The sequence below is a fragment of the Dryobates pubescens genome, chromosome 38 (genome assembly GCF_014839835.1).
Source record: "Dryobates pubescens isolate bDryPub1 chromosome 38, bDryPub1.pri, whole genome shotgun sequence".
Classification (NCBI taxonomy): Eukaryota; Metazoa; Chordata; class Aves; order Piciformes; family Picidae; genus Dryobates; species Dryobates pubescens.
Window position 1 is genome coordinate 2,776,989 of NC_071649.1, and position 114,981 is coordinate 2,891,969.

General features: G+C 46.9%; 2 protein-coding genes across 2 annotated transcripts; one reads left to right on the forward strand and one right to left on the reverse strand.

The window, feature by feature from the left end:
- Positions 1 to 1,565: 1,565 nt before the first annotated feature.
- MLH1 (mutL homolog 1) lies at positions 1,566 to 22,370 on the reverse strand. Its single transcript, XM_009900196.2, has 19 exons — positions 22,173 to 22,370; positions 21,151 to 21,241; positions 20,922 to 21,020; positions 19,456 to 19,529; positions 17,679 to 17,751; positions 15,992 to 16,083; positions 14,669 to 14,711; positions 13,460 to 13,548; positions 12,220 to 12,332; positions 10,689 to 10,782; positions 9,606 to 9,759; positions 8,183 to 8,535; positions 6,870 to 7,018; positions 6,465 to 6,573; positions 5,634 to 5,697; positions 3,803 to 3,967; positions 2,991 to 3,083; positions 2,610 to 2,723; positions 1,566 to 2,133 (listed from the first exon to the last, which is right to left on the reverse strand). Exons 1-19 carry the CDS (start codon positions 22,277 to 22,279, stop codon positions 1,966 to 1,968), a joined length of 2,244 nt encoding a protein of 747 aa, XP_009898498.2. The 5' UTR covers positions 22,280 to 22,370; the 3' UTR covers positions 1,566 to 1,965.
- A 19,117-nt stretch (positions 22,371 to 41,487) lies between these two features.
- Positions 41,488 to 87,450, forward strand: TRANK1 (tetratricopeptide repeat and ankyrin repeat containing 1). Its single transcript, XM_009900203.2, has 23 exons — positions 41,488 to 41,621; positions 44,194 to 44,317; positions 46,280 to 46,430; positions 48,974 to 49,092; positions 49,830 to 49,913; positions 52,117 to 52,255; positions 53,888 to 54,019; positions 55,184 to 55,345; positions 56,388 to 56,546; positions 56,919 to 57,170; positions 57,978 to 58,154; positions 60,667 to 63,516; positions 64,298 to 64,497; positions 65,023 to 65,160; positions 66,111 to 66,251; positions 66,893 to 67,049; positions 68,686 to 68,774; positions 72,927 to 73,030; positions 74,597 to 74,729; positions 75,621 to 75,766; positions 80,045 to 83,109; positions 85,929 to 86,030; positions 87,229 to 87,450. The coding sequence occupies exons 1-23, from the start codon at positions 41,488 to 41,490 to the stop codon at positions 87,339 to 87,341; spliced, it is 8,871 nt and encodes a 2,956-aa protein (XP_009898505.2). The 3' UTR covers positions 87,342 to 87,450.
- The last annotated feature ends 27,531 nt before the right edge of the window (positions 87,451 to 114,981 follow it).

Genomic DNA, 114,981 nt, shown 5'->3' on the forward strand with positions numbered 1-114,981 from the left:
TTCTGGAGCAGAGTAGAAGGCTGCAGTCAGGATTTATTTGTGTATTTGCTCTGGCATTTGTTTGTTGGCTGTGCTGGGAAGGACAGTGGTGACTCAAATGTGCAATAGCTCATTTGGGGGAAGTAGCAAGATCTGTTTCTTTGGAGATGGTAATGCAAGAGTGCTAGGAAGAGATTCTCCTTAGGTTTAGGACAGATACACTCACCTTGAAGACTGTATGGGCAGGACCACTGTGATATTTCTTCTCCTTAGTCTTTCTAATGCTACTAATAGGTAGCTGTAAGAGCAGCTGTGTCTTGAGATCCTTGTAGTGCACTTTGGTTAAATAGGAGAGAAGATTTCTGTATTCTGGAAATCATTGCAGTTACTTTTGGAATTACCTTGCCCCGTGCTTCCACTTTGTCACACATGGCGAAGCTTAGGCTAGGGGAGGCATGACGTATTCTTAAGAAGCTGAAGCTTCTGAGCTGAAATCTTCTAGTTCATGTCTGAACAGTAGATGACTTTCTTTTCAGCCTGTTTTCATTCTGTTCTCTTGACTTGCATCTTCCTCGTGACTTGTGTGATCTGTTACAGAAAGAAAATCTCTGAGGGAAGTTGTTGGGGTTCAGAAACTGGCGCCGGAGTCTGTGGCCGACTCGCTGGTGGAGCTGCTGACGTGAGAATTTACTCATTAGAAAGCAAAGGGAACAGTTCCCATGTACTGTAATACCTCATGAAGATGTACCTTGTTGACATATGTATATTAGATTGCCTCCCAGGTGGTATAAAAATACTTGTCCATGATGTATTTTATTATTCAGTGATTCCTGAAGTTGATCTTCTAATGACTAGGTAATTACTGAAAGTGTTGTCTTGTGTACCTAATCAAGAGACTGCTAATATAATGAAGTAAAACTTCTCAGTGGTGGAAGTATATTTAATGATTGTTGGGACTCACTAGGTAGAACTATTTTATGTTGTGGCAAATTTGTCATTAGTTTTTATGTTTACTTTTTTTTTTAACTCCATGCATTTTCTTTTTTTAATGGTTATGTTCACTTTCTACAATAAAAATGTTAAAACATGGGTCATGCATTATGATAATGTGTTGCTTTATTGCCTGGAAGTCCACATGGGCCCTCTCATTTATGTCTTGTGGGGTAATGAGGGCTCCAGTTGGCACAGTTTATTCTAAGTGGGTTGTAGTGCTGTTTGGCTGCATGCAGGGATGCAGTGGAACATCATGTCATAGGAGCAGAGAATGGTCTGGGTTGGAAGGGACCTCCAAAGGTCACCTAGTCCAACTCCCTCTGCAGTCAGCAGGGACATCCTCCGCTGGATCAGGTTGCCTAGAGGCCTGTCCAGCCTCACCTTGAGTATTTCCAGAGACAGGGTCTCAGCCACCTCCCTGGGCAACCTGTCTTTGTTGCATGTGTGATCTGAAAAGGATGCAAGGAGCTTTTGGAAGTAACTTGGTTCCCACTCCTGTACTGATGGAGGTTCAAGGAGAAAACTGGGGTAAGGGAGCCTTTGCAAGCACTAGTGTTACCCCAGTGGTGAAAGGAAGGTAGTCAGTTGTTCAGTTTAGGTGTACAATCTTAAGGAGTCAGCTTGCTTCTTGAAAGCACTGAGATAAAAGCACTCCCATTTCAATTAACTTAAGCTCTGTCTTTTTGCAGTTACTTAATCCAGTTAATGTTCTTCAGTAGAACTTGTGTTTTGTTAGCTTATTGCTTAATAGTGAAGCTCAAACTCTTAGTGGAGATTTTATTTCAGGAACTTCAGTTGGGTTTAGACACAGCTAAGACCATTTATTCTTTGATCAAAAGGGAAACCAGACCACTTGCTCTCATGTTAGCATAATACTAAAACTCCCTCTTTTCCTTTGCTCCATCAGGATTGCAGCTTTATCCTTCACTCAGGGAAAGAGAACGGAGCATGAATGGTTTTTTTCATGTGCACCAGTCAGTAATGACTGCTTGGTTAACACCTCTCAAAAACTTTATACAGGTCAGGCAGGTTAGCAAGCTGCAAAATGTTGCCATCTTCTGCAAAGTGTTTAGGAGGTAAAAGGTAAGTCCTAAAAGCTTTGTAAAGCACATGTTCCACAGTCCACTTCCATGTTGTTGAACCACAGTCAGCCTCTTCATTCTGAAATGCAAGGGGGGAAAAAAAGGACAAACTGAAATTCTCTTGAAGATACTTTCTTACTGTAAAATTCTGCTGGTATTAGAGAAGTTTATTCTATAAGGTCAAGTTGATTTAAAGCTTTGGAAAGTCACCTGCAGAATGGGCTAGCTTAACTGATTAGATACTTAAACCAGACTATTTTTCATTTATATCCACCCTTATTCTACAGAAATCTATCACAGCTCAGCATCCCAAACCCAGAGGCCAAGAACTGCTGTAATATTAAGCAGACTACCGTGCCCAAAGTCACCAGGTTCTCTTAATAGAATACTTCAGAAAACTCAAGCCACTTCTTTTTTTTTTCAGAATCTCACCACTCTGCTACTTGGTTCACTTCCCTGGCAGTAGAGTTGAGACTGGAAGTCTCTCATTGAAACAGAAGTTGCCTGGGTGTTAGTTGTTTGTTCATGGGACTGCTTAGTTCCACTCCCTCATACCTGAGAGCTTGTGGGGTTGGCCTCATCTATTATATATTGCTTTCTAAGGGAGTAGAACAGAGCTAATTCTTTGCTCAGGCTTTCAAAACACTCCTTTTCTTCATCCCAGTTTACCTGTAACAAGAAGAGAGTCACTTATTAGGACAGCAGCCAGAGACTTAGTATGGAAAAAAACAGAGAAAGATTCTTTCTCTATCAGCATAAGATACAAAAAAGGCAAAGCAGAACTGATCAGTAAGCACAGCAGATGAGGCTGCAGCATGGAACAGCACATTTAAGCAACTCCAGCCTTTCCTGTGCAGCTTCTGCTGAATGAATTTGGCTGACTCCATTCCTTCCTGCATTCTGTAGTGACTGAGAGAAGTCATGAGGAGAGCTCACCTCCGTGGCCAGGCGAAGGATGAACATGGGCAGGCCTTCCAGCGGCGGGACGTAGTTCTCTATCAGGAGTGGCAGCCCAATAAGGTTTCCTTCCTGCAAGGCAACAGTGCTGCTTCAGTCCAAAAAAAAAAGTGTTCTTTCTTGCAGAAAAATGCATCAGAGCTGACCTACTGCAAGCTTAGAGAGGTTAGGGGCATCTCAAGTTACAAGTTTTTAAAGCCTGATGCCAGGCAGGCATTGCAGGAAGAGGGTTAGTGGGGGTGACCTTCGCAAGGTTACGCGCCTCAGAAGACTGAATTTAGCTTCCTCCTCTATCTCTAGGCAGGCTACCACTGACTACACAGATCCCACTTCCCAGGGGAATAGCCAAGTGTCTGGGTTCTATGACTCTTGATGAAGCTGTTCAGCTTTGGCTAGGGGATGCATTAGGCCACACACAGAAGATGCAGAGAGGGTGATGCTGTAAGGCCTCTCTGCCTGCCTAGAGGACTGGCTAAGCTGCAAACCTTGTTGGGTAAGGGATCCACATGGTAGTTATGGAAGCAATGACTGCTTTATTGGGTAACTAAATGTAAACTAAAAGCAGCATGAGTCCTGAGCATTTTTAATGGAAGGGGTAAGCCAGTTCAGTCTTACTGGAGCTAGTTCTTAGTGGCTGTAAGCACTGCCAGCAAACCACTGCAGTTATGTGTCACCAAAATGCAGGGGCATTTACTTTGGAAAAGACCTCTACAATGAGCAAGTCCCACTGTAAATCTTAACACAGCCAAGTCCACCACTCAGTTCCTGTTATAAGTAATGGCAGCAGTCACCTCATCAATTTCAAGAGAAAAATAATCTTTCAACATTTCAGTCTTCTTTTTCAGAAACTCCACAATGTACTCAGCAAGGCCCTCTTTGGGGCCATCTTCTTCTGTCCAGCCGCTTTCAGGATCCTCTAAAGCAAGCATTGAAAGCTCATACAAAGGAGCTGGCTCCTAAAAATGCAGGAGGCAAACCTGTGGTTAATAATCAATGCACTCCACTGGAAACCAATAGCTTCTTCCTTCACCTATAAACTAATTGTAGTGTGTGATTTCTGGCCTGCAGACAGTTCTGCTTATCATAACCAGTCTAAAAAGTACCAAGATTCGTCCTGCTGTCATTCTGTGCAGCCCACAGTCCTGCAAAGTGCTGTGATATTTACAGGATGAACACTAGCAGTCAACACTCCACTTCTGACAGATCACAGAAGTATCAGGGTTGGAAGGGATCCCAAGGATCATCTAATTCCAATCCCACTGCCCTGGGCAGGGACACCTCACACTACATCAGGTTGCTCAGAGCCACTTCCAGCCTGGCCTTGTATTCAGATGAATTACTTGTCCCAGTGTATCACAGTATCACCAAGGTTGGAAGAGACCTCAAAGATCATCGAGTCCAACCTGTCTCCACAGACCTCATGACTAGACCATGGCACCAAGTGCCACATCCAGTGCCCTCTTGAACACCTCCAGGGATGGTGACTCCACCACCTCCCTGGGCAGCACATTCCAATGACGAACGACTCGCTCAGTGAAGAACTTTCTCCTCACCTCCAGCCTAAACTTCCCCTGCCACAGCTTGAGACTGTGTCCTCTTGTTCTGGTGCTGGTTGCCTGAGAGAAGAGACCAACTCCCTCCTGGCTACAACCACCCTTCAGGTAGTCATAGACAGCAATGAGGTCTCCCCTGAGCCTCCTCTTCTCCAGGCTAAACAACCCCAGCTCCCTCAGCCTCTCCTCACAGGGCTGTGCTCAAGGCCTCTCCCCAGCCTTGTTGCCCTTCTCTGGACACCTTCAAGTGTCTCGATGTCCTTCTTAAACTGAGGGGCCCAGAACTGCACACAATACTCAAGTTGTGGCCTAACCAGTGCAGAGTACAGGGGCACAATGACTTCCCTGCTCCTGCTGGCCATACTACTCTTGATGCAGGCCAGGATGCCACTGGCCTTCTTGGCCACCTGGGCACACTGCTGGCTCATGTTTAGGCGGCTGTCAATCAGCACTCCCAGGTCCCTCTCTGTTTGGCAGCTCTCCAGCCACTCTGACCCCAGCCTGTAGCTCTGCATGGGGTTGCCATGGCCAAAGTGCAGCTCCTGGCACTTGGACTTGTTGAATGCCATCCTGTTGGACTCTGCCCGTCTGTCCAGTCGGTCGAGGTCACTCTGCAGAGCCCTTCTGTCCTCTAACTGACCAACATCTGCTCCCAACTAGGTGTCATCTGCAAATTTGCTGATGACTGACTCAGTGCCCTCATCCAGATCATCAGTGAAGATATTAAAGAGGATGGGGGCCAGCACTGATCCCTGGGGGACGCCACTGGTGCCTGGTGTGAATGTAAGCAGCAACACCAAAACTCAGTATCTCAAACTGATGCTAACAGCAGGCAGGCAGAATGACAGCTACAAGGTTATTGCTTTTTCTACATTCTGTTCTTCCTGTAAAAACAAAAAATACAACACCAACATTGCTCTTGTGGTGGATAAAAAACAACCCAGGAAACTACATTTTTGTCTGAGAGGACAAAATTATTGTGAATAAATGTAAAAAAAAAACAAGTAGTGTAAAAAATGATATATATTATACATATAGAGAGAGAGAGTGAGTGTGAAATTATACTTACAGACAGCCTTAAGACTCCAAAGTTTGCAAAGTCATAAATAAGTATCTGGTAGAAGAGTTCCTGGCTAAATTGAAGTGCAAAAATTAGCTACATAGGCAAGATCACACATCTCCAAGTTGCCATAATTAAAAGTTTCCTCCTGGAAGCATCAGCTAAACATCTCCCTTTGTGCTAACAGAGCTCTTCAACTGGACAGTGGAGGATTCACATGCACTCTCTAGCTGTTTACTTTTACATCTGGTTCCTGACCTCACCAACCACGTGGGTGCAGAAGTGTTACAGACTGTAGCATGCATGCTCCATCACTTCATTCCCAGACACTTCATAGTTCAACATCTTGACTGCTTTGCTGCACTGCAGAAAGTGCACAGGAGCTTGGCACTTGATGGCCATGTCTGCTTGGAGTGCCTGCTCTCACTGGTTACAAAACCAAAACTGAGAGAGCTGTCTGGGTAAGGCTGCATGTGCAAAAACACAAACCTTGTATTACAGTCATCTCCTGCAGCTTCCCTGAACCCAACTGGACACAACATTTTACATTCATCTTTTGAAGCTTCTGCTTGCTCAACTTTATACAGTGTGGTGTAGATGATCATGAAGCAGATGAAACTCCCTCCCCTTCCTCTGGCCTGTGAACAGAGCATACAGTAGCTACTGATTCCCTGCAACTTCTTCCACCGCACTGAACCAATTGCTTCATTTTTTAGCCTCCTGACTTTTCAGATAGGCAACAAGAAAACAGTAACAATCTTGCTCTTCCTGTCATTTCCTTCCTCCTTCTGCTTAGCTTGGTAACTGGTACTTATTTCAACCACCAGCAAGCTGCTTTACCTGAGTTTTGTTGTGTTGAGAAGATACAGTTTAGTCTGATACTGGGCCAGAGCCCACTGAGGACTGACACAGCCAACAAATGAGTGGTCATGTAGCATCTCCTGAAGCCCTGAAACAGTTGAAGGGGGTAGAGGGAAGAAACAAAAGGCTATCATTTAGTATTTGCAACCCTGCCCTAATTTATTGAGTATTTTGAATGTTGTCTTAAAGTCTCAGACACCTCTTCAATCACTGCTGCTTCTTACAGCAAGAATGTTTTGCAGCATTCCTCCTTTGTGTGCATGCACACATCCTGCTCTGTTAAAGCCTAAGTGAGAATAGTTTATGTAATAGTCAAACTCCAAATACCCATTGGAAAAAAATGAAAGCACATATTGAAAAACATCTAAGAGGCAAAAGGCTTACTGGCATGTGCTTGGTTACTGATTTCCTCCTGCAGAGTCAGTACGCTGGTCAAGTTGATGATTCTTCTTCTAGGGGTGCAGGCAGCAGTCATGTCCTCTCTGCTGGCCTCTTGCTCCATTTCTATGTCCACATCTTCCCGTGGCCTCTTCCTACAATACCAAAACAAAAGAAATTGTGTTCAGTTCACAAAGATGATGAATGTGCTGGAGCACCTCTGCTAGGAGGACAGGCTGAGGGAGCTGGGGCTGTTCAGCCTGGAGAAGAGAAGGTTCGGGGGGGGCAGACCATAATGCTGCCTGAAGGGATCCTACAGCAAGGCTACAGAGGGACTTCTCATGAGGGTGTCCAGAGACAGGACAAGGGGGAATGGTTTGAAGATGATGAGAGACCAGGGTTAGAGTGGATCTTAAGAGGAAGTTCTTCAGTATGAGGGTGGTGAGACTCTACAATAGGCTGCCCAGGGAGGCTGTGGATGCATCCTCCTTGGAGGTGTTGAAGGCCAGGCTGGGTGAGGCCTTGAGCAGCTGAGGCTAGTTGAGAGGTGTCCCTGCTCCTGTCAGGGAGGCTGGAGAAGGTGATCTCTAAGGACCCTTCTAACCTAAGCCATTCTATGGTTCTGTCACTCAGGCAGAACAGACCAACAGGTTGGATGCTCAGTTCATGTGCTCTGGAAATGCAGAAAGCCTCCCAGAAAGACAGACTTCTACTTTCAAGGCTTCAGTTGTTAGAAAAAGGTAATTCATAGAAAATTTATGACTCCAATACCAATCAGATCAGATATCTCTTGTTTCAACACCAAGAAAATTGGGCTCTAAAGGACATACCAAAAAGTGTTGATACTTCTATTGACTGTTTTCATGATCATTTTCTGTAACACTAGGAGGACAACAGGAGAAGCAGATTCCTTCAGAAGACTCTGGCCTCTTAACAGCTCCTGCAGGAGCTCTAAAAACATGGAAGCACTTTGACCTTTTACTAGGGTAATGTCTGTATAGTTTGCCCCCCCCCTACAAAAGGAGGGCCTCCAAAAGCAGACAGACTAAAGAGTTAATGTCATGATTTCCACTGCTTCCTGCCTTTGAGTGTGCACAGAAATCCCACTCCATGCACAAGAGTGACCATGAGCGATGTAACCTGCAGGGCAGAGATGAACCTTAGTTTCTCATTAAAATGCCATGGAAAGTTATTCTAGGAAACATTTTCTTTCTGAAAAAGCAGGAGTTCAAAGAGGTCAGGAAAAAATCTTCCTTTTCAAGGCTATGCCATGAAATCCAGAGGTAGTCTTGCATGGCCTCAGGAAGGGTGAGACTTACCGAGAAGGCACCGGAGATGAGCGTCCACTCTCGCTCAGCACCCCAGGCATCACTGTGTCCTCCCGCACAGCACCCATCTCAACTGGATCGCTGACACTCTCCATTTCAGCATCCTGTGGCCTGATCACAGCCTCTGGAGACCCTGCATTAACTTCTGTTGTAGCTTCCATGGGAGCTGTACTTAGGGGGTTGTTTGCTGGCTGAAGAAAAGCATCCAATTTCTGCTCTCGGGAATCGGTGCGGACCATCTGATGAGCATAAACTTTATCACCGGCTCCTTTGCTAACAGCAGAAGAGTTTGCTACTGATTTTACCACCTCACTGGAAGAGCAGTCAGCTCCTGGAAGCAATGTCTTCATGCAGATACGGGAAGACAAAGAGAAGAGATTCAACAAGGTAAGCAAAACCCCACAGAGCTCAGCCATGCTTCTCACAGTACTGCTCAGAGGCAAGTAGCTTTCAGACCCCACACACAGCAACAGGCCACCAGCTTTCCACTTGCTGTCCACACAGCATGAACATCAATCTTGGCAGTTAATGAGGTCACTAATTGGCATTCCTTTGTCTCACAGGGAAAATGTTTAATGTGAAAAAAAAAATGGTGTTTTTCTGAACAGGTTCTGGTTATAATTCTTATACTAAACTCTACCTAAAGAGATTAGGAAATCGCCTCCTGAATTTTTTTTCCTGGTTAGATTAATTCCAAAAGGTTGTCAAACAGACAGAAGAGTTTCCTCAGTGTCATCTTTCACATAAACCAGGGGGGAAAAATAATTAACAAAAAAATGAGCACAGCTGAAGGCTGCTATGCTTGTAAAATCACAAAGACTGATCAAATACTTGACAGAAAGACCAGAACAAGAGGACAGAGACTCAAGCTGTGCCAGGGGAGGGTTAGGTTTAAGGTGAGGAAAAAGCTCTTCCCAGAGAGATTGACCATTGGAATGTGCTGCCCAGGGAGGTGGTGGAGTCACCATCCTTGGAGGTGTTTAAAATGAGCCTGGATGAGGCACTTGGTGCCATGGTTTAGTTGATTAGATGGTGTTGGGTGATAGGTTGAACTAGATGATCTCAGAGGTCTTTTCCAACCTGGTTAATTTCATTTCTATTCTATTCTATTCTATTCTATTCTATTCTATTCTATTCTATTCTATTCTATTCTATTCTATTCTATTCTATTCTATTCTATTCTATTCTATTCTATTCTATTCCATTCCATTCCATTCCATTCCATTCCATTCCATTCCATTCCTCTGTCTTTTGTCACCCTGTTAACATTGGACCATTAAAGCAATTTCATCCCTGGAACAGAGAGCAAAGATTTTGGCAGTGCAATGCTGCTGACTGTCAATCAGTACAAGGGGTACAGGGCAAACAAGCAGTTTGAGTGATCCAGAGCTGTGGTCATTTCAGATGTTCCCACCTGAGTGAAGTACATCCTTGAAGAATTGGAGCCCAGTAACTTGCTCTCCACATGCTGCTGCACACGCTCTAGGATGCTGTCTTCATGCAGGAAGTGGACCTCATGCTTTGTGGGGTGCACATTCACATCTACATTCTGGGGAGATATTTCCAGGCTGTAAAACATTTTAGAAGAAGTGAACCTAAAACTTCCCATGGCTGGCAAAGAGCACACAAATTGGTTCAGTACAAAATAAGGCAGGCTTGGGGCCACTGCTCCATGCAAAGAAGTCAAAATGGTCCTGAGACATGCTCAGGTTACACTAGAGTCAGATTTATTTGGCATGCTAAGGAATACTTGCTGTGAAGAACTCTAAACTCATCAAAATCAGCTTACAGAGCTAAGCTTAAGCCAGTCTCCATACAAGAGTGTTGAGAAATGTCTTTTATTGCAATGTCTCCTGAGCTGGTGGCATCTGTTGCCCTGTCATTTAGCAGGGGTTCAGTTAAATGCTGCAATGCAAGAACTCAGTCGTTGGGAAGCACTGGGTGTCAGTGACTTTCTCTGCTGAGTGGCAGTACTCAGTCACTTAGCAATTACAAAGCCAGGTTTCCTTTCTAGTCATATTCTCCAGTTTTTAAAGGACCCTTCCTGTTCAATTTTAGCCACCACTTGACTTTTAAAACAGGATTATTTCCTGCAATCAGTAAGCAATTCACTTCTTTTTGCTGCTTTAGCATCCCCAGAACAGCGACTGTTACAAACAATGACACAGACATAATTCCCAGGAAGGAAGAACAAGCTTGCAATGCTTTATCTGACTGTTCTTAAATGTGCTGCTGTATTCCTCGTGTCACCTTGCTAAAGGGAAGCACATCCAAGCCATCAGAGCTGAAACTACAGGCAGTATTTCTTAAAACAAGGCCCATTTCTTGAAGGTGATTGGCTTTTAGACCATTAAAGATGCACAATGACTTCTCTGTCTGGCACTGAAGTACCCGAGTGCAGCACTTAACACTTCCATCAGGAACACAAACGTCTTTTTAAACCTTCCCACCCTAGCTGCACCCGACCATAAAAGGCTACTGCTTGCTGCTACTTTACCTGAGGTACAGGAAGGGATGGCTGCCTTTGGGCAGGTAAGCAGCATACACAGTTTCGATTGCTTTGCGCAGGGCAGCCGACTCCACCAGTCGATCTGAAACACAACGAGAGGCTGTTTCCACCGGGCCCTGCTGAAACACACTGCAGAGTGCCCAGCTGCTCCTGCACACCAGCTTCTGCGAAGTGCATCTGTTGGACCTGGTTTTCCCTCTTTAGCCCCAAGAGAAAACCAGGACTAGGCAGCATCTTCCCAAGTACATTTTGTATTAAGAAGTATTCTGTTCTACAAATACTGAAATAATCAAAGGATATATCTGGTTGGAAAAGACCTCACAGATCACCCAGGCTATCTTTCCATTTTGTACAGCCAAGGGCTGCTACACCTCCTACCCATGTCGCTAGAGAGCAGAGAATAGAAGGAACAGAATGGAATGGAATGGAATGGAATGGAATAGAATAGAATAGAATAGGATAGGATAGGATAGGATAGGATAGGATAGGATAGGATAGGATAGGATAGGATAGGATAGGATAGGATAGGATAGGATAGGATAGGATAGAATTAATCAGGTTGGAAAAGACCTTCCAAGATAAAGTCCAACTTATCACCCAACACCATCTAATTAACTATACCATGGTACCAAGTGCCTCATCCAGGCTCTTCTTAAACACTTCCAGGGATGGTGACTCCACCACCCCCCTGGGCAGCACATTCCAATGGCCAATCTCTCTGTCTGGGAAGAATTTCTTCCTAACATCCAGCCTGAACCTCCCCTGGTGCAGCTTGAGACTGTGTCCTCTTCTTCTGGTGCTGGTTGCCTGGGAGAAGAAACCAACCCCCACCTGGCTACAACCTCCTTTCAGGTAGTTGTAGAGCAAGGGGGTCTCCCCTGAGCCTCCTCTTCTCCAGGCTAAGCAACCCCAGCTCCCTCAGCCTTTCCTCACAGGGCTGTGCTCCAGACCTCTCCCCAGCTTTGTTGCCCTTCTCTGGATACCTTCCAGCATCTCAACACCTTTCCCACACTGAGGAGCCCAGAACAGGACACAGGACTCAAGGTGTGGCCTAACCAGTGCTGAACACAGGGCAGAATGACTTCCTTGCTCCTGCTGGCCACACTATTCCTGATCCAGGCCAGGATGCCATTGGCCTTTTGGCCACCTGGGCACACTGCTGCCTCATGTTCAGCCTACTGTCAACCAGTACCCCCAGGTCCCTTTCTGCCTGGCCGCTCTCCAACCACCCTGACCCCAGCCTACAGCACTGCTGTCTAAGTTGGCAGGACACAGTTGTCACCTTGATACTCCACAAGCTCACCTTTCTGTTGGGCCCAGGCTTAGCTGAGTGCAAAGCAAGGCACACATTACAAACGGGAAAAGCCCTGAAGATCTGCATTTAACTGCAGTGCTTATTCTTCCAAGTCTTTGAAGAACAATCACACAGTTTGTAGTTCTTCAGGAAGGTCTGTTGCAGTTATTCTTTTCTGTACAAAATGCTGTTGGGTTTCAGTTTTGCTCTTTCAAAAGCACTTACGGTTTATGAAGAGTAAAAACACACACTTCTTCACCGAGTAGTTTGCATTGGTGATGTAGCCTTTCATTGTAAAGGCCAGACTTGCATCCTCACAGCCCACTTCTATCAGTTCCCTGTTGACAACATCACAGAAACAACAACAAAACAGATGAATTATGGTGTTGATCATAGAATCATAGAACCGTTAGGGTTGGAAGGGACCTCAAGGATCAGCCACTTCCAACCCCCTTAACCCCCTTGCCATGGGCAGGGACACCTCGCACTACAGCAGGTTGCTCACAGCCACAGCCAGCCTGGCCTTCAAAGCCTCCAGGTGTGAGGCTTCCACCACCTCCCTGGGCAACCTGTGCCAGTCTCTCACCACCCTCATGGGGAACAACTTCTTCCGAATCTACCCATTTCTAGTTTTGTTCCATTCCCCCCAGTCCTATCACTCCCTGACACCCTCAAAAGTCCCTCCCCAGCTTTCTTGTAGCCCCCTTCAGATCCTGGAAGGCCACAATTAGGTTTCCTTGGAGCCTTCTCTTCTCCAGACTGAACAACCCCAACTCCCTCAGTCTGTCCTCATAGCAGAGCAGCTCCAGCCCTCTGCTCATCCTCATGGCCCTTCTCTGGACACCTTCCAGCACCTCCAGATCCTTCCTGTAACAGAGGCTCCAGAACTGGACACAGTGCTCCAGGTGGGGATGCAGATTTCAACAGTACCCACAAGCAGCACTATACTGCTCTGTGTTCTATCACACTAGAATTACCTGAGCGTTCAAACATTGCTGAGCCATAAAAATTATTTAACCTGAGCTGCAGTCTTTCCTCTGAAGTTCAGCTGTAAACTAGCAACAAGGCATGACTGGGGTCTGTAAAACTATCCACAGTCTCTCTCTCATTCCATATCATAGTATCCTTTATAAAGTTAACATCCACTGATCATTCTGCTGTGCATTTCATTCTTTAAGTCACCCACAGCAATAGTCAGGGACCCTTCAGAACTGTCAGCAGACAGGGAAGAACAATTCTTTGTCTGCTTTTGCAACTTCCCTCTTTCCTTGGATACATTTGAAAAGGTCACACCTGCTGCAAGATGAGGGAGAGCTCTGATTACTTCAGCACTCCCTCTTCTCTCTAATTCACCTTGAAGGAAGCAGGAAGAGAGAGTTAGCACAGCCCATGTTCTTTCAAAGAGAAAGGGGAGGGAGATTTACTAGAAACCTTCATGTGAAGAGGAAACTTGACATCAACAAACCTGCTAACAGCATTTCCAAAGATGGACCTGATGTTGTCCACCGTTGAGGCGTTCGACACGGTCCTAACATCTGACACGGTATCACCTTGCTGAAGAGATCAGACACAGGCATTGATCAATCCCCAGTTCTGGCTGAAGCTTTAGATATCCATTGAAGTTCACAGTAACATTTGTAGTGCAGAAGAGCAGGGCATAGCGTCACAACCACGTTCTGTACCAGTATTTGTGTTCAGCAGAACACCAGATGGCTCAGGCACAGGATTACAAGATTTGCTAGGTCACGTCAGCCCCACTCAGGCTAGTAACCCTGCCTTTGGCAGTGAGGAACAGCAGCAGTAGTTCAGTGACTAACTGCCAAGAATGCCACAGAAAGAAGGTTCTCTACCCCATTCTGTCATCCAGTGATCAGTAGCCAGACTCTCGAAAGAAGCTGAAACAAAACACCGCACTGAAAACTCCAAACTCCTGGCAAGTATCTTCTTGTGTTTACTTTTAACTGGCTTCTATCCAAACTGCATCAAAGTACCTGCCAGCATTTCCAGGGAAGGCTCTACTCACCATGCCCCTTGCAAAAGATGCAGGGCAAATTTTCTGTATGTATCACAGAGTGGTAGGGGTCAGAGGGACCTCAAAAGATCACCCAGTCCAACCCCACTGCTAGAGCAGGATCACCCAGGGCAGGTCACACAGGAATGCATCCAGGCAGGCTTTGAATGTCTCCAGAGAAGGAGACTCCACAGCCTCTCTGGGCTGCTTCTTCTAAGGCTCTGTCACCTTCAGTGACAAAGTTTTTCCTTATGTTCATGTGGAACCTCCTCATCTCCAGCTTGCACCCATTGCCCTTTGTCCTGTCACTGGACATCCCTGAGCAGAGCCTGGCTCCATCCTCCTGACACTGCCCTGCACATCTTTATCAACATGAATGAGGTTATCTCTCAGGCTCCTCTTCTCCAAGCTACAGAGCCCCAGCTGCCTCAGCCTGTCCTCACAAGGCAGATGTTCCACTCCCCTCATCATCTTTGTGGCTCTACATTGGACTCTTTCAAGAAGTTCCCTGAGGTCTTTCTTGAACTGAGGGGCCCAGAGCTGGACACAGTATTTCAGATGCAGCCTCCCCAGAGCAGAGCATAGGGGGAGGAGAACTTCTACATAGCCACACGTACAGAGAGACAATCAGACATATGGTGAATTTATGAAGACTTGATGTACCTTTTTAACTGAAAAGCTGATGCCTGAGTTATGGATGGCATACCTGAAACACAAGCAAACAGAAGACTGCAGTGTATGAAAGAAAGCTTCCTTTCCCCAAACACTGAGAAGCAGCTAGTGATGGGGGCAGACAATTCTATTTCCTGTCACACAGTGGACTAGACAGCTACAAAAATGCTTTCCATTTATAACTCAACCTGTGGCCATGTGAAATGTAAGCATCACCTTAGCTTACTTCTCAGAAATCCCAACCAGCTTCTACAGACCTGGTTAGCTCAGTGTCCTTGCATGGGTTTCACAAGAACAGCAGCAAAAACTCCCCACTGTCATCAAATCAAGGCTCAACTACTGTGGAGCAGGAGCTGAAAAATGGCTGGCTTGCCTGTCTGATTTCCCCTACCCAGATGGTTCAGCTGTCTCTGATCCCAGGACCAAGTTCTCACACATGACAGCCATGTAGCCTTGATTTTAGCTACTAGGGAAGTTGCTATGTTGAGAAAGAACACTCTGTAGAACCCTGCAGCACCAGAAATGCACAAAGGCAGGGGTTAGAGTCTTGTGACCAGGACAGTTAGGAACTCAAACACTCCAGGAGAAAAATGAAATAAAAATATGTAAAACCCTAATGGAAAAACAAAAGCAAAACCAAAAATCTCCATGAGCTGGAAGTCTGTAACTCAGCAAGACTTCAAGGTCAGCCTGTCCATGGAGCAGCAGGACCTGGCCCTTCAGCTCCTGGCTGAAGTCTGCCTGTCCAGTGAAGGCTCTTAAGCTGCTTGCTCAGAGAGCAGGCTAACACTTGGCCTTGGAGTCTTGCTACTCCTTGCTAGCTTTTGTGTTGCCTCGAAGTGTCAAGCTGTTGTTTTGGTTAAATTGTGGAGATCCTGCTTGCAGAGCCCCTGCCCATGGCAAAAGATGCAACCAAGGGACGCAGGAAGGGAACATCTGGCAGCTAAAGTGATAAACAAAACATGAAGATGCGACATCAGCATTCAGCATTTTCATATCCAGCCAGATCTCAATGCTCCTGCACAGTTTTTACTTGGATTCTATTCAGCCCAGGTTCATGGAGAGTTCACTCCTTTGTTAGCACCATTTGCTTGTTGGAATTCTTACTAATAATAATCTCAGACCACAACCAGTGCTTCTCCTCTGGACTTTCCATATCAGATTGGACTGCTACCTGGCACAGCACACTAGCAGACAGTTAACCTCCCCCTACACAGCAACAAAAACCCATAGACACCAAACACCCATCTGCCAGCCCCTCTGGAAAACCCCAGTGCCCAGCAGAACGAATTGGAGCCTCCCAGTCCAGTTTACCTGCCAACAACTTCTAGGATTTTTGCATATTCTTCAGTGGGACTTTTTAAAGCTTTCCTCCTTGTATTTACATTGTAGAAGAGATCTTCCACCTGCACAGAACAACACACAAGCAAAACATCATCAAAAAATTCTTCCCTTACTGTATCATTCATCTAAATCTTTGGTGATTCTCCCCCTCTACTCTGCTCTGCTGAGACCCCACCTGGAGCACTGCCTCCAGTTCTGGAGCCTCTATTACAGGAAGGATCTGGAGGTGCTGGAAGGTGTCCAGAGAAGGGCCACGAGGATGAGCAGAGGGCTGGAGCTGCTCTGCTGTGAGGACAGACTGAGGGAGTTGGGGCTGTTCAGTCTGGAGAAGAGAAGGCTCCCAGGAGACCTAATTGTGGCCTTCCAGGATCTGAAGGGGGCTACAAGAAAGCTGGGGAGGGACTTTCTTAGGGTTTCAGGGAGTGATAGGACTGGGGGGGAATGGAACAAAACTAGAAGTGGATAGATTCAGATTGGATGTGAGGAAGAAATTGTTCCCCATAAGGGTGGTGAGAGACTGGCACAGGTTGCCCAGGGAGGTGGTGGAAGCCTCACACCTGGAGGCTTTGAAGGCCAGGCTGGCTGTGGCTGTGAGCAACCTGCTGTAGTGTGAGGTGTCCCTGCCCATGGCAGGGGGCTTGGAAGTGGCTGATCCTTGAGGCCCCTTCCAACCCTAACAATTCTGTGGTTCTGTGATTCTACAGGATTCTCTGGAAGTACTTCAGTTTCTAAAGGAACGTTTGAGTAATTCCTTCCCTGTTTAGGCTCACCTAACAAAATGCAGCTCCAGAGAAATGGATGCTCCCAGGTATTTGGGTACAGCAGTATCTTTACCAGTAACAACAGCAACTCTACAGCTCACTCTGCAGGCAGAGTTTTGATCAGAGGACAAGGGATTCCCTCATTACAGAGTTATAATGAAATGCCAGCAAATGTTGAAGGAGTTGCTGCAATCAAGGCTGCTGATGTCAGCAAACCTGCAGCTTAAACTGCTCACTTTCACCATTTATTTGAACAACCTGCAAATTATTTTCCAGCTGTGCTGGGAAATGCAGAAATTCAAAGTTCAGCTTCTTTGTAGGACATGTTACCTGAACAGACATGGGAAGCTTGCTGCTGAACACAGGTCTGCAGGCTCCTAGGCCAGGCTCCCAGTTTCTACCCTACACTGTGCCACATGCTCACTCTTTTTGTTCCTCACCATCCTAACAGCAATCTTCATCCTAGCCCACTTCCAGATCTTGGTGTGAGGTATGAAAGATAGGTCTGAAAACCAAGCAGCATTTTGGCAATGCCCTGTGCCAGCCCTCATCTTCCCACTCTGGCTCATACAATGTAGATCACTCCTCCATCTTCTGAGCTTCCTGTAGCCCTTAACTGTCCCCTGAGGCTTTCAGCAGCCCAGAAGGAGTATGAAATATTTCTCTATGCTTACCCTCAGAAGGAACAACAGAAAACAAGGATCTTCTGGAATTTGCCTTGTTGTCTTTGGTGACAATAAAAAACCCCAACAAACAAAAACCCCAAGAAACCCCACCACCAACATCATTTGGAAAACAGTCTCCAAGGTGATACAATGACAAATACCAGCAAGTGGTGCAAGCACAAGGACCAGGGGACAGAAAAGGGACAAGAGAGAAGAGGCACAAGAACCTACTGTGATCTGAGTGCCTTGGTTTCCAGCACAGGGTTTCGGAGGAGCTTTAATTTTGCCATCACTGTAGGTAGCTCTAGGAGGAAAATCAAAGTCATCAGACACAGAGACATGACAACAAAAAGGCAAGGCCAGAGAAATCCCTTCATTGCCACACTCCTCCCAGCAAGGAACTTGGGACACCGAGAAGCAAACTGTCTTCATTGACCTTGGGAACCAGAGGGGGAGTGGGAGAGTGGGAATCACAGCAGAGCAGAAGTGGCAGCTATTGGGATATGTGTTTGGAAACTGTATGAGACCTTTCCTGCAAGAGCAACAGTGCTCTGCTTTATCTTGCTTTAATAGCTAGATGTGGGCTGCTTGGTTTGGAAGAGAGGAAGCTGAGGGGAGACCTCATTGCTGTCTACAACTACCCGAAAGGACATTGTGGAGAGGCTGCTGCTGGTCTCTTCTCACAGGTAATTAGGGATAGAACCAGAGGCAATGGCCTCAAGCTGCCACTGGGTAGGGCTAGACTGGAGAGTAGGAAGTGGTCAGCAAGAGTGGTCAGGGAATGAGCTGCCCAGGGTGCTGGAGTCAGCAACCCTGGCTGTGTTTCAAGGTGGTTTGGATGTGGTGCTTGGGGCTATGGTCTAGGGGTGACCCTTGTAGAGTGGGGTTCTGGGTTGGACTTGGTGATCCTGAGGGTCTTTTCCAACCTGAACCTTTCTGCGACACTTCCCATACACTTCTAACATCTCAGTGATAGGGAATTCTTGATCTGTACATCTGGAATCTGTTTCCTTTTTTGGCTGGAACAGGACTCTGAGCATGAGAGACTTCTGAGCCACTCAGGTACTTTCAGCAAGCTGCACAGATGCAGGATTTCAAAGAGCACAGGTTTTTTTCCCCCTGCATACCCTACATATACTTAATGCAAGAAAGACCAGAGTCCCCTTATGTTTTGAAACAAGAAGATGCAAGGCTTCTCTTGTTTCTTCCTTGTTTTGCATAAAAGTAGTTGATACATTAAAGGAAAGGCTTGTTCATAATCAGAGTAAGTTTCCAGGAGAATATTCAGAACCTTCTTTGGATAGGAGCAGGCACCTTAATAAAGCAAACTAAGCTCTAAGTTGCTGTGCTCAGAGGCTTGGGAAATCTACAAGCCATGCTGACTGTGTATATAAATCATTTTATCCTGCAATGGATGGAAGCTGCTTGGAGCAGCTGCTTTCCTCACTTCCGCTGCCAAACCTTCCTGAGCAGTTATTCCTCAGCACAGGGGAGAATTAATTTGCTTTACAATGGAGCAGTGGGGCTCAGTGGACAGTTGGGGTCCAGAGGCAGTGGGCACAGAGCTGTTTAGGTGTTCAAGAGGAGATCAGGTGTTCAAGAGGAGATTGGACGTGGCACTTGGGTGCCATGGTCTAGTCATGAGGTCTGTGGAGACAGGTTGGACTCGATGATCCTCGAGGTCTCTTCCAACCTTAGTTATACTGTGATACTGTGATACTGTGAAAGACACAGGCTCATTATTGCCTGCTGAAGCAGAATTCCCTTTAAGAGTCTGCATACTTCCCCTCCCCCCCCCCATTTTAAAACACTTTGTTTAGCTAAATCTTACCTTGACACCCTGGAATAAAAAATAAGATCACACAAACTGTCTTGTCTTTGTTTTAACCCCAGAAACGCCCAATTCCTTACCCCACCCTCCTCCTTAATGAGAGCCCTGCAAAGAGAAGCAAATCCATCTGTTCCATACTGCATGCAGCAGAAGTCCCTGGGCTCACAGGTGGCATACCTGTATGCACACTTGGCATCAGCTGTTTTAGTTGTTACTGTAACGTGGGCAACGTGGCTGATGCTAGCCAATGCCTAGAGGAAGAGAAAGCACCTTTGTAAAACTTGCCCTGGAGACCACTGAGTGTCCACACTGTAAACAGCAGCACTGTGTTCTGATGTACCACTTGCAAGTAATTAACACAAACCCTCATGAAACAAGTGCAGGTCAGTAAAGCTTTAGCAAGTTGTAGTGCCTGCAGCACCGAGTTTTATCCAGGGCCTTCCTTTTTGGGCTTTTCTAACGTTTCACTGCCTCTGACAATGCAAGCAGAAACCCATGGAACATCACTAGAAGAAACTGGCAAAGTTAGTACAGTTGTGTCCTTTTCTTTCTTTCATGTTTTAAAAGAAAAAAGGAAGAGTTTAGCCACTGTGTTCTCATCCCTGCCCAAAAATCTTCTCCTGGCTGTAGGTAGTGTAACAAAGTTAGGATGCAAAGGGTTTGCCTAGAAAACTCCACGGCTGTCTACAGAGCCTGCTGAAACCAGCCTCAGGACCAGACTGCACTGGCTGTGGAGCTGATGATGCTGAAAACATGGGAGGAAAGGACTCAAGAAGACTACTCTCTGGAGCAGGCAAAGTTCTATGTACCTTCTAGTCCACCTGGAGGGGAAAGCAGAAAGATATCTACCTCTCCCTGGCCATCCATCTAATCCTGAAAGACATGGAAAATTCTTTAAACTATAATCACATGGAGCACACCAAGTGGTAGGCTGGTGGACAGCAATGTGCCCTTGTGGCCAAGGTGGCCAATGGGATGCACAGCAGATCAAGGGAGGTTTTCCTCCCCCTCTACTCTGCCCTAGTGAGGCTCCACCTGCAATATTGCAGCCAGTTCTGGGTTCCCCAGTTCAAGAGGGACAGGCTTCTGCTGGAGAGAGTCCAAGGGAGGGCTACAAGGATGCTAAAGGGACTGCAGCACTGCCTGGTGGGGAGAGACTGAGAGCCCTTGGGGAGAGAAGTCTGAGAGGGGATCTGATCAATGTCTATAAATATCTGAGAGCTGGGGGTCAGGAAGGAAGGGACAAGGACAGGCTCTGCTCACTTGTGCTCTGTGACAGGACAAGGGGCAATGGATGGAAACTGCAGCACAGCAAGTTCCACCTCAACATGAGGAAGAACTTCTTTACTGTAAGGGTCACAGGCTGCCCAGAGAGGTTGTGGAGTCTCCTTCTCTGGACCCTTCCCAGCCCTGTCTGGATGTGTTCCTGTGTGACCTGTGCTGGATTCTCTGGTCCTGCTCTGGCAGGGGGGGTGGACTGGAAGATGTCCAGAGGCCCCTTGCAACCCCTAACATGCTGTGAGCCTGGGACACTCTAAGAAAGCTCCTGTGAGGATTACTGGCAATGAGACAATGTGCAAATCCCCCTACAAGAGGACTGCACCAAACAATCAGCAGTTCCCAAACCCCGGCGAAGAGCTCACCTCGCCTCTGAAGCCGTAAGTAGAGATGCTCGTCAGGTCCTCAAATCTCTGCAGCTTGCTGGTAGTAAATCGCTCACACACGATGTCCAGATCTTCCTTCTATGTGAAAGGGACAAGAGTCACTTTCTGTTCCCAGGCTTTTTCAGGGTCAGAAACGTTGATGAACTCACATAAAGTTCAAAAGGCAGTGCCAAACATCAGCACACCGCCGGCAGCTTTGTTTGCTCACCCTGATGCCACAGCCGTTGTCTTGCACCTGGATGAGCTTCAGACCACCTTCTTTAACGACTACCTGGATACTCGTAGATTTAGCATCCAAGCTGCAGAAACCAAGAAAGCATTCTAGAGAACAGCACCTCATACCTGCCTTCAGTTCCCTCACACAATCATTCAGGTTGAAAAAGATCTTCCAAGATCAAGGCCAATCATTAACTCAGCACTGCCTCGTGCACAACTAAGCTGTGTCCATCAGCACCACGTCTACACAGCCTCATAAAGCTTCTGCTCCAGGCCTTTCATCAGCTTTGTTGCCTGACTTTGCTCTTCACTGAGAGAGTCGTTCACCATTGGAATGTGCTGCCCAGGGAAGTGGTGGAGTCACGGTCCCTGGAGGTGTTCAAGAGGGGATTGGACGTGGCACTTGGTGCCATGGTCTAGTCATGAGGTCTGTGGGGACAGGTTGGCCTTGATGATCTTTGAGGTCTCTTCCAACCTTGGTGATACTGTGATCTTCTTTGGCTCCAGCACTTCATTGTCCTTCTTGTAGAGAGGGGCCCAACACTGAACACAGTATTCAAGGCGCAGCCTCCCCAGTGCCAAGCACAGTGGCATGATCACTTTCCCTCTCCTGCTGGCCACACTATTCCTGGTACAGGCCTGGATGCTGTTGGCTTACTTGGCCACCTGAGCACACTGCTGGCTCATGTTTACACAGCTTCTTTTCTGCCAGGCAGTTTTCCAGCCACTCTGCCCCAGCCTCCTGCATGGGGCTGTTGTAACCCAAGTGCAGGACCCGGCACTTGTGGTACCCCATACCACTGAGCACGGCCTATCGATCCAGCAGGAGAAGATCCCTCTCTGCATAACCTCTCTCCCTTCACAACACTGCCCTCCAACTTGGTGCTGTCTGCCAACCTGATACCTTGCCCTCAATCGATTAAGACATTAAACGGGCCTGGCTCCAACGCGGAGCCTCCCCCGTGTCCGATGGCCCCGGGGCAATGGGGCGGGAGGAGCAGACCCCGCGTTTACCAGTTTTCTATCATCTCCTTGATGGCGTTCGCCGGTCTCTGGATGACCTCGCCGGCCGCGATGCGGTTCACCACGGCTTCGTCCAGCCGCCGGATCACGCCGGCCATCCTCGGTGCCGGGACGGGAGCCCGGCGTGGGCAGCTGCCGGGCGGGAACCGGGAGGCCGGCTGCTCGGGTACCCCAGCAAACGGGGCGCTGCGGGACAGCAAGGGCCTGGGACGCTCACGTGGGGGGACCCGGGAGGGAGGACCGGGGAGAACCCGGAAGGGGACCCTAAAGGCGAACCCGGAAGAGGGTACCGGAGAGCACTCGTGGGCCGTCCGGGGGGCCGATTGGAGCCCGAGAGAAAGGCACAAGGAGCTGAAGATACGGGTGAGGGAAGAGGACCAGGGACCGGCGGGGAGGAGCCGTCCCGAAGCGGGGAGCGGGGGGAAGGGGAAGGGGCCCCGCTCCCGCCACGCCGCCGCTCCCCACCCCCGCGAGCGGACCGCTCTCTGATTGGGCTCCACAAACGCCAATCACCCGGCCTCCTTCCTTCCCGCGCCAAACGTAAACACGGCGAGGGGGAGCGGAAGGCGGTGGGACCGAGTGAGCCCGCTGCGATTGGCTGAGGGCACGGCAAGGGGCGGGGCGCGGCGCTGCAGGGGCGCGCGGCGAGGCGGGCGTGCGCGCGCGCGCCTGTGGCCGGGGAGCAGTGCGCCGCCTGGCGGCCGGAGGGTGAGCCGCACGCGGGGTCGCCCTGCATCTCTGACGCAGGCAGCGCGGCGACCTGGGGCGGGGCGTGCGGGGAGAGCCTGCCGCCGCCTGGCAGTGCTTCGAGGAGCCCCGCGGACAGCATCTTTAGCAAGACAGGGCGTGATGGTTTTAAACTAAGGCAGGGGAGGGTTAGTCTAGGTAGAAGGCAGAAGTGTTTTACACTGAGGGTGGTGAAGCACCGGCACAGATTGCTCGGAGAGGTGGTGGAAGCTCCATCCCTGGAAGGATTCCAGGTCAGGATGCTCTGAGCAGGCTGATCTAGCTGAAGATGTCCCTGTTCACCGCAGGGATTGGACACAAGACATCCTGTGATCCTATGAGTACCTGCAGCATGTACTGACTATTCCAATTCAAACAGATCACGCTCCCAAACCCAGTTTTGAAACTTGCTCGTAGTGTGTTACTGACCCCTTCAAAGTAAAAATGGCTTTATTTGGCTTGAGCAATGAAAAGGGAGCATTGAGAAATAGCAAATAAGGCTTGAGAAAGAATTGGAGCGTGGGGGAAACAAGTTAATCACAACACTAGCTTCTGCTGTCCTTTCCAAAAGCAGAGCCCAAAACCTTGTAACATGAGGCTGGGCTGCCAAGGGCAAGAGCCTGCAGCACTGGAGAAAGGACTGGAGAGAGAGAAAATCAGTTTAAAAGGTTACAGTCATTAGATTTGTAGACTGAAGCTCAAGCAGAAGAGGAGGTTAAAAGATGAGAATTGCTTGGGGGGCGGGAAGCCTGATTTTTGTTGTTTCTGTTTTCAAAGAGAAGCAAGTTGAGCAGAATTCCAGCAGAATTTTCCCCTACTGATACCTTTATAAAATCTATATACTTTTGTATAAAATTCTATCTTTTATAAGCCAGGTTTTGTAGGATTTTGTTTTGGGTTTTATAGGTGATATCCTAGTGCCTGGAAACATCTTCCCACATGCCCTTAAATAAAGTCCCTCCAGGTGATGGGAGACGATATCTTCTGCCTTGCTTACAGCTTTTACTGCCAAACAGCAGCAAAGTTTATGACCATTCCTTAAAACTGTCTCCAGCTGGCTAGCAGGAGATAAGTGAAGGAATGCAAACCAAATAGCCTAAATAGCCTTGACTTCTCAGACCTCTGCTTCTTTTCAGCTTGTATTGACAAGCACCCAGACTGTCCAGGAAGTTCTTTTAACCCTGAATGCAGACCCACACTCCTCTTGCAGTCAATTGCATGCAGCTATAGCATGGAGAATAAAATGTTCACAGAAAACTTGTGCAGCAGTGGTTTGCTGTCCATGGGTAGCAGAAGCAGCAATACTGCCTGGGCTGCTATAGTTACTAAACTTCACAGTATCACAAGGGTTGGAAGAGACCCCGAGGATCATCAAGTCCAACCTGTCTCCACAGACCTCATGACTAGACCATGGCACCAAGTGCCACATCCAGTGCCCTCTTGAACACCTCCAGGGATGGTGACTCCACCACCTCCCTGAGCAGCACATTCCAATGACGAACGACTCTCTCCGGGAAGAACTTCCTCCTCACCTCGAGTCTAAACCTCCCCTGGCACAGCTTGAGACTGTGTTCCCTTGTTCTGGTGCTGGTTGCCTGGGAGAAGAGACCAACCCCTTCCTGGCTACAACCACCTTTCAGGTAGTTGTAGAAAGCAAAGAGGTCACCCCTGAGGCTCCTCTTCTCCAGGCTAAGCAACCCCAGCTCCCTCAGCCTCTCCTCACAGGGCTGTGCTCAAGGCCTCTCCCCAGCCTCATTGCCCTTCTCTGGACACGTTCAAGTGTCTCGATGTCCTTCCTAAACTGAGGGGCCCAGAACTGGACACAGGACTCAAGGTGTGGCCTAACCAATGCAGGGTACAGGGGCACAATGACCTCCCTGCTCTTGCTGGCCACACTGTTCTTGTTTACAGGGAAGCTGCTGCTCAGAGTTCATGCACAAAAAGCCCTACCCCAAGACAGAGAAAGGCACCCGACTCCTGTTCTGCTGAAATCAAACTCTACTGTGTACAATTCAAGACAGTTGCTGCTGCTCACCTAACACAGGATCACATCTTAAGCTGCAGTAATTATATTTTGAATTACAGAATCACAGAAAACATCTGGTTGGAAGATACCTCAAAGATCATCCAGTCCAACCCTCCACCCCAGCATTGCTATCTCATGGCCTAGGGCTAGGGGAAAATGAGCTTCTGAGAGTAGAAGAGCTGCTTGAGACTGTGTGTTGCATGCCTTGATACACAGCCTCAGGACTTTATTGCTAGAGGAGGTTTTGATAGAAAATATTCCTCCAGTTAAGACTTTTCACCTTAAAGTGCAATTTTATGAGCTCTAAAGGAATGGACCACAAGGATGAGCAGAGGGCCACAGCTCCTCTCCTGTGAGGACAGGCTGAGGGAGTTGGGGTTGTTCAGTCTGGAGAAGAGAAGGCTCCCAGGAGACCTTATTGTGGCCTTCCAGTATCTGAAGGGGGCTACAAGAAAGCTGGGGAGGGACTTCTGAGGGTGTCAGGGAGTGACAGGACTAGGGGGGAATGGATCCAAGCTCAAGGAAGGGAGAGTTAGATTAGACATTAGGAAGTTGCTCCCTATGAGGGGGGTGAGACACTGGCACAGGTTGCCCAGGGAGATGGTGGAAGCCTCATCCCTGGTGGTTTTGAAGGCCAGGGTGGATGTGGCTCTGGGCAACCTGATCTAGTGTGAGGTGTCCCTGGGGGGTTGGAACTGGATAATCCTTGAGGTCCCTTTCAACCCTGACAAATGTGTGATTCTGTGAAAGCAGGTTCTGGGAGCTCACCATGGGAAAATAACTTTGAAGTCCATATGCTGTGTGTTTATATCCCCTCATCCTACCCTGTGTGTGCAGTCCTGTCAAGTAAGGAAGCATTAAGTCCACTTCATAGGACCCCAGAGAAGCAAGAAGGTTTATGCAAGACCCAGCAGGAAAGAGTCCAGTCACAAGATTTGCCAACTGGTGAAAATATACCACAACGTCTGCTGACTGCTGCTTCTGGCAAGCACCATAACCACAACTTCTGCTAACTTGGCCACACCAGGGATACACAAGTGGCTGTTGCTAGGCCCACACCTCAATCACAAGCTAAGACCAGCAGTCAGTGTAGGCCAACATGGTTTTGACCACAGATCAGATTCAACAGGTACCAATGGAGTCTTGCCAGTCCTCCTCAGAGAAGCAGGTCTGCACTCTCTCCTTGAGTCAAGATACTCTCTGAGGGTAGCTCCTCAAGGCTGAGAGCCACATCTTGATTGGTGAGGGTCCTGGTTTGGCTGGGACAGAATCATTGACCAACCACAGGCTGAAGGCAATTAGCAGTGTGTAGTCAGCCAGGGCAGCTGAGCTGAGTTGGCTGCAGGTGTATCTCAGACCAGAGATGTCACAGGCATGATAAAGGGAGAAGTTTGCTAAGGACAGGAGTTCCTCCTGCTTTGTCTCTTCTTCCTCCTGTTCCTCTCAGTCCCTGGAAGGACTCATTTACCTGCTGCTCAGGTCTGCCTTCCTGTTTATCATGACTGCTGTATGTTCACTGGGCTGAGTAGAGCTTCCTGTGCTTTATATTTGCATTGGTCTTAGCTTGGCTGCTTCATTAAAGCCATTTTCATTTCAGTCCATGATCTCCTCTCCTTTCCAGGAGGCCTCTTTTCTTCTGGAGAGGGGTCATCAGGTGGTAGAACAGCTGCCAAGTTTAGCCTCAAACACAGGGTAAATAGAGTGAGTGAAATGTGGTTTGGGGTAGTTGCTTTCTAGAACTTAAGCTTAAGCAAGCTGTGTTGTCTTTAGTCTTGCTTGGCATCTGGAACTTGGAGTTTACTCATGCTGTTGGCTTCATAAATTTTTTTTTTGTTAGAATAAATGTCTTTTGAACTTATAACTTCCTGCAGTGAGCCTCTGTGACCAGGGTCATGCTGTGTACATGGAGTTATTTATTGCTAGTCTAAGCCAGCATTCTAACCAGCATCCACCAGTGCATGATGTTAGCCCAGCTGCAATGCTGACACTGTTTGTAGTCCAGATGAATACAGGGAGGCCTCACTAATATAGTTAAAATAGTTGCACAGAAAGATCTCTCTACTTGCTATCCTCTCTCTGGTGTCATTCTCCCTCTTCCAGTGCCCCTCTGGGTTCCCAAGACAGGCTGAAGAGGTTGTCACCCAGAGACCATCATCCCAGGTTCTGCTTTAGGAGGAGGACTGATATTGGGATGGAGGTTCTTTCCTCCTTGGTCTTGGGGACTGCCTGCTTTTAATGATTATATTTTCTCTTTATGTGGCCTTTGTACATGAACTTGTTCTTCATTGTTCAGTTGCCTGTTCCTTCTGTTATGTCTGGACTGGTTTAACAGGATTATCCTCCTGGTAGTGGCCATGGTGGTTTGTGTGCATAGCCTGGGCCCTCTGCTACCAGCCCATTTCTCATTCTTCTCCTTCCCATTCTGTTCTAGAACAACAGATAAACAGATAACAGTCAACAAACTTTAACTACATGTTGTCATGACAAACTAAAACTAACCTAACTTAAACCCAACCTGGCCACTAGGTAGTTGCCATCACTGCTAAAACAAGGCAAAATCAGCTTAGGACAACACAACCCAGCCACGTTCTGAGAGCCTGCTCTGTCAGTCCTTCAGCCTTTCACTTGTCATGGCAGAAGTGGTGCTCACCTGGCTGCAGACTAAAGCCCTGACTCTTGGGGCAGGCACTGCTGTAAGCAAGGCATTCTGTCATTGTCCTTTGCCAGCAGACCAGAACCATTTGTAGTCTCTTCTTTCCATCTGACATTAAAAACTGTTGCAAGCAGAACACTTCTATGTAAATTAATCACACACTGGTGGGGTGGCAGCATTTTCCATCTCCCCCAAAATGGTGTGAAGATGGAATTTATGAGGCTAAATTTATGCCAGTTTCTTTTTCCCCTCCCCACTGCTGTAACTGCATTGTTCCACAGTGGGTAGATTTTTCCAAGCTACTGTTCAGGATGATGCCAGGTTTTGCGATGCTCATTTTTTCCTTTGAAGCAAAAGGTCTTCTGGGCCTATCAGGAGCTATGAAACCAGAGCCCCAGTTCTCCTCTTCTGTTTCCTTTGCAATGTATTTTCTGTGTGACTCTGCATTCTGCAGAATACAAGACTTAAAAAACCCAAACAACCCCAAACATGTGCCTAGAGCATTGATTTTGCTCTTTAAGTTAAATACTTTACAAGAATGGATCAGGTAGATATGGCTTAGCCTTTCCTTCAGTAGATGAAGTAGCTTTTTTAAGACATTGGAGTCTTGGGCCAAGAGCTCTCTGATGACCTCTACATTTCTGAAGTTTCTAAGCTAAAATAATTAGAAATGAAAATTCTTCATTTCCAGAACGAAATCCAAGAGGGGATAGCCTTACTGTGGCTCAGGAAGACCTTGTGGCAGCATTTCAGTATGAAGGGGGACCTATAAGAAAGATGAGGACAGACTGAGAGAGTTGGGGTTGTTAGCCTGGGGAAGGCTCTAGGGAGATCCTCTTGCATCCTTTCAGTTCTTCAAGGGGGCCCTATAAGAAAGATGGGAAGGGTCTTTTTAGCAGGACCTCTTGCAACAGGGCACGGGATGATGATTTTAAACTAAGAGAGGAGGGATTTAGAATAGCAGAAGGAAGAAATTTTTTTACCATGAGCACTGGTCAGTTCTCCATCCCTGGAAGCATTCCAGGTCTGATTGCACGGGCTCCAAGCAGCCTGGTGCAGTTGATGTCCCTGCTCACTGCAGGAGGTTTGTGCTAGGTGACCTTTAAAGGTCTCTTACAACTCAAAACTGTTCTATGGTTCTATAAACTCTGCTCTCTCTCCTCCAGTCAGTGATGTGCATGCTCTAGAATACAGGAGTCATAGTTTAGTAAATGTGTAACTATTGGGTTACTGGGCAGGGCCTGGAGGACTCTCACCACTGCTGTTCACAGTGAAATCCTGCAGGCAGCTCCAGAGCCAGGTGCAGGTCCTGCTCATCTCTCCTGGTGTGTGGCTAGGAGTGCTCACTTGTGCCTTGTGATAGGACAAGGGGCAATGGATAGAAACTACAGCACAGGAGGTTCCACTTCGACATGAGGAAGAACTTTATTGTAAGGATCATGGAGCCCTGGAGCAGGCTGCCCAGAGAGGTTGTGGAGTCTCCTTCTCTGGAGGCAGGGGGCTTAGACTGGAAGATCTCCCGAGGTCCCTTCCAACCCCTAACATCCTGTGAGCCCCACCTTGCTCAGCTGTTTGGCTTCCAGAACAAAGAGGTTGGGATGCCAGGTGCAGAAGCAGAGTATTTCTTTACCCTGGGCACACTTACTGCTCTCCCTAACCATTCTTCATTGCTCTCTCAGCTCAGTTTCTGCCTCTTCTAAGACTACCAGAACTGCTCTTGGAGGAGTGGCTACTCTTCCCTCTTGAAATATTTGGGTTGCTCCAGATTGTCTAGTAGCCATAAAATGAGAGAATAATGGAAGGTAGCTGTTTGTGTGGTGCCAAATGAGATTTGTGCTTCTGCAGGTTTAATGCTGCTGTCAATAGCCAGGTTAAAGCCTAGCTAGGAGACATCCCTAGAGCAGTCCTTCTATGCACGGGGTGTGAAAAAGATTGCATTGTTTTCCTAACAAGGTAGAGAGTGCTTGTTGTCACAGGCCTTCAGTCCCAGCTCAGGACATACTGTGCCATACCTCTTTGAAGTGTATAAAGAATAAGACCAGAGAATGGCTGTGGATTGTAGTGGTGGCAAACACAGGAGGAATAAAGTGCCTTGTTTTGCAGAGAGCACCAATAATGGTGTGAGGACCACTGCCAACTGCTTGTACAGTGACACAGAACTCTTCTTGGAGGGCTGTGAAATGCTTTAATATTCATTCAGATAGTTTGGAAGGATACTGGGATGTATGATGCTGGCACATGCAAGGTTAAGCAGCCAGGAGTAACAGGAAAGAATAACAGGCAAGATACACTGGACAGGAGAGATGTGAAGGGATTTTCCAGCATCAGGACAACTAGGAGACAAATAATAAAATAGGCAGGTATTTGCCAGCACCTGTCCTTCACTTATGTGCTTGAGATAGTGCTCAATGTTCTGTTAAAGCTATTGTTTCAAAGCAGCTGGTTTCGCTGGGGCAAGTTCATTCACCCCAGAAATAAACTCAGGTAAACAGAAGTTTATCATCAGTATTACTATGTCAGCAATAAAGCCAAGGAAACATCCTAAATTAATCACCCTGATAGAAACTGCAGCTCAGATACACCATGAAACTACACCTACACCCCAGACATTTGCCTCCAGAGCTGGAGCAGCTGGAGGCATTATGGCCAGTGTATTTTTGCTAACTTTCTCATGCAGGGCAGTTCTAGCAAGAAAAATGCATTTCCCTATACAGTGGTAGGGAGCAGTGAGGGCAAACACCCTCAGTAAGTTTGCAGATGACACCAAGCTGGGTGGGAATGTTGATCTCCATGAGGGTAGGGAGTCTCTGCAGAGGGATCTGGCCAGGCTGGATTGATGGGCTGAGGCCACTGATATGAGGTTCACCAAGGCCAAGTGCTGGATCCTGCACTTGGGTCACGGCAACCCCATGCAACAATAAGTTGGCTGGAAACTGCCAGCAGACAAAAACCTGGGAGTGTTGTTTGACAGCTGGCTGAACATGAGCCAGCAGTGTGCTCAGGTGGCTGAAAAGGCCAACACTGTCCTGGCCTGTATCAGCAATAGTAGGGCAGTGATTGTCCCCCTGTACTTGGCACTGGTGAGGTTGCACCTCAAATATGGTATTCCGTTTTGGGCTGCCCTCACTACCAGAAGGGGAATGAAGCTGATGAAGGATCCAGAGCACAAGTCTTATGAAGAGCAGCCAAGCAGCAAGTGATAGGGCAAGAGGAAAGGGCCACAAGTTGCACCAGGGGAGGTTTTGATTGGAGATTAGAAGAAATTTCTTCACTGACAGGGTTGTAAAGCATTGGAGCAGGCAGCCCAAGGGAAGTGGTAGAGCCACCGTCCTTGGAGGTATTTAAAAGACGTGGAGATGTGGTGCTGAGGGACATGATTTAGCAATGACCTGGCAGCAGTGGGTTAAGAGTTGGACTTAGAAGCTAAAGGATTCTGTGATTTTGTGGGGTTTGTGCTGTGCTCTCAGGTGCTGGGAGACGCTGTGTGCCCAGGAAAGCAGGAGCTCTTGGTGGAGCAGCCTTCTTCGCCTCACCATGGCCAAGGGCTTGCAACACATGCTGCAATTCCCTTTCCTGGATGTGTTAGCAAGGGTGTTCTCAAAGAGAGGTTTTCCCATCGCTGACAAAGGCACAGAGCTGAGAAGCACAACTTCTAGCATCAGCCTTGTGCCAAGGCCTGGGCCTTGTGCTCAGCGGATGCCCCTCCATCAGGGGGCTCTGGCATGTGTGTGGAGTGACAAGGAAGGGGAGAGCTCTGTTACTGAGTTTCCCATGCAAAAGAAACGTTTTCCCTTGCAACTGTACCCACACCAATGCCTCTAATCTACAGCTGCAACAGGACGTAGGAGTGGGATAGTGTGGTGGGTTGACAGTTCAGCTTTAAAGATTGTCTGCTGCCTTGCTGGACTTTATGAGCACCTCCTCCTAGCGCTCCTTCTTCTGTGTTGAAGCTCCCCTGGACCAACCAGAATGCCTGACCACCTATCTGTCTGAGTGCCTGCTTGGGTCCACCCTTTTCAGTTTCTCTTCCTTCTCTCCTTGTTTACACTCAGGAACTTTGCAGACTCAGTAACTGAGGGGCAAGGTGTATGCGTGGCAGGGGCTCAGCCCCTGGAGAAGGAAACGCCTCACTCATCAACAGCCAGAGGCTTGCAAGCTGCCAAGTTTCGTTTATTCAGCTGTTAAAAAGAAACAAAACGAAAACAGACCAACGGTTTCGTTTTCTGTCCTGTGACCGGCCTGTTAAGCACGCCCATGGCTGGCAAACAGCTGCAGCCAGGACTGGTGCTTGTGCCGGTGATCAGGTCGGAGTCCCTCCCATGCCAAAGAGCGGCGTTTTCGCCTTTCCGCACCGGAACTGAGGTGGCTCAGCCCTTGTCTCTTCGCACCGAAGGGAAACTCCCCTAAACAGCAATGACAGGGAGGTTGGAGGTCGCATGAGATGCCAGATACCTTAGTTGGCATCAGCCACTCATTCCTCTCATCATTTATATCCTATTGATGCCTGACTAAGAACTGCAAAATCCCACCCATGGACTTTGGTGTCTTTTCACTTATCAAGCAAGATAACACTGGGGAGTGAGCAGTTTCCCCACCTTGCTTCGATGTGGGAACAAAATAACAATCGTGGCTGTACTTTTGACTGTTTTGGGTTGGTTGTTTTGTTGTTTTTCTTTCTTAAAGTGCCTTTGTTCTTTTATTTTGGTGTGCTCCACTTGGAACAAAATGCTAAGAACACCCACTCTAAGCTTAGCATTACTTTATTTCTTGTTTCTCCAGCCTCTAAATCAGTAGCAGGGTGATTTATGTGAAAACTCAGCACAGATGATTAACAGAATATTAAAAAAACAAAACAAAACAAACAACAACCCAGTTTTTATGGGAATGTAGTTTAACCTTGGCTGGTCAAGGTGTCACCCAGCCTCTTGATCATTCCCTTCTTCAGTGGGAAATGTGGTTCACAGAAAACTGAATTATGGAACAATTTCTTGTAATCTTTGGCTTGTTGGTTGGTGTGGTGCCTCACAGAATTCTGCATTAAAGCTTTAAATGTTTCCCCCCCGCCCTTTATTTTCCCATTTCCCCCCTTTTCTCATCTTTTTCTAGTTTCTTCTTCCTTTCTTTCTATTTTCCCATTTCCCCCATTCTTTTCTATCTTTTTCTTGTTTCTTTTTTTCCCTTTATTTTTCTATTTCCCCCCTTTCTTTTATCTTTTTATCTTTTTCTTGTTTCTTCTTTTTTATTTATTTTCCTTTTTTCTTTTCCTTTTTTCTTTTCTTTCTCCAAACTGCCGTGCCCCTTGGCATTGTGCCACTGGTGCTGATGTTGAGGTTCCTCTTCGCAAAGGTACACAGGTAACGATGTTGGTGTTCTCCTGTCACTATGATGACTTAATGCTGTGCTTAGGACCACAGAGCAATGCTTGCTAGCGCTGCGGGACGATGCCCTGTGCTGCGTTACAACAGAGAAGCCTCCACCCCCATGCGGAATGTTGGAGCTTCCTCGGAGCGGGGGTCGCGGTGAGGCACCACCGTGAAGGGGTGACCGATGCGGGGCCAGGCGCTGCTTTCCCACTGATGTCGTTTCACAACCAAACGTCACTTACAGTCCTGCCGCGACGTGGGGTGGGGGCGGCTGGGATGGGGGCCCAAAGCCGGCTCCCCGCGCTTGGTTGGAAACCTGCCGGGCAGTATTATCTGGGGCCGAGCAGCCGCGACCCCAGCCCAGGCAGCCGGCGGGACCTCGAGGGGGGGTGGAGCAACCTCGCTTTCGCAGGGGGCGTGGCCATGGGAGGGGGCGTGGCTCCGCTGTGTTTAGGGGTGGTGGCCGCCGCGAGCGCCCCGGAAGACCCCTGCTCGTGGCGGCGGGCAGGTAGGTGAGCGCGCGCGCAGAGACCCCCGGACCCCTCCATGGCCTTACCCCCGCCCCGCCGCGTGCGGGGGGAGCGGGGGCGCCTCGGCCGGACGGCGCCCACCGGCACCGCCGCCCTGACCCGCGGCCTCTGCCTGGCGGAGCTGGGGGTGGTGCTGCGCTCCGTGCGCGCTGCTGCCCGCGCTGCACAGCTGGACGTGCGCTGCAGCGGGAGCTGCTGCCTGCCTCGCCGTTCCGGCACCCCCAGCTGGCGTTCCAGTTCCCAGGAGGTTTCCGTGGCTGGGGGGCGGGGGGGAGGGACGTGTTTCACCGCTAAGGAGTAGCGTGGGGGCATGCGGAGTGGCGGGCAGCGAGAGTGGCCGTGCTGGTTGGGAAGCCTGCCAGGGAATGTGTAGGGTGGCTGAAGGGGAAAAACGGCAGAAAGTGCATTTCTGCTCCTGCCGGGAGTCTGGGAGGCTGTGCTGGCCTGGTACGGCGTGTGCGGAGGAGCTGGCGTGGGGCTCTGTGTGTGTGGTGGCGTGTCCGTGCCTGAAAAGAAGGAAGAGAACTTCTTTGGCACAGCCCTGAGCTCGGCATTGTCTTCAGCGGATTTGGATCCTTTCCCTGAAAAGCAAAACTCGTGTGTGAGGTCACGGAGTGGTCGCTTAACGGAGCAGGCTTCTTCAGTTCGCTTCCAAAGGAGTTTGTGCACAGCCTGCACTTCAGAAGGAAGGAAGCAAACAAACAACAACAAAGGATCATGTCGGTCTTCAGGTGCCCCCCCCGTCCCCCCATTTACAGAGACTGAGTTTAGGGTTGATAGCGTGGGGTTGCTGCAGATGGGAAGAGGCATTTGTTTCACGTGAAGGTGTGCAAGAGGCAGTGTTTGGTACAATCACAGAGTAGTTTGGGGAGGAAGGGACCTCTTAAAGGACACCTCGTCCAACCCCCTGCAGCCTGCAGGGACATCTTTAACTACATCAGGCTGCTCAGAGCCTTGGCCAGTCTGACCTGGAACGTTTCCAGGCATGGGGCCAATCTGGGCCAGTGTTTCACCACCCTCACTAAAAGATTTCTTCCTTCGATTTTAGTCTAAATACTCCCTCTCTTTAGTTTAAGCCATCACCACTTGTCCTGTCGTCATAGGCCCTGCTAAAAAGACTTTCCCCTTCTTCCTTGTAGGCTCCAGTTTCTTACCGGTGTTTTTTACCACTGTGCAATTAAAGTTGTCAGGCCTTGGCTGTGAACTGCAGGAGCCTGAAAACCTTGCTGCTAAGGGGAATCTTGTTGGTTTGGGTTTGTGTTACTGTTTTGTTTTTCTTTCATTCCAGATGTGCTACCCTCTTGAGCTAATCCATACAAAGGAAATGTGGAGGCTGTTTGTTGCTGTTGCTTCCTTACCCAGTCAGCTCTGTTTGAGGACAGGAACATGGCTGGGCTGAGCAAACAACTGCAGCAGTGTAAACACCTCCCTCTTGGGCTGTTAGGTCTTGTATGGCTGAGCTAGTCTAAGGATTTGAGGACTTGGTGTTTCAGAGACTGGCAAGCAGGGTTAACTTATTTCCAGTTTTGTGAGGGGTTTCTGGGATTATTTTCTGTTTGTTCTGTAAAGCAGTGATGACTCTGTGTAAACAGATGTTTTACCATAAGTTTTTCTGTCTATGAAATGACAGCTGCAAGTCCTTTCCTAGCATGACTGGAAATCAAAAGTGTATTTATGTATGCACAGAGTTTGTCTTGAAAGGGCAGTGCCTTACCGATAAGTTCTCCTGGGTGTATAACTCGTTCCTGGTAGGTTACAAAGAGGGGAGAATCCTTTGAAACTGAAAGCAAAAAAGCCTGTTTTGTTTGACTTAGCAAAACAGGATGTGCTGGGGAACAAGGCCAAACCTGTCAGTGGTGCAAGCTGTGAAAGAGTCTTCAACCCAAGCTAGTCTGCATGGTGCTGGGCACGAGTTCAGCTTGTGTGGAAAGGAGGAACGATGTTCTGAGATGCCACCCTAAATCCAGGATGGTGTGTCATGGCTTTGTTCCCTGGGTTTGCTGGAACAGAATCCTCGGACAGCCGTGGTCTGCAGGCTATTAGCTGTTAACAGTCAGCCAGGAGCTTAAGGTGGGAAGGGAAAGCCAGGGCAGTTGACCCTGACTGGATACCATGTGTGTGCCATGGCACTCTCAGTGTGAAGAGGGAAATTTAGTGAGAATGAGGGCTCCTGCTCCTCCTCCTCCTCCTTTCCTTGAGGGTCAGCAACCCTGAAGGAGCACAGTCCGTGTCCTGCTCCCAGGGCCTGCTCTCTGGTTTATAGTGACTGCTGTACATCACTGGGCTGAGGATAACTTGCATACTTTATGCTGGCATTAGCATTAATACTAGTTTTGCTGTTTAATTACATCTGTTTGCATCCCAGCCCTTGGATTTCTTCACATTTTCCTAGTTGCCTTTCTCAGCTGGGAAGGGGCCACTGAATGGTAGAGCAACTACTGTAGTTCAGCACTGGATATGGGCTAAGCAGACACTAGGTGTGAGGACCTTTGTTGCCCTATGAATCATCAGCACGTTGAGATCTTGCTGAGATCTGAGAGCTGTCATTAGCTTGTTTGGGTTTTGTTTTTTTCCCTTTCAGTGCTCTTTCCCCCTCCCTTTTTCTAATTTTTCTAGGAGGCTTCCCAAAAGGCAGTGTAATCTCAGTGACATGATGTCCTGGATTTGGCTGGGGTGGAGTTGATCTTCATCCTACTAGCTGATACGGTGCTGTCTTTTGGATTTGGGGTCCGAGGAACATTGGTAATATGCTGATCACAGAATCACAAAATCACCAAGGTTGGAAGAGACCTCAAAGATCATCGAGTCCAACCTGTCACCACAGACCCCATGACTAGACCATGGCACCAAGTGCCACGTCCAATCCCCTCTTGAACACCTCCAGGGATGGTGACTCCACCACCTCCCTGGGCAGCACATCCCAATGATGAACGACTCTCTCCGGGAAGAACTTTCTGCTCACCTCCAGCCTAAACTTCCCCTGGTGCAGCTTGAGACTGTGTCCTCTTCTTCTGGTGCTGGTTGCCTGGGAGAAGAGACCAACTCCCTCCTGGCTACAACTCCCCTTCAGGTAGTTGTAGAGAGCAATAAGGTCTCCCCTGAGCCTCCTCTTCTCCAGGTTAAAAAACCCCAGCTCCCTCAGCCTCTCCTCACAGGGCTGTGCTCAAGGCCTCTCCCCATCCTCATTGCCCTTCTCTGGACACGTTCAAGTGTCTCGATGTCCTTCTTAAACTGAAGGGCCCAGAACTGGACACAGAACTCAAGGTGTGGCCTAACCAGTGCAGAGTACAGGGGCACAATGGCTTCCCTGCTCCTGCTGGTCACACTATTCTTGATCCAGGCCAGGATGCTGAGCTCAGTTTTTATACTGAGCCAAGGACTGTTCAGCTTCTCACCCCAGTAGTGAGCAGGCTGAGGGGCACAAGAAGCTGGGAGAGGACACAGCTGGGACAGCTAAACCCAGCTGACCAAAGTGTGGATATTCCATACCATATGAAGTCATGCTCCATAGGTCTTGGAACCAGCTTGCTGTTAGTGTGCAAGAACTAATGAGAGCCTGAAGGTTTCCTGATGGGAAAACATGAATTAATGGAATGCCAATGAAGTGTAGTTGTCCCTCAACCACAGTTTAGCTGCATTGCTGGGCTTTTTCTCTCCCTACCTGTTGCCAGTTGATGCTGTCTGCCTGTTAGGTTTAAGGAGGAGAAGGAGAAGATTATTTATTCCTCTACTTAATAGGAATGAGGGATGCACAATCTTTAGAAGTCAGGTTTCCTGGAAACAGGAGGATGCTTGTGTTGCACCACTCTTAATTCAGATGCAGAGGTCCTAGGTGGCTAGAGTTCATTTGTTGCTGGCATTATGGAAAGCTGCTGTGCCTCAAAGTCATTTTTATTCCACCAAGTAATGACTTAGGGACGGTACCTCAGAGTTTAACTTTCAGTATCAACAATAACTAAAAGCATGACTGTGTAGACCTTCTATTTTTTCCTCTGTATATCAGCAGTATCATACAGTTTCTTTTCTTAAATGAGTAAACCAGATGCAGACAGAGCCAAACAGCTGCTTGTGTTCACTCTTGGGTTTATACAGTTTTCAGCATTGCCAGCTTTAGATGCTCAGCAAAGGCTGGCCTCTGGGAGTGACAGCTGGGGTGAGGAACACAGTGCTTTTCAAGAAGGACAAATGGGCTTTTTGGGCAGTGTCTCTGTGTTTTCACGCTTATCTGTGCAATTGAGGAGTCAAAGCTTAGCCTTGTAACCCCCCCAGCACAGGGACAGCCTGACTGAAGCAGTTCAGTGGGACACTGCCCATCACAGTAACACATGAAGTAAATGGGAATTTTGCCCACTGGCAACAGCAGTGGTTAGATCAGATACTTATTATTTTTGGTTTTTGCTGACTTAACTGTGAAATCTTTTAATTACTTAGGTAGAAATTAATATACTTTACTGTCAAAGTTGTGCCAGTGGCCTCAGGAGCCGGTAAAAGAGCGAACAGAGTCGGCCGTTGTGTCTGGGTTGTTGGTTTCCTCTCGTTCTTCGTTGAAGGACAAGGTCTCAACAATGCTCTCCCAGGCCTGAGAGTGTTCCTCCAGATGTATGTGTTTCATGGACTTCATAGCTTAGGAGAAACCCCCAATTTATTAGGGAAACCTGTGCTGTACTGTGTCTGGCTGAGATGAAGTTAATCTTCTTCATAGCAGCTCATGTGAGCTTTGTCTTCAATTGATGACCAAAACAACACTGATAACACGCTGATGTTTTACCTGTGGCTGAGCAGCATTTGCCCTGCATCAGGACTTCTCTGTTTCTCACTCTGATGCCCTGTTGGCTGGGGGCTGCACAAGAGGTTGGAAGGAGACACAGTTGGGCAGATGACCCAGGCTGACCAAAGGCATAGCCTGTGCCATGTGATGTCATGCTCAGCAATAAAAATGGAGAGGAGGGGGCCTGGGGACACGTGCTCAGGAACTGGCTGGGCACGAGTCTGCATGTGGGAGGTGGTGAATGATTGCCTTCGCATCACCTTGTTTTCTTTCTCTCTTCTTCCACTTATTAAACACTTTTTGCCTTGTCCTACATTTTTTCTTGTTTTTCCTTTCCTCTTTTCCCATCCCACTGGGGGATGGAGTGGAGTATACCCAGTAGCCAACCACCTGGGCTATCCCACAGCTCCCACCACGACAACATCTTTGTTCAGTTGTATTCAGGTGCAGCTGTGCCCTTTACCTGTGCTGCTGGAGCCAGAGGAAGAGACATTTTTGTTTAATGCTTGCCATGGTCAGTAGATTTTTATGCAATAGGTCTTCACTTTAGTCCAGGGGATTTGGGTTAAAACTGTTTGTGCTTGAGGAAGATGTTAGGCAATAGCAAGACGTGCTGTGCTGGGCAGCTCAGCTATTCTTTTGGATCATTGACTTAGATGTCAGATTTGCGTGCCTGCTTGGGTCTGCGAACTTGGGTGTAGCTGCTAAAGCCCACAGCACTCATCCCAGCTATTTAAGTGACCTAGAGTTTGGAGTTTTGTCTGGGAAACTCCAGTGTTGGCAAAGGATTGGGATTTGTGTTCAGCTGGTAAATCGCAGAACCAGAGAATTTTAGGGGTTGGAAGGGACCTTGAAAAATCCAACCCCCCTGCCAGAGCAGGAGTGGGGAGGGAGGGGATGCCAGGGAGGGAACAGGGAGCTCGGTTCCAAAGTTTCTCAGCACAAGACATGTCTGAATGCCCTTTCCTTTTAAAATGTATCTTGCTGGTGGTGGTCTTTGGCTGTGCTGTGGGGAAAATGAATCCTTCAGATCTCATGTAATCTCAAACCAGGGCATCAACACAGATGTGGCTGTTTTTCCTTTTGTGTTTGTTTCCCTTCACCTAGCTTCCTGACCATGAGGTTGTATACAGTGAATTTCATTTTACAATCCCAATGCTGAACTATTTTTTTTTCAGTCAGTTGCAGCTGATGCATGTTGCAACCACTGTTTTCCTCCCATCCTTGCTGTGTTAATTTTTAGTAACTGCTGCATCTGAGTCAAGGTCCTTGTGCACTGACAGTGTACTTAATACTGCATGAAAACACTGCACCTTCAAGTTTCAGTGCAGTTTTGTGTATATTGGATTCTCAAATGCCTAGCCAGAGAGGATGGGGGGGGGAAAAACCCAACAACCAAACACAAAGATAAATAACAAATAAATGAGTTTTGTGTTTAATTGAGATGCATTCCTCACGTATTTCTTAAGCATGTGAGGCTCTGTTTGCTCTCTTGGATGTTTCCTCCCACATTTAGTGTGTGCACACACATCTAAATAATTTGGAACCTTAATTTGAAAAAAAACCCCATGTTTTGAGGAGAAAACCTGAGGGAAAATAATGGTTATCAGTGGTAGATTTGGTTAGCTGAGCTTGATTTAAAATAGATGTGAATGAAGTTGGGCTATCAGCAGCAAAGATGAAGTGATCACCAGAGTTGTGATTTATTACTCTTCCAGCTGCAGCAGACAAAAAGTATGTGCTCATTTGGCCTTCTTTATAAATGTACAAAATTTAAGGTGAAAATTGTCCTGGTTTTGACTGGGACAGAGCTAATTCTCCCCCTGAGTACCTAGAATGGTGCTGTATTTTGGATTCAGTGTGGGAATTGGTGTGAGAAGACATCTGGGTTTCACTGGGGTGTCATCAGAGAATGCAGGAAGACTGCATTTCTGAGAAGAGTGCAGCACCCTGTTCAGAAAGAGCACAGTTGATAAAACACTTTGTTTTTGTTAGTGGCTGGCTGTGGTATGCAGATCTCCATAGTGATCAAGGTCTTCAGCAGTTTTGAGTTAAGAAGTTGCTGAAGCCAGGAGGAGCGAAGCCAGAGCAGCTGACCCAATTCAGCCAGCAGAGGGATTCCATACCATCAATGTCATGCTCACTGTAAACTGGAGTGTCTACTGCAGTGGTCTCTTCTCCTGATGGCTGCCACATCTGGAGGGTCTCCCCTGTTCTGCCCCTGAGGCTCTCTCCCTATGTCCTGTGACCATCACATTTTTGCTGGAGCTGTGGTCTTGTAGCCTGTGAACATTTGGCTCCAGAGGCTTGAAGTGACTGGTTACCTTGGAAGACTCCCAGTCGCTGCTGGGAGTGCACCCCTGCATGTACATCTTGTGTGCTTTAATTAGTATTAATATTAGATCTGTGTAAAATAGGATCACAGAATTGTCAGGGCTGGAAGGGACCTCGAGGATCATCCAGTTGCAAACCTCCTGCCATGGGCAGGGATACCTCACACTAGAGCAGGCTGCTCAGAGCCACAACCAGCCTGGCCTTCAAAACCTGCAGGGATGAGGCTTCCACCACCTCCCTGGGCAACCCGTTCCAGGTCCAATCTATTTCCATTTCAATTTACAACATCTGTTGATTACCCTTCTCAAAGGAGGTCATTGTGTGATAGAACAGCTGACTAAATGGAGACAGAAGAATCCTTTCCGTGCTGATGTGTTCAGTTGTTGATAGGAAATCAAGGACTTTGCAGCTTGCCAGGTCTTGCTACTGTGCAGGTGTTCCAGAAGCTTCTGGTGGAGGAAGCATAGCCAGGGTAACAGACCCAAACCAGCCCATGTCAGCATCATTGTGCTCAGTATACAGATGAAGGTGGACCAGGAATCTGGCACTCTTCTGGGATTGTGGGTTTGGGATTTTCCTCTCCTCGGGGCTGGCTAACCAGGAGCTGGCTGGGTGTTTGTTAGTGACTGTTGAGCACTTGCACTGTGCACCAGTCACTTGTATGTTCTGTTATCACTATTGTTATGATTTGAATTTTTATTTCAGTTATTAGACTGTTTTTATTTCAACCTCTGAGTCTTCTTACCTTTACCTCTCCAATTCTCTCCCTCATCCCCCAGGGTGGAGGAGGAGTGCTGTGTGGGTTGCTGTGTGCCTGGTTCAAACAGTTCAAGGAAAAGCAGTGTCTCATAAATCAGTGCTTTTGTCTGATCATTTATATATTTTTTTCCCCCCCTCTTAATTAGCATGGATCCCATGGAATATGCACAGGCTATGAAACAAGATGGGAACCAGGATTTCAAAAATGGGAATTACTCCTTGGCCATCAGAAAGTATGACCAAGCTCTGTATGTGCTGGGGTGCTCCATGCCATGGGACCCGTAAGTACTCTTGAATTGCAAGATCTGAGCCATAAGACAGGGCTGGAATCTGTACAGTACTGCAGCTGACTCAGAGCTGTGTTCCTTGCCCTCACTTCTGGCTGTCTTCTGTCTTGTATCACAGTCTTCATTATACCAGTCCTGTAATTAGAGAGTCCTGACACGCAGTTAGTGACTGTAATCTGAATATATAAAGGTCAGTTATAAATTAGTATAATTAAAGCTCAGATTAATCTTCCACACTCCATGTTGGTATTTCTTAGGGGAGCACAGTTACCTCAGTTGGTATAGCATGGGACCCTTAATCTCAGGGTTGTGGGTTCAAGCCTGCAGTGAGCAGCAGTGTCCTTTATAGGTGGGTTGGATTAGTTGATAGGTTGGATGCGATGATCTTGAAGGTCTCTTCCAACCTGGTTTATTCTGGTCTGGTCCTGTTCTGTTCTGTTCTGTTCTGTTCTATTCTATTCTATTCTATTCTATTCTGTTCTATTCTATTCTGTTCTATTCTGTTCTGTTCTATTCTGTTCTATTCTATTCTGTTCTATTCTATTCTGTTCTATTCTATTCTATTCTATTCTTACCTGATTGTGGTGGGTTGAAGTTTCCCCCCCCCCCCCAGCATTAACTTTGCCAGACCAACTCAGTATACCGATGTACTGTGAATTAACCTTGGTGTGATTTTTGCCCTCTGCTGGTTGTGTTCACAGCCTGCTGTCATCTGATTGTCTTTAAAGTGATTCATTGGTTATTAAATGTTTCTTAGTATTTTCAGATTTGTTAAATCATTTTTTTTTCATCAGGATTGTTGTTTAGGTCTTTCTTTCCAAATATTAAGTGCTTATTTTTCATCAGTTAACACCAGTTACAGAATCACAGAATTTGTACAGAATTAACCAGGTTGTAAAAGACCTTGGAGATCATCAAGTCCCAACCTCTCACCCAACACCATCTAATCAACTAAACCATGGCACCAAGTGCCTCATCCAGTCTTAATTTAAACACTTCCAGGGGTGGTGGCTCCACCACCTCCCTGGGCAGCCCATAACAGTTGCTAATGTTATTAATGATTAAGTAGTTGAGTATTATGGCAGCTATTAAATATGCATTAGTGCCTTGTAGTAACATTGCTGTTATTCTAACTTAACACCAGCCATTCATTTATTTTCATTATTAACCATTTGGCTCCTAGTAGTAAAATGCCTGGAGCATGTGCAGGGAGTAGGACTGAGGGAGGGAGGACAGAGCTGAGCAGGTTTCCTGCCACATGTCATGATGCTGCAGGGATCTGCTCCTGAGCATCTCTATCCCTTGCCATGGGTTGACTTGTCAGGAGTTGCTGGCATTCAAAGTGTTCTCTGAACACATTCAGTGTAGCTGAAGAGACTTGGAGTGTAGATTGGTAGGCAGGGATAAGGTGAAGGATGCAGCTTTGTGGTATGGGGTGTCTGAGCACAGGTGTGGCCGTTTGACGCTGTGCCTTTAAGGAAGGGGCACACTGGCTAAATGTTTATAAAATATTTTGGTATTCTAAACGAATTTCATTGGTAGAATTGTGGGAGGAGAGATTGGACCCAGGGGAGTTGGGAACTTTCAGTCTTCCTTTCTTCGCTGTCCCTTTCGGCTGGATCTGCTTCTGGGCTTCTTGCCAAAAGATAAGAACTAACTCCCTGTGCATAGGCCTCCGTCTGCTGTACTAACTCCCCTTTCTTCTCGTCTTCTACCTCTTTGGGGGAGAAGGGAGGTAGAGGGTGAAGGGGGGCAGAGGGGGAAGCCCCCTCTGTGGGGGGGTCTGGTTTCTGGTTGAGTTCATTTGCTGTATATTCCTGTATATATTGTCAAATACCTGTATTTGTTGTGTTACATAGAATCTGTTTCCTTGTAAAATAGAATCTCATTTCTCCGACTGGGTTTAGCCGTGGTCTCTTTCTCAGTGGGGGAGGGAAAGCAGAGCCTTTCCTTTCAAACCACCACAACAGGCAAGACAGGCTCTCTAGGTTCCCCTTCCCTGTAATCTGTGGGCAGCTTTTTCCAGAAACTGACTTGGATCCAGCACACACTTTATATACTTCAATGCTTTTTGTTCTCTAAACCCCATTCCTTTATTTCTTAGCTGCTGGAGATGTGAATAATTCTGTTGTTGTCATCAAGTGGTGATACAGCAAAATGCATTTAAGTTGGTTTTTGCTTACCAAAACATATTCAGTGTTCTTTCCATCCAACAGCTTCCATTTGTGTCTCTTTTCTCCTGTTCTTGGCTGCTGGCTTTCCCTGAGCCATAGCTAAGTGTGTTGAGGTGGTCTAAGCTCTGAGTCTTAATACTGCTTTATTCCAGTGAGCTGGCTTTCTGCTTCAGAAGACACCAGGATATGAAGTGTATCACAAGGGTATAATTTGTGATGCCACTAAAGAGATTTTACAGCTGATGTTCAAGAGAACTTAGTTTTCTGTACCTCCATTTTTACCTCTCATTTTAAGTGGGTGATATGTAAGGGTTTTTTTTCCCCCTTGCTGCTAACTATAAAGTTGTCCTTTCAAGTGAATAAACACTTACATGCCAAAAACATGTTTTTAGGTGCACCAAGGAGATAGCTGTGTTACACTGCAACAAATCAACTGCCTTGTACTGTCTTGGTAAATGGAGAGAAGCAATGCTGGCAGCCTACGAGAGCTTGCGCTGGGATCCGAAGTATGTTAAGGTACTAGCTGGCAGGTTTGGCATGCTTTGCTTTTCAAACCCAAGTGTCCATACCTGCTTTTTAGGGTGTTCTGGCTTTGGGGTGTGATAAGCAAATACAGCACAAAGTCCTTGAATCAATGTCTGACTTTGTACCCAGGCATCAGAACGAGTCCTGTAATAGTCCTCTTAATGAAATGAAGCAACTCTTTTTTTGCAGCAGCAGGTTCTTTCTGGCTTCCCACAAGATAGACAGCAATGCTTTCAAGAAAGATAACTTTTCTTAATATCCCAGGCAAGGTGATCAGTAAGAAAATCTTATGTGCCCTGGTGATGCTGGAGATGTGGGTGTGATGCAGCAGCAGCCAGGTGACAGCACGCTGTGAGGTTCATGAGCTTTGTGTTCATTTGCAGTCTTACAGAGCCTGGCTCATGGGACAGATTCATCAGTCACTGACAGCACTCATGTCTGGAATGGGGACCTAGCTTTGAAGGCTTCCTTGGGCAGTGTGCCCTAATACTCTTTTCATGTTAATCAGCCTACTGGGAACAGTGGGTGGCGATGGAGGTTGCAGTGTGTTTCCAGTGGACAGAACAATGCTCGAGACATATGCTTGTCATTAAGTGCACATTGATTGGGTACACAGTGACTCATGCTCATCTGTGAGGAATGAGCAGCATTTATGATACAGAGGCATACACTTGGATTAGCTTTTATGCACAATGCATAGTCTTCTGGACTAACTACCAGAGATTCACAGACTTTACTATCACAGAATGCTTTGGGTTGCAAGGGGCCTTAGGGTCATCTAGTGGGAGGTGTTTGATTTAGATTTGGTGCAATTGCATGCACATAGCAATTGAACTTGCATTGTGGTGCAGCATGCCAGTTACCTGGGTTGAACAGATTGATTCCACTCTGACTCAGAGCCAGTACAGAATCACAGAAGTATTATTGAGGCTGGAATAGACCTCTGAGACCCTCAAGTCCAGCCTGTGACCTAACACCACCACACTGACCAGACCATGTCACCAAGTGCTGCATCCAATCTTGCCTTAAATGCCTCCAGGGGCAGCGACTCCACCACCTCCCTTGCTGGAATGTGTCCAGAGAAGGGCAGCGAGGCTGAGGAGAGGTCTGGAGCACAACCCTGTGAGGAGAGGCTGGGGGAGCTGGGATTGCTTAGCCTGGAGAAGAGGAGGCTATGGGGGGACCTTATTGCCATCTACAACTACCTGAAGGGATATTGTAGCCAGGTGGGAGCTGGTCTCTTCTCCCAGGCAACCAGCACCAGAACAAGAGGACACAGTCTCAAGCTGTGCCAGGGGAGGTTCAGGCTGGATATTAGGAAGAAATTCTTCCCAGAAAGAGAGATTGGCCATTGGAATGTGCTGCCCAGGGAGGTGGTGGAGTCACCATCCCTGGAGGTGTTTAAGAAGAGCCTGGAAGAGGCACTCAGTGCCATGGTTGAGTTAATCAGATGGTGTTGGGTGATGGGTTGGACTTGATGATCTTGAAGGTCCATTCCAGTGTCCAGTTCCCCTTTCCATGAGGAAATGCTTCCTGACATCCAACCTAACCCTCCTCTGGCACAGCTTCAGTCCATGCCCCCTTTTCCTGTCACAAGCTGCCTGGAGGAAAAGCCTGACCCCCACCTGACTACAACTTCCCTTCAGGTAGTTGTAGAGTGTGATAAGGTCCCCCTCTCAGTCTCTTCCTCTCCAGTCTTAACACCCCCAGCTCCCTCAGCCTCTCCTCATCAGACTTTGTGATTTTTCAAGGGATATTTACTGGACTTTTTTGGATCTGTGTTTTAAGAAGCTGTAAAAACAGTACTGCAAGTCATTTTTTTTTAATAGCATAATTAGAAAATATAAGGAAAAATGCTCATGCCTTGTAGCTATGATCTCTGAATATTTTGACAACACTTGTCCAATTGTCTTTGTTTGTTTGTTGTGTTGTTTTGTTTTGTGTCCCCCTCAGGCTTACTACAGAGCTGGCCACTCATGGATCATGTTACTGAACCCTCACGAGGCAGTCTTCATGTTTTACAAAGGTTTGCTTCTCCTGAATGCTTCTGCAGACCGAAGTCAAGCTGCTGATTTTATAACAGGAATCTTCATGAGTGTCAATGGTAAACTCACATTAAGATCTTAATTTCTCCAGGAGCCTCTCAGTAGTGATGACAAGCTTTTGGTAGGGTGTCCTTCACCAAGTCATTCATTTGGACCCTGTTTGAGGGGCATGAGCATGTTGAGGATATGGTGATCTTGATCCAGCAGATGCCAACAATCCCAAAACACTACACAGGGGTCTCTCAAGAGCATATCAATTGTGGCTTAGCTAGAAAAGGTTGAAAATCAGAGCCAGAGAGACAAGGCTGGGTGTTTTGGAGCTCAGGCAACCAGCACCAGAACAAGAGGACACAGTCTCAAGCTGTGCCAGGGGAGGTTTAGGCTGGAGGTGAGGAAGAAATTCTTCCCAGCAAGAGAGATTGGCCATTGGAATGTGCTGCCCAGGGAGGTGGTGGAGTCACCATCACTGGAGGTGTTTAAGGAAGAGCCTGGATGAGGCACTTGGTGCCATGGTTTAGTTGATTAGATGGTGTTGGGTGATAGGTTGGACTCAATGATCTCAAAGGTCTTTTCCAACCTGGTTAATTCTATTCTATTTTATTCTATTCCACACCCCTAAGGCTTTAGTGTTTTTGTCTCCAAACCACTCTAATTACCTTCTAGCTATCTGGATTTGAAAACAATTAGCAGATACTCAGCTTCATCTTGAGTTTAGAGTGCAGTTGTCTTCTGGCTTTGTCTCAGCTAGTAATGGGCAGCAATGGAAAGAGTGTTTTTGTCCTTTCTGTGGCATTGTTTGGATTGGTTGGTGATTTGGGGTTGGGTTTTTTTTGAGCAGTGTCCACCCTATGCCTCCCTGCCCTTTCCTTCATCTCTCCTCCTCTACTTGCTGTTGGGTTTTTTTGTCTGCTTCACAGGCTTTATCTGATGGGGCCTGCTTGGAGAGTTCAGGTTGTACTCCTGCTGCATTTACTTGAACTTGTAGCCCTGTGTTAAGGACCTTGATTAGCTTTAGCAGCATCTGTAGCTGGGCTCTCCCACAAGTGGAAGGAACCACTATGAGGTTCATGGGGCTTAGAGGTGTTTCTTGAAGGCAAAGGTTCATGTCCCCTCCCATTGTTTAATGAAGAGTGGAGGCTGATAATAAAAAGGTGCTCTATTTAAGGTCTCATTTTCCTGGGTATTAATTCTAATGCTAAAATTCACAGAATCACAGAGTAGTTTGGGCTGGAAGAGACCTTTAAAAGTCATCTAATCCAGCTCCTTTACAGTGAGCAGGGATATCCCCAACTACACTGCTTAGAGCCTCATCCAACCTGACCTGGAATGTTTCCAGGGATGAGGCTTCTACCACCTCTCTGGGCAAATCTGAGCCAGTGTTTCACCACCCTCATTTTACCACATCTAGTTTAAATTTCCCCTCTTTTAGTTTAAAACCATCACCCCTTGTCCTGTTGCAGCAGGTCCTGCTGAAAGACTGTCCTTATCTTTCTTATAGGCCCCTTTTTAAGTACTGAAAGGCCACAATCAGGTCTGCCCAGGGCCCAACTTCTCTTTCAGCCTTTTTTCATAGCAGAGGTATTCCAACCCACCGATTGTTTCCATGGCCCTCTTCTGGACCTGCTCCAATATTTCCATGTTCTTCTTGTGTTGATGACTCCATCCAGAGCTGGATGCAGCACTGCAGCTGGGGTCTCACCAGAGTGGAGCAGAATCACCTCCCTCATCCTGCTGGCCATGCTGCTTTTGGTGCAGCCCAGAATATGGTTTGCCCTCTGAGCTGTGAGTGCTCACAATGAGCTCTTCATCTGTCAGTACGTCCAAGTCCTCCTCTGCAGGGCTTCTCTCAATCCCTTCATCCCCCAGCCTGTTGATACCAGGAATCTCCCTGACCCAGGTGTAGGACCTTGCACCTGGCTTTGCTGAACCTGATGAGTTTCACACAGGCCCACTTCTTAAGCTTGTCCAAGTCACAGAATCACAGAATATTAGGGGTTGGAAGGGACCTCCAGAGATCATCAGGTCCAACCCCCCTGCCAAAGCAGGGTCACCTAGGGCAGGCCACCCAGGAGCACATCCAGGCTGGCTTTAAAAGTCTCCAGAAAAGGAGACTCCACAACCTCTCTGGGCAGCCTGTCCCAGTGCTCCATCACCCTCACAGAAAATAAGAAGTTTCTCCTCATGTTGGGGTGTGGGGTGGGGAGCTTGCTGTGTTCTAGCATCTGTCCATTATTCCTTGTCCTGCTACCAGGCACCACTGAAAGAAGCCTTTCCCCTTCCTCTTGACACCCACCTCTCAGATATTTACAGGCATTAACAAGATCCCCTCTCAGCCTTCTTTTCTCCAGACTAAAGAGTGCTAGTTTTCTCAGCCTTTCTTCATGGGAGAGGTGTTGAGGTCCTTGTAGATGGCATCCCATCCCTCAGGCATGCCAACCACCTCCCTCACCTTGGTGTCCTCCCACAAAGCTGCTGCGGCTGTGCTCAGTTCCGCAGTCACTGTGGGACCAAACTGTCACCGTGCAACAAAGCAAACTCCTTGCAGCCCCCAGCTGTCAAAGTGTTGTGCATACTGAGGAGGTTTCTCCCCTGCTTGTTGCAGATGAACGAGTCTTCCCACAGACCTTCCCCGTGGCCTACAGCTTCGTGTTCCGCGCGCGCTTCGACGCGCTCATTTGGCAAGCGGTGATAGAGAGGTTGGCCCAGAAAGGGAAGTGGAGGGTAAGTGTGTGGTGGGCACTCCTGGCTCACCCCTTCAGGGTGAGCTCGTGTTACCTTCAGAGTCCAAACCAGTGAGTATTGATTCTTCCCTGGTTCAAATGTCTTGATTGTTTTTTAAGACATGAGAAATACTTCTAGCGATAAAAAACTGCTGAAGTTCGTTTCTCAAAGGGATACAATGAACTTCCAATCCCACTTGTCTCTTGCTGGTTTCTTATAGTTCAAGTGCCATCTAGAGTCATTGTTCATGGAAGTGAGAGGGGAGAACAGTTAGATGTTTATTTGTGGTTCCCTCTTCCTTTCATGTGAGTGTCCTGGCTGGGCTAGAGCCGGTTTCCCTTCTTAGTAGCTAGGCTAGTGCTGTGTTTTGGGTGCAGTATAGGGATTGCTATGAGAAGAATGTTGTCAGATGTTGCTAGGAAATCAAGGGCTCTTCAGCTTCCCATATCTTGTTAGTGTGCAGGTGCACAAGAGCCCGAGAGGGAGCATAGCCAGGGCAATGGACCCAAAGTGGCCGGCAGAATATTCCATCTTGTGCAACACTGAGCTCTGCGTATAGGTGAGGGGGGACCAGGAAGCTGGGGCTTCTCTGTTAGATCCTTTAAAAAAAGGTCTGAAATGTTGTTAGCTCTCCTTTGCTCTCTTACAAGATCTGAGGGGGCAGTGAAAACCCAAGTTTCTAAGGGGGGTTATATGACCACTAATGTTTTGGGTTTGGTGGTTGTCTTATTTTCCAGTCGTGTCTGTTGTTGCTGTCCGAAAAGAAAGCCTTGCCCTCCAATATCAGAGTCAACCAGGTCTCTCTGAAGAATCTATTTGAGGTAAAGTACTATCCTTTATTTTATTTTTTTTCTAATGTGTCTCTCTCTCTTTTTTTACCCTGTTCACTTCAGTGATAGATTATTTCTTTTTCCCCCCACCTCGGCTAAAAGGTGGAAAAAGGCTAAAACAGAGCAAGGAGAAACGCTGTATGGGCTTTGTATGGTTATGCCAAATCTTCTTTGTTGTCTCTTTTTATTTGAAATAATAAAAAATCTCCAGCTGCAGGATTTCTTTATGTAATTTGACATTTCCATTAATTTGATCAAAAGGTGACATCTTCCTCTCAAGCACACCAGGCTGTTCACCTCACGCTTCTCCTCTGATAAATCAGTGCTGACGAATGGCTGACGTCAGTTAAGTTGGATTTGTTTTCCAACCAGGAGAGCTTAGGATATACATGGGATAGGCTGTTTTTATACCTTGCTAGTCTGTCTCTGCACTGTTTCATGGGGCTGGGTATGATTATGGAGAGTTGAGCTGTGTGCATTGTTGGGATTTGTCCTTCCCTCAATGCCCCTTTATACCTAGGCAGTAACTGCTAAACTTTCTCCCTGCAGGCTTTGACGCTTTCCAAATGCTTTAGGAGGATTTTGGCAAGACAGAAGCATGTAGTTGTAGACTCAGTAGCCATAATTCCTAGTGCTTTTCATCAAGATGATGGCATCTTCAGGCTGTGCTGCTACAGCATCGTAGCTGTGGTGGGGTAAAGGCATCAGAGACTCAGCTTAAAGCAGCTCCCAGGTGAAGCTGCCTGCTGCTGTGGTTGTCAGCTCTCAGCAGCCCCTTCACATGGAGCACACCTGAGAGGGGTGAAGCTGCTCCTTGCACCAAGAATAAATCATGGCAGTGCATTCAAAGATACATGTAGGGTGTCTGGGCAAAAAAAATCTTCCTTCCTAGGCAAGAAAATCAGAAAGCCTCATTAGACAGGAATCCAAAATAGTATGTCCTTCATTGTCAAACTGACCCCACCAGTCTGACCCCTTCTAGTGGCTTTGTTGTACATGTGAAAGACTGCAAGGGGGTAGATTAAAGATCCCTAAGCACTGCTTCCCTTTTGGGGGAAAAATGATAAAAATAGGAAATGTGGCTTTGTGACAACGTGAACCCCTGCTGCCATGGTATTCCTTCTATAATCTGTTGTATTTTGCTTTTGTAACTGCCTGAGCAGTAATTCCTGCCAGTCAAAATCTGGCATGAGGTGTTAGAGGAAGGAAGCAAGCAGTGTTTGTGGCTGTTGGGAGCGGGTGTGAAGGCTGGCATTTAAAAATGTGACTGGCACAAAGGGAGAAATTCTGTCTGAACAGTTTCCGACTGCCCCCTCATGTCCTGATCCTCCTGGCACGTTGCCTCAATTCCCATTTCAGCTTCCTCTGCCCACCTCCAGAGTTCTCTGTCTTGCAGTAGCCCTTGCAGACCACGCTTCATGTTGATGAAGTCCCTGCTAGGACATCCCTTTTTTCACATCTCAGCTGCCTTTTGCTCAGGCTTTGCGCTTTCGACCTTGGCCTGTGAACTCCCCTGTAAATTCCATGCTTTTATGAGATCACCTCCTAGGAATTCTGGCCAAAAATCTGTCTCTAAGGCTTAACACCTTTTCTCTGTGTGACAAGTCATATCATTATTTTTTAGTAATACCAGATGCTTCTTGAGTTGGTTGCAGGTAGGGTTTTGCCCTGCTCTCCATCCATGGAGTTCCTGAGCTATAAAAGGACTGGTTACATGAGCTTCCTAAACATCCTTCCTCCAGGCTCTAACTCCCTGTCCCAGGTTCAAGTATTTCTCCAGGCTTTTCTTGCTTTGGAGCAACATCCTGCATAAACAGCCTCCTCCAAGCTTAAAAGATAAAATATCCAGCACAGTAATATGTGCACTCAGATACAGTAGCACTTAATAGACAAGTGTGAGGCTGAAAGTTGCTGTCAGTTGCAGAGAAGAAGCAGAGAAATGCTTCTTAAGAAACAGACTTTTGCTTCTTGTAAGACAGACTTTAGGTTCAGTGCTCTGCAGAGCAGGATGAGATTCTTCTTGACCATCCATGAGCAGCTCATGTGAGAAGAGTATTGTGAGCTTCTGCTGGAGTTGTTAGACATCTCATTTTGCAGTAGGTTTGGCTTGATTGTGACTGTTCCACTGATTCTTGTCATGAAAGCCATGTGCATTGTGTGAAAGTCATGTGTGGGAACCGTTCTCTTCCGACAGACTTCTGAGTTGTACGGCTGCGGCGAGAAGATGCAAGAAGTGGCAGAGTTAGTCAAGTGGCTGATTTCCATGGGGGCAAAGGTTGAAACCATTGGACTGTATGTGCTTCATGCTGTCATCAGACTGTGTATCAGAGCAAGTGAGTGGCATTGGCTGTTAGGAACAAGTTCTTTACAATGAGGGTGGTGGAATGCTGGAACAGGTTGCTCAGGGTGGTAGTTGGGGCCCTTCCCTGGAGACATTCAAGGTGAGGCTTGACAGGGCTCTGGGCAACCTGATCTAGTTGGGGATGTCCCTGGATATATCAACTTTGAAAACAAGAGTATTTCTTCCTGCCACCTCAGTGTGGAGCAACAGTTTCTATATGTCTTGGAGTTGTGAATCTACCTCATGTTTGCACTTGTGGGTGATTGAGAACACAGTATTGTGTCTCCCACAATGCAGCTGCCTCTTACCCTGATTTCTTTCACATATTAACACTGGAGAAGGACACAGAGCTGTTGGAGTGAGTCCAGAGGAGGGCCACAAAGATCATCCAAGGGTTGGAACACCTCTGCTGTGAGGATAGGCTGAGGGAGCTGGGGTTGTTCAGCCTGGAGAAGGCTCTGGGGGGACCTTCTTGATGCCTTCCAATACCTGAAGGGATTGTACAGGAAGGCTGCAGAGGGACTTTTCATCAGGGTGTCTAGAGACAGGACAAGGGGGAATGGTTTGAAGCTGAGGGAGAAGAGGTTTTGACTGGATCTTAGGAAGAAGCTCTTCAGTTTGAGGCTGGTGAGACTCTGGAATAGGCTTCCCAGGGAAGTTGTCAGCTGCCAAACAGAAAGGGACCTGGGTGTGCTGATTGACAGCTGCCTAACATGAGCCAGCAGTGTGCCCAGGTGGCCACGAAGGCCAATGGCATCCTGGCCTGTATCAGGAATAGTGTGGCCAGCAGGAGCAGGGAAGTCATTGTACCCCTGTACTCTGCACTGGTTAGGCCTCACCTTGAGTCCTGTGTCCAGTTCTGGGCCCCTCAGTTTAAGAAGAACATTGAGACACTTGAATGTGTCCAGAGAAGGGCAACAAGGCTGGGGAGAGGCCTTGAGCACAGCTCTATGAGGAGAGGCTGAGGGAGCTGGGATTGTTTATCCTGGAGAAGAGGAGGCTCAGGGGAGACCTTATTGCTGTCTACAACTACCTGAAGGGCAGTTGTAGCCAGGAAGGGGTTGGTCTCCTCTCTCAGGCAACCAGCACCAGAAGAAGAGGACACAGTCTCAAGCTGCACCAGGGGAAGTTTAGACTGGAGGTGAGGAGAAAGTTCTTCCCAGAGAGAGTCATTCACTATTGGAATGTGCTGCCCAGGGAGGTGGTGGAGTCACCATCCCTGGAGGTGTTCAAGAGGGGATTGGATGTGGCACTTGGTGCCATGGTCTAGTCATGAGGTTGGTGGTGACAGGTTGGACTCGATGATCTTTGAGGTCTTTTCCAACCTTGGTGATACTGTGGTGGATGCCTCATCCCTCGGGGTGTTCAGGGCCAGGCTGAGATGAGGCCTTGAGCTGCTGAATCTGGTTTCTGCCCATGGTGGGGAGGTTGGAGTAGATGATCTCTAAGGTCCCTTCCAACCTGAGCCATGCTATGATATTTATTGTCTTTCCTACTTCCCATTTTGCAGAAGAGGTTTCATACAGGTGCCTCTTGCCTGTGCATATGGGAAGAACCCCAGAATCTGTTCCTTTTGTGTCTCTCTTTAGCATTTCTAAGGAGCAGGGTGTTTCTGTCATTTCAGGAAAGAACCATCTCTTCAAGTGGTTGCTGACTCGGAAGCCGGACTTGAAGGAGAGGATCAACGAGCAGGACAGGGATGGGTGCACCCTCCTGCACGTGGTGGCATCCTCCACTGACTATGCCCAGAAACGCAGTGAGTGCAGTCACTTCTTGTGTGTGGTGGTCTGTTTACATGTGGACACATTTCACACCCTGCTGTGGAATGTTTCTCGTGCTAAGGAAATAAATGAGAAGGTCCTTTTGGTTGAATGTAGACTTTGGCAGTGGTAGCTAATACTTCAAACATGAAATTTCCCTTTTACAGTGGTGTACCTTGTTTGTGGCACATTTTCTTCAGTGCTTATGGTTTTCCCACGGGTGTGCTGCAATTCTTAGGCTCACAGAAGTTCCCTTTTAAAGTTTGATGTGCCTTTAAGATCATATTAGACCACCTGCAGACCTATCCTCCTCTTTTTACTGGCTGAAGATTTAAAACCCAAGTAGCAGTGGACCTTGTCAGAGGAGGAACATGAGACATGAAGGAAGTGTTCTGTTTTCTGTGGAATTTCTTTTCTGTTAACTTAGCCCTGCTTCCTTTCTTGTATTTCTTACTCTGCCCACTAAGTGGCAACAGGAAGTAAGAATCAATGCCAAGGTCATTAAAGGCAGTGGCATTCTGGTGGTTCTCTTTAATGGCATGAATGAAGTGCACACTACCTATACCTAAACAATTTCAGTTTCTGGACAGGGTAACAGCAATTAAATAGCTAAATTGTTGCTAAATACTGCTGAACTTCTGGAATTGGACATGAGTGTCCATATAGACACACAAGTTTTATTTATACAGAATGTATTTTGAGTGTACATTTTGAGTGCAAATAGTATTCATTTAAAGTTTAATTCTTTATATAGGACAAGGAGGTTCCTATACAAGGAGTCCTGCTTAGGGATATGGTTTAGGGGTGAACCTTGTAGGGGTAGGTTTCTGGGTTGGATTTGGTGATCCTGAGGGTTTTTTCCAACCTGAATGTTTCTGTGATTCTGAGTCATGATTTTAAACCATGGTAGATTTAGACCAGATGTAAGCAAGAGTGTCGTAAAACACAGGCTCAGGCCGCCCAGAGGGGTGGTAGAAGCCCTATCCCTGGACACATTCCAGGTCAGGTTGGATAGGGATTTGAGCAATCTGATGTAGTTGGAGATGCCCCTGCTAGAAGTGGTGTCAGGAAATGAAAAATGCAGAGTGGGGGAAAATGACTAAAACCTCTGAATAATGAGAACTCTTCTTCCTCTCATGTTTGTTTATGCAATATTCTAGGCCAAGTGGAAGATGTGGTGATGCTCCTGAATTTTGGGGTTGATCCCACTGTTGCAGATGCACAGTCAAGATATGTCATAGATCTCTTGAAAAAGAACAAAAACTTTGATGCTGTAAAAGCAATTGACAGTCACATGAAGAAACAAACTTCCTCTGAGACAGGTACTGCATGGACTGGGCTCCTCTCCCTGGTTTAAAATGATTTTGTTTGTAATTGGGAATAGTAGGTGGGGTTTATGTAACAGTTGTCACCCTGCTCTCCTGTCAGTCAGTGATGAATGCTTTGTCCTTGCCTGAAGGTGACTGATGCTCAGCAGTAGGTAGCTACAAGTTGTGCCAAGTTACTATCAGACAGTGGGGGATTATTTTCTCACCATTGGCACAAAGCTGCTCCCACCACAGAAGCTGCTTCTTTTTGATACATTTCCAGTGTTCAGCTTTTACCTTTTTCTAAATGAAACATGTTGATTTAAAATATTGGGGGCATATATACATAGACAAAAATTATTTTAATAACAAAAAATACTGACCCAAAAATAAAAAGGCAAAGCTCTCAGACTATGAAAATGTGAGGAAAAAGTTGCTGGCATTTTCAGGAAGGGAGTAACATTTTAATAAGAGCTCTTTGCTCACAAACTTCTGTTCAGCTTTGTTCTGGTTTTATTTTGGGCTATATTTCTTAAATGCCACTGAGGAATGAGAGAAACTCAATGTGTGTGCTGAAAACATCTGCTGTAAAAATCCTGAACAATCTTACTACTGCAGGGCAGCACTGTCCTGCCTGCATGCAGACCAACTTCTGAACTGTTACCATTTTCAATTTGTGGTCAAGAGTGGATTTCAACTAGAGTATTAAATATCCTTTAGGATGTGAAATCCAGCACAGGAGTAGCTTTGACACTATGAGTTTCAACCATCTGATTTTTAACCTGACCCTACACGTCTTTCTTCCCAGTAAGAGTAATTGGCCATTGGAATGTGCTGCCCAGGGAGGTGGTGGAGTCACCATCCCTGGAGGATGCCATGGTTTAGTTGTCAGGAGGTGTTAGGTATTAGGTAATAGGTTGGACTTGGATGATCTCTGAGGTCTTTTCCAACCTGGCTGATTCTATTTCTTAGAGCCTTGAGATGTTCTGTGTTGCAAGCATGCCCTGAAGGCGTGCAAGCAAGGAACTGGGTTTTCAATTTCTGTAATGTTTTGCAGGGCAGGGTAAAAGCAGAGCCATGGCTGATACAGATTCCCTCCTGGATGTTCTTGAACAGTTTGTCCAGTTCTGCAGGTTGGAAAATGGAGCACATAATAAAGATGTAATGAAGGAGGATGTGGTTAATCAGTTTCTGAAACTGCTGTCCACTATGAAAGGTAAGGTCTAAGCTCCCATTTTGCCACTTCACAAAAGCTAATTGCTGTGAACAATGTGTTTGTTGCTAGCAGGCAGTTGTTGCTCCTTTACCTTTCCTTCTCTTCCCTGTTTCTGCACCTGCTATTACTGGAGCACTGTGCTTTTACTTACCTTTGCTGTTATGTTTTGCACTTTGAACCACTGGGATATGGACCAAATTACAGCATGATGAACAAAAATGATGAAAGTTACTTGGCTGTCAGCATAAAGGCAGACAGATACAAATGTTACATTTTGCTGGTTTGAGCTTTGAATTTATTGAGATAATTATTTGAAGTTTCTTTCCAGTGAGATGGACTTCAATGGTGTGGCTTTCAATGACTGTCTTGCAGAAATCCCTGAAGGGCTGAATTGCAACATCTCCAATGCCTGTGCTAACAGCTTCATAAAGCAGTTGCTGGAGAAGAAAGAGTGGCATGCAGTTTTGCTGCTGCTAACAGGGAAAGCCAGTGGGGAAGAGCCATCAGGTGGAGGCCTCTTCAGGAACTGCAGCCTTTCAGATGTTGATATTGGCAACGTTATCCAAGAGTGTGACAGACGGGATAAACAAGTGCACCTCATAAGATGCTTGATTGAACGAGGAGGTGAAAAACTGTGCAATATTAATGTGTTATAAGAGGTCTGGTGTTTGATTGGCCGTGGTTGGAGCAGCCTAGTGGCAGGAGTAGCAGCGCGTGGGGTTTGTGGCTCTCGCTGAGTGCAGCAGCTCGCTGGAGTGCAGTCCGCTGGCTGCACCTGCTGTGGGCGACACGGGGAAGCTGCTAAGGCTCCGTGCCATGGAAGATGTTTTTCAAATGAAATTTGGCTGTCAAGGCTGGTAAAAGGCCAAAGACTGGCATTGCTCCCTTGCTTGTAGTTGCTTTGTGTTTTGATTTCTGCCTTCAGCCAGGGTATTGCCCTGATAGAAACTCTTAAGTTCAGTCTGGTCTGATGGACTGCCTCAGGGATTTCAAAGGCATGAACAGATAGCTCTTTTTTTTGGTTTTTTAGCTAGTGTAGATGCAGACATCATCACTTCTCTTGTTTTGCAAAAGGTTTATTCCTAGGGCTGTACTGGCCTTTTTAATTTCATCTTACAGCTAACATGAGGTTATAAGTTGTGTGGGGACACTGCTGCTGCAGCCAGAGGCGCAGGCAGGATTCTTGTTTTGGTCAGTGATTGGCTGATGTGAAGAAATATTCTGACCTTTGTGTCTTCCTTTCACAACAGGAGGATTGGTTGCTCACCTTAATGGGAGGCAGGATTTTCTTAGTCTAACAGATACATGTAGAAAGCTGATAAAAAGTCATCAACAATGAGCATGTACCTTCATATGTGTAGAACTTCCTGTAGTTTGCAGGTCTGGCATAGCAGATTTTAACCTCTGATATTTTCATGTCCTTCACACTAGCTCTGCCAGATGGGATTGGAACCAACTCTGGAATACCACTGCAGATCTGCCTCCAAAAGCATTATTTTGAGCTGGTGTACTTGCTGCTGACCAAAGGTGCAGATCCTCAGAATGTCTCCACTGCACAAGGAGATACTCCTTTGCATGCTGCAGTTTCCATCTGTTTAACCAGAAGAGGTAAGGCTTTTGTGTGCCCAGGCCTGAGGGGGGTGGAGCTCTAGGAGGTGTGCACTGTTTTCACAGCAGCTGATTAAAAAAAACCAACATTCCAGTTTCTTACCTATGTATTCTGCTGCCCTCTCTGCTGCTCTTCACTGATGTGACAGCAGGCTGATGGTGTCTCTGCCCCCAAAGCTTGCAGGGCAGAGGATATGAACCCATCTTTGTTAAGCTGATGTGCTTCTGCTTTCTGGTCTTGGTGGCTAGGGTAATGAGGAGAGCTAATGGCAGCTCAGGTGAGCAGGGGAATCAAGCTGTTTTGTTGAATATATTCCTGTTTTCAATCAAGCTGATTTAGAAAGGAAGGCTCCTCTTCAGAACCCTGCAAAGTGGGAATGAAGGGAATGGGAGCAGACTTTGATGGGAATCCCACAGCAACATCTGAAATCTGTTTCCCAGGTTTTGTGCAGTTGAAAATCAAAGTTTTCTTCGGAGGAGCAGTGAGTTAAAGAACTGTAGAGCTTACGTAAAAATATGTAAGAAATTAATCCTCCAAATCAGGTTTAATTTTAAAGCTAAAAAAAAAAAGACATTTAGGAGTTGAGAGATTAAATTAATACTGGATTTATGAATTTTTAAAGCACAAGGATTTCATTCAGTAGGTTTAGAGAGACTGAGAGCATAGCTACTGCCAGTATCTATGTTGTAAATTTGTTATACCCAAATACCAAGAAGTCCAATCACAACATCTTTTAAGTGTTTTTAACTGGGTACATTTTTTTGAGGTGGATTTTCTTTCCAGTGATGTTGCTGTGTCACTATTTTACAGTTAGAAAAGAAATGTTTCACATATATAATCTGGCTGCATCACATACATTATCTGGCCTACATCCAGAAAGCTCTTAAATACTACTTTTCACTTATTTTTTGTTCTGTTTGGTTGGGTTTTTTTATCCCCAGGCATCATTACTGAATCACAGAATGGTTTAGGTTGGAAGGAACCTTAGAGATCATCTACTCCAACCTTCTTGCCATAGGCAGGGACACCTCTCAACTAGACTCAGTGGCCCAAGGCCTCATCCAACCTGGCCTTGAACACCCCCAGGCAGGAGGCATCCACAACTTCCCTGGGCAGCCTGTTCCAGGGTCTCACCACCCTTCTACTGAAAGAACTTCATCCTCAGCTCCAGTCTAACCCTGCTCTCCCTCAGCTTCAAACCATTCCCCCTTGTCCTATTGTTAGACACCCTTATGAAAAGTCCCTCTGCAGCCCTCCTGTAGGATCCCTTCAGCTATTGGACAGCAACTCCAAGATCCACCCCCCCGGAGTCTTCTCTAGGCTGAATAACCCCCAACTCTAATATTAGGTTGTGGGAAGTCGTTCTAGGGACTTTGGAAATAATTGGGGTTAGCCACAGGTTATTTTAGTAAACCAAAGTTATCTGCAGCAGATTACTTCTGGGTAGCATATTCCAGTGAACCAAATGACCCCAGACCTGCTGCTTATCCAGATCACCAGCGTGCCTGGGAAGCAGGCAAGGCTGATGGTGGTAGATGAATGAAATCTGTCTGCAGCCAGAGGTTAAAAAGGAATGAAATTGATGGATGCTACAGGAAACGTTTCAGCACTAGGGATTTCTAAAGCTTTGCTGCCTTGCTGCTGTTTCCCCTGAATATTAGAAAAGCTGAGATTGGAGACATTTCAGATAGCATGGTTGGAGCACCTGCCCTACGAGGACAGGCTGGGAGAGTTGAGGTTGTTCAGTCTGCAGAAGAGAAGGCTCCAAAGAGACCTTCTTGTGGCCTTCCAGTATCTGAAAGGAGCTACAAGAAAGCTCGGGGGGGACTTCTTAGGGTGTTGGGTAGTGCTAGGACTAGGAGAAAGGATCCAAGCTAGAGGAGGGGAGAGTTAGATTGCATGTTAGGAAGAAGTTGTTCCCCATGAGGGTGGTGAGAGACTGGCACAGGTTGCCCAGGGAGGTGGTGGAAGCCTCATCCCTGGAGGTTTTGGAGGCCAGGCTGGATGTGGCTGTGAGCAAGCTGCTGTAGTGTGAGGTGTCCCTGCCTATGGCAGGGGGGTTAGACCTGGCTGATTCTTGAGGTCCCTTCCAACCCTGACAATTCTGTGATTCTGTGTTTAGAAACATGAAATGTAGCTTTCTCTTGGTTTTAAAAACATGTTGGTTTTTGTTTAATAGGTGCAGGGGGCGGGGGGGAAAGGCATTAAAAATTGTTGGCCTACAAAGCAGCCTTGTAAATCAAGTAGGGGTTTTGGGTTTGGTTTTTGTGTGTTTGGGGTTTTGGGTTTATTTTTGTTGGTTGGTTTTGTTTGTTGGGGTTTTTGTTTGGGTTGGTTTGGTTGGGGTTTTCTCTTGTTTGGGTTGATTTGTGTGAGGGTTTTGTTTGGGCTGGTTTGTCTGATTGCTTCTTGTTTTATTTTTTGTTTGGGTTTATTAGTTTTGTCTGCTTGGGTTTTATGTTGTTGTTTTGGCTTTTTAAAAACTTCTTTCCCCCCCATTCTTGCTTTCAGATGCCACCAGTTTCAGCATCCTGAGCCATCTGCTTAATCTCTTTGCTTCGAGCCCTTCTGACTTCCCATACCTTAACCCAAACGTGCAAGATGATAATGGAGATACAGTGATGCATCTTCTCTTTCAGAGAGGATTTTCAAAACAGGCTGTTAGGATAGTGGAGTCATTGGCCAAATTTGATATTAACTTCAACATAAAAAACAAATTAGGAAGAGATGTGAGGCATGGAATAAAAAAGAATGACCTGCTGCTGCATGCCTGGAGCAGCGCTGTTGTGGAGAGGAAGAGGTACCGGCAGGCTGGAGCAGGGCAGTCGGTTAAAACTTCTAAGCCTACTCCAGCCTCTCAGATTTCACAGCCCAAGAGTGCAGGGCGTTCTTCGTCTGGGTCCTCATTAAAGGCACCAGCTGGCAATGCAGCACAGAGTGATTTAAAACCTCCCAGTTCTGTAAAGACAAAAAAAGATCCATTGGTGAAGCAGGAAACAGAAAGAGTAAACAGTCCCTTAACGCTGCAGGAAAGTCTAGTGCAGGCCATCACAGCTTTAATTCAGCAGCTGAAGCTGGGTGACAGCCTGAAGAAAGGCCATCCTCTGGTGCAAAAGCCATCCTCAGCCAGGACTCATTTGAAAGAGGGAGGAAGTGAGTCCTTGCCACCTTGTGGAAGCGTGGCTTATCCTGAGGGGAGAAAGGAGAAAACCAAGGGAGCCAGGGAATTCAGTATGGCCCTGCCTAATGGAGAGAAGGAAGAACCAGAGGAAGAGAAGATTCTGGATATTGAGACCTATGTGCAGGAGTTTGATAACATGACCTGGGAAATAGAGTGCACTCCTGAGATGCTGAAGACGCTGGGAAGCAAAGCTGTGCCTCATTACTTGAAAACTAGAACTATAATGACAATTAAGCAGCTTGGCAATGGGGAGTGGACTAAGGGCCTTCAGAAGCCGCTGAAACACCTGAAAGCTGATATCCAGCTGTATGAAGCCAAGCTGGGCAAAGGTGCCAGAATGCTGTGGGAACTGGCGATTGATTTTTCTCCTCGTTGCAGCGAGAGCGCCGAAAAGATCATGGAGACAGAACAGACACAAAATCAGCCTGAGAAGTCGGGGAGAGTTTACACGGAAATAATCCGGATTTGGGCCATTGTTCTGGACCACTGCAAGCTGAACCGTGTCCTGGACAATATCTGCATTTCCCACAACCGTGGCTTGTCCTGCATCCTGAGGAAGAAGCTCAAAGGCATAAGCGGAGGGCAGCAGAACCACAGCGTGACGACGCTGAGGCGCGTGCCGCGCTATTACGTTGAGGACTCGGAGGCGCACAAGTCCAAGGAGAGCACCATACCCGAGTACTTCCCTCCAGCCAGCCCAGCAGAGCTGGAGTACAACATAATGAAATTTCACAGTTTCAGTACCAACATGGCGCTTAACATCATAAACGATGTGCATTCTTCTGTGGAGTACCCGTTCCGAGTCGGGGAGTTGGAGTATGCGGTCATTGATCTCAATCCAAAGCCCGTGGAACCAATCATCTTAATTGGGCGAAGTGGGACAGGGAAGACAACTTGCTGCTTGTACAGGCTTTGGAAAAAATTCTGTTCATACTGGGAAAAAGCTACCTTGGCAAGCAGCCCTCTCCTGGAGAGGCAAACGTGGCAGCAGAGACAGTGCAGTGAGGTTGAAAGAGCGAGGGAAGAGAGTGAGCTAGAGCAGGACAGTGAGGATTCGAGTGAGGAGCAGGTGAGTGATGAGCAAGATCAGGACAATGAGGATGAAAGTGTCCCTGCAGGCACAGCTGGTGCAGAAACGAATCCAGGTGATGATCACGAAGACCAAATGTGCAGTGCAGAACCATCAAACGTGCTGGAGCACCTTCACCAGATCTTTGTGACAAAAAATCCTGTCCTGTGCCAAGAAGTTCAGAAGAATTTCCTTGAACTTAGCAAGTCTTCCAAGGTAACCAGTCACTTCAAGCCTCTGGAGCCAAATGTTCACAGGCTACAAGACATTAAAGATGAAAACTTCCCCCTGTTTGTCACCTCCAAGCAGCTGTTGCTCTTACTGGATGCATCCTTGCCTGACCCCTTCTTTCCAAGAAATGAGGACGGAAGCCTCAAGAGAATCATTGTCGGTTGGAGCGCTCAGGAAGACTTGGTTATACCAAACTGGCAAGACAAGGATGAAGATGATGATGTTGAAGCAGAGCACAGTGAGGATGGAGCTGCAGATGCTTACTCCAGGGAAAGCGATCCTCGGACGTTTGTGACTTATGATGTGTTTGCAAACGAAATATGGCCTAAAATGACCAAAGGTAAAAGCTTGTACAACCCAGCACTGGTCTGGAAAGAAATTAAGTCCTTTCTGAAAGGGTCTTTCGAGGCCCTGAGTTGCTTTGGGGGTAAACTTACTGAGGAGCAGTACAAGAAGCTCGGCCGAAAGAGGTCCCCGAACTTCACAGAGGACAGGAGTGAGATCTATCAGCTCTTCTGCCTCTACCAGCAGATCCGGTCCCAGAGAGGCTACTTCGACGAAGAGGATTTGCTGTATAACTTGTCTCGGAGGCTCTCAAAGCTGGGGGAGCTGCCGTGGTCCATCCACGAGTTCTATGGTGATGAGATACAGGATTTCACCCAGGCTGAGCTAGCGCTCCTGATGAAGTGCATCAACGACCCCAATGCCATGTTTCTGACTGGGGACACTGCCCAGAGCATCATGAAGGGCGTTGCTTTTCGCTTCAGTGATCTGAGGTCCCTGTTTCATTATGCAAGCAAGAACTGCCTGAGCAAGAAGCAGCGTGTTAGAAAGCCTAAAAGGATATATCAGCTCTACCAGAACTACCGGTCCCATTCAGGTAAGGGCAACACGTTCAGCTGTGATCTGAGCCTGTGCTCTTCACTAATGCTTGACATTTTCTACTGGCCAATTCAAAGCATTTTGAAGTGACCAGGTGCAGAAGGGATCAGGTGGTCAGCTTTTTCCAGCAGGCTTAAGGCCCATGGCAGGGAGGCTGCAGCTAGATGATCCCTGTGGTTCTCCTGTGGTTCTCCTGTGGTTCTCCTGTGGTTCTCCTGTGGTTCTCCTGTGGTTCTCCTGTGGTTCTCCTGTGGTTCTCCTGTGGTTCTCCTGTGGTTCTCCTGTGGTTCTCCTGTGGTTCTCCTGTGGTTCTCCTGTGGTTCTCCTGTGGTTCTCCTGTGGTTCTCCTGTGGTTCTCCTGTGGTTCTCCTGTGGTTCTCCTGTGGTCCTTTTGACATCTCAACTGGAAACCTAAGAATGAATGTTTTTAAAACTGTTGTGTTTTCAACAGTCATGCTTGCTGCACGTTGTGCCTGTGTTTGTTGGAAGGACAACCTAACCAATAATCATTGCTGTTGTCCTATCCCTAGCTCACTGAGCTTTGCTACTTTTGCTTTTCTTGTTTATGATCTTCAAGTTGTGAGGACCCTGCTAAGCCTTTGTGATCTTTACAGGCCAAAGAATGAGATACCCTCAAAATGGCAGAAACACAGTGGACCTTACAGTTTCTCTTCTCTGACTTGATTTCAGAATTCTAACAAAATCTTTCCAAAGTGTGTTTGTGAGAGAGTCTGAGGCAGTCAGGCTGGAGCTGAACATCTCTGTTCTGCCTCTTGCAGGTATTCTCCGTTTAGCATCCGGAGTGGTTGATTTGCTTCAGCATTATTTCCCGGAGTCTTTTGATCGACTTCCCAAGGACTGTGGGCTCTTTGATGGACCAAAACCTACCCTCCTGGAGTCCTGCAGTGTCAGTGACCTGGCAATTCTGCTGAGGGGCAACAAAAGGAAAACACAGCCCATTGAATTTGGAGCACATCAGGTTTGTTTTCCTTGGATAAACAACTCTTTGCAGGTTCCTCCAGCTCCGTTGCTGCATCATTGCTTTATATGCACTGCTTTATGTGCACTGCCCACAACTTCCTTTCTGTAAGCCCTTGTATCTCACTGAGAAGTTATGCTTCTGAAACTTAGAAACCTTTATTGTGTTGGTTTCTGTTGCTTGTTGAGATCTCTCACTGTCTGTTCTTTTTTTTGCCTCAGATATTGTCTGTCCTTTTCTAACTCCAAATTTTCTTAACACCAGATCTACAACTGTCTGCATGTACCACACATTTGTCAGTCTCCTAGTGGCAGCTTCCTGACCTTTCCTTCTGCATGCTGCAATGTCTGTGTTCAGTGTGCTCTGGTTTTTGAGGAGCATCTTGCGTTATCCTGATGTGTTTTTATGCTTTCCTACCTCCGTTTAAGCAGTGGAGGAAGACAGACTCTATTCTTCCATTTCTCTTTGCAGCTGTTAACCTTTTTCTTCCTAATACTTTGTTTTTATTAATGTGTTTTGTGACAGGTGGTGTTAGTAGCAAATGAGACTGCAAAGGAGAGGATACCTGAGGAACTTAATTTAGCACTCGTGCTGACAATCTATGAGGCAAAGGGCTTGGAATTTGATGATGTACTTCTTTACAACTTCTTCACAGATTCAGAGGTATTTCACTCCTCCTCATTTTCTGACCTACAGGCTGAGATCCAACATGTCTTTGACAGCAGATTTTGACATGACAGGTTGCAACTTGTCAGTGTTACCCAGCCACCGTTTACCTTTGCCCCTGCCCCATGCTGGCAGGCAGCTGCCTGGTCCAACACATGGCACACTCCCACACATGGTCTGCCTGTTGTGGTTTTGGGATTTGTAAGAGAATCCTCAGCCCTAGGACTAAAACATGAGCATTGTCCAGAGTGAGGCTGATTTCCCTTTTTTCCCCATAGAGTGGCCATTGTAGAGGTGTATTTGCAAGTTTAGCTGAAAATGTATAGCCCACCCAAGGAGGTTTTCATATTTAATACCAGATTTACTTACTAGATGTGTCAGATGTTGCATAGGATGTGGTTTTAGAAGAATGATACTGCAGTATCCTGAAACCACAAGCCATGGATAATATAGCAGGTCAAGAGAGGGGATTCTGCCCCTTTTCTCTGCTCTTGTGAGACCCCACCCTGAGCACTGCATCCTCTGCTGTGAGGATAGGCTGAGGGAGCTAGGGTTGTTCAGCCTGGAGAAGAGAAGGCTCCAGGGGGACTTTATGGCTGCCTTCTAATACCTGAAGGGATCCTAGAGGAAGGCTGCAGAGGGACTTTTCCTAAGGATATCTGGCAATAGGATAAGGGGGAATGGTTTGAAGCTGAGGGAGAGTAGATTTCGACTAGATCTTAGGAAGAAGTTCTTCAGTAGGAGGATGGTGAGACTCTGGAATAGGCAGCCCAGGAATGTTGTACAGTCATTATCTCATACAACTGCCACTTGCATGGAGTTGAATTCCAGCTTTCTTGATGAAAATTGATCATTATGCTTTACATTCTTCCCTGACATTTCCCCCCCACTATGTGACCAGTAGTGATTGCTACATATAACTAAACCTCATTCTGTTGATATTTTAGGCTAATAAAGAATGGAAGATCATTTCTTCTTACACTCCTGATTCAGATGTGCAAGGAGGAAGCAAACCACTAATGGAAGTTCCTTTAGAGGATGCTGCTGGTGCACAGAAAAGAACTCCTTTTAATGTAGAAATGTTCAAGGCGAGTTTTTCTAAGTGTTGGGCATAGGAAGGCTAAACTGAATTCTTAGATCTTAGAAGCAGGGAAATTTCTTGTAGCTCCATGTTTGGTGGTGCTGCTTTATCTTTCTGGTCGTTGTTCACATTTTTATCATCTGGATTTATTTTTTTTTTCTCTTATTTTTGCAAGATAAGATTTGTTTTGTGGATGTAATTTGATAAGAAAACAAGAACTGCATGTAATAGACTTTAGGTATAGGTAGAGAGCAGCTGCAGCTGTGGTTAAAGGAGACAGCAAATCAGCTTGTCGATATTTATTACTGCTGTAGCCAGGTTTCAGACTGGTGTCACTACCTTGAAATTAAGGAAACTCAGAATCAAGTGAGTCAGATATTTTGTATGGTAAGTGCAAGTTATTGAAATTACAAATGATCTGTCACACCTGCAGTAGTTGGATTCAAATTTGCTGGGCAAGGGTTTCTGTAATTGGGGGGAAAAAAGCATTTAATGGACTTCCTTACTTAAAGGATATTCTGCTGTTTGCTCTTCATTCTTTGTATGTCTTTGTTTCTCTTATGACTGCACAGTGTGATGATTTTCTAACAGTTTAGCTCATCTGGCATTTCATTTACCCTTTTTTCTTGTTGATTGGTTCTGCCTCAGATGCTGAATGGAGAACTGAAACAGCTGTATACAGCTGTTACAAGGGCCAGAGTCAATCTGTGGATCTTTGATGAAGACGGTGACAAGCGAGCCCCAGCCTTTAAATATTTCATCAAAAGAGATTTTGTCAGGGTTGTCAAAGCAGATGAAAAGAAAGGTAAAGTTGTCCTAAAACTTGCTTAAAAGACTGGCAGACAGGACAGGATACTCTTGCTTGCTTCCTTTTTAGACTGTGTAATAAGAGGTTCAATTCCTTGCTCTCTCTAACTGTGTGCATTGGTCACTGATTTCCACCCCTTGCAGTGGGTCTTCTGTCATTCAGCAATGAAGAAGATCAGTTGTGTATGTTAATGCATAACTGCATTGCTAGTTCATTAGTGTAAGTTTTCCTGCTGTTGCAGGCAGACTCAGAGATCACTCAGATCCTGATGTAACAGTTGATTGAGTTCTAACAGGAAATTAGGTAAAGTATTTAACAAGTAGTGATGGATTGGTGATCAGTGCAACTTTACTACCTGTAAAGCTAGTATGCAATACAAAGATTAATACCTAAGCTTAAATATTACATGCATGCTAAAATGTCACTGAGCAACCCATTGGTGCCTGGTCTTAGGCAAGAGATCTCTCAGCCTCTTGAGAGGCATTCAGGGTGAGGTTGGACACGACTCTGACAAACCTGACCTAGTTGAAGGTGTCCCTGCTCACTGCAGGGGGAATTGGACTAGATAACCTTTAAAAGCCCCTTCCATCCCCAACTCTTTTATGATTTTTTATGATCCCTACTCAAAGGGAGATCCCCACTGCTCAGCCAGCTGCTGTGGAGGAGGAGCTCGAAGGACTCTGATGGCTGCAGATATTTATAGTGTCAAGTGGTTGGTTTGTAGTCAGGTTTTCTGCTGTGTTTTGTTTTGGTGCTGTGCTCCCCCACAATAGGATTAACTTTGGTTAACTTGCTGGGCATCTGCCCAGACCAAGATCCATTTAGTTCAAACAGGAGAAGTGCATCTGTCACACCTGCATAGCGTTGAAGCCTGTTCATGGAAAACCATCCCAGCTAAAAGAGGAGTTTTATCAACTGAAAGGATTTGGTTTCTAAAAGACACTGTATTTCCTCACTTTTCATCAGAAAGCAAGCATGGTTTGTGAAGCTTTTTTTAACCCAAACCCAAAGTGTTGCTTTGGGTTTGGTTTTATCCTTTTGAGAAAGGATAAAATGTCTTTCTGTCACAGTTACCATTACTGCTGTGAACACAAATCATAAAGGCCTTGGCCACAAGGATGAGCAGAGGGCTGGAGCTCCTATCCTATGAGGACAGGCTGAGAGAGTTGGAGTTGTTCAGGCTAGAGAAGAGAAGGCTCCCAGGAGACCTACTTGTGGCCTTCCAGTATCTGAAGGGGGCTACAAGAAAGCTGGGGAGGGACTTTTGAGGGTGTCAGGGAGTGATAGGACTGGGGGGGGTGGGGCAAAACTAGAACTGGGTAGATTCAGATTGGATGGTTGAAAGATGTTCTTCCCCATGAGGGTGGTGAGAGACTGGCACAGGTTGCCCAGGGAGGTGGTGGAAGCCTCATCCCTGGAGGTTTTGAAGGCCAGGCTGGCTGTGGCTGTGAGCAACCTGCTGTAGTGTGAAGTGTCCCTGCCCATGGCAGGGGCTTGGAACTGGCTGATCCTTGAGCTCCCTTCTAACCCTGACAATTGTATGATTCTCAGATGTTAATGCTTAGTTGTGGTACCTGAGTGGTTTCTCAGGTTTATCCATTCTAATATAAAATGATTACTCCTGACCTTCCAGACTTGGATGACAGCATGTTTGCTAAAACTTCAACTCCAGAAGAATGGATTGCACAGGGAGACTACTATGCTAAACATCAGTTCTGGGAGGTAGGAACATGTGTTTATCTGAAATAAGGATTCCTGTCTATTTGGAAACTTTCCTCTTTTTTTTACCTTTCCATCTATAAAATTCTCTGTAAACCTTCAGGTGCTCTGCAGTAGTCTATCTTAGCTTGTGGGTTGTAGTTGTGTTGGTGTCTACAGACTATTGGTAAATGACTGTCAAGATGTAAGCAGTGGGAGCAAGCCTGCAAGAGAGCCCAGAGCCAAGCCTATTGTTTGTGATCTTAAATTCACTACTCATAAATTTGCAGTCCAGTGAGGAGACAAACATTTTAATGCACACAATTAGAAGGGAAAACAATTACTAGCAACAACTGGAACTGACTGGAATTCATGAACCTAAACCCATTACAACACATTGCTGCAGCAAAATGAAAACATTTCTTGGAAGTGTATTGATTTGGGTGATGATCTCAGAGCCCTTTTATGGTTGTTGTTTTTTTTCAGAGAGCAATTAGGGCTGGATGCAAAACACACATTGAGGAACAGCATGTAACAACCAAGGGAGCATTAGTAAAATGGCAAAAAAGTAGCAAAATGATGGGTTTATTCCCTTCCTGTTTAAAGAACATGGAATTTTTACAGGCTTTTATTTCCCACATTGATAGTTAGTGCAATCCAGCTCTGGGATGAGAGCTAATGGAACGGAAGCAAAACCCAGCCAGGACAACACCACCCGTGACAAGGAATTAAGGGATCTCTTCAGATACATAGAATAAACCAGGTTGGAAGAGACCTTCAACATCATCACATCCAACCCATCAACCAATCCAACACCACCTAAACAACTAACCCATGGCACCAAGCACCCCATCAAGCCTTCTCCTGAAAACTTCCAGTGATGGTGACTCCACCACCTCCCCAGGCAGCCCATTCCCATGGGCAATCACTCTCTCTGTATAGAACTTCCTCCTAACATCCAACCTAAACCTCCCCTGGTGCAGCCTGAGACTGTGTCCTCCTGTTCTGGTACTGGCTGCCTGGGAGAAGAGACCAACATCCGTCTGTCTACAACCTCCCTTCAGGTAGTTGTAGAGAGCAAGGTCTCCCCTGAGCCTCCTCTTCTCCAGGCTATGCAACCCCAGCTCCCTCAACCTCTCCTCATAGGGCTGTGTTCCAAACCCCTCACCAACTTCCTTGCTCTTCTCTGGACTCGTTCCAGCAAGTCAACCTCCTTCCTAAACTGAGGGGCCCAGAACTGGACACAGTACTTGAGGTGCAGCCTAACCAGTGCAGTGTACAGGGGCAGAATGACCTCCCTGCTCCTGCTGGCTACACTGTTCCTGATGCAGGCCAGGATGCCATTGGCCTTCTTGGCTGCCTGGGCACACTGCAGGCTCATGTTCAGCCTACCATCAACCAGCACCCCCAGGTCCCTCTCTACCTGGCCGCTCTCCAGCCACTCTGACCCCAGCCTGTAGCTCTGCATGGGGTTCCTGTGGCCAATGTGCAGAACCCGGCACTTGGATGTGTTCAATCTCATGCCCTTGGACTCTGCCCATCTGCCCAGCCTGTTGAGGTCCCTCTGCAGAGCCTCTCTACCCTCCAGCAGATCAACTCCTGCCCCCAGCTTGGTGTCGTCAGCAAATTTACTGATGATGGACTCAATGCCCTCATCCAGATCATCAATAAAGATGTTAAAGAGCATGGGGCCCAGCACTGATCCCTGGGGCACACCACTGGTGACTGGCTGCCAGCTGGATGTGGCACCATTCACCACCACTCTCTGGGCTCGGCCCTCCAGCCAGTTCCTAACCCAATGCAGTGTGCTCCCATCTAAGCTATCCTTGTCCTCAGGGGCCCTGTACAGACCATCTTTAGCTTTCCTTGGAATTAAACACAAACCAGCAAAAGCCACCACAAGGTGTGTTTCCTAAATGGACACAGAAAAACATTTAGATTTAAAAAAAGTCACCTTGAAATCTGAAATGTATTAGCTTAGATTATCTGTGATTCTCTGTTCTTTATAAGCCTGATCTGTGCTTATCACTGCTACATTAGGAAGAGATTATCTGGTAGACTGAACAGGCCTAAGGGTAGCTCGCAGTGTGCAGTTTCCAAACAGAAGCAACTCTGAAATTAATGGCCACAATAAAGAAATAGTGGTGCTGCAGAGTGAGTAAGGTGATCCTGCCATGGCAGGGGGCTCGGACTTGGATGATCTTTCAAGGTCCCTTCCAACTCCTAGCAGTCTGTGGCTCTTGTGATTCTGTTGTTTGTTGCCAGGGCATGTTCCCAAGTTCCAAGCACCTGCATATTTTCAGGTTGGAAAAGACCTCAAAGATCATCAAGTCCAACCTGTCACCACAGACCTCATGAGTACTAAACCATGGCACCAAGTGCCACATCCAATCCTCTCTTGAACACCCCCAAGGATGGTGACTCCACCACCTCCCTGGGCAGCACATTCCAATGACTAACAGCTCTCTCTGTGAAGAACTTCCTCCTCACCTCGAGCCTAAACTTCCCTGGTGCAGTTTGAGGCTGTTCCCTCTTGTTCTGGTACTGGTTGCTTGGGAGAAGAGACCAACCCCATCCTGTCTACAACCTCCCTTCAGGTAGTTGTAGACAGCAATAAGGTCTCTCCTGAGCCTCCTCTTCTGCAGGCTAAACAACCCCAGCTCCCTCAGCCTCTCCTCATAGGGCTGTGCTCAAGGTCTCTCCCCAGCCTCGTTGCCCTTCTCTGGACACGTTCAAGTGTCTCAGTGTCCTCCTTAAACTGAGGAGTCCAGGGGCCCAGAACTGAATAGAATAGAATAGAATAGACCAGGTTGGAAGAGACTTTCAAGATCATCATGTCCAACCCATCAACCAATCCAACCCACCTAAACAACTAACCCATGGCACCAAGCACCCCATCAAGTCTCCTCCTGAACACCTCCAATGATGGTGACTCCACCAGCTCCCCAGGCAGCCCATTCCAATGGGCAATCACTCTCTCTGTATAGAACTTCTTTCTAACCTCCAGCCTAAACCTCCCCTGGCGCAGCCTGAGACTGTGTCCTCTTGTTCTGGTACTGGCTGCCTTTTTTTTTTGTGGCTTTTGTGACTCGGAAGAGCTGTCACAGCCAGATCTTCCTTGCCCCCTCTTGAGGGGTCCATTAGTTTCTGAAGTCTGACTTTTTCATATCACCAAAGTTCTGTGACAAGAAATTCCACAGGCTGAGCGTAATGTCATGTTGTTGTTTTCCCCTTGTTTTCAGCTAGCCAGTTTCTCATCTCTCTACATGAGCCTGCCCTAGTTGGGGGGTGAGGGGGAATGGACATTTTTTTTCTTACTCACTTTTTCAGTCTTCCACTGGCACATGAGACCGAGTCTTAGAAACAATGTGCAAAAACCAGCCCTGCAGAGCAGGAGAGGAGAACTCATTCAACAGATTCTCACTGGCACCCTGTGACAGGACAAGGGGCAAGGGATGTAACTGCAGCACAGGAGGTTCCACCTCAACATGAGGAGGAACTTCTTCACTGTGAGGGTGACTGAACAGGCTGCCCAGAGAGGTTGTAGAGTCCCCTTCTCTGAAGCCTTCCCAGCCCTGTCTGGATGTGTTCCTGTGTGCCCTGTGCTGGATTCTCTGGTCCTGCTCTGGCAGGGGGGTTGGGCTCGATGATCTCCAGAGGTCCCTTCCAACCCCTGACATCCTGTGAGCCTGTGAAACAAACCTTGCTGGGAGCATGATAATTCTTTCTGTTTAGCTTACCACAGAAGAGGCCTGATATGGTAAAAGCATGAATAATTGTTCCATGCTTCTTGATCTAACTTTGCACACCTTGGTTTTCCTAGCTTTTGTTAATTTATGTGCTAGATGCCTGGTGCCTTACTGATTAATGGGTTTGGCCATCGTTCAAATTGCAAGTGCTCTTTGTTCTCTCAGCCTACCAGGTCTTTTGCTTTCACTACTTCCATATAAAACATAGCAATTAAAGTTGTAATTGTGGTAGCTGCTTGTGGACTGACTTGAAAGCTTTTGCAGTGTATTTTTAGGATGGAAAGAAAAGCTTTACCTTTTTCCTTCTTTCAGGCACCCTGCCAGTCTTTCTGGTTTGCAGGGACTGTAAAATTAAGTATTGCTTTTATGTGATATAAGCCATGAGCTGGATGCATGTGGGTGAAGGCTGTGTGTGATTTCACCCCAGGTTGCAGCCAAATGTTACCAAAAAGGAGGAGCAGCTGAGAAGTCAAAACTGGCCCTGGCACATGATGCTGTTCTCAAGGTGCATGCCAAGAAATGTAGCCCCAGGTAAGTGTATATGTAGATGAGCAACTGTCATTCTGTGGTGCCAAGATCTCATGGGCTTGTGCAGGGTAAGATTCCCACCACAGTTGTAGGACTGGACCAGAGACTTTGGAGAACCGTGCACATGAAGTGTCTTCCATCTCTCTGGGCAGCAAAAGCACTGGGATCTGAGGCACTGCTCCCTTTGGGGGGTTAGTGAAAGCAATCATACACCAGGAGCTGTCCAAGCCAAATGTGGCCCTTGAAATGGCTTTTTGGTCGTGGGAGAGAAAAACAGCACGATCTGAGTTACCTCAAGAGGCTTTAGAGAGAAGAGTGTGTGCCATCAGCAGTGCTCAACTCCAGTTAATCCTTCTGAATATTCACTTAATAAAGAAGGAGGAATGATGTTGTGTACATGGGGGAGAAGAGCTGCTAACCAAATAAGTGAGCTTTGAGGTAAAATTAGTGTCAGAGTCACTCTAAACTGAACAAGCAGAACTAGGTCTGAACCAAAGGGCAGTATTAGAAGGAGAAATGTTGAGATGAATCATTTAATTCATGCTGTCAGCAGAAGAGCTCAAGAGTTTGATAGGAGAGAAAGCTTCTTGTTCCTGAAGAGGCTAAAAAACTGCTTGGGACTTGTCTCAAATAAGACAGGGAGAAAACCCATCCTGGGGAGGACTCTATACCTAAGTGAAGTAACTCCTCTTCATGCTGAGGAGTCTGAAAGTTAGCAGGGGTAGCAGACCGTGTAAGGAAGGTAGCACTGAAGGGAGAAGGAGGAAGCTCTTGACAAATGTTACTGGAGTTAATCAAGGTTTGAGGTTTCTAATTACCTGTTACAGGTTAGTGGTCCTGGCTGGAAGTATGCTCATAAACTTTTTTTAATGTGACTGAAAACTCCTTTTTTTTTTTGAGCTTGGCTCTAAGTTGGGGTGCTTGTCAACTGGATAAATTTAGAGGGGAAGGAGCTGGGTGTATTAAAACACGTTAAGTTGGCTGAACATATGTAATAATGAAGCTGTGAAAGTGGTTGTGTCTTTTTTGTTAGAGGTGTTAGTGCAAAGCATAAGTAAGCTTCCTCTGTGCTCTCTCATGTGAAATGCTCTGTGTGGCTGTGGCTCTTCAGACTCCAGAGGGATGAATTCAGTCTAGGTCTGGGGAGAAAATAGATGTGATGCTACTAGAAAGGCTGGGGCTGTTTAGTTACATAGAACAAAGGCTGAGAAGAAATTCGCTTGCTGTCTTTAGTAGCATTTGGGCTAAACAGCAGAAGGGAAGGAGGAGGGAGCAAGTTAAGCTAGAAGAGAGAGGCAGCACAAAACCACACAACTATACTTTAGTTTGAGAATTTAGAGAGAAAAAAAGAAAAGCTTTTTACTGCCAGAGCAGTGAGATTCTGGACACAGACTTCTGGGCAAGCAGTGTCAGCCAGAACACAGCTAATTGCAGGGTAATGCCTCGCCAGGTTATAAATGAAGAATGCAGGACATCTGTGCTGGTTGGATTCAGGGACAGATCATGTGATCTTGCCTGGTCCTAAACCTAATCTGGATGTAAGTGGTAATTTTCTCTTACTTCCTACAGGGAAAAACAGATGGAATATCTGGCTTTGGCCAGAACTTACTTGGAATGTGGAGAACCCAAACTGTCACTGAAATGTCTGTTTCAGTCAAAGGAGTTCCGGCTTTGTGCAGAGCTGTGTAAAAAGTTAGGAAAGGTATTAAACCCTCTAAAATATCCTCTCCTTACCCTCTTCACTTTCTTACAACTCTTTTCTCCCCCCTCATTACTCCCAAAGTAACAGTGAACTAAAACAGCTCCTTAGCTGGGCTTGCCAGGAGAAGGAGGAAGAGGCCAGCGATGCAGTAAGGCAGTCTAGGTTTGACTTGCCTCAGATGTCACCACCAGTCGCTTCTGCTGTGCAGCTAGAAGTTAATTAATGACTTACTGGCTTATTTTATGGCTTGTTTCCTGAAACTTAGGGTGTTGCTTCAATCTGATGATGATACTGAATCTTCATAGATTTGCAACCATCAAAATGGAACCTTAACACTTGCCAGGGTTTAGTAATGCACTAACAATCATTTTCTAAGTGCAGGAGGATATTTAAGAGTTTGTTGTTACTATTTGCAGTGCAAAGAGTGCAAAGCAATTGATCCCAGGTATTTAAAGGTTAAGATGGAAAGTCAGGGCTCCCGTTCTATATCCATCAGGGCTTTGCTTTTACTCCTACTGAGAAATTTGCAAGTCAACAGAAGTGTGTGTGATGGTGGTTTGTGTTTTTTTTTAACAACAGGCAGAGCTGAGTGTGAATAAGGAGGACTTTGGAAATCCTGTGTGATAATTTTACATTCTAGTTTTTCAGACACAAATATTTTTAAGGTTTGGTTGTTTGGTTTTCACCCCCACACCCCCCCCCCCCCAAAAAAAATCTGTTCAGTTTTAATGATGGTTAATATTTGATTACATTCAGATACTTCAATTACATTTCATTAAAGTGTGCTTCTGTGAGACACCTACGTGATGGAATTACTAAATTTATGCTATTCCTGTAGTTTTGACTGTTCAGAGCACTTCAGCTTCATTCCTGACTTCTTCTGCATTGCAGATAAAAGATGCTGCAGTTTACTATCAGAAGATCCAGTGCTACAAAGAAGCATCTGAGTGTTATGAACAAATCGAGGAGTTTGATCTGGCTGTTAAAATGTATTGTCAGGAGGAACGCTACGAAGAAGCAGCAAAGGCAGTGGAAAGGTATCTCTTGCAAGATGGCACTAGATTGTTTTTCTCTTTTCTCCTTCCTCTTCCTAAATTCAACATCATGCAGCTGGCTCCCCATAAAACTTTTTCACAAGAGTTTTGGCTGGAGACTTTGTTTCATACGACGAGGCAAAGTTAATGGTGTCAGAATTCTCACTTGTGGGGGGGAAGGGTAAGGCAGCAAAAGTGTTTTGCTGCATTTGCAGCTGGAGCAGGGACAAGCTTCATCTTCCTGGGCATTTTTCCCAGGCTCTTACTATGTAAAGAATCATTAAGGTGGGAAAAAACCCTTGAAGATCACTGAGTCCAACCTTAACCCAACTACCATGACCGCTAATCTTGAATCATAGAATTGCAGAAGGAAGGTTGGAAGGGACTTCCAGAGGTCATCCACTCCTACCCCCTCTGCAGTCAGCAGGGACATCCTCCACTAAATCAGGTTGCCCAGAGCCCTGACCAGCCTCACCTTGAATATCTTCAGGGATGGGGCATCAACCACCTCTCTGGGCAAGCTTTCCTCTGCTCAACCACTCTAATTGTAAAAAACTTTTTCCTAACATCCAGCCTAAATCTCCTCTTCTCCAGTTTCAAATCATCCTATCACTGCAGGTCTTTGGAAGCCCTCTGCAGCCTTCTTGCAGTCCCCTTATTGGCTGGTACTGAAGGCTGCTCTAAGGTCTGCCTGGAGCCTGTTCTTCTGCAGGCTGAACACCCCCAGCTCTCTCAGCCTGTCCTTGTACCAGCGGTGCTCCAAACCCCTGATCATTTTCATGGCCCTCCTCTGAACCTGCTCCATCCAGTCCACATCCTTCCTGTGCTGGGGCCTCGAGAGCTGGATGCAGTGCTCCAGGTGGGGTCTTACCAAGGCAGAGGAAAGTGGCAGAATCACCACTTCTCTTTTCAAGCTCTCTTTCAGCCAGCTAGCTCAGTCCTCTGAACTAGCTTCTTAGGGTAAATATGGCAAAACATTGAATGAAAGTATTAAATACTTAAGAGTGAAATAGTGATGAATCTAACCACTTAGTCATTGACATTTGTAGGGTATAGATATATGGTTTATAATGCAGCAGTTGTGGCAAGTGAATGTTTTTCTCTCAGATTCTCTAACAAAAGAGTAAAGAACAGCAATTTAAATGAGGAGCTTCCTCTGCATCTCTGACAGACTCCAGGTCCCAGTCTCTGAGTTGAACTTTTCCATACCATCTTCCCTGTGCTGGCTCTGGACAGTGAAGGCTCTGAGGAGACCTTCTTGTGGCCTTCCAGTGTCTGAAGGGGGCTACAAGAAAGCTGGGGAGGGACTCTTGAGGGTGTCAGGAAGTGATAGGACTGGGAACAAAACTAGAAATGGATAGATTCAGATTGGATTTTAGGAAGAAGTTCTTCCCCTTGAGGGTGGTGAGAGACTGGCACAGGTTGCCCAGGGAGGTGGTAGAAGCCTCATGCCTGGAGGATTTTGCAGCCAGGCTGGCTGTGGCTGTGAGCAAGCTGTTTTAGTGTGAGGTGTCCCTGCCCATGGCAGGGGAGGTGGAACTGGCTGATCCTTGAGGTCCCTTCCAACCCTAACACTTCTGTGATTCTGTGATACAGTTCTAAGAGCTGCCTTGTACTGTGCTTGACAAACTGGTTTTATTGGTATCTTTTTGACAGAACTTTGTATCTGGCATGAGCCCTGTGACCTCATTAGCACATTCTCCTGTGAAAAAACAGTTCATTTTTTGGCCACACCGTTCCTGACACATAAATTAATTGATGACTTGAAAAGGATATGTGCACCAATTAGAATTCTAGCAAGGCTTACAGTTAACACACCTTCTCTGCAATCCTTTGTGATGTGCTTTGAATGATGACAACTGGGGGTTTGGGTTGGTGGTTTTTAAGAATTCATAGTATCATAGTATCAGTCAGGGTTGGAAGGGACCACAAGAATCATCCAGTTCCAACCCCCCTGCCATGGGCAGGGACACCCCACACTAGATCAGGCTGGCCAGAGCCTCAGCCAGACTGGTCTTAAACACCTTCAGGGAGGGGGCCTCAACCACCTCCCTGGACAACCCATTCCAGGGCTTCACCACTCTCATGGTGAAGAACTTCCTCCTCACCTCCAGCCTGAATCTCCCCACCTCCAGCTTCATTCCATTCCCCCTAGTCCTATCACTACCTGAGATCCTGAGAAGTCCCTCCCCAGGATCTGATTGGCTTTCTGGGCTGCAAGTGCACATTGAGAGCTCCTGTTGAGCTTCTCCTCCACCAGCACCCCCAAGTCTCTCTCCTCAGGGCTGCTTTCCAGCCAGTCCCTGCCCAGCCTGGATTTTTGCCTGGGATTGCCTCGACCCAGATGCAGGACCCTGCCCTTGGTCTTGTTGAACCTCATGAGGTTGGCTGGTGCCCACCTCTCCAGCCTGTCCAGGTCCCTCTGGATGCCATCCCTTCCCTCCAGCGTGTCTGCTGCACCACACAGCTTGGTGTCATCAGCAAACTTGCTGAGGGTGCACTCAGTGCCACTGTCCATGGCACCCACAAAGATGTTGATCAAGACTGGTCCCAGGACTGATCCCTGAGGGACTCTGCTTGTCCCTGGCCTCCACTGGGACAGGAACCCATTGACAGCCACTCTTTGGGTGCATCCACTCTTTGCTTGCTTGCTGTGTAGAAGTAGTTTGATCATAAAGCTGGAGTATTAAAGTCCCCTTACCAAATGACTTGTTTTAAATCAGTCTCCCCAAACCATTCAGGCAAATTGCTCAGCATAGGTACAGAAATCTGCACTCCCACATTTAGCATGAAAAAGATGATGATGAAAGGCTAATGATAATTTACTCATCAGGAGAGAATTACTCATTCTTAGCACACAGGGGAGAATACTTCTGCAAGGCTGGACTAGGGGATGTTTTACATTCCTATCAACCAATAATAATTAATAATTGAGACTTTTCACCAAGCTGTGTGGTGGATTCACATGATGGGGAAGGGATGCCTCCAGGTGGATCTTGACAGGCTTGAGAAGTGGTCCAGTGCCAGCTGTGTGAGGTTCAGCAAGACAACCTCCAAGGTCCTGCATCTGGGTTGGGCCAGTCCTAGGCACAAATCCAGGTTGGGTGCAGAGTGGGTTTGAGAGTAGCTCTGAAGAAAGAGCCTTGGGTGCATTGGTTGATGAGAAGCTCACCATGAGCTGGCAGTGCCCTCATGCAGCCCAGAAGCCAAATCTTGTGCTGGGCTGCATCAGGAGTATGGCCAGCAGAGCAAGAGAGGAGATTCTGCCTCTATAGTCTGCTCTGGTGAGACGAATACTGTGTCCAGTTAAGAAGAACACAGTATTAGAGTTGGAGAGAGTCCAGAGGAGGCCACAAAGATGATCCAAGGGCTGGAGCAGCTCTGCTGTGAGGACAGGCTGAGGGAGCTGGGGGTGTTCAGCCTGGAGAAGGCTCTGGGGAGACCTCAGAGCTGCCTTCCAATACCTGAAGGGATCCTACAGGAAGGGGGTAGAAGGACTTTCCATCAGGGGGTCTAGCAGTAGCACAAAGGGGAATGGTTTGAAGCAGAGGGAGAGCAGGGTTAGACTGGATCTTAGGAAGAAGTTCTTCAGTAGGAGGGTGGTGAGTCTCTGGAACAGGCTGCCCAGAGAGGTTGTGGCAGCCTCCTGCCTGGGTGTGTTGAAGGCCAGGTTGGATGAGGCTTTGAGCAGCTGAGTCTAGTTGAGAGGTGTCCCTGCCCCTGTCAGGGAGGTTGGAGTAGATGATCTCTGAGGTCCCTTCCAACCTGAGCCATTCTGTGATTCAGTAATCAGCAGTCGATGATGGTACACATTTACCCAGAATATCATTTTTATTGACCCATGGAGAATTCATTGAACTTTGCATTTATATCCTTCTGGCTTCTGTTCATATCAAACCCCCATTCTATATTGAGGCATCCTTTAATAAACAGAAGATGATTACTGGCAGAGTGTGATTTACATAACTTCTACAGTGATTTGACAGCCTGGAGAAAGACTCCGTGGTGCTGTAAACCTTGTGATCTTGTTTGTACCAGCAGTTTCAGTGATCTTCTTCAGCCTGATGCTGTAACTGCATTCCTCCTGCAGGTCTTTTAATACCATGTGATGATTCTTCACCTGGCAGGCATCACTGGAGGCATTTTTCTGAGGGAACAGCTTCAGGGGGCAGCTCTTTGTTTAATGTTTTAGGGGCTTACTTTAAAGCGCAGCGTTGCGGTGGTTTGGTTTTGTCAAAGTTAGCTGCCTCTGGTAGTACAGTGATGTCTCTGTCATTTCAGATACGAGGAGATGTTGCATACAAGAGGACAAATGGTTTCCAAACTCTCCTGTACAGCGAACCAGCTGTATTTGGAAGCAGCTGCCAAGTACCTGAGCGTGAACAGGAGCGAGGAGATGATGCGGGTCCTTTCAAAGCTGGACGTGGAGGATCAGCTGGAGTTCCTGAAGTCCCGTGGCTGCCTGCGCCAGTCAGCAGACTTGCTGAGAAGGGAAGGTCGAGAGGAGGAGGCTGCCAAGCTGATGAAGCAGCATGGCTTTCCCCTGGAAGCAGCCGACCTCACGGCTACCAAAGAGTTCCGTGCGTCCTGCTTGCTGGCTGCGGCGCGCGCTGCTGCCGCTCGCTACCCGGACCTGGACCTGCCCGACTTGGAGGCAATCCTGAGGGAAGCCCTCGACCTGTGTGAGCAAACCCAGCAGAAGTCTGGCATTGCTGAGGCTGTCTTTTTGCTGGGCTCTCTGAAGGGAGATGTCAAAAAGCTGAATAGTGCATACTACCAGTTTCTGTCTTTGAATCACTCTGCCGGAGCAGTCGAAGCTCTCTTTGCATTGTCTCGCTGCAGCATTCCCAACCAGCACATGCTCTTGATGGCAACTCGTGGCTTGATGGCTCTTCTCAGTCTGGTTAGGAGTCTGAAGAAGGTAGCCACCAACGCAGAGAAAGATATGGTGAAGTCATGCTTTGCCTATTTTGGGATTGTCCCAACAGGTGACAGTTGCCATGTGTCTCAAAATGAAGCTGAGCCCATTCTCAAGTTTTTGTTAGACAAGTCAAGCCTAAAAGAGAAGAAGGCAAAAGGTGGTTTCTCAGTAGGCACAGAGGAGGTAAAAACAGCTTTGAAGCAGCACTTCTTAAGCAGGCTGTGTTCTATCACCCATGAGTTACTGAAAAAGCATTACCCTGGTATCTGTATGAGGTTCATCGCTGGCTTGAAGTGTGAAGATCCAGCCTGCCAGGATTACCACACGCCCCTGTTGCGCTGTGAAGCAAAGGTGATCTTTCAGTGTAGAATGCATCTGGTGGCCATAAATGGATTGCTGCTGGAAGCCACTCACACTTTCCCTAAAGAGATGCTGAGTCAGTGCAAAAGCTTTGATGACCTTTTGGCTGCTGACAAGTTTGCCTTGTGCAGAGATCTTCTAGAAGTGTATTTTCCCAGCCATTTTCATCTGAGAATATTCTCTGAGAACCCAAAGGCCTGCAGAGAAACCCTGGAGTTCAGCAAAGATATTTCTAAGCCCTGTAGAGCAGTACTGAAGGAGTACATCACTGACAAGTTTAAACACGAAGGCACAGCAGCCAGAAGAGAGTCGACTGACTTATGGCTACACGCCATGCGGGCTTGCATCTTATCTTCAGGGTACCCTGAAGAATTTGAGAAGCTCCTTTTTAAGGAGGAGGATGATTACAACAAAGAGCTGAACTTCGCTCTGTCAGAGGCAAAAAACTCCCTGAAGAGTAAAGGGCAAGCGGGAAAGGCCAAAAGACTAGAGGGCAGACATGGCATGCTGCTGCCTGACAAAAATGCTGAAAGTACAGGCAGAACACACCTGTGCTTCATTCGACTGCTGGAAAATTCCCTGGAGCAGTTCTACGTCCACAAGAACCCAGAAAACTGTAAAAGGTTTTTCTTCCGCTTCATGAACGTCCTGGTCAAGAAGTGCACCAGGTACCTGGTTCCAAGCATAGGGAACACAGTGATGCTCTTGGAGTTTCAGTATATCCTCTGTTGTGCTGTCCTGATGCGTCTCTCCAAGAACATCACTCTCTGCTTTCCCAAGAGCTACATTGCTCTCATCCATTACTGGGAGTTTCTGTTCAGAAGCAGGGACCGGACCAAGGAATGTAGAGACACCTTTTCCATTATCCAGGAGTACAGGCCAAAGGATGTCTGTGTAGCTGTGCAGAAGTTCAGTGTTCATCTCTGTTACCTAACAGAGGTTTTGTGTGGAGTTTATGGGGAGTTCAACGTCCTTCTGGATGCTTTTAGGGATCCCGACTACGTGACTTCGGGGGAGGCCGAGCGGACTGTGGTGCTGTGCTTAGTGATGTTACTGAACGCTGACCAGGTGCAGAGTTCTAAATGTAGGTCCTTCCTACACCAGCTCTTTCCTGAAATCAGGGCCATGCTGAGATCTATGAGAAAAGTCTCTCCCTCTAAAGTGCCTGAAAGGTTGCTGAGGCTCGTGGAACAGGTCAGTGATGCTACACACGTAAGAGAAATCGCTGCAAGCCTGCAAGAGCTGCTGGCAGAGCGAGATGCGGAGCACTTGGTTGACTGCCGGTGGAAATGGGACATGGGGCATCCGCCCATATGGGGCATCCTGTATGAAACCATAAACCTTGACAGGTTTGTGACCTCTCTGGATAAGACAGAATATGGTGATGAACTGGAAAAGGAACTGGAAAGGGTTCATTGCTTAGAGGACCAAAGGGATCCCCTGGAAGTCATTGCACTCAGCAGGCAGCAGAAGCAAGAGCAGAAAGCGTCTGCTCAGCGCCAGCTGCGGCGCGTCTTCCATTTCATCTGCCTGTGCATGAAGTGGAAAAGGAAGAGCTGCTCCAAAGCTGGGCCTGTTACAGTGGAAGGAGAGGAATTTTTATCAGGGATTTTCAAAAAAGCAGATATTGACCAAACCCAGTGTGACCTCTGTGGAATCAGATTTATCCAGAGCTCCGAGAACTACTTCGGCCAGTCGGGAGACATGGAGGCTGATACCGCTGAGGCTGTGACACCCCCAGAGATCCATGGGGAAGAAAAGCTGCATGCAGAAGGAGATGCAGTGTCTGGGGCCAGCAAGGCTTACACAGAGCACAGGCTCACGGACAAGCACAGGAGGAATAGCACAGCCTACCAGCACTACAGTGAGTTTTTCAAAAGAAAGATAGAGCCACTAATATCTGATGGGCAGGAAGTGGTGGAGGCCATCACGGAGAAGACTGACACTCAAGACCATCTAGCGTATAAAGAAGGTTCCAACTTGTGCCAAACAAAAATCAACGAGAACATCCAGAAGATCAGTGATGCAGTGAAGGAAATCTACGAGAGAAAAGCTTGGGCTGAAGGTAGGATGTTTCCTCTCCTCTTTTACACCATTTAATCTGCCATTTGCTACCAAAGTTCCACAGCTGAAAAGGCTTCATTTGAAGAGCTTATTGTGGTAAAGGTGTTTCAGGTAGCTGAGGAAAAGAGGAGCTGATATAGGTGAAAGTACTAGAACAAATCTAGTAGAATCACTCAGGGTTGGAAGGGACCACAAGGATCATCTAGTTCCAACCCCCCTGCCATGGGCAGAGACACTCCACACTAGATCAGGCTGGCCAGAGCCTCATCCAGCCTGGGCTTAAACACACAGCACAATCCTCTGGGTTTAAGCCACTGTGCAACACTTCTACATCTGTGGAACCAGAACTATGAAGAATGAGGCAAGTTTGTGGTCCTGAATATGAGATTGTCCACCACATGTAACTAATGGAGACAGAAAACTCTGTGTTCAGACAGCATTCTAGTCCAGATCTCAAGGTCTGGGCTGCAGATACTGTCTAACAGGAAGTACAAGAGCAGTATCATAGTATCGTGGTATCAATCAGGGTTGGAAGGGACCACAAGGGTCATCTAGTTCCAACCCCCCTGCCATGGGCAGGGTACCCCACACTAGATCAGGCTGGCCAGAGCCTCATCCAGCCTGGTCTCAAACACCTCCAGGGATGGCACCCTAACCACCTCCCTGGACAACCTATTCCAGGGCTTCCCCACTCTCATGGGGAAGAACTTCCTCCTCACATCCAGCCTGAATCTCCCCACCTCCAGCTTCATTCCATTCTCCCTAGTCCTATCACTCCCTGAGATCCTGAGAAGTCCCTCCCCAGCCTTCTTGTAGGCCCCCTTCAGATACTGGAAGGCCACAATTAGGTCACCTCTCAGCCTTCTCTTCTCCAGACTGAACAGCTCCAACTCCTTCAGTCTGTCCTCATAGGAGAGGTGCTCCAGCCCTCTGATCATCCTCCTGGCCCTTCTCTGGACACCTTCCAGCACCTCCATATCCCTCTTGTAATAGGGGCTCCAGAACTGGAGGCAGTACTGCAGGTGGGGTCTCACCAGAGCTGAGTAGAGGGGGAGAATCACCTCCCTTGACCTGCTGGCCACACTTCTCTTGATGCAGCCCAGGATCTGATTGGCTTTCTGGGCTGCAAGTGCACACTGAGAGCTCATGTTGAGCTTCTCCTCCACCAGCACCCCCAAGTCTCTCTCCTCAGGGCTGCTTTCCAGCCAGTCATTGCCCATTTCCAGCCAGTCATTGCCCATTTCCAGCCAGTCATTGCCCATTTCCAGCCAGTCATTGCCCATTTCCAGCCAGTCATTGCCCATTTCCAGCCAGTCATTGCCCATTTCCAGCCAGTCATTGCCCATTTCCAGCCAGTCATTGCCCATTTCCAGCCAGTCATTGCCCACCTCTTCCTTCTCACCTCTTCCAGCCACAGGGCAACACATCAGATAGTAAGGTAAATCAAACAGCACTCAGTAAATCATAAAGTGAGTTTTAACTGCCTGAGCAGATGTGCTGTGTTCTCTGTACGATGTTACAGCAGCCTGGTTTATTAGACCGGGTAATCTTCACTGATTTTTCTGCCTTTTCCTACTTAATTAGTTCTGCCAGCCATAGTAATTGGGATAGACAGGAGTAGAATGTTCAGAGTACTTGGAGTCTTTGGTTAAGGATATCTCTGAGGAGTCTGCCCTAGAATTTTGCTAGAGCTGAACAAAAGTGGATACTCTAGCAGAAATCTGTGGGTTGTCAGGCACACAAGGGCAACCCTGGTGTTAAAAAGTTCAGGAAATGATGGTGCTTGAGAGATAAATATTTTGATCTTTTATTCCCCCCCCAGCCCCCATATACTTAAAGCATTTATTCTATGCTGATTTGACAAGCAGAGTTGAATCACTGAATGAGTAGCCTAGGAGCAGGATTGCTTGGGGAAGGTGACAGCTGAAATCAAAACGTTGTTGCTGGCCTCAGTGGTAGACATCCACCAACCTTGTCAAATTGTCACTTTGCTTGTGATCCCTGACAGTGATGGAAAACTGATAGCTGATACCTTCATCAGCTCTGATCAGTGGAATACATGGTACCTTAATGAAGAACTTAACCTCATTTTAAGTGACCAATTGTTTGTAGTCTTCAGGGTGTAAGCTTCCTCTTGATTCCTACTGGAAAGCTTTGCTGTATGGATGAAGCCCATAAAGTTTGGCTGGCTATGTAGTTAGCTTTCTGCTCAATGAGCCATGATAGTGATGGAGTAGGCTTAATTAAGTGCTAGTTCATTTTGTTATGACAGTTTCCTGATGGATGTTACCTTTTCCTTCCACTTAGTCAAAATACATTTAAGGAAATCATTTGCCTTTGAGATGTCCTGCTCTGGCAGCGGGGCTGGACTCGGGGATCTTTGGAGGTCCCTTCCAGCCCCCAACATCCTGTGAGCCTGTGACTATTTCCCCCTCACTTCATAACAAGCATTGTTTCAAAGCCCTAAATGGTGCAGTTAGGCAAGGGTTGCAAGACCTCAGGTCCATGTTTTACTTCAGCTTGTGTACTTTCAGAAAGATGATGAAAGCCAGGAACTTTAATACCCAAAAGCAGATAAGCCAGAGAGTTTTCATGAGTTGTAGGTAAAAGGGACAGCATAAGGATGGAGAGCTACTCCTCTGACAGTGCTGGGAGTGTTGAGTGGAATGCAGCTTCATTCCCTGTAGTGAATTTGCCTGCACAGGAGATCACTGGTGACTGAAACTTCTTGCTCTGCAGCAAGCTTTGTGCTTGGCTTTTAGCTGCTGTCCATCTCCCAGCTGGTGTTCTCACAGAATTGTTATTTGTGCTCCATTTCAGCTGAAAAAACACTAACTGAACATGCCAACAAACTGATTGGCACCATTGAGGAGGCTCAGAAGTGGCTGAAGAAAATGGATTCTCAGAAGATAAAAGAAGAAGGTATGCTTTCAGATTACCCAGGTTTCTGTGCCCTCCAGAGGACACTCTTTGGTAGTGGTCCCCTGGCATCACTGGTCTCTAAATCAGCAGTGCTGTGGGTATTCACTTCACCCTCTAGGCAGCGTGAAACAGGCAGCTCCATAGGGGCCAGCTGGAAAACAAGAGTTTCCTCAGTGGCTCTTTAAAGCAGGCTGTGAGCCTTGCAGCTGGCTCCAGGGTAGCCAGAATGGAGCAAGCCTTCTTCCCTGGCCCTCAGCAGATCTCAGCCCACATAAAGTGTGTTTGTGCACATGGGCACAGGCAGATGTGCATGTAACTGTGCTTCAGGTGCAGTCTTCAAGATAGGAACCTGGGGAGGGGGGACAGAAGAGAAGCTGTCTGCATCCTCACCAGTAAGACAGTGCTGTTTCTGCTGCACTTGCTCAGTCATGGGCAGTGTGGAGCCAAGTTCTTGGGAAGCAGCTTCCTAACAGAAGTAGTCCTTATCTTGCTTTTCAGAGTTCTGTGGATCGATATTCTATGCAGTTGGTTTTCTTTTGTTTCCACTTCCCTGTCACACCAAAAGTAAGGTGCAGTGGTGCAGCCTGTTGCATCATGGACCTCCATGGACAAACTTAAGAGCGTGTTGTGCCTAGCTGTATGTTTAGGTTTAAGCACATAATTTAGGTGGAGGGATTGCAACAATTGCATAAACAGACAGCAGTGAAGCGATCAGGCTTACAAGTTGCACTATACATAAAACACAGAGCAGCTCTATTTTGGCTTTATCACAACCAAGTTTGCTTTGTGTTACTCCTGTTCCAAGAAAGGTAAGACTACATGGGAGTGCTCTTACAGCCTTGCAAGCAACATTATAGTCTGCCTTAGAAGGCAGGAAGCAAATGTACTGTCTGCTGAAACTGAACCTTGAGATAGGAGAGACCTAATTCTCTTAAAAGCCAGAAGCAAGAACAATGGGAACAGATTTGCAGTGTAAAACTGAATTGGCAGTGCAGCAGGTGGCTTAGCAGTCTCTGCTTCCTAGCAGAGCTCCTCAGCCTGTTGTCCTGTGAAGCCCAACGCTTCCTAGACGTGGTCCTAAGCACGTATGAAGGCATACTGCTGGCACAGAAAAGAACGCCGCGCCGCTTGTCTTGCTGTTGGGAGGAAAAGGTGGTGTAATTTTCCATTCTGCACTAATTCCCTGGTTTTCATACAGGCTGCATCCATGATGGAGACTTGGAAAATGAAGTGGAAGATGAAAGCATGGCTTTTGAAGAGCTTTTCCATAAAAAACGTTCAAGAAAGAAAGGGAAGTGTGGGAAATCCTAATTGGAAATAAAAAACCCCACACCAGGTGGTTCTTCTGCCCTCTACACACTTCCACTTTAGAATTTAAAAAACAATGCTAAAAAAACCCCAAATCAATCCAAATGATGTGGCTGGACATGGGAAGAGCCTGAAGGAGAAAAAAAAAACCACAACCAAGGGCTGTTTGATGTTTATCACTACATCCTGTGTCAGAATTAACTACCTGTGTATGTGGTGATGGTTGTAATTGTTAAAACCTGTAGCAGGACAAATCTCCTTCCAAGCTGATGTGGTAGCTCAGAAGTAATAAGCCAAAGAAATGAACTAGTAGGGAAAAATAATGTTTCTGCCTTACCTCAGGGGTATTTCTCCACTGTTCTTCTTTTTCTTCGTCCCTGGTAATTTGCATCGCCATTCTCCTGAGCTGGAATACTCAGAAAGGACCAAAAACCCAGATGAATAATTCCCCTGATGTTAAGAGGTTTTAACTGCTGTTTTTAGAAGACAGCAGGTGTGCAGTGGCAACCTGAGTCTCGTAAAGTTTGGAAGCATTGTGAGCCCTCAGGTGAGGCCCAGCATCTCTCTTCTATTTTTGTAGGCAAGAAATGGAACTCTTGAACTTGTTCCTGGTTTTCACTGTGTACATCTTTCTTATTAGTTATGAAAGTTGCTGCTTGCCTTCTCTTTGATCAAGCCTTGACATAAACTGCAGCCTGCACATGCTGAAATACACACCCCATCTTTCCTTAGAAGAATGTTTTAGTGTTTTGTAAGTTTTAATTGAGAAAAGGCTTTTTGTAATGTACAATAATGTTTTTATAAAACTGTAAGATTGTTCAGATCACTTGGCCTTGCCTGATCATTTGTGTGTTGAGTGCTTGCTGGCTGACTGACTGCATGAGAGAGGTTTCCAAGCTGCATCCAGAGCATCAGTTCATACGGATGCTGTTTCATTTCTGGGATGTCTGTGTCTCAAATGTGCTGTAGTCTCCTTTAGCAGCATTTTAAATTAACTCAGTTGTGTGTTAGACTTAATTAAGAGTGTTGAGCTGTTATTTAGAGTGGGTTAGTATTGTGTGGAAGTGTTTTGTCTCGAAAAGGGAGCCCCTTTGTACACATAACCAAGTGTGAGCAGCAGATCCAGAGAGGTGATTCTGCCACTTGGATCTGGTAAGAACTCACCTGGAGTACTTTGTCCAGCTCTGGAGCCCTTAACACAGGGTGGGCATGGACCTGATGGAGCAGGTCCAGAGGAGGGCCATGAAAATGATCAGGGGGCTGGACCACCTCTACTAAAAGGACAGGCTGAAGGAGCTGGGGATGTGCATCCTGAAGAAGAGAAGGCTCCAGGGAGACCCAATAGCAGCCTGCCAGAACCTGGAGGGGGTTACAAGAAGGCTGCAGAGGGACTGTTTGCAAAGGCCTGCAGGGATAGGGGGAGGGACAATGGTTTGAAATCAGAGAAGATTTAGATTGGATGTTAGGAACAAGTTCTTTACCATGAGGGTGGTGGAACACTGGAACAGGTTGCCTAAGGATGTGATAGTGCCTCATCCCTGAAGATACTCAAGATGAGGCTGGACAAAGCTTAGAGCAACCTGCTCTAGTGGAAGATGTCCCTGCTGACTTCAGGGGGGTTGGGCTGGATGACTTCTGGAGGTCCCTTCCAACACAAATCATTCATTCTACAATTCTGTAGCAAACTGTTTTGCCAAAACCTTTATACCATTATTATGCTCTCAGTGCCATGGCAGTGGGACTTTCTACAAAGGTGAAAATGAAATGCTGCTGCAGAATGGAATAAGGTGATACTTGTCCATTGCACTGCAATTGCTGTTGTCTGCCAGAAGACTCTTACCAAGTGGTGCTTCTTAAGGAAGCCTTGTTGCTTAAGTGTCTGGGAGTTTAAAACCAGGCATGGGTGAAATATAATGCTAGGCTCTTGCCCTGCATAGACATCAAGAAAGTTGGGACTGCTAATGTAGCTTCTGGCTTTGTTTTCTATAATCATGTCTGGTTCTGCAATGGAGATTACTCCCAAGAAACAGTCCTGGATAGTTTCTTGGCTTCAATATTTAGGTCTGTGGCAGGGAATGCTATCTAAACTTTTTAAGGACAGTGACAGTTCAGAAATGTTTGCTGGCCACAGTTTCAAAATCTGGTGACCATAGTTCTCCCTTCTCTTTAAGAAGAAACTTAAGCTTTACAAACATCATTGCAAAACACCAAGCAAGGAGAAAAGAATGACACTGTAAGAAGAAGAAGAAGTAGTTCCATTATATCAAGAGCTGCACATTTCTGTGGTGCAGGGACCTGTGAACGTTGGTATGGTTCCATACAAGCCACTGGGCATTTTCTGACTTGGAAACAACACTCCCTATGTGAATGTTTAATGAGCAAAGGGTTGTGCAGATAGAGCTCTGGGGGTGTTCAATTTATTTTTGTTTTGGTTTATGTTTTGTTTTGAATTAAAAACTCTGGTCTATCCTATTCCTATTCCTATTCTATTCTATTCTATTCTATTCTATTCTATTCTCAGCCTTGGTGTAGAAGCTCCAGTGTTCTGGCACCAGCCAGTGCCTTTGAGTCAAAGTGCTTAAGGGCCATGGCACTTGCTTGGATGAGTTGTTCAACATGAGCTGGCACTGTGTGCTTGCAGCCCAGAAAGCAAACCATACCTTGGGCTACATCCAAAGCAGCATGGCCAGCAGCCAGTAAAGGGAGGTGATCCCTTCCCTCTGCTCTCATTGAAACCTCACTGTGTCCAGCTCTGCAGCTCTCAGCACCAGAAGGACATGGAAATGTGAGAGCAGGTCCAGAAGAGGGCCATAAAGATGATCAAAGGCCTGGAACAGCTCTGCTATGAAGACAGGCTGAGAGAGTTGGAGATGATGAGCCTGGAGAAGAGAAGGCTCAGGGGAAACCATAGAGCAGCCTTCTAGTGTTTGAAGGGGACCTACAGGAGAGCTGAAAAGGAACTTTGTAAAAAGGCATAGAGTGATAGGATGAGTAATGGCTTGAAACTGGGAGAAGCTAGGTTTAGGCTGGGCATTAGGAAGAAATTCCTCTCCAAGAGAGTGGTGAAGCAGTGGAAGAGATTGCCCGAAGAAGTTACAGAGGCTCCAAACCAAGAAGGGTTCAGAGTTGGGTTGGATGGGGCCTTGAGCAGCCTGGCCTGGTAGGAAGTGCCAATGCCTATAGCAGGAGATTTGGAACCAGGTGATCTTTTAGGTCCTTTCCCACCCAAACCATTCTGTGTAGCATGCTTATTGCACTGCAAGCTTGGAAGTGAGTAGTGGGTGCAGGCTGTCGAGCTGAGCCGCCCACCGAAGCCAAGCTGAGTTGAAAAGAATTGAGGAAAGGCTTCAGAGGGCACAGAAGCTGGTGACCTAAACGCTCCTCTCTCCCTGATGGTACAAAAATGACACCTAAATGACAAAACCCTATGTACTGGTCTGGAAGATGATAACTCTCCAAATTCCACGCTCCTCTCAAAGGCCTTGCTTGTCTGAAGCTCAGGTTGGTACAAAGGGCCATGGTAAGTGCTGGAGGCTTTCCACCTCTTTCTTTCATTCCTCTTAAAAGCATTTTTTTTCATACTATTGCCCACAGTTCTATTCCCAAATGATGTGATTCCAATTAGCTGTTGCAAACTCTGACTTGGCAAAACATTTAACCACTTTCTGTGTTTTCTAAGTGCTTGCTTTCATTCCTGAAGGGACACCTTTTGCCTTTATACTCACTGAAGATGTAGGAGGGAAGAAATTGTCTTGTCTCAGTGTAAATAAAGTAGAAGGTTTTCCTGCCAGCAATCTCTGTGACATTATTAGCTGAAAACTGACTGTGAAGCACCCTGAACTTCCAGGAAGGGGCCACAGCCATTGGTGCTGAATTCTGTCTTTGTTGTTGGGAGCATACAGCTTGCATGAAAGCCTTCACAGCAGGACAGAAAGTGCCTCCAGGTCTTGCTGTGCATTAGATTTATGGCACAGCTGTCATTCAGTCAGCACATAACCATGTACCAGGCAACACCTGTGCTCTTGATTAGCTTGGTGTAGTAGGTATCAGCAATTTCAAGGCTCTTCCCTAATGCCCAATTATAAGAGCTGGCATGGAAGGGAGCGGCAGAGTTCATGTATGGTGTTTACTTATTCTGATAGAGAATGGTTTGGGTAGAAGAGACTTTTAAAGGTCACCTAGTTCCAGGTTCCTGCAGTGAACAGAGGCATCCTCAACTAGATCAGGTTGCTCAGAGCCTCATCCAACCTGACCTTGAATATTTCCAGGAAAGGGACATCTGCCACCTCTCTGGGCAACCTGTGTCGGTGTTTCACCACCCACAACATCAAAATTTTCTTCCTTCTGTCTAGTCTAAATCTCTCCTCTTTTAGTTTTAAACTACCACCCCTTACCCTGTCATGACAGGCCCTGCTAAAATGACTGTCCCCATCGTTCTGGTTGGCCCCTGTTAAGTACAGGAAGGCCACAGTAAGGTCTGCCCAGAGCTGGAACAACCCCAGCTCTCAGACTTCCATCACAGGAAAGGTGTTCCAGGTCTTTGATAATTTTTTGCCATTTACATGTAAATCATCCTGGTTTCAGCCTGTGATCTGAGCATGGAATGTTCATGGGGGGTGTATTCATACTGTCATCTTTGCTGTGTTGGTCACTATTGTCAGAGGATGGATTGTGAGGTCTTTAAAGTCTGCTGCCATCATTCTGTGCTGTTTGATCCGTGGAGGTGGTGTTTGGGAAGGAAGCGGTAGTGCCAGTCTCTTTTCAGTGGTGCCCAGTGACAGGGCAAGGAGCACTGGGTACAGAACTCAGGAGGTTCCACCTCAACACAAGGAGACACTTCTATGTGGTAAGGGTGATGGAGCCCTGGAGCAGGCTGCCCAGAGTGGTTGTGCAGTCTCCTTCTCTGGAGACTTTCCAAACCCTCCTGGATGCATTCCTGTGCAGACTACCCTAAATGATCCTGCTCTGGCAGGGGGGCTGCACTGGATGCTCTCTGGAGGTCCATTCCAACCCCTAACCTCCTGTGATTTTGTGACTCTTCCCTACCTGCAGCCTACATACACTGTAGCCTGCACACAAAGTGTAATGGTTTAATGATGGAATTGCTAGCTATTGAAGTAACATCAATGCTCCTGATGTTTCTAAGTCCCTTTCACTGGGCTGCTCATACCTCTTCCTTTACAGGGTTGTATGTGAAGAGACAAGAAATGCAGTTTCACAGGCCATCCCCACTGAGGAGGCTACTCCTGCCCCTGTGTCCATTAACTGCAGATGCTGATATTGCTCAAACAATTCCACCAATGTTTGGAACTGGGAGATTTTAGGGAACCTGGTGCTTTGCACCCTTACATGAGAAGTTTTCATTTGGAAGGCATGCAGTAAGTTGGCAGTGCTGGTGTGTTTATTTGAAGCATGCTTATTGGGCAGGTATGTAAAGCACTGAAATACCTTGACCAAATGATGCTGAGCCACAGTTTATAGTTCAAGCATTGTCAAGTTTCCTTCAAGATACACTTCGAGCAATTAACAAGGAACTCTTAGCTGGACATCAAGGCTGGGCAGGGAATGGTTAGAGAGCAGCCCAGAAGAAAAGGACCTGGGGGTGCTGGTGGATGAGAAGCTCAAGATGAGCCAGCAGTGAGCACTTGCAGCCCAGAAAGCCAACCAGAGCCTGGGCTGCAGCAAGAGTACAGTCACCAGGTTGAAGGAGGTGATTCTCCCCCTCTGCTCTACTCTGCTGACACCCCACCTGGAGCACTCTGTTCAGTTCTGGAGCCTCTGATTCAAGAAGGACCTGGAGGTGCTGGATGGTGTCCAGTGAAGGGCCACAAGGATGAGTAAAGGGCTGGAGCTGCTCTGCTACGAGGACAGACTGAGGGAGTTGGGGCTGTGCAGTCTGGAGAAGAGAAGGATCCAAGGAAACCTGATTGTGGCCTTCCAGGATCTGAAGAGAGCTCCAAGAAAGCTGGGGAAGAACTTTTTAGGGTGTCAGGGAGTGATAGGACTTGGGGGGGGAATGGAGCAAAACTAGAAGTGGGTAGATTCAGATTGGATGTTAGGAAGAAGTTCTTCCCCATGAGGGTGGTGAGAGACTGGCACAGGTTGCCCAGGGAGGTGGTAGAAGCCTCATGCCTGAAGGCTTTTGCAGCCAGGCTGGCTGTGGCTGTGAGCAAGCTGCTGTAGTGTGAGGTGTCCCTGGCCATGGCAGGGGGGTTGGAACTGGATGATCTTTGAGGTCCCTTCCAACCCTGACAATTCTGTGATTCTAAGAACAGAGGGATGGAGCTGAAGTAAATAAGTAATGAAAAACAAAAGTGTCAGCTCCCAGTTTTCTCTGCTTGTCTCTGTAGCTAACATGCTTGGGCAACTCTCCCTTTGCCTTGACCCTGTGACTTTGAGTGATGTCTGCTCTTAAATGCAGCTCTGTTCAGGCAGAACTCAACACCAGCTAAGAGGAAGGAATTTCCCAGTGTCACATTCACAGTTTCTCACCACTCTTTGTCAAGAGTTTGTCTGATGTTTAAAAGAGGACCAGATTTACAGTGCAGCAAACTGTACCTGGAGCTGGGCTATTTATAGCTCCAGGCTCTGTGGCACTCTCATTGTAGGGGGGGGAAGAAAAGACTTTGGTGGCTGTGTGGAAATTTTATTGCTGGTTTTATGGTTGGTTTTTTTGTGTGTGGTGGTTTTGTTTGTTTCATTTGGGGTTTTTTTTGGTGGGGAGAATTACAATGAGCTTGCTGTTTGTCACTGAACTGTGGATTGTGAGTGTGAAGAGGAGAATTTTCCCTCTCTCTACCACCAACCTTAAACACATAAGTCCCTCTTCATCCCCTTGCCTTCCTCACTTGGGTGTTGTCTGGTTCAGAAATTGCTGTCTCCACCTATTTTTTGCTGGAGGATCTTTTGGGATCTCTTGTGCCTTGTGAGTCCTGAAGATAATGCTGAATCTTCAGTAAGTAGTCCCTTGGGTACCTGGGTTAGCCAACCCCAACCCCTGTGGCCAGGAGGTGTCTTGAGCAGCTGTCAGGGTTGACTGAAGGCTTGTGCAAGGGAGAGAATAACCACTTAGGACTGGTCATCATTTCCCATCTGGAAAACCTTTTAGGTGCAATGAGCTTTTAGCATGAAGTGGTAATCACCTGGTAATGTAGCCTGGGCCTCTAATTTGCATCAGTGAAGCACCAGCTTTTCTGGTTGAAGGGATCTGGTAGGCATTAGAGCACAATTTGAACTCATGTCCTTACAGAAGAAAGGTCACAGTCTTTCCTGGTTCACAGCTGTACCATGGCACTCCATCTGCATGTCCCTGCTAACCAAAATTGGGGTGAAAGAGGAAAGAAAATGCTATTTCTGGCCTGATGCTCATCTAGCCATCCCCATTTTTTTACTCATTCTGCAGAGATTACCCCCCAAAAAAATATCTGCAAATGGGGAATGAAATGATCTGCCTAGTTTGGTTGACAGCTAGACCATTATACAGACTTGGGAAAGATACTTCCTTTGACTGTTCAAACTCAAATGAGGTCCCAAACTGTACCGACCTTTATGGGAACTGCAACAGTCAGAATAAAAATGAAGTTGGGAGGCTTTACTTTAATGATAAATGAGCTAATATCTCATTATTTTTTTCCCATCCAATTACTCCCATTTTCAAAAAGGGTAAGAAGGAGGAACCAGGGAACTCCAGGCCAGCCAGTCTCACCTCTGTGCCTGGAACGATCATGGAGCAGATCCTCCTGGAGGCACTACTGACTCAGAAGAATACTGAAGAGGTGATTGGTTGCAGTCAGCATGGCTTCACCAAGGGCAAATCCTGCCTGACAAACCTGGTGGCCTTCTATGATCAGGTGCCAACATTAATAGATGAGGGGTGAGCAACTGATGTCATTTACCTGGACCTGAGCAAAGCCTTTGACACTGTCCTGCACCACATCCTGGTCTCCAAACTGGTGACACAGGGTTTGATGGGTGGACCACTAGATGGATAAAGAACTGGCTTGATGGCTGCACCCAAAGAGTGGCTGCCAATGGCTTCATGTCCCAGTGGAGGCCAGGGACAAGCAGAGTCCTGGGACCAGTCTTGTTCAACATCTTTGTGGGTGCCATGGACAGTGGCAGTGAGTGCATCCTCAGCAAGTTTGCTTATGACACCAAGCTGTGTGGTGCAGCAGACACGCTGGAGGGAAGGGATGCCATCCAGAGGGACCTGGGCAGGCTGGAGAGGTGGGCACAAGCCAACCTCATGAGCTTCAACAAGACCAAGGGCAGGGTCCTGCATCTGGGTCGAGGCAACCCCAGGCACAAATCCAGGCTCGAAAGCAGCCCTGAGGAGAGAGACTTGGGGGTGCTGGTGGAGGAGAAGCTCAACATGAGCTCTCAATGTGCACTTGCAGCCTAGAAACCAATCAGATCCTGGGCTGCATCAAGAGAAGTGTGGCCAGCAGGTCAAGGGAGGTGATTCTCCCCCTCTACTCAGCTCTGCTGAGACCCCACCTGGAGTACTGCCTCCAGTTCTGGAGCCCCTATTACAAGAGGGATCTGGAGGTGCTGGAAGGTGTCCAGAGAAGGGCCACGAGGATGATCAGAGGGCTGGAGCACCTCTCCTATGAGGACAGACTGAAGGAGTTGGGGCTGTTCAGTCTGGAGAAGAGAAGGCTGAGAGGTGACCTAATTGTGGCCTTCCAGCATTTGAAGGGGGCTACAAGAAGGCTGGTGAGGGACTTCTCAGGATCTCAGGTAATGATAGGACTAGGGGGAATAAAATGAAGCTGGAGGTGGGGAGATTCAGGCTGGAGGTGAGGAGGAAGTTCTTCCCCATGAGAGTGGTGAAGCCCTGGAATAGGTTGTCCAGGGAGGTGGTTGGGGCCCCGTCCCTGGAGGTGTTTAAGCCCAGGCTGGATGAGGCTCTGGCCAGCCTGATCTAGTGTGGGGTACCCTGCCCATGGCAGGGGGGTTGGAACTAGATGACCCTTGTGGTCCCTTCCAACCCTGATTGATACCACGATACTATGATACTGCTCTTGTACTTCCTGTTAGACAGTATCTGCAGCCCAGACCTTGAGATCTGGACTAGAATGCTGTCTGAACACAGAGTTTTCTGTCTCCATTAGTTACATGTGGTGGACAATCTCATATTCAGGACCACAAACTTGCCTCATTCTTCATAGTTCTGGTTCCACAGATGTAGAAGTGTTGCACAGTGGCTTAACCCCAGAGGACTGTGCTGTGTGTTACAGGATTTTTGCTGCTTTCTCTCAATTAACAAGTACTCGAGGGAATGGCCTGGAGTTGCACCAAGGGAGAGGTTTAGGTTGGATATTCAGAAGAATTTCTTCACTCAAGGGTTGTTGAGCACTGGAAGAGGCTGCCTAGGGAAGTGGTTGAGTCATGATCCCTAGATCATGGTATTTAAGAGATATGGTGCCAAGGGGCATGGTGTAGTGGTGGCCTTGGCAGGGCTGGGGTAACAGTTGAACTTGATGATCTTCAAGGTCTTTTCCAACCTAAATGATTCTATGACATAACCTTCTTCTCCTGAATCTTTTAGAGAGTCTGCAGCCAGCAGTGCTCACCTTGATGTTTTCTTTCAAAGAAAGAGAAAATCTGAAGCGGGCATTTCCTTCCAGGAGCCAGAGAAATACCTCCTGGCTACGTGGCCTCAACATTGGGTAAGAGTGAGGCACAGATGACTGAGCTGGACCGTTTGTGACAGGGAAAGGAGAGGGAAAACCAGCTTTTGTTGTTGGATATCCTGTGCTCCTTTCCTGGGAGGCAGGGTGTAGATGCTCAGCAGTGAACACCATGTGGGATTTTATAGCAGCTTTTCAGTCAGTGCCCAATGAGCTGTGCTGCAGGAGCCTCCTCTTACACAGGCTGTTAGCTAAGGAGCGATGTCATACTTCCAAACGAAGCACTTGGGCAGTGGGTGTGTGTGGAGGAGAGAGTGGGATCCTGCTGTAAAAAGTGCTCACATTTTTAGCCAGACAGTGCTTCTGCAGCAAATAAAATCTCTCTCTCCAGCAGATGGAGGAGAGGTGAGTGGGAGGCAAGTTTGGAAGCGCACTTTGTCATTCCTCTTCGCTCGCTGCTGTGGCTGCAAGGGAGGCTGCATGAAATAGCAGTTGATAAAAGGGTGGATTAAAAAGTGCAGCAGCATCAAGGGGGTAGAGGCAGCTCTCCGTGGAGCAGCTTCCATCTGGGGCTGTCAAAATGCTTTGCAAACATTAGGCAGCTGAGCTTTGTGATACCCCAGTGGACGTGTATCGATCGCTGCTGCTTGGAGATGGGAGGCATTCAGGAATGGGGATTAGATCACAGGCTTTAGGTGCACAAGAATATTGGTTTGTAGGGGTGGACCTCATCCTACTGGCATCTTCTGCTCCAAGTACAGAACTTCACTCCCTCTGTGCGTTGTTCAGCCTTAGACTAGCTGCCTGGCATCAATGTGGACAGTTCTGTCTGTGTCTGACCCAGCCTTGCCCTGGAATACGCTGTCACTTGCTTTCCTTGAGCAGGCTTAATTTACCTGTCACTTTCATTAGAACTAATGACTTCAAAGCTCTCCTGGGAAGCACATTTTCTTATCTGAGAATGGCAGGGAGAGAATCACTGAGGGAGAGTATCTGCTGCTACCTAGGTGATCCAGCTTTGGCAGGGGGGGTTGGACTCAGGGAATCTCTGGAGGTCCCTTCCAACCCCTAACATTCTGTGATGCCAGCAAAATCTTACTTACTCCTCCTCAACGTTGGTTTTAAATGAGGAAAGCCAGCACCACTGATAATTTGTTGCAGTATAAATTAGTAAGCTGTCCACAGTTTCTCAAAAAGGAAACAAAAAAAGGCTGCTGTTTTAATGGAAGGTGAAAATCATGGCTAGGTGCAGGCAAGTACCTGGGTGAAATGTTTAAACATGAGCTTGCAGAGATCTGTAAGCTCTGCTCTCCTTGCACTGGAAGTAACTACAGGAGTATATTTACACCTCACATCAACACTTCAGACACATTTTAATCTTATTTGTTACTTAAAGTGGAGTAAATGAGCTGCCCAGGGAGGTGGTTGAGTCACCAAGCCTGGATGTGTTTAAAGGTGGTTTGGATGTGGTGCTTGGGGTGAGCCTTGTAGAGTAGGGTTCTGGGTTGGACTTGGTGATCCTGAGGGTCTGGTCCAACCTGAATGTTTCTGTGATTCTGTGAATTCTGGTAAAAATCAGATTCATTTCATTGGTATAAAAAGGGAAACAAACCAAGTCAGATTCTTCCAAGTCTTACTGCAGGGGCAGCCAAGTCTCAATGTACAAGCTGAGGTGCACCTTTTGAACTACCCTGACTTGTTCAGGCAGTCAGAAATCACCAAAGGGATGTTTTCCTGGCAGTTTGACCAGATGCAATAGAACTGAACTGCTGGGGAAAGCTGCAGAGCCATGAACCTCTTGCTTTCTTTCTCAGGTTTCAGGCAGTGTTTATTTCTATGGCTGAGAGAATGTCTCTCTGCACCGGATAGGTTGCCCAGCGAGGTGGTAGAAGCCCCATCCCTAGTAACATTCAAGGCTAAGTGGGATGGGGCTCTGAGCAGCCTGATCTAGTTGAAGATGTCCCTGCTCATTGCAGGGGGAGGTGGGCTAGATGACCCCTAAAGGTCCCTTCCAACCCAACCCATTCTATGATATGAAGCTTTCTTAAGCTAAGCTTCTGAAATTACTGTCTTCTTGGCTGTTTGTGAGGTGGTTCTGACCATGCTGACAAGGGCCTGGTGTCCTAGCTGCTTGATTAGGTATCCAAAGCACAGATTTATCTCCCAAGGTTATGCTTTTTAACTCTGATATCTCAGACAAATCAGTCCTGTTTGTTCCTGCCTTGCTAAAGGGTGGTAGCCAAATCCATTCTGCAAGCGTCTGCCGTTCATCACCTCACTGTTTTTCAGACTGCAAACTATTTGGCGTCTTCAGTGCTGACTCATAAAGCAAGGTATGAAGGGAAATGACCCTGCATCTTTCCCAGCTTATTTGTCAGTTCATGTTTCTGTTCCTCTTTGGGGATCTCTGTCCTAATTTCTGTCACATGTATTAGTCTTGGCTGATTGATATGAGGAGATAAAGAGCCTTAAGCAAAAACAGTTCTACAAACAGAGACAGAACATTCTTTTGCTTCATGTATAAGAAGGAATATCTTAAGCAGAATGGAACAGCATTAACTGACCCATTTCCAGGCTAACCTAGTAGCAGATTAGCAAAGAAACTAAAATGTCAGTTTGCAGTTTGTTTATTTTGGTGTATAATGACAGAGTAAAGCAGTGGTGGCTGCAAACCAGCCCATGGAACTGGGCTCACTCTCCTGAATGTCTGTCTTCTGTGTGTCTGGTCTCTCAGGGCTTTTCCAACCTTATTGATTCTATGATCCTGTATGGGTTTCCAGCTTATGGCCATGGATATGGCCATGACAGTGTAGAGATTTCAGTTTGGCTTTATGAAATCCTTGTAAATTATCCCTAGGGAAAGGTTTGTGTTCGTTGTCAGTCTCAGAAGTCCAGCCAATGGAACAGGTGACGTGACCTCTGGTGGTTTGGTGTGGGGGGTTTGCTGAACTCATAAATTACAGGTAGAGACTCTTAACTTTTTGCTGCATGGGATGCTAAATTCAGTGCAAGGACCATTAGTGTTTGACAAGTTGATTGAGAGCTGAAACCTCAGTGGGGAAAAATAGTAATTTACAACCTAGGACAAAACCTTGCAGAGGAGGAGTCAGCCTCCTCTGGTTCTTGATATGTTAAAGGACAGAAGGCCACAGGAGGGGGGGAAAAAGAGAGAAGAAAAAAGGGAAGGGAAAGGGAAGGGAAGGGTAGAGAAAGGGAAGGAAAGGGAAGGGTAGGGTAGAGAAAGGGAAGGAAAGGGAAGGGTAGAGAAAGGGAAGGGAAGGGTAGAGAAAGGGAAGGAAAGGGAAGGGAAGGGTAGGGTAGAGAAAGGGAAGGGAAGGGTAGAGAAAGGGAAGGAAAGGGAAGGGAAGGGTAGAGAAAGGAAAGGGAAGGAAAGGGAAGGGAAAGTCCTTACTCAAATGGTTTTACCTTCAAAACATAATGGAGTAAATGTTTTGTTATTATTTGTGGTGTTCCTTGTCATTCTATTTCACTGAGCACATGGAGTTTTTGCCTTTTCTATGCAGCTAACATCTCCATACAAATTAGCTGAACTCAAATCATGAATAAAAAAGGATTTCCCTTAGAAACAAGAAGCTTTCTCTGCTTTTTCTTTTCCTAATAGAATGCAGCCTAAAAAATGAAGTTGCCTAATGATATATTCTCCTGGTTACCAAAGGAAAGGCAGCTGGTTTTACCTTGCTCAAAACAGGCAGTCTGAATAATTGCTGAGAAGTGAGAATCAACCTTCAGGAAAAAAATAAAATGACTGAGTGTAACAAATGTGAGATAAGAATAAGGCTACATTTTTGAATCAGGATGTGTGCTTTGCTGAACTAAATCCTGCTAAAATGAGCTTTTTTCAGCCTTGCCCATATGTTACCTTTCTCTTTGAGCTCTCGAAGGCTTTGTGTGCATTGGATGAGAGCTGCTTTTGTGACTTTAATGTTTCAATGCTTTAATTGTTTTTTTTTTGGGTTAGGTTTGTTATCAGTTGAGTAATGAGCAATTAACAGATGACCTCAAATGATGTGGTGATCTCAAATGCTGTGTGATTGTCTTAGGCACTCAAACATCAGCTACTTGGCTCCACAATGAAATCAAATACCCTCTCTTCAGAAATATAAGCAGTTCACGGAGAGAACAACACTCTTTAGGATGCAATCCAGTGCAGCCATGACACTGATTCATGAGATCAGCTGAAAAGTACAGCATGTGGAAACAGTGGAGAGAAGGAGGTGCCCTGGGGTCTACACGGGATCCACCTCTCCAAAATGAGATCTAAAACATCTCCTGAAGCTCCCTCCTGAAGAAAACACTGAAATGGAGGCAGCATATGGAGACAACTAGGAGCACAGGCAGCCTCTGCCTCACCAGGAATAGTCAGAGCAACATCTCCCACGTAAAGCCAAGCTGGAGGCAAGGTTCTCTCTTGGACCTGGCCCTTTTGTGCAAATGGTCATTTAAAGGCTTACTGGGTGAGGAAGGAGGAGAGTGCAGGGACCAAGATCTTGCAGCCTAGCACTGGGGTTACATGGTGGTGAAGGGCTGCTCACCTCTCAATGGTAATAAATCTGACACTAAATAGCTTCTGTGTAAAATGAAGGTGCTGAGGGCAACCAGATCAAGGCAGATTTAGATTGGATGTTGGGAAGAGGCTCTTTGCTGTGGGGCTGGTGGAATGCTGGGGCAGGTTGCCCAGCATGGTGGTGAAGGCCCTGGCCCTAGACATGTTCAATGTCAGGATTGGTGGGGCTCTAGGTAGCCTGGTCTGGTTGGAGATGACCCTGCTCACTGGGGTAGGGGTTTGAGTAGATGACCTCTGGAGGTCCCTTCCAACCCAATGCATTCTGTGATTCTATGATTTAGAGATGGCTGAGGGGAAGGGGTTGTGCTCAAGAATATGATATTGGTCTGGGGAACTTAGCTCTCACTTCTGTGACTTTCAGCTGTTTCTTTATTCTAGCTCTTGGTCACTCCACTGAGAGCTTAGGAGCAACACAGCCAGCCTTGCTTTGTTTCTCAGCACATGGATGCTAATGGTTTCCCTTTGGGTTTATGCCAGGTCATTAAAAGAAATACACAGTGCATAAACAAAGCTGTAAGTCAGGTGCAATCAGCCCCAAGCTACTGGAGTTAGTAACAACACCCACTCACTGACTTCATAAAAGAGAGATTCAGCCTTCCTTTAAACTCAGTTCCCTGGAAAAGTGGCCACAAGCCACTCCAGGCTCAGGAAGACTCTGTTCTGAAAGAATTCTGCTGGAAGACTTTCAAAGTTTACCACAGTGTGATCCTTTCTGAGTTGTCCTCTTTTGGAGCACAGTTCATGCCAATCACAGCAGGCAAATCACATCTGGGCTCCATCAAAAGAAGCATTGCCAGCAGATCCAGAGAGGTGATTCTGCCACTTTGCTCTGCTCTGCTGAGACCTCACTTGGAGTACTGTGTGGGGTTGCCATCGCTGGGGGTGCCCAGGACGAGGCTTGACAGGATGCTTGGTTGCATGGTTTAGTTGATTAGGTGGTGTTGGGGGGGAGGTTGGACACGATGATCTTGAAGGTCTCTTCCAACCTGGTCTATTCTATGCTATGCTATGCTATGCTATGCTATGCTATGCTATGCTATGCTATGCTATGCTATGCTATGCTATTCTACAGGTCTGGAGTCCTCAGCACAGGAAGGACATGGACCTGATGGAGCAGGTCCAGAGGAGGGGTCACAAAAATGATCAGGGGTTTGGAGCACCTCTGCTATGAGGACAGGCTGAGGGAGCTGGGGGTGTTCAGCCTGGAGAAGAGGAGGTTCTGGGGACACCTAATAGCAGCCTGCCAGTACCTGAAGGGGGCCTGCAAGGGGGAGAAAGGATCAACTGGGATCTGTGGTTTAGACTGGTTGGGGGATGGTTTTAGTGGGTTTTCATGTATCCTGTACATGCATTAGGTGTTAAGGATTCATGTGTTCTCTATTTTCCTGTGTCTTGTTGAATACAATTTCTGTATTTCTCTCCAGCTCCACAAGAGCCTCTTCATAGACTGGTCCAGGCCAGAAGGGACCTTCAAAGCTCATCCAGTTTGATCTCCTCTGCAGTCAGCAGGATCCAGGCCAGATGGGACCTCCAAAGCTCATCCAGTCCAACCTCTCTGCAGACAGCAGGGACATCCTCAACTGGATCAGGCTGCCCAGGGCCTCGCCCAGCCTCACCTTGAACATCTCCAGGGATTGGGTCTCAAGCACCTCCCTGGGCAGCCTGTTCCAGTGTTTCACCACCCTCCTGGTAAAGAACCTCTCCCTGAAAACAACTGCCAGTGCTGACTGTCTTTCAAGTCGCCATGGTGGGGTATTTGGAACAGTTATTTTACTTCCTTTGGGAGTGAAATGATTGCTTTCTGCTCTTTAAACCAAGACAGCTCCACAGATAATTCTGATTACTCTTTGTGACAAAGATGGTGATGGGAATCACACCCTCCGCTTTCACACAAAGGTCTGAAGTATGTCACATTTCAGCACCAGCTTTACAGGAGGGGAGTGCACCCTTGGAGCACACCTGGCAGTGCTCTGCAGCACAAGCACAGGAGGAGGGAGGCACTGGGCAGCATCTCTGGTGAAGGTTTCGTTGTAAACTTCACCCTTTTCTCTTCCAAAGCCCTCAGACAGAGGCTATCTCTGTGTCTTGAGTAAACGAAAGCTGTAGCTGGTGAGGTGCAGGAGCTCCTGTTGTGTTAGCTCACAGGGAACTCTCCGCAGGGCTCTGCTGATGATGGGAATTAGTTGCCTGGGTAGCAAAATATGGCCCCCAGGCTCCCAGCCTGAGAGCAAATACTCCACCACAGACCTGCTCCTGACGAGGGTAGAGGGATTAGAAACCTTTTGCTTGTTTTGAACTATTTCACTTCTGCTTCCTTGAGAGGGATTTTCGGGTCATTTAAGGGAAGGGGAAATGGTGCTTGCCGGGGCCCTTTTTTGAAGCAGACAGATTTTTAGGTTGCTTTCGTTGTTTTCTGGGCGAGCTCTTGCTTGACTAGATGAAGGGATGCAGGCAGCTGGACCTCACTGCATTGTGGTGCCTTTGTGTGAAGGGAGGGGGCACGTTGGGGGTTGTGAAGTGACCTGCAGTGGATTTAAGATGGCTTTGAAGAGACTCTCTGAATTTTCTGGTAGGGAAGGAAATTGTCACCTGTTTTTCTCCTCTCACCTTTTCACCATTGAAATGTCTGTGTGGAACATGGGCAAATGAGAAAAGTATAAATAAAAGGTAGCTGTAACAATAAATAGCACTCATGTCTTCTGCCTGGGGAGACTGAAAAAGCATTCACATCAATACACTATTCCCCTTTATTCAGCAGGCACAGTACAAATGCATCCCTTTCAGCAGCATGAGAATTGGTCTTGTCTTAGGTCTCTTGGACCTAGGCAATCGAAAATCTTAGTATAGATGTTTAGGAATGAAATTTGAGTGGAGGTCTGGTAGAAGGCTGCTCTTCATCTCTTGCAGAGTGGCTGTTTTAACCCTTTACTAGGGCATCTCTGCAGTGGTGCACATACACTGACTCTTCCAGCTGGAGTGTTCTATGAAGAGAAGCCCTTGCAAGCATCATGGGATAGACCACTAGAGAATAAGCTGGGGCCACAAATCTGTGCCTGGGAAAGAGGAACAGAAAACGTCTTAACCAGAGTATCTTATGGCAAGTTCTGTTCCACCAAAGTATCTCTGAGATAGGGGTGTCTCTGATGTGAGTGAGCTGGGAGAGGGGATGTGGAATGGTGCCCGCACCATTTGGTGTGTAACATGCATGGGCAGCAGCAGGGGCACAGTCCCCATGGCTCAGTGGCCATGGCTTGGGAGGCCACTCACCTGTTTCCCCATGTTCTTTTCACTGCACTGTGAGGAGAAGGGCAAAACCAGGAGAAAATTTGATTTGTGTGCTGAAGCACCATCTTCATCAAAATCCTACTAATGCCCCTAACTGCCCACTCTTTCCTCTTGTGTCTTTCTCCTTTACTGGGGCATGGGTAGATTGGCAGCTACATAGAAACACTTTCAGTACTTCAGCTTCCCCTGTGTTCTCTGGGCTTGAGCAAAATCTGTTAGGGCTGGTGGAAAACCCCACACCTTCTCGTTGGTTTTTCACCTTGTCCAGTTGTGTGCATCCCTTGCACTCTGGTTTGGCAAGGCTAAGCCAGGGAAGCAATGACATGAATGCATGAAGAGCTCAAAAAGCTTGTGAATAATGGAATGATGCATGCTGGCACAGGAAACCAAGGAAAGTGCTATGAAAAAAAGCACCAAGGTGGCAAGACTCTTTAAAGTGCTTCTCTAAGGGTCAGAGCTGATGCCATGTGCTCATTTGACTGTGTGCTGCTAATGCTGACAGATGATTACCCATGGCCCATGGATGATTACTCACATTCAACTGCCAGTGGCTTGACAGCAGTTGCATAAGTGAAGAGCAGCTACAGCTTAGTTTCTTTGTCCCCATGAGGGAAAGCCCTCGTTTGGCCTTTTGTGTGCTAGCTAGCTTGAAGGTTACACGAAGTGTTAAACAAGAGAGGTCTATTTCAGATGTCTACCTTCCTGCCAGTTTGGGGAGAAATGATCCAGCAGTTCAAAAATTATTGGGCAGGGAGAGTGAAAGCAATTGGAGAGGGAAAAAAATCACAGCCTTCAAAGTCTTCCTTGTTTGGGAATTCAGGTTTGGAACAGTCAATGCCAGTATCACACATTTGTCTGCTCCTTCTTCAGTGCATGGGGTTGGTATTTTTAAGCTACTCTTTCTCAGTTAGGAGAGCTGAGCATTTTTATGGTAATAAAAATTATCATATAAGCATAACTGAGGTTTCAAAACAATTGTTACATTGTGAGATTAGTTTTTGTTGGATTGCTGGGTTGTTTTTTTCTTCTTGAATGTTACCAGACCAGGTTCTGCTTTTGTGGTTTGCATGGTGATTTGGTGTCAAAATCCAGTATAAAGTGTGAGCTTGCAGCCCAGAAGGCAAATGGCATCCTAGGCTGCATCAAAAGCAGCCTTGCCAACAGATCCAGAGAGGTGATTCTGCCACTTTGCTCTGGTGAGACCTCACCTGAAGTGCTGTGTCCAGCTCTGGATCCCTCAGCACAGGAAGGATGTGGATGTGATGGAGCAGGTCCAGAAGAGGACCACAAAAATGATCAGGGGGTTGGAGCACCTCTGCTACAAAGACAGGCTGAGGCAGGTGGGGTTGTTCAGCCTGCAGAAGAGAAGGCTCTGGGGAGACCTAATAGCAACCTGCCAGTACCTGAAGGGGGCTACAAGAAGGCTGCAGAAAGACTGTTTATGAACACCTGCAGTGAAAGGACCAGGGGCAATGGTTTGAAATTAGAGCAGAGCAGATTTAGATTGGATGCTAGAAACAAGCTCTTCCCCATGAGAGAGGTGGAACACTGGAACAGGTTGCCCAAGGAGATGGTTGAGGCCCCATCCCTGGAGATATTCAAGGTGAGGCTGGACAGGGCTCTGGGCAGCCTGATCTAGCTGAGGATGTCCCTGCTGACTGCAGGGGGGTTGGACTGGATGACCTTTGGAGGTCTCTTCCAACCCAGACCATTCTATGATTCTATAAATAGCTAATTCTAGCCAGGGCTCACAAAAGTTCTGGAGTGGCAGCAGTCATCCTAAACATGCAGGGAAGGAGCAGCTGGTGACTGTTTTTACACATCATCTTCCTCTAAATATTAGAAGGTACTTTGCAATGTACTATTAGTATTTACACTTCAGTAATACCAAGAGGTCCTAGCTGGATGTGGAGACTGAATGTGCTATTTTTTTGTGTCCTCAGTTCCCCTCTATCCCTTTCCACCAAAATATCATAGCTAATTAGGCAAAGAGAGGAAGAGGAGAAACAGCCACCATGGGGCCTGGCTCCAGAGCAGATCAGTGCTGTCTGTGCTGAGGGTAGAACTCATTCTCCTGCCTCCCCATCAGAATATCTTCCCTGGACTCCACTGCCATGTTGCAAGTTCCCAAATGAGCTGTTGCATTTTTAACATGGAGTCACAACATTCCATGTCTTAAGGAAACATTATAAATGCTTTAATATATACAGAAACCTGTGCAAAGCCCTTGATATACCCTGAGTCTTGGGATAAAGCTGAGCACAGGGGGATCCTCTGCCGTGGTCTTACTGGCCACACTGTTTCTGAACTCATAGAATCACAGAATTGTCAGGGTTGGAAGGGACCTCAGGGATCAGCCAGTTCCAACCCCCCCTGCCATGGGCAGGGACACCTCACACTACAGCAGGATGTCACAGCCACATCCAGCCTGGCCTTCAAAACCTCCAGGGAGGAGGCTTCCACCACCTCCCTGGGCAACCTCTGCCAGTGTCTCACCACCCTCATGGGGATGAACTTCTTCCTAACATCCAATCTGAATCTACCCGTTTCTATTTTTCTATTGTTTTCTATTCAATAGAGAAGTGAGGAGCTGAATTTACTCATCAAGCCCAGCTGCTGAACGTGGGGAGAGAAACATATATTGCCCATCAAGTTATCTGAAGACAAGCCCTGAAAACCAGTGGTGCCTCTCTTGCCTTAGTAGCAGATGCCTTGCTCTGGCAGCACTCAAATTCAGGCATATTCACCACTCTTGACTGTGTTAGATTAAATGTCCTTCAGGTAAATGACAGTGTCAGACTGGCACTGTTATTTCTGGCTTCCTGATCTGTTTCCCCCATCCATCTCTATTTTTTTGTTCTGATAGCATTCCATTTCTCCACTAGCAACACAGACATGACTAGTGAGGACGAACTGCCTGCTTCCAAACGCTACAGACTGGCCCATTTAAAAATGTATCTGTACAAACACTGCCTCACACTGCTTGCAGCTAAATCCTCTGCTGCCTGAGCCATTGGTGGCCATGAAAAGCCAGCATCTCCCATAAGCCGAGGTTCCTCTTCGCTTTACATGAGGCATGGAACAAGATGATACGTAGCAAGGAGAGAGATTCACAGCAGGGAGAACATTCAAAGCTTCTAAAGCAAGGAAGGAAGCATGTTTTTAAAGATATGCTGCTGGAATTTGCCTTCTTAGAAATCTACAGGAAGCTTATGTGTGTGTACAGGTGTCCAAATACCTGGGATGCTTTCAAGGAAATGCTACCAGCATCAAATGCTGCCCTAATAATGGCAAGCATTGAGGCACACAAAGTCACCCTTTGGCCTCATTTTCTATTTCTATTTATTTCTATTTCTCTTTCTATATTTCCATTTCTATTTATTTCTATTTCTATTATTTCTCTTTCTGACTGGATAGGTTGGACTCAATGATCTCAAAGGTCTTTTCCAACCTGGTCTATTCTATTCTATTCTATTCTATTCTATTCTATTCTATTCTATTCTATTTCCTATCCCTATTTCTATTTCTATTTCTATTTCTATTTCTATTTATTCCTATTTCTCTTTCTATACTCCTATTTACTTCTACTATTTGCTTCTATTTCTATTTGTCTATTTCTCTCTATTTCTGTTGTCTATTTGATTTCCATTTTGATTATTTCTCTCTCTGTGACTTGCTATGTGACCCTCACTGAGTCTCCTCGTGCCTCAATCTTCTCACTTCCAATATTTATTTCAGGTAATAAAATAAACTTTATGCACCTTCTCTGTTTTTCTCCAGCTCTAGGTTTTGGTCAGGTCCCCCATTAGTGAAGTTCCTGCAGGCATAACAGCATTGTGTGAGATCTCACTGAAAGCTGATGAGCTTTGAGATCCTTCAATGAGAGGCATTATTAGTATGTGAAGTGGCTCCTGTGAGCGGTGTGGTAATGATGAACTTGCCATTTTGTGAGTCTTCATCCTGTGAGACCCCCCCCTCAAATATTGCCTCCAGTTCTGGTGTCCCCAGCAAAGAAGGACACAGAGCAGTTGGAATGAGTCCAGAGGAGGCCATGAAGATTCAGAATTTAGATTTAACTAGGCTGGACAAGAGCTTTGAGATCTTTGAGTCCAACCTATCACCCAACACCATCTGATCAACTCAACCATGGCACCAAGTGCCTCATCCAGTCTCCTCTTAAACACCTCCAGTGATGGTGACTCCACCACCTCCCTGGGCAGCACATTCCAATGGCCAATCTCTCTTGCTGGGAAGAATTTCTTCCTAACATCCAGCCTAAACCTCCCCTGGCACAGCTTGAGACTGTGTCCTCTTGTTCTGGTGCTGGTTGCCTGGGAGAAGAGACCAACCCCCACCTGGCTGCAACCTCCCTTCAGGTAGTTGTAGCCAGCAATAAGGTCTCCCCTGAGCCTCCTTTTCTGCAGGCTAAGCAAGCCCAGCTCCCTCAGCCTCTCCTCACAGGGCTGTGCTCCAGACCCCTCCCCAGCTTTGTTGCCCTTCTCTGGACATGGTCTAAGCCTGGAGCAGCTCTGCTATGAAGGACAGTCTGAGGGAGCTGGGGGTGTTCAGCCTAGAGAAAAGAAGACTCTGGGGGGACCTTAGAGCTGCCTTGCAAGGGGGAATGGTTTGAAGCTGAGGCAGAGCAGGGTTAGACTGGATCTTGGGAAGAAGTTCTTCAGTAGGAGGGTGGTGAGTCTCTGAACAGGCTGCCCAGAGAGGTTGTGGCTGCCTTCTGCCTGGGTGTGTTGAAGGACATGTTGGATGAGGTTTTGAATAGCTCAGTCTGCTTGAGAGGTGTCCCTGCCTCTGTCAGGGATGATGGAGTAGATGATCTCTGAGGTCCCTTCCAACCTAAGCCATTTTCTGATTCCTAGAAGGTAAGTGTGATAATGCTGTCCATAGTGCTTTAGCACAGGGGAAGCCCAAATCTGGAGTGCCAGGGCATGTCAGGTGGCCAGGGCTCCTGCTCATTTGATGCCAGTGAGTCCCTCTTTAAAATAATACATTCATAGTTTCTGAAAGTAGTCATTGGGAATTATGTCACACCATCAAAGTGTTGCCATTTATAACACACCTGTTACCAGTGCCCTTTTCCATCGCACCTCCTAATCATCTGAACTTGATGCTGATTAACTCTATTCATGACGTGGTGAGAGGAGGCAATGTGCTGGAGGAAAACAGCACAACTGTGGGGAAGCTACAGTGCTTTTTCCTGAAGATGCCCTTTCAACAGGAAGTTAATTCTGTAAAGAAATTCAGAACTGTGTCCCTGTTCACTGCTCTTGGCTTGCCAAAGCCTCAGGTTTTGCTTTGAGCATCTTCTGATTGAGGCTGAAGAAGTTTTGGATCCTGACCTTTTTTTCGCCTGATCTTGTGAGTTGATTCAGTGCTGCTGTTGTGTAAGTGACTGTAATATCACTGCTCTGGCCTAATGATACATTGCTCTGGTTCCACCCCAGTATGAATCAGAGAATTACTGAGGCTGGAATAGACCTCTGAGGTTATCAAGTCCACCACCACCACACGGAGCAGACCATGTCACCAAGTGCCACATCCAATCTTTCCTTAAACAAGTCCAGGAACAGTGACTTCATCACCTCCCTGGGCAGCCCAGTCCAGTGTCCAATTCCCCTTTCCATGAGGAAGAACTTCCTAACATCTAACCTGACCCTCCCCTGGCACAGCTTCAGGCCATGCCCTCTCCTCTTATCACAAACTGCCTGGGAGAAGAGCCTGACTCCCACCTGACCACAACTTCCCAACTTGATTTGTGTTGGAAGCTACTCTCTTCATTACATTTGGCAGACATCTAAGGAGCAGCCTGGCTGCACCTGCTTTGATTGTGATGTTTTTAAATTCATTGTTGAGGCTGGAGTGCAAAACCTCTATTGGTCACATATAGTTTGGCATTTGTTGCTTGTGGTTCCAGTATTGCCTGCCATGGTCTTTTATTAATGGCTTTTGTTTCATTATTGAGGAAGTCTGAACATTTTGCTTCTGGGTATCTAACAGCAGTTGACTGTTGGCTGCTATCACCCTTATTCTGATTAATTCCTTCATCTGTTGCCCCTTGTAGTTCACATACTCAAGCCACAGAACATGAGATAGAAAGATGCTTTGGAGAGCACTCAGTCTTATTTTGAGCCCTCTGTAAAGGTCAGGGTTTTTTTGTGTGTGTCTATATTTCTATTTTAAATGCATTGGATTTATTTTCTTTTTCCCTAGGGAGCCACGTTGTCTGCTGCCCTGTTTACAATATAGATATTTTCACAAATCTGAAATCATCCCTGTTAGTTCTGCCAGCAGCAGCAGTGTCAGGATGCCTGTCACACACGTCTGTATTCCCAGGTCAGAGCTACCCTATGCCACAAAGCTTAATGTGCCCAAAGCAACTGATGCTCCCAGGTGTGTGGCTCCTGGGTTGCATCAGGAATAGCGTGGCCAGCAGGAGCAGGGAAGTCATTGTGCCCCTGTACTCTGCCCTGGTTAGGCCACACCTTGAGTCCTGTGGCCAGTTCTGGGCTCCTCAATTTAAGAAGGACATTGAGACACTTGAATGTGTCCAGAGAAGGGCCAGAAAGCTGGGGAGGGGTCTGGAGCACAGCCCTGTGAGGAGAGGCTGAGGGAGCTGGGGTTGCTTAGCCTGGAGAAGAGGAGGCTCAGGGCAGACCTTCTTGCTGTCTGTAACTACCCGAAGGGAAGTTGTAGCCAGGTGGGGGTTGATCTCTTCTCCCAGGCAACTAGCAGCAGAACAAGAGGACACAGTCTCAAGCTGTGCCAGGGGAGGTTTAGGCTGGAGGTGAGGAGAAAGTTCTTCCCAGAAAGAGTAATTGGCCATTGGAATGTGCTGCCCAGGGAGGTGGTGGAGTCACCGTCCCTGGAGGTGTTCAAAAAGGGATTGGATGTGGCACTTGGAGCCATGGTTTATTTGTCAGGAGGTGTTAGGTAGTAGGTAATAGGTTGGACTTGATGATCTCTGAGGTCTTTTCCAACCTTATTGATTCTATGATTTTATATCCCAGCACCGTGGGGGTATGCAGATTCATCTGAAGAGGATCCACACTCTTTCCTTGATTATGTTACAGTGCTGGGCTTTGAGACTTCCAACCTAATTTGCCTCTTTGAGGACTAGCCAGCTGGAAAAACCACTGTGTGTGAATTGCTTTCACATACAAATGGAAAGCTAGCAGTTTTATTATTGAAACCACATCAGAAGATTGTTAACTTTCGTGCTGATTTCTTCAGTATTCTAGATTAGATTTCTGGACCTTAGGAAGACAGCTCTCAGCAGACTTGGTGAATAAACTGATTAAGTGTCTAGTAGTTCTTTTTCCCTTGTCAACAGGCAATTGCAATGCCTTTAAACTTACATAAAACTGAGGCAAATAAATATATCTAGCACAGCTCTTCCTCTGCTCTGGGTACTCTTTCCTCATCTGATATGCTGCATGCATGCAGGTGATTTATCATTTTCAAAACACTGTGTTGTGATATCAGAAGGGATGATCTTGCCTGGGGCACAGCTTAACAGACCCACCACGAAAAAAAATGTGGATTTTGCTTTAATGGTATTTTCTTAAGAACACGACGAGAAGCACACAAAAAGCAATCCCTGAGCATAATTGTCTAGAGAGAGTAATTCCTCAGTAGAATCTTTTCTTCTACAGGTCTCCTTTAACTTAAGCACAGCCCTTGAAACAAAACATGTGCCAGCAGAATCCCGGGTCTCAAGGGAAAGGGAGAGAATGAGCAGGTGATTTCTAAGGCAGAAGGAAATCATGAATAGAATAGAATAGAATAGAATAGAATAGAATAGAATAGAATAGAATAGAATAGACCAGGTTGGAAGAGATCTTCAAGATCATCGCATCCAACCCATCAACCAATCCAACCCACCTAATCAACTAAACCATGGCACCAAGCACCCCATCAAGTCTCCTCCTGAACACCTCCAATGATGGGAGAAGGTCAAAGGGAAGCAGAATTTCATTCTCAGAGAGGCTGAACATCCATTTCTGAGGGTGTACCAACATCCCTGTTGTCAGTCAGACGTAGACATAGCTACGAGGTATGACCTGAGTGTGCAACATGTGAAAATGTGTATATGAGAAGTCATTAGCCTGCAGTTTCAGTCTGTGACATCAAGCATTCTTGCAGGTCAGAGGGCTATTACTGAGAAACATCCTTGTGGTTCCTGTTTGGCTTATTAAGAAACAGTAAGGAAGTTACAGATGGTTTAGTGGAGGAGGGTTGAGATCAATGGCCTGCTGAAAAGTGGATTAGAGGGAAATCCACTTCACTGACTATTGAAGGAAGAGGCTGCAAATTTCCAGAGGCAAGTAGGAATGAGGTGACTCCAGAAAGCTGTATTTCCTTTTCATTTGGTTTGCATCCCACAGTTAGAGATGTGGATGCTGTTGCTTTGCTGTTGACTTTTGAGTCATGTTACTCTCTTACTCTGGAGGCCAAGTTGCAGGGAGTAATACCAGATAATAAGGGTTGACACTTAACTCTTCTAAGGATTTTTGCACCTATAGGCAACAAATCCCTTTAGCTGCGGTCATTAGCCATGTTTTACAGGTGGAAAAGGTTGGACACAGAAATATGGAATAACATGCTGGAAGAGGTACTGAATACAGTCCCTGAATTCTTAAGACAGTCTTAAGACGTTAAGGGTGCCAAGAATTGCAGAAATGAGCTGTGCCATTGTTTAAAGCACCATGGAAAGACTGGCAGTAGCAGAAGCTGCCTCCTGTTGACTTTACTGAAGCCAAGATTTCAGATGGGTGTTGAATGTGATATAAGAGTTAGCCTGTCCTGAAAGGAGGTTATAGAGAGGCTGCTGCTGGTCTCTTCTTCCAGGTAATTAGTGACAGAACAAGAAGGAATAGCCTCAAGCTACAACTGGGTAGGTTTAGACTGGACATTAGGAAACATTTTTTCAGGGCAAGAGTGGTCAGGGATTGGAATGAGCTGCCCAGGGAGGTGGTGGAGTCACCAAGCCTGGATGTATTTTAAGGTCATTTGGATGTGGTGCTTAGAAGGAGGTGGTGGAGTCACCAAGCCTGGATGTATTTTAAGGTCATTTGGATGTGGTGCTTGGGGCTATGGTTTAGGGGTGACCCTTGTAGAGTAGGGTTCTGGGTTGGACTTGGTGAACCTGAGGGTCTTTCCCAACCTGAATGTTTCTGTGATTCTGTTACACTGTACAAGCTGCATGTGAGAAAGACAACTGAGGAGCAACACTCCCCTTGCTCCTCCAGGCAGTTCTAATCCCAAAGACCTATCATTTGAAAATGACTTTGATACTCGGGGCAAACAGATACTGATGAGCGTAGAATTAACAAGCTCTAGACAGTGGGGTAAGGTAAAAATAAACAAAATAAACATGGAATTAGAGAGTTGTTGAGACTTTCAACAACCTGGAAGATTCCAAAGTGAAATTATGCAAAATTTCTAGATCACAACTTGCTTGCTCAGCATTGTAATATGTTGTGGGTTTTGACAACCTGGGCTTTGACTAGTTTACATAACAGCTTTTGTCTGTGCTTTCATTTAGTGTAGTTTCTCTCACCAGGTAGTCCCACAAAGTACAAATGCTCTGTGACAAAGAGTCAGGAAAGATATCTGAGCTTTTTTGTTCATGTCTACACTCAGCACTTCAAGAGTACAGTGAGACACATTTAAGGATAAATATTGAACAAGCTCTAGATTTACAAATAGGTTCATGCCAGACTCTGTTGCTTCAAAAATGCTGAAATATTCCAGAAGTAAAATCACAGAAGATGAAGTTTGTTTATATTTACAGAGGGCAAGGGTTGATGGTCTTAAACTCGAAGAGGGAAGACTCAGACTAGATAGAAGGAAGGAAGAATTCTTTTACACCGAGGGCAGTGAAAACCTGGCTCACGTTGCCCAGAGAGGTGGTAGAAGCTCTGTCCCTGGAAACAATGAAGGTGAGGTTGGCTAGGGCTCTGAGCAACCTGATCTAGTTGAAGAGGTCCCTGCTGACTGCCGGGGGTCGCCCTAGATAATCATAAAGGTCCCTTCCTACCCAAACCCTTCGTGCGATTCTCTACTCCTCAGCGGCTGGGGTCGAACGCGACGTTTTCCCTGGGAGGTGACAAAAAGGGGGCCCGGG

Bases quoted from the DNA above. Each gene is read 5' to 3' on its own strand.
- MLH1 (XM_009900196.2), bottom strand. From the start codon at position 22,279: ATGGCCGGCGTGATCCGGCGGCTGGACGAAGCCGTGGTGAACCGCATC. The intron at 8,536-9,605 runs GTGGGAACATCT...ATCTGCATGAAG, and splicing joins CAAGGATGTACTTCACTCAG to ACATTGCTTCCAGGAGCTGA. The intron at 3,968-5,633 runs GTAAGTATAATT...CTGCATTTTTAG, and splicing joins TTGGAGTCTTAAGGCTGTCT to GAGCCAGCTCCTTTGTATGA.
- TRANK1 (XM_009900203.2), top strand. From the start codon at position 41,488: ATGGATCCCATGGAATATGCACAGGCTATGAAACAAGATGGGAACCAG. The intron at 55,346-56,387 runs GTACTGCATGGA...AATGTTTTGCAG, and splicing joins ACAAACTTCCTCTGAGACAG to GGCAGGGTAAAAGCAGAGCC. The intron at 65,161-66,110 runs GTATTTCACTCC...TTGATATTTTAG, and splicing joins ACTTCTTCACAGATTCAGAG to GCTAATAAAGAATGGAAGAT.